This window comes from Anopheles moucheti, chromosome 2 (assembly GCF_943734755.1).
Source record: "Anopheles moucheti chromosome 2, idAnoMoucSN_F20_07, whole genome shotgun sequence".
NCBI lineage: Eukaryota > Metazoa > Arthropoda > Insecta > Diptera > Culicidae > Anopheles > Anopheles moucheti.
The window spans coordinates 17,259,680-17,403,858 of NC_069140.1; the positions used below are offsets into that span (position 1 = coordinate 17,259,680).

The 144,179-nt window shown below is 46.3% G+C and overlaps 5 protein-coding genes across 5 annotated transcripts; 2 read left to right on the forward strand and 3 right to left on the reverse strand.

Annotated features, from left to right (window-relative positions):
- Positions 1 to 13,198: 13,198 nt before the first annotated feature.
- LOC128310084 (WD and tetratricopeptide repeats protein 1) lies at positions 13,199 to 16,619 on the reverse strand. Its single transcript, XM_053046630.1, has 10 exons — positions 16,453 to 16,619; positions 15,989 to 16,352; positions 15,434 to 15,909; positions 14,970 to 15,359; positions 14,647 to 14,871; positions 14,290 to 14,567; positions 13,927 to 14,221; positions 13,753 to 13,865; positions 13,381 to 13,687; positions 13,199 to 13,301 (listed from the first exon to the last, which is right to left on the reverse strand). Exons 3-9 carry the CDS (start codon positions 15,746 to 15,748, stop codon positions 13,396 to 13,398), a joined length of 1,908 nt encoding a protein of 635 aa, XP_052902590.1. The 5' UTR covers positions 15,749 to 15,909; positions 15,989 to 16,352; positions 16,453 to 16,619; the 3' UTR covers positions 13,199 to 13,301; positions 13,381 to 13,395.
- Positions 16,620 to 17,387: 768 nt separating this feature from the next.
- On the forward strand, positions 17,388 to 19,934 carry LOC128309468 (conserved oligomeric Golgi complex subunit 2). The gene is made up of 3 exons (XM_053045869.1): positions 17,388 to 17,622; positions 17,687 to 19,416; positions 19,484 to 19,934. Exons 1-3 carry the CDS (start codon positions 17,521 to 17,523, stop codon positions 19,797 to 19,799), a joined length of 2,148 nt encoding a protein of 715 aa, XP_052901829.1. The 5' UTR covers positions 17,388 to 17,520; the 3' UTR covers positions 19,800 to 19,934.
- An 8-nt stretch (positions 19,935 to 19,942) lies between these two features.
- LOC128309469 (dnaJ homolog subfamily C member 17) lies at positions 19,943 to 21,064 on the reverse strand. Its single transcript, XM_053045870.1, has 2 exons — positions 20,884 to 21,064; positions 19,943 to 20,810 (listed from the first exon to the last, which is right to left on the reverse strand). The coding sequence occupies exons 1-2, from the start codon at positions 20,959 to 20,961 to the stop codon at positions 19,974 to 19,976; spliced, it is 915 nt and encodes a 304-aa protein (XP_052901830.1). The 5' UTR covers positions 20,962 to 21,064; the 3' UTR covers positions 19,943 to 19,973.
- A 257-nt stretch (positions 21,065 to 21,321) lies between these two features.
- Positions 21,322 to 22,177, forward strand: LOC128297816 (proteasome assembly chaperone 2). Its single transcript, XM_053033516.1, has one exon. The coding sequence runs from the start codon at positions 21,412 to 21,414 to the stop codon at positions 22,141 to 22,143; it is 732 nt and encodes a 243-aa protein (XP_052889476.1). The 5' UTR covers positions 21,322 to 21,411; the 3' UTR covers positions 22,144 to 22,177.
- A 1,728-nt stretch (positions 22,178 to 23,905) lies between these two features.
- LOC128310693 (protein winged eye) lies at positions 23,906 to 87,807 on the reverse strand. The gene is made up of 14 exons (XM_053047395.1): positions 87,477 to 87,807; positions 54,361 to 54,494; positions 53,147 to 53,272; positions 51,254 to 52,228; positions 47,643 to 48,258; positions 46,971 to 47,123; positions 33,408 to 33,527; positions 32,558 to 32,778; positions 29,042 to 32,479; positions 28,752 to 28,974; positions 27,160 to 27,851; positions 26,903 to 27,088; positions 26,646 to 26,807; positions 23,906 to 26,564 (listed from the first exon to the last, which is right to left on the reverse strand). The coding sequence occupies exons 1-14, from the start codon at positions 87,796 to 87,798 to the stop codon at positions 26,136 to 26,138; spliced, it is 7,797 nt and encodes a 2,598-aa protein (XP_052903355.1). The 5' UTR covers positions 87,799 to 87,807; the 3' UTR covers positions 23,906 to 26,135.
- Between the last annotated feature and the right edge of the window lie 56,372 nt (positions 87,808 to 144,179).

Genomic DNA, 144,179 nt, shown 5'->3' on the forward strand with positions numbered 1-144,179 from the left:
GATCGAGCGAAGCTAATGTGTTTGAACCCTTCGAAGGTTGCGCGATAAGTAGAAGGATAAATAAAGCGAACAAATAAAGTGTCATTTACATCCGTCCGTGCGGATACGGCTTGCAGGGCTTCCATCCAGCGGCCAAGTCCGTGGGACCACCGCCATTGGGACGCATTTGCTACCCTTCAGTGCAACCCGACCCGAAGAACATACGAAGGACGTCGGCCAGTGTTTAACCAATGCCGCTGATCGTAGTCTATTGAACTGGCAAGAAGAACGCCCCGTTGCAGCTAACGACGATCGCCTTCGCCTTCGCCATAAGACGAGGGCAAAGTTTGTCGACCAGCGCGGATGCAGCGCTCACCTACACGCCGTGAGGGTGCCTTTGTTTGTCTTTTACGCATGTTTTCGTAAGCTGTGAAAGACTCGTCTTCTCCGCGACATCATCACTCTATTGACGGAGCAATAATTTCTACATCAAGTTATACTTTTTACTGCTGTACTCTCCGTAAAGGAGTTCTTCCCGGAGGAACTTCCAATGTTCCTGGTCCAAACGGGTCTCGAATGTAGGACGGCGGTCCGACGTCTAGACGTAGTTTGCCCCGTCCAGGTACAGGGCAAAGAGGCACCATAAAACGCCCATGTTTATTTTCTGGTTAAACAACTTGGCCGGTTCGCACCAACACATAAAATCCCACGGAACCGGATAGTTTAGTCGAAGAACGCTGAGCTCGGGACGCGTTCGACCCTTTCCGCTCCGAAATGCACCGTTTTCGAGGAAAAGGCTCTCTATCGGGCAAGAACGACCAAGGTCAAACCCCTCGTGTGTGTGTGTGAGTACGTGCTAAATCCCTGCAGTTTTATAGCTCCCAGCTCCACACAAAAACCGCGGCAGGTAAAGAGTTTCAGCTCAACTGCAGTTAACCTTCTTCTGGCCAGTTCGAAAAAAAACCCCCTCAGTTCTGGAGGCATTTATCTCTAATATCCAGAGCAGACATCCCCGGGGCAGCATGTTTTGCCCCGGGGAGGAGGTTGCGTTGATGCTATTGCTCTTGCAGCTCTTGAAATCAACAACAACAGCAAAAAAACGAAACTACTAATGCATCTTGAACGATGCAAATGCATTTCGGGTTCTTTCACCGCAGCCGTTAGCAACGCGAAACCGGCCGACCCCGGTGTGAAGACGCGCGTGGTGGGCTTCGGCAAACCGGTTCAAATCGCATCGTTTTGCGAAACGATGGGGTCCCCGGGGGGGAACAGGCCCCCGTCATAAAGCGGGGCTGCCGATGGTGGTTAAGTGGGCATTTCGCTAATCGTCCTTTTGCCGTTCGGAGCATCACAGTTCATTGCATCTGCGAACCGGACACCGGCAGCTGCCGTTAATGACGTTTCCGTGCGCTCGAAACGGCCCGCTGTCAGTCTTCGTTATGGCAGCCAATCTAACCTTATGGATTGGCGGGCCTTTCGGGTGGGACCCGAATTGATTGAACGCCGTGTAAAGGAAGGAGCAGCTAGTCACGTCAATTTGCAGCTAGGAGGAGCAAAGAAAGGGCAAGGATTGTTTTGAAAAATTTTAAAGTTAAAAGTCTAATTTCTACTTAATCTCATGTGTAAAATTCTCATAAAAACCACGTCCAACAATCCAACGAAAACCGTGGATCGAACCGTTGCAACGGACGCTAACGGTTGGCCATTGCAGCTTGAACAGGCCAGACATGCCGCGAAACACGGCAGCGGCCAACAAACAAAGAGGAACGCGCCAAGAAAATGCGCGCCGACCCCGACGCCAACGGCACAAACGGACGCCCGACACGGACGCAAACCAACGCAACAAATCCCACACCACGGCGACCATAATTATAGGGAGTCAAGGTCACTTTATTGTCTCGACAACCGCCCAAGCTTGGCTCCGAAGCCCCCCCGATATTCGTCAATTCGCAGAATCGGCTGCATTCGTGCATCCGTTCCGACGATTCCGCCAGACGTCAGCGCAGAGCCATACCCGTCTCGCGTCTCGTGCTTTGTTTTTTCTTTTTTTCGTTGTCTCGTCCCGCTTTCCGCTTCTGTTCCGTTTCATTTCCCTTCGCGGATGAAGAAAGAAAATGGGGGGGAATGTTGCATGTGGAGGTAAGGAGAGAAAGGAGTTGGCAAAGATTCGCTTCTTGCAGTTTCGCCCTTTCGGTCGGTTCCGACTGTGGTTGGTTCTTTTTTTTTGTGTGTTGTCTGGTCGGCCCTTGAATGCCGTTTATCCTCTCCCACTGCACCACCTCCCCCCCCCCCTCCCCCCCCACACACACGTTTGATGATGCGTTTCGTTGGCAAGATTCGCACAGTTACTGCCTTTTATTTCCTTCGGATCACAGTCACGCCAATTGTTATGGCCGACGCACTTGACTGAGGGACTGGATCGGTGTCTGTGGGCAAATGGAACGCCTGGCGAACGCGAAGCTGCACCCCGTAGGCGGCCAGACTTATGCAATGCTGGAAGAAGCAGTGAAATTAAAAATGGCGTACGAGATGAAAGAAACGGAAGAGCGTTTCAAGCAACGGGGGAAGAAAATGCCCCGACAGACGGACAGGAGGAGTTGGGGGCACTGAAAGAGCGAAAGTGTTTGGAGAACTTATCGTAAGTTTGCAAAACTTCTTGCCAATTTATGCGATCTGTCACTTAAATAATCATAAAAGTCTATTTGTAAGTGAATATTATAAAAGAAAATTATTGCAAAAAGAAAAATCTCTTCAATATCTAACACTCTTCTTTTATTGTTTGCCCTTACTTTCGATTCCCCAAATACTCGATCATTCTTGAGCTCCTTATATCGCTCCCCAGTTGACGCTTTATAGCACTATTCAGCAGCAAGAGTTTTGTGCATCGAAGCGAACAACGAAAATTCCCTCCCGGGGGCTCCTTTCATTCCCGGCAACATCAGACCTACTTTTAGTTCTTGATCCCCTCCCGGACCCACCACCAACACACACACACACACAGACGGACCCACGTACACGCCCTCCATCCTTCAGTGGCCACGACGCCGTGGAACGACGATTTGCTCGAATCGTTTCGCCTGCGATCATTTCTCCACTCGGCAATCGCGCAGACCTTCGTGGCCGTGAGAGCACAAATTACAGCCTGCCGGCTTCGTGGGCCACGTTTGGCCGCCCAACACATACGTGCCCTTCTCCCCACGAGGGGCACACGTACCAATCTCGCCATCCTGACGATCGACGCAGGGCTGCATTAATATTACCAGTTTTTTATGTTGCTTCGCGTTTGCTCGCTTGCCCTTTCCACGAGACTGCTGGTTCTCGCTGGCGTTGTCCGGGGCTTGTTTGTCCTTCTTCGGCTCTATCACGATCACCTCACCTGATCGTAGAGTCCTGTTTCGTGTCCCTCCTTGCCCCGCTCTGTTGCTCAAAACCTACACACACGAAAGAGCCTACAAAAGGAGGCGATAAAACACAGGCTGCTTCGATCGGTTGCTATGCGACACTTCTGATCCAGCGTGTTTCTTTTGCTCCTTCTTTGTTTCTCATTTCCCTCAACATTTTTGCGTCCTTTAATGGCTGAAAAAGGTGCGGGTAAATATACTACAGTGCCAGAATTGTTGGAACAGTGTTTTAAAAATGTTCCCTCAACATGTTACGTTACCAACCGCAAGCGCATGCTGCTAATTAATGCCATTCTCCAGTGCGCTTTGGTTCAATGGAGACGCCTGGTTGTTGGTGTGGAAATGGGTTTCAATTTTCGGAATTTTCCACCACTTTTCTATGAAATTTTTGTATGAAAATATATAAACGAATACATTTTCCACCCATTTCATAAATCCTAAATCTTCATTTTTCTCCTTTTTCCAACGCATTACAACAACCACAAAACATATTCATTCGTATCGCCCCATGTCGCAGCTTCTTGCCAGCAAATCTGCACAATGCGATGCTTACAAAAACGGACAAGAATAAAGGCAAACGAAACGAAAACAAATGCCTTCGTACGGAACTGTACCCAAGCGCACGTTCAAAGCAAGGGGGAGGGGGGGAGCATTTGAAGCAAAATGAAACCCAACACGAAGCATTTGCTCTTTCGCTTCTCTCCCCCCGGGAACGCTCGTGCCATCCGGCCGTCCCACCGGTGCAGTTGACAAAATGGTTGACTGTGAACTTGAAAACTGCACTTCACTGCACCCTGCAGACGATATTGTGCCCGCTGAATGGTGGATGAAACGTTGCAGCACCAACCCCCCACCCACCTCCTCCCCCTTTCCCCCAGCCCCATTGGATTGCATTTTTTTTTTGCTTTATGTGTCGTACGCTCTTGTTTAACTTTGCTAATGGAAAATGAAAAGAAAATGAATCCGGAGAGACATGTGTGAGCACACACTTTGACAAAGGGCACTTCTGTAGCAAAAAAAAAACAAAAACAAGTTGGGGCACAGGAGGGGCGCGACAATAGGTACACCGGTACACAAATTATTGCCAAATGAAAGCGAAACTCGGTGCCAGCAAATTTATTGCGTTACACACGGGTAACCGTCTCACATGGTACCATCGGGGGAAACCTCTCTCTCTCTCTCTCTCGTCACAGCGTCTGTCACCTTCCGAATCCCTTTTGCGAATTGGTGCGATTATGCATACACGTCACGCAACGCAACGTTCCCGAAGACACATGTACCGGCTGCGTGCGACACGGGAACACTTTGAGGGGTTTCTTCTTTCTGTTCTGTAGCACGCATTCAATGAGGGCTTCTTAGGGCGACTGATGGTTCGTTTGTGATTGTTCTTTGACGTAGGGTTGCTGCCTCTCTGCTAACGGGGAGTCTTCCTCTTAAGCTAATGAATTGATCATCAGCGTGCTCTTCTCGGTGCGTGCGTGCAACTGCTTCTGGTACTCATTAACGTGGAACTGGAACGAGTATCGCGACGACGGAGCATAGTTACCCTCAGCTTGATGCAGTTTTTTTTCCGCAGTTGGTGTCTTTATAATTTCGAGTAATATATCTTTAAATAATGCTTAGAATATTTCAGAACATGAATCATGAAAGTTGTGAACAAGAGATCTCATTTCGACTTGTGTGAGTTACCTTCGTTAATTTTGTTTCCTTAAATTTCAAAACTCTAACTAATTCTTCTTCAAGTCCTTAATTAATTGCTTTCTAGTGCTGCTATCCCTATTCTCCCAACGTTGTTAAATTCGTCCAGCAGAATATCCAGATCGAATAATGAGTTTCTGCTTAAGTTAACTCCTACAGTTGTTACAGCTCCGTTTAAGTTTAGTAAAGCATTAAATCGTGTGTAAAACGATTAAGCATACCGTGCAATAAATAATCTTCCAGAACACCTCTTTCCACCACCAAATTTTGACGCAATGAAACACCTCAACCATTGAATATATTGCCTCCCAACTGCACACACACACATCGAGCGTAACGATCGCATCCACCCGACGGACCCATTAATCTCCTGCACCGTCGTGTCCATTGCAACAAAGTTGCAACTCGGTGCTGATAACAGCGCACCGCTGCATCGGTCGTAAGTGGCTCTCGATCGAAACACTTCTCCCATCGATCGATCATACGAGTGCACCATCGATGAGAGTGAAACGTTGCACCCCAACAATGAATCGGGCGCCTGAAATTATGGTGCAATAAATAAATGGAACCTTGATGTTTTCCTCTCACCGCTTGGAGTCTCTTTCCATCGGAGGACGGTACCTTGGAAGGTGCGTAATCATCACACAAGCAACGAACCGGCAAACGTGGCCAACGTGCGAGTACGTGCGAAATGTTTAACCACCAAACGATAATGATCCATCGAAAATGGTTTGCTAATTTACGCTATCCTTCACTGGAGGCCAGTGGAATGTGTCAGCCATTTTGTGACCTCGGGGGCACAAACAGGATTGGATGATTGGGGATGCGATGTGTTTCATTTTCTCAAAACGTTGAACGTTTTTCTTGCTCCTTCAGGGTGTGTTCCACCACAAGAAGTTTGAATCGATGCCCGAACACACATTACACTGCACAAATTCCCACCATTCCCCTGGCTGGCTTGATGTATTGCACGAAAACTGCGATTGAGAATACTGCCAATATTCGCTAAAACAAAATGCATCCACAGGAAGTGCAGCACAGTGATGCGGATACATGCGACACCGAATTGGTAACGCGATCACGTTCGTCTGTTGGAGACATGTCACCGGATAATGTGGCGAAGTGTTTGCTAGCCATGAATTCGTCAACTCTTCAGCAGCGGTCAGTGGCATTGGAGGATTCGAAGAGTCAGGTCAGTGAGAAATTCACTTAATTCTTTTTTCTCATCAACACACAGAGAACAGAAGAGATGCGAGATGAGTCTTAAGGTGGACGGAAGCGATGATGGTTTTATGGCCACAACTGCACTTTAAAAGGTAATACATTTTTGTAAGCAAAATAATACAATCGTAGTGGAGAAGTGAGCGATCACATCGAATCGTTCAGCAGAGGACGTTTCCGGAGCTTGGTAACTCCACCACCGTTGGCTTGAATTTGACTGCCAATGGGAGCTGGAGTTTCCGCGTGCCGAACGTTAATGCAACAAAAACCATTTTGTGTTGAGCAATTCATAACCAGCATTACATCATATTAAAATTCCCATCGCAATATTCTTTCAGCAATTGCAATGCTTTTCAGCACAGCAATCCAACTGCTCAAGAATAAGCTCGGCAGTAATAAAAAAAAAATACGAGTTGGAACGAAACCGAGAGCAACTACAACCGTCGCCAGAAAGAAGCAGCTTAAAACAAGGGCAAAAGGGCAGTTGGTTGGTACTTGGCCGTGTCCGAAAGCCAAGTGATTTCCCTGCGTTTCCTTTGCGCAGAGTCCTTCCGTCCGTGATCCGTTTCGCTTCGTACCAAGTGCAGGAATTTCAACAAGCCTTCTAAAAAACCACGCACACACAGAAATAACCGGTTTTCCTTAAAATGCCATGCCCGGCACCGATGGTTTTAGTTTCACTGCAGCGTAGCCCTGGGAACCAAACCTGGGCTCCAAGCCAGACAGGCAAGCAAGCAAGCAGGACATGGTCAGCAGCTTCCGATGGTTTCACCGTGAACCCCTTCGTCCGCGTGGCGACCCTTTAACAGTGGTTCCTGCGAGGGACGAACGGGCGCAAGCCCTTGTTTGCGCAAGGGCAGCCCCTTTGTGTGCCCTTTGAGGTTTTCGCATGTGTTATTCGGGATGCGGAGCGGTTGTCGTTTTCGCTTTTGCCTGTTCATTCTCCAGACTGCCAGAACGCGTCGCAAACAAGGACGTGGCGAAGAATTGGTCAGTCTCTTTTTTTTTAATGTTCTTCGATCGTTTTTTTTTTTGGTTTATCCTTCGCTAGCCGGCACAGCGCTGGAAGAATATGGAACGTACACGTCCACGGGAGAAGAATCCATTTAAGAAGCATTTTTCAACACTTGAAGCGGTGGAGCGGTTGCGTCCATACGTGTGATTATGCTGCTTATGCTGCTGCGCTTGTGCCCTTTTGAGCTGGACGCTGATTTAGGATGCTTTTGCTGAAACATAAGAGAACAAAAAAAAAACAATCTAAAACGCTCCAAACCAACCCAGGACCGTCCATAATCGGTTCGGTGTAATTTTTCATCCCCTTGCTACACATTCCCAAAACCAGGATGGTTCGATTATCTGTATTGGTGTGTGTTTTTTTGTTTTTTGTAAACCGAATTTAATAAGATCGCCCTTTTGTGGGAAGATCATTCGTTTTGTTTTTTTTTTTGTTTGGCCAGCGTCCAGCGATTCCATACCCCTTTTTGCTCGCCAAAGCCTCCCTCCTGTGCGCAAGGGAAAGAATGCACCCCAAATTAGCATAGTTATGCAAATTAAACGGTGCTGCGATGCTGGGCTTTAACGACGGATAGCGCAAACAACCTAGCTCGAGGGAATTCGGCTTGCGGGGCCCTTCCCAATATGGGAAGTTCCAACACCTGCACCATCATCATCATCATCATCAACTGCGCCCAACGTCTGAAGAGGGTTGGTTTCTGCATGTGCTCTGCATCTCTGCCACAAAGTTCCGAAAGCGGATTTCAGGTGGATGGTTTGATGAACGGTGGAAATATTGCTTAATAATATAGCGTACGCTACCAAATGTGTGCCCCGGCATATGTTATTTGCGTTTATCCTGTCCAATGTTGGGAACGGCGGCGAACGGCAAATGTTTCCTCGCTTTAAACGATTTTAGTCGTTTGTAATGCAGAAAAAGAACGCAAGAGTTCCGTCGGAGTGGAGGAGATAGTGGCTGCTGGCAAGCTTGAATGGCTCGAGGGCACCACAGTGTGATGACACGTTAGCTGATTGAGGCAGTTAGACGAGACACATTGGCCCTACAGAAAAAAATGTTTCATACTAATGTTATCCAATTTCAGCGCTTCTGTACCCAATTTGGCGAACTAGACTTAGGTAAGTAAATTAATAATTAAATCATATAACTTACTATTTTACTTATTATTATTATATTAAATTACTTACTTGCTTAGCATACGTCTTTTCCTGTTGCAATCCGGCATCTGTGGTGGGCGTACCAATGCAATCACTATAAATTATCACAACTGCTCCGTGCAATGGGGACTACTTAAATAGAATCTACAGTCTGTATGGTCCTCGTCCTTCAGAAAATCCTTCAGAACAACTCCATGTCTCAGAAGCGTATGTGAGCACTTAAAGGTTCCATATAGGCTCCAGATAGTCCCAGTCCAGTTGTTTTGAGATTCTCAGACTTTAGGATCGGACTTGTCAGTGGTTTCTTCTGATCCACGATGGTTGATAAATATTGGATTGCCTTAAATGGTATGATCACCCATGCTTAGTTCGGGGTTTAGTGACCAGAGCGTTTTCGCCCTGCGCCTGCTTGCGTATAATAAACTTAAGGGCTCATTATCGTATGCTACAATTTGGATTGACTTATAGAAGAATCAGGCATCCTGATGCCTGATGTAACATTTGCTAACTCATTTTCACTAGTTGTACGTTCAACGTGGCGTGCTGTTGAGTTGTTGTCATTGATTTAAAAACAATAACCTTCAGATAAATACAAAAAAACTACACACAATCGAGACTACAGGGCGATACATCTTCACCCTTCAGCAGTGGAGGATCAATCCCTTGGAGGCCCAGGGCGGAATTATAAATGGGGCCTCTAATTTTAAAAACGATGAATTGGGGGGCATTGAGGTCTTGAAATGAGGCAAAGTTAAAGGCGCAGTAAGAAGTGGCTTCTGAACTCACTTTGAATCATCATCTTTGGAGAGGGGGGGGGGTCTATGTATACAGCTTTTTCTACTACACACATTTTTTGGGGCCTCCAAAACGGACCAGTCTGTTAACCTCCAGTAACAGTAAGTGGATTGATTTTTGCTGTTTTGCGAAAGTAGTGTAGCGAATTCCCACATGGTTATTCTTCTTCTTGATGACAATATTTGTTAGGGGACAACAGAGAGCAAAATGGAAAGAATTAAGTGTATTTAAGTATTTAATAAAATACCTATTGTAATGTATTTAATAACGTAAGTATTTTATGTCCACCTCACAAAAGCTAGAGGAGCACACGATCATCTCAGTCGCCATTGCATATTATTTTGAAGCGCTTTTCCTTTCGTCTAAGTCTCTCCGCGCATGCGCGATCGGAGCCACCAAAAAGCGACCGGTTTTGTGATTTCTGACACCAAGAGAGCATCCACGAAAGGAGATAACATCAATCTGATCCGCACAAGGCTCCACCATGTTTGTACATAACATATTGACATCGCATACTCACGTTATCATTCGCTTTGATGGTATCAGAATGAGAGATCTTCTACGATTGGCTATTAGTTACACATACTATCAAACACGGGAGAGCGATCCATAGAGTAAATAGCTCAGGTACTGTGGGGAGAATCCTCCGTCTCGTTTCACCCATCCAGTTCTTACAGTGCGTCTCAAAACTATACAGCAGTTCAGTTTTTTAATTATTAGCAGTAGGAAACATGGAGTGCCACTATTTCCGAAGACATTATGTATTGTTTATTGTTCAATTATTTCGCAATAATTATATCTCTTGTCGTCGTGGAGTTTCCGGGAGTTTTAAAGGATTCCATATATAAATATATTATTTCAATACTCCTTATTGTTATTTCCATAAAAATAAACTTGGAGGGAGTCATTTGGAGGTGCTAGAACATTTGGACGAACGGAAAGAGATGGAAGATCAGTCGACGGATCAAGCGCTATGATCACTGGAGGGAAGGGTACAGCTATATGAAGTGCTGCCTGCTGGTACGGAAATTTGTGCTATCTCTTCGTTGATCATGCTCTCTTGGTGTCGGAAACCAAAAATTCCATCGTTTCTGAGCGTTTTTGACGGACGGATCGGCGCAAAATACGAAAGAGATGCAGGATCCGTTTTGCCTTTTCCCCCTTCACTCTAATGCGTTTGATAGGAATGTGAGAGGAATGTTCTTTTATAAACCTTAATTTTCACATTCCGGTCACCAAAAAATTGAATTTATGGGTATATATGGGTATGTGCCTTGCCTTGTTATCACTTACAACTATAAAAGTAAATAAATGTAAACATGGTTTGTTGCTACATGCTATTCAGTGCCAGTGCCAATCTTCCTATCCAATTTGCTGAGCAAAATCCAAATTTGGATTGGGTAACATTGCCAATCGATACGACGTGTTTACCGGATGCTGTGCGCAGCGTCACTACGCGAACTATTTCGTCCTTGCCAGGATGAACCAAAATAATACGCCCCATTGCCCACAAGGTAGGAAGCATGTTGTTTTTTTTATGATCACCAGTTGATTTTCTTTTAGGGATACTAATCGACCATTGCAGTGCTTGGCTCGCGCTTGCGATTGCTGTAAGCATTTTGCTTTAAGCAAGTGAACCGTAACTACTATTTTGTCCCAACTTCAAATATTGCCAGGGGCATCTTGTGGTACCCTTCGGGGCCCCCTCTAGCATAGGAGACTGGGCCTATGTATTTAACTACTACACACATGTTTTGGGACCTCAACACGGCGAGGCTCTAGGCGACCGCCTACTCCGCCTACCGTTGCCCTTCAGCATACGCTCAGTGTCGTGAAGCTCGAGAAGAAAAACCCCAACCTAACGATCGTGATCTTCAGCTACAAACCGAAATAACATCAATAATCGCAACACTGGCTGCCGTTTGCTTCACAACCATCCGCGTGACCTTCACTCTACGTACATCGACAAACGAAGCGCATCTTCATACCGCTGACTAGAACATCGCCAATCGAAAGGTTACCTATACGCGAAGATCCCGATGGTACGGAAGAGATACCGGATCGTTTTGCAGAACGAACGATTCTGCATGATGCAGCCACAGCCGAGCTGCACACGTTCAGATGCACCACCACGCAGAGAGGAAAGGCCACGGCAAGAAGAAACATTTTACATGGACCCTCTCACGACCGTAGCCGACCGAGACCGCTTGGTGTCGGGAAAGGATTTGCAAAGCGTGAAGAGAGCGCAAAAAAAAAAGCGATGCAGTTTATATTCCATTATTCGTCGTTAATCTTTCTGACGAATGATTAATTCGATAGTGATTAAAATCTATTACATTCGCCAGCGAAAGAGCGAACCAGGCGCGATGGGCGCAACGAGAAAGATGAGGAAAACGAACATAGTAAGAGATCCATTTCTTATGCAGCAAAGAACCCACTCGGTAAAAAGACTCTAACACAAGATATTGCGGCTAAGATCGTACGTAGCAACGTTCTAGGTCTACACGTCTTCGGAACGGTTTGCATGTTTCAAGGTGCCCGTCACAGCGAGTAAATGGCTTACATTTTCTTATTTTCCTTTGCCTTGTGGTGGGTTGTTTTGTGTAAATAAATGTAACGAGCAAAATGGCTATTATGGCCTCCCCGTAACCGCTTTAACGTCGTGGCACAATTCAGTTTTCACTCGCACTACGTTTGTCCGACGAACACGGCGAAGACCAACGGGGTTCGGGTTTGATCGATTGAACAGGCCGAGCAAACGGGCCAGAAATGTTTACGACTTCCTTTCAATCTTGCCACTGCCCAAGCGAAGGCAAACGTGCATCACCCAACTCGTACCTGTCCAAACGATGGTTTATGATCTGGTACTGCGGCTTATGCGGTTAAGGGCAAGTAACAGGAAGTCGAGTAACCTATCGCTATAACGCACCGATTCGCCATGCCGGATGTTGCGGTTTGTTCCTGACTTTGAAAGTAGTCTCCTGTTGCCACAGGCGGACGAAATGAGGTCCATTCGAGGTAGCAACATTGTCGATGTGGTTGCTTCATTTTCTTCTACAGCTACATATCGCTATTGGTTTAAGGCACCTGTCACACGCACTAGTGACACTCACATATTAAAAAAAGCCAACAAACGAACGTTCTTCTCTTTTGGTAACATATTGCACCAACGATTCCGGTTCGTTCGGATGTGGAACTTGCGTTTATTCGTTATAATTACGTCCGCCAGTATGGTATTATGTTTAAATATGTTCTTTTTTCCAGCTTCAACGTAACGTTGATGCTTATTGAATCGATCGAACGCGATCATTTGATAAAGGATACAACATATAAACTTCCGAAAGGAGCTTTTGTGGCGAAACAGAACAATATTCATTTCCTGGAAGTAAAAGATCACTAATAAAAGCCCTATCAAAAGGATGACGAACGGTTAAATCTGAGAGTTCAACTATACACTTTAAATTCGACTTTAAATATTCATATTAACGTTGCTTCACAGAACATATTCACGATTATTTTTGATCCGCAACACTTTAAACTATACGATTAAGCAAGGGGATATAACAAAACAAAAATATTACTCGATTCCATATTGGATGGAAGATGCTGGAGAAAGGGCGAGTGAATGATGAGTACACGTGTACGTGCATCGGCTGGATTGCAGTAACAGGTCCGGGCGGTTCTTGTCGTTCCAGGCGAGGTTCAACGTGTCGCAAAGGTGTTTCTACCGTACATTACCGTCACAAACTTTTCGGCCGGGATGATTAAATAGTTCCACGCGGAAGAGATCGGTCATTGAAGTCATGCAATGGCAGATAATCTCCGAATCCAGTCACCACTCAACACCATCAAGATTGCTGTTAATTGTTGAGTATCGCGTAGTACACCGGTAGCGGAAGGTGCCCGTTCAACTGGCAAGTATGTGTTTTTTATAACCTGCGGTTCGAGACAGCCACGGCACCGTTTCAGTTACAGAAACGGTACTCTTGCGAATAATTTATTAATGCTAGCTTTAATCACATGTATGATACTGTCGATCTGCAAGCAAATAAAGTAATACGAATTAGCTACTGCTGGTGCATGGTTGATAGTCTTCGATCGAGCATTGTTACAGTACCAGTTGCGCTAGAAGCTAACTAGCCCGACAGATCGCCTGGTCCGGTGCAATCGAATCGAACGGATCGATCTGCATATGAGTCTGATTTTCGTCAACGACATTATCGACATTAAGCACACGTCGCAGGGTTGGTTTCTCTGGCGACTGGGGTGACCAGAGGCGCACTTCGTGGTCAATGCCGCTCGTCGCCAGCATACAGGTGAACGGATGCGGCTGAACGCAGTTGACAATCAGCTCGTCCGCTTGAAAGATCGAATGGATGATACCGCTGTGCCGATCCCAGATGAAGAAATTCCCATCATCGGATCTACAAATTTCGGAAAAGTGTCATTACAATCTAGCAACACATCTCGAATCTACTATAAACCATACCCAGCTACGATGTAGTTAGAATCTCCAAAATAATTCGCCTCTTTGATGTCGGTTTTCGTGTTGCAATGACCGATGTAACGCTGCTCGTAGTCCATCGACATCGATCGCCAGTACTATAAAGATAAACGTGTGAGCCACAAAACTTCGACGTGACTGAACCAATAAAACACTCACCTTTTCCTTTTCCGTGTTCGTGCTTTCGCTTTCAAGGTCCGGATTTCGACCCAACGTGGCCCGGTGTCGTGCCTTTTCGATATCAATGCCTATATCCTTCTCCAGCATGAGGATGCCAGGGTTCTTCGCATACGATGGAAACCTTCGCACCAGTTCCTCTAGACAGATCTGTGCTTCTTTCGATTTTTCCAACTTGAGCAAAGCTTTGGCCAACCGGAAATGAGCTTTCACGTAGTGTGGATCCAGGCGCAACGCAGTATGACAGTCACGAACCGCAGCATACACATCTCCGTACCTATCAACAATTTCGCGATTATTATTACACACTTACATTATTCTACCCGGTACTTTTCGTGTACTTACCAACCGCGTTTCATCAGGGCCGTTGCACGATTTAGGTAAAATATAGCACAGTCCTTGCCATTTACTTTCTGTATCGCTTGTGTGTACTTGTTGATTGCCTGCAGGAACTGATCCTTCTCCAGGCTAGCGTTGCCTTCCTTTTTCAGCTGCTCCACATCCGGTGGGAACTTGTGTTTCGTCTTCTCTGCCCCAACAGATAGTTTATCGCCACCATTGCACTCCCCATCATTCGCATTACCACCTTCGGGCGTACTGGGGAACTTTGGCAATTCTAGAAACTGTGTTGTAGAAATAAAGCGAAACAAAAACGTCCGAGGTTGATATTGGTGTGACAACGCTATTATCAGCGCTACTTACCAGCGGATGTCGTGGATTGTTGACGTCATACAGATAGATATGATCCGTACCCATGTTGGCCAACAGCTCGGTGCCATCCGGGCTGAATGTGAGGTAAGTGACCGCTTTGTACTGATAAATGTCGCCCAGCTGATGTGCCGCCTGATACTTGCTCCCCAAATGGCCCGGACAAAAATATTTCACGCAGCCATCCTTCGGGATACTGGCCTCCACACTTCGATCAAGCTACAAAATGGACAAAACGTGAAGGCATTAGTCTAGGAATGACTCTTCTCAAAATGTACATTCAGGGCAACTCTGCTATAAAGCGAACCCGCTCTCACCTTGCCAGGAGAAATCATCCGCCGATCGTACAGCCGGGCGTAGATATCATTTGATCCAATTGCCAGCTGCTCCGGCCGTTGTGGATTGATAGCGATACACTTCACTTCCGGCGCTAGTACCATGTCGATCCGCAGATCGATCAGGACGTTCGCGTCATGTCCATAGCATTCGTGCGGTTGCCGAAGATCGTGCTGCAGTACCAATCCGTCTTCACCGGCCGACCAAAACATGTGCACGTTGCTAGGTGATGTGGCCAAACGTTTAACGCGCTGCGCGTGGCAACTGCACTGACGAATCGGATAATCGTTCTGTCGGTTGATATCGAACACGAAGGTTTTGCAGTCGCCAGCACCAGTTACCAAGAGGGAATTGCTTCGTTTCGGCAGGAACTACATAAGAAAACGTGAAAGATTATTGTTAATACATCTCGATAAACATTTCCCAAGCGTCATGGTCGCCTTACCTTTACGGAAAATATGTTACCCTCGTGTGGTGTCACCAGATCATGTAACTGCTTGTGACGAAACGGGTCCCACAGCATGACATGGAAGTCGTCCGACGCGGACGCAAGGATGTGCCCATTGTCGCTCCACTGCAAACAGTTCACACAACCATTGTGGCCGCGCAGTTCCGCCTCGAGCTCGATGTTGTCCACGAACTGGGGCGCTGTTCGGAGGCGCTTCCGAAGCACATGCTCCATATCCCAGTATGCACGGTCAGTTAATATTTTCGTCACATTACGTGTGTTTCCGTACGGTTGTTTCGGTTTCATGTTCATTGTTGCTCACTGTTTTCTTTCCCACTGCAGCTCGCTGGAGGAAGGCCAGCGCCAATGGCTAAGCACTGTTTGAAACTATGCCTAATTTTCGGCTGAGATTGATCGTCGTCGACACTTTTCGGCAATCCACAGCTCACTTTGGGAGGAAGGCTGATCAGCTCCTGCAAACAAAAACAGGATTTTAACGACGTCAATACGTCATTGTGACAGCAGACTGTTTTTCTTGCAAAACCTCTGTACCTGCCGGGGACACACCGAGCCGACCGCTGCCTTTCCAATCGAGATGCACCCACTCGCTCGTTATCTCTTTCGCACTCACTGCTGCTGGTGCCTATCGCTCGACACAAACAGCAAAATCGCACTTGTTCCGACTTGTGTCGTTCGTCTTTACGATAGGCACTGGAATGTTTACCCTTATTATGTACAACTTTCCAGAACCTTCATGCTGGCTGAATGATTATTTCGTGATCAACGGGGGAACCGTGATTCAACGAATTTAGGCAACCACTCCTGTCGTACTCAGCTTCTAGGGGTAGAACATTCACACTCGCTATGCACAGCTGGAGGGTACCGTCGCGAAATATGTTCCTTCCTGATTAGAGATCTTCGCCCAACAGGGAAACGATAAGATTCCTCGGAAAATGTGTCAACCCTCACTAGGGTAGGCTAGAACGACGTTGCTTTACTTAGAAAATTTAACCTACCTGCTCTTCGTATTCGTCCGATGCCGAAGAACTGTGTCCTTTAGCACTCTGGACAATTTTACAGATTACAAATCCCGGAAAGAACCCCCGAGGAGGACTTTGCACCGCATAATGTTCTACTCAAAGTTGTGTTGATTTCTTTTATTTTAATCACATCCCATCCTACCGTATCAATCCCATTCCTCGAAGACGTCTCAGTGCACCGATGACAACAAATGATTTAATTGCATTGACAAATCAAAACATCTCGCCCAGTGCAGACGATTAAGCAGCGCTTACACAACCGTTGACAAAAACTTGTGAAGAATTCAGCAATACTGCTTTCCTCTATGCACAAACTTACGCACTTAAATTTATTACTAGTTTTTCTGACTTTGCGAAGTATCATTTATGAATGATGTAGTTCTTTTTATACGTTTTTTATTTTATAAATTACTAAGGCGCGATTATTTCACAACCGTTACCGAACGTTTAAACAGGATTAATACAATATTACAAGCAGTCCCCGAGATACGCGGTTCTTCCTTCGGTTCCTTGGAAATTTGACAGCTGAGCTAGTTTTTAGCACATAATTTAAGCAAAATGATGAAAAATTGGTCGAAAATACCTATTAATTAATTATAATTAATGTAATGTTTCAGTTATCAAATTTCCAAGGAACCGAAGGAGGAACCGCGTATCTCGGGGACTGCCTGAAGTTTGATCTGTCCGTAAAAATCATAAAAACCATTCCTAAATATGATTTCTATGTTGCATTTTTGTGATTGAAAATCTAATTCAAAATGCTTAATTTCTTTTTGTTTGCTTAATCCAATCGAAATCGATCGAAATCGAACTTGGTTGCATATATTTAATACGAAAATCAAAATTCACTGGACCAACAGAGGGAACCATTGTGAGGGGTTTGTTGATGATGTGTCAAAGGTAGTAAAAAATTAACAAAATCATGTCGTAAATTGGCGAGTGTTGTTGTTCCGTGGTGTTACGTTCGCATCGTCCTTTGTGGTTTGTGTGATCGTCCTAGATGTTTCACGTCCTAGCGTACAAGACCGCAAACAATTGCTAGCGATGGAGGAAAAGCTAACGCCACCAGTCAGCAGCGGTGGCGAGCTGTTCAGCTTACCGGCTGGTCCGGCAACGTTGTGCTTCGACAAGAACGAATTCATGAAGGTATGTACGCTCCTAATACTTAATTCAGGCTCTATCTTTGATTGTCTGCTTCCCATATTTTTAGAAAACTTTTTCCGTCGATGAGTTTCTGCACGAGAACCGAAATGCTGGCAGTTTGGAAATTATCCGCGACGATCTGGGTCTCTATCTGAAAGTGCTCCGTTCGGCGATGATCGAACTGATCAACCAGGATTATGCCGATTTTGTCGATCTTTCTGCGAACCTCATTGGGTTGGATCAGCAGATCGATGCCATCGAGGGACCGCTGAAGAAGTTGCGCGACGAAGTAGACCAGGTGAAGGGCGCACTCGAAGGAAGCATGAGCGAAATTGCCAGCTGCCTGGAACAAAAAAAGCTACTTCGCTCTTACAAGAAATCGCTGCAGAGTTTGGGCAGAGCGCAAGCTTCGCTGAAAAAGCTGGAAGACATGCTACTGAGCGACAGAAAGGATTCTTTCGATGCAACGTTGCTCGAGCGTGCTGCACTTGAATCTATACAACTGCAGTTTAACAGTAAATTCTGCCATAGCTTTCTGGACGATGCCAAGCGCCAACTTGCGCAAGATCTCTGGGGTGAACTGTTGGGTCGGTTGAAAAGCTACTTGCTGCGTGCCCTGGACGAGCCGGAACCGAAGGAGCTTGAACGCTGTCTGCGCATCTATTGCACGCTGGACGAATGTCGCACGGCAGAGGAAGTGTTTCGAGGTGAAATTGTGGCCCCCTTCATGAACCGTGTCATCTCGGAAACCAGTCTGCAGAATTCACCCCAAGGTCTGACGGGCATTTATAATCAGATTTTAGACTTTGTCTCGATGCACATGAAGCAGCTCTGTCTGCTGACGAAGCGCAACGGAAAGGTGAAGGGATACAACTTTATTGTGAACAGCTTTTGGGCCGAAGTTGAGCGACGGATGGAGACGAACATGTCGTCAATCTTTGCGCCCGGCAATCCGGATGCCTTCTATCAGAAGTACAAATGTACGCTCGAGTTTCTGGAGCGCATCGAGCTGATCATCGACGATGCGGACGATGTGTCCCAGTTCAAGGCACACGCGCAGTATCGTAGCTTTCAGCTGCGTTGGAATTTGCCCGTTTACTTCCAGATACGGTTTCAGGAGATCGGCGCGGGGCTCGAGGCGAGTTGCAGTGAGTCAGCATCATCGCGTCAGCTGGCATCCAGTATTTCCGCATCACAGTTTAATGTAGCGCAGTTCTCTGCTGCTCTGACGGCCATATCGAAATGCTGGCAGGATGGTGTATATTTGCCCCAGTTGTTCCACCGGTTCCTTAAACTCACGCTCCAGATTCTGGCTCGGTTGAGCGTGTGGTGTGGAGAAGTATTTCGCCCTGCTCCAAAGCAAGAGGACACTGTTTCTGAAGAGGACACAGAACGCATTCGCTTTCTGATAGCGCTGTATTCGGACCTACGAAACATCGAATTAAAAATTCCTTCAATCGTCAACCTCGTCGTGGAGAAGAGTCCACCCGGAGCATCACGAAATGAGCTTGAAACCATAATCGGCGAAAGTGGAAAAAACTTTGGCGAAAGACGCTTGCAACTGCAGCAATTGATAGTGAAGGAACTGATCACCGCCAGCATACCGCAACTTCGTCAAGTGAGTGACATACCGAGATTGTATCGGAAAACGAATCGTGACGTGCCTAGCCGTTGCTGTGCATACCTTGAACAAGTTCTCGCACCGATCGATGCGTTTCGGAAGAATTATGACTCCATGATCGGTGGTGATGCGATGCGCGACTTTCTGACCGGTGTCTACAACCACGTGACAGTGCAGTAAGTAATTTTTGCAACATTTTCTATCGCTGAACGTTGTTTACCCATCTTTTCCCCCTAATCACAGATACTACCAAATGATCGACGAAGTGTTGACATCGGTGCAAAAGACGGAGGAATCGTTGAGACGGTTGAAGAATCTTCGCGATCGTTCCGGAACGGTTGCGTCGTCTACGGCCACCACCAACAATGCCGATCGCATTCAGGCCCCGTCGGATGATGATAAAATTCGGCTTCAATTACAGGCGGACGTCATGCATTACGTGCGATTTGTTGAGCAGCACGCACACATCGGTCGGCAAGACGTGTCCCAACTGCCACAACTGATCCAGCTTGTGGAGGACGCTAGCAAAGGACGAAACGGGTGTGAACAGACGCAGTAACGACATCGGGTGCGTATCCTCGAATGCCTTGTTAAATATTATTCCCTAATTCCCTATTCACACACACACAAACACACTGTTACCCAAAGATTCTGTTTTGGGTCGGCATACTTCTTTCGGCTCATAGTCAAATAATAATTTAAAAAATACAGACAAAACAACAACGTGTGCAACTTATTGGGCCGATGATTCGGCTTCGGTCTCTTCCTTCATCATCTGTTCAATTAGTCGTTTCCGTTCTTCGGCCTGTCGTAGTTGCCGCAACACAAGACTTTCATAATCCCGATCCGTGATGGTACTGCCTGCCGTAGCTTTGGATTTTCCTTGTGCCGGTGCTGCTCCAATCCATTCTAACGTGCAAGGGTTGTCTAAACGACCTTTCTCGTACGATATAGCCATTTCGGCGGCATCCTTTGTGCGGAACTCCACCAGTGCGCTTCCGTGCTTCTTCGGACTCATTACGAGCGCATTCAGATCACCGTATTTGCTGAGAAATTTGCGCAAGATTTCTTCCGTGTAGCCGCCGTTGGTAGTATCATTCTTCTCCGCTTTCCAGCGTATTTTTATTCGATGCTGCGAAGAATCCCAGCTAGAAGCGTTTGGTGTTTGCATCATGCGTAGCTCTTCCTTTAGCTGGCGGCGCATTAGTTCCTGCTCTTCTTCTATCAACTTCGAGCCCTCTTTGCGCAACCGTTCAAATTCTTCCTGAAACAGTTCCTCGGGTGTTTTGCTGCTAGCCTTTTTGTACCCACCGGTGGCCGATTCTTTCGCCTGCCTTTCCCGTTCCTCAAGATCAGCCTTTAGCTTTTGTCGTTTACTATCCAGCTGTTTCGTTCTCAATGCGGCAGCTTTCTTTGCATTCAGCAACCGATCGTAGGCAGTGCGCGCCGAAACATCCATCAATATTTCCAGCGCCTTCGATAGCTCCTGGAAGAGCTGGGCCGCCTTCGGATTGTCGGGGTTCTTGTCCGGATGGCATTGTAAGGCTTTCTTACGGTACGCTTTACGGATCTGCACAAAAAAGAAGATATTTTAGTTAGTAAAGACTCTGTCGTATGCACTCTGATCGTTCACATTCCGGTACCTCTTGTTCGGTGGCCGCTATATCCACCTCCAGCAGACCGTAAATGTCAATATCGCTGAACTTTTTAACGTCCACCATCCTTATTATCTGAGCACTATTTACGGATTATTTCGCTAGTTTCTAGACGAAACTTTGCCCTTAAATCCTCTCTAATCGGAAGAAGGAAATGTTTCTTTCTGGAGCACTGTATGCGGACACGAAAACGTAAACAAACGCTTGAGAGTAACGTTTACACCATACAGTCGAAAGGTTCGACACTGAGTTCATGTAGCATCTTCATTCCCCTCTGCCATACAAATGTATGAAATTGTTTTGGCACCCACTTAACTCAAGCTAGCTTGACTTGCGATTTGGCTTGAAATGAAACGCTTCGTTGCTTTTCGTTTGAACCGTGAAGCGTGGCTGTCATTTCACCGCATCGGCCGGGAAGCACATAAACAAAACAGTCGACTCATTCTTGCCTTTAAATTTGCTCACTGCAAGTGATACAATCCTGCCGCATTTCGCGATTATCCCTACAAATCGGACATGTTTTCCTTCAAAGAAGAGGTCGATTTCACCGGCTACAGTTTTATTGTGCCTTCGGTTAGCGTGGGAAACGTTCCACAGCTTGCAGTAGATGCCGTCATCGAAACGCTGCAACTGGAACCGATTGGATTGCTGTGGTCTCCCGCCCTGATTCCCATCGTCGGTGCACCAGCATTCGAACATACAAGCAACGACCACACCGTTACCACCACGGCCGAGCTGTACATTTCGAAGGCAGAGAAGCTGCTGGTGCTACAAATCCGTGCGCCGTTGGTCGGTCCACTCCGGCAATCCTTCCTGGACGAGTTGAGCGACTTTGTGCGTGACCGCAAATTTTCACGCGTGTTCCTGCTGGCCAGCTGTTTCTCGCACGAAAAGTGCGACATACGCACCGGACCATTCCGGTACGTCGCCAACGAGCTGTACGAACAAACGGGCGATGCTGCTGGTCGTCTGCAGGACGAACGGTGGACAAAACATGCCGGAGGCGTTATACACGGTGGCGGATATGCAACGAAACTGTTGGAAGCACTCACGGCACGCAGTGTGCCGGCCGTAATTTTCTTCATGTACGTATCGGAGGGTGATAATACGGCGGAAGGATTGTTGCTAGCGCGCATGCTGAATGCGGTCGCGGGCGATCGTTTGTTGCCGGCCGGTAAGTCAGACTTCCGGTGGCCCAACTCATGGAAACATCTGTTCGGCACATCACATCCGAAATCGTTGTATTGAGAATGCTAGCCACACCACAATGAAACCCTTGCTTTTAAATAACGTTATTATTGCGGGTAAAGAGGGAATATTAAAAGTAAAATAAAAATGTACGTTCGTGTATCGAACTCACAATAATAATAGCCAACGTATTAGAAACTCTTCTCTCACGCGCAATGATAACACGTGAGAGCGGATCAGCAATGTGCATACTGGAGGGGAATTGATGTCAGCTCCTGTTTTGGATGCTCTCTTGGTGTCGAAAATCTGAAAACAGCCCGTTTTGTATGGAATTTCGTATCAGCCGACGGGTACGCAGCTGATTCTCTCAGTTGTGCATACACACGCTACACATAGCCACACAAGGCGATCATACCGAAGAGCAAACAGTTCCCCTCGCCTGAGTAGAATGTGGGTGTTGCCCACACACACGCAACACTAAACCACACAAGGCGATCATACCGAGGACCACACAGTTCCACTCGCCTGAGTAAAATGTAGATACAGATCTCATACACGCTACCCAAAGCCAAACATGGCGATCGAATCGCTCGAATGGTGTGAGCGAGATCAGCTGTCGATGCTAAATCCGAGCTCACTACCGCGCGAATGAGAGAGGGGATTTTCCCCTTAAAGCGATGCAGGGTTGGCGTCGCCGTATTGACAAGTCGTACTCGGCGTTGTTTTATTCGGGAAAAGCAAAGCTATGCTATGATATGCGTTGACAAGTTCAGTAGAGCTATCGAGTCACCTTCGAATGTTGTTGCTGCTAAAAATAACTTGCTGAACGAGTCAATCATATGAGATACCAAACGAACCAAAAAACATCACGCTGAACATTTCAAAAAAGTCCCCAAAAGCCCTGCAATACAATCCAACATGGTGGATACTCTTCTCTCACGCCCAATGATAACACGCGAGAGCGGCTCAGCTATAGGCACGCTGCAGGGACATACATGTTACCTCCTGTTTTGGATGCTCTCTTGGTGTCGCAAATCTGAAAACGGCCCGTTTTGTATGGAATTTCGTAGCAGCCGATGGAAAGTTTGGGCGAGGATGCCGTTTCATCCACCTTCCTTACCGTAGCGATCGCTCTCGCGGGTTTGATGGTATGCAATGCAATACGGATGGGGAAATTTATGCCACGCCTAGTTTACCCTAGCGATCGCTCTCACGGGTTTGATAGTATGCAATACGGATTTGCAAATTTATTCCACACTGCAGGTGTCACCGCTTGAAAAACATGTTCTCTTGGTATCGGAAATCTGAAAACAGCTGATTTGTATGGGATTTCGGATATGCACTGTTTTCATGCACTGTGGAGATTTAAACGCATGCGCAAGACACGAAAATAATGTGCGAGGAACGATCGACATGGTGCGGATAGAGTTCTTAAAACAAAATGTTCAAAATTAACCACGTTTATTAAATAATACACCCAAATAATTATACTTACATATTGTTTTATCAATAAAAATACTTTCGGATGCTGCTTGTTGCGAATTTAAGAGTCGAGGAGATAATAATTAATTTGCACTGCTGTTAGTATTTTCAGTTGTGTTTCATTTGTTTGTTTGTTCGTTATTTTATTACACTCTTGCCTTTACAACAAAGTATGCCTTTACAACAAGTGGTTTGTATGGAATTTGAAAAACGATTTCAACGAGCGGAAAACGAGAAAGATTTCCTTCGCCTTATGTGATATAAAACAAGCTCCTTATGTGATATACAACAAGTTCGGATCAAAAGGACAACCAAAAACCACCATTATCATAAATTTTCAATGTATGTATAGAATAAAAAATCTTATTGCGTGTTTTATTTATATAATTTCTTGCGAAAGACATATTACATCTAATCGAACCGTACCTTAATGTACCTTACGAAACGCCCTCCGTTCAAATGTTGACCAGAGATCGATCGATCGACACGATCTTCTTTAAACCGTGCGTATGTGTGTGCTAGGCGCAGTTATCATCCCCTCTGCAGACTTACGTTTCTCACAGCGAATACACAAAACACTGGCGCCATAATGTGATCGAAAATGGAGAGTTGTTTAATTCTTACTCGAAATGAAAAGCTCGTCATCGGTGTTTTAAACGATATTACTAAACGGTTGTGTGGTTCGGCCAACAGACCAGGCACCACCACAATGCACTGAGCTATTTACAGCAGACGTAGTAGAGTGCAAAAGGGGAGAATAATGGTTGAGGAATCAGCAAAACAGGTGACCCTAATGTACAGAAACTTATTTACATGCCTTTTTTTTCGATGACACCCTCCTTAGGCTGATATTAAAATTACGCATTGATAAAACCGTCCCTACTACTCTCCTCTGCTTGAGTGCGTTTGTTTTAGGAACCCATTAGTTTCGAATAAGGTGTGTTTGCCGTTGCTGGATTTTACATTCAAGTATTCATCTGTTGCTATGTTGCTATGGAGTAAGCGAATGGTTTGATTTAACATACACTAGGAGCATGATAATATGTACTTGTGTCCGAATATGACCATGTCGTCTTCACAACTAAGTGCTTCTGGAATGAACTTCAAAAGTAAGAGTGTTGTAGCGCGTAATCGGTAGAATGGAAATCGAAATCAATGACGCACATTTCTAACTACACTCCATAATAATTGTTTTCTCCCATGTCGTGTGTGTGTATCTCTCTCTCCTTTTTCTTACTTCCAAATATTGCACTTCACATATAGCAAAAAACAGCCATGATTTGACGCGTAGTATTTACTCTTCGAATTTGTTTTGTTGCCTCAGGCTCCAAAAACTTTGGTGGTATCAATTTTGTGTTTGTATCTTGTAATCTTCTTTAAACTTTCAAATGTTTACCTTACGTTCATATGCTCAATTTTTTTTCTGTTTGCTTCATAATTTTGTTTTCTCTTTTGTTTTTTTCTTTTTGTTATAAACTTTGTGTATATATCAGAGGTAATGTCGATTTCTCCAAAAAAGCTCTTCCGAAACGTTGTTTTTTTTTTGTTGTTTTGATAATTATTATGATTCTCCCTTTAGGCTTTAATCCAAAATAGTACTTTTTTGTTGTTGTGGTTGCATCCGAAAAGGTACGCTTGCCAAACACCACGCGCGACTCATCACGCGAGAACAAACGTAAAATCACATCCATGGTTTTCTGCTAATAACCCACGCGGCCCTCTTCTATCGTGCCACAACCTCTTGCGACAAGAAAAACAAGTATCACGCCACGTCCTTTCTGCTCGTGTACCGGTGTAGAAAAATATAGTCCCAATCCCGAGGACAACGCCACGTTGCTTGTGTTTTTGTTTTATGTTGCATGCTTGCTATGAATTTTGTATCGCACAAGTTTGGGTTTTTTTTTGTTTGTTTGATCCTCGTTTTGGCAATGGGTTATCTCTATTATTACGGAACAATTATTAAATAGACATTCAACTCTACTGATTGATTGATAAGGTTTTACCCCCGTCTTCCGTGATTCGTGTGTGTCTGCTTGCTGTTCTTCCACATTCGTCCTCCTGTTAACTATTTACACACAATCCCCTCTCGTCGTGCTGATTGTGAAATTTGTTAATGAATAAATTAATTGCCACAAAAATGCGCCCTTTTCCTTCCCTACACACACACACACACACACACACGCTGAATATCAAATGGCGAATATGTTGTGTTCCGTGCATGAGTTCCATTCTTACGACTAAGGAAGTATTTCACATATATCTACAGAGACAGAGGGTGACAACATGGCTGGTCAAATCGAATTTGAACGCAATTCCCCCGTCCCCGGCGTATGCCGCCTTAGCACTTAATAACCTACGCGACGTCTTATCGACACTTTTGCAAAGTGACTGTACTAAATGGGTTGATTTGTATATGGTTTAGAGCTTTTGTTGTGATCTCTGTTTGCATTCGTCTGTTGCTGCTGTTGCTCTTGTAGAGCGTTTTAATATGTACAGGGGTCGCCCATTTCCTCAGCAAACGTTACCGCTAACGGATTTGTTGTCAGAAATGGGCTTGGCTTGAAATCTGTTCAAGCAGAAACGACACTGGGCCCAGGAACGGTGTTATTGCTTGCTTTGGTGTTACCGTTGCTGCTGATGCTGATGCTAGCGTTGGACTTCACTGGTAATCCTGCCGTGGCGGTAGGCGCTGTGGCCGCTTTCGTAGATGCTGCGGCCGTTGTCGTAGCTGTCGCCATGGCCGTCGTTCCCGTCGCTGTAGTTACCCACCGTTCGTTCGGCGGCAATATTTCGATCTCCGGCTGCATTTTGATTGTCATCACCGTCGGATCATAGTACCCGGCTAGATAGTAGGTGTCGTTGTTGTCGTATATCGAGGTGTACTGCTTCGGTTCGGCACCGAACTTGGCGGTGTATTCACGCAGCCCCAATACCTCACACTTGTGCGATATCGTTTGCACATCGTTTTCGTCCTCATGTGGTGATTGAAACAGCGCACCCTGAAAACAAGAAACCAGATTACAGATATTAGTGACAATCGTGACCAAGGGGTGTTGCGTATGAAACGGTGCTCCACTTACGGGATATTTGAGATTGGGACAGTCGCGTGTTTCTTCCGGATGGTAGAACCACTTAACCCGTACCACCATGTTGTTGGTGGACGTTTCCCACATCGATTCGATGTGTCCGATGTATGGCCGATCTGGTCGTCCCGTCGAGAGAAATACGGCCGAATCACCAACCTGCGAAATGGACCCAAAACCGGACGCAAATTAACTTAAAAATCCGAAAAATATGTTGGGATCTCTGGAATGGCATTCCTCGACCCGATACTGACCGAAATGGTTTCTTTGCCGCGCTGGATGGATTTGTAGAACTGTTTCTTCACGCGACCCGCCGAACGACGATAGCCTTTGCCGCACCAGGCCCACAACTGTCGCGCTGGCAGGAAGGCCGCAATTTTGCTCCCATTCTGCTCCGTCGATGGTTTCCGTTCCGTTGCTGCGGTTTTCTTTTGGGGTTGCTAACGATGGAAGAATGTAAAGATTAGTATAAACGATCGTAGAGCATCGTGCATCCCCCTACGTTACTCACATAGTACGAGCCGGAGCTTTCCGTTACGGAGGAACTGACCTCCTCCTCCGTTAGTGTGTCCTCCTTCTCGGCGGCTGGAGCGTTGCCCTCGCGCTGCACTGATCCGGCCGTCTGCGATGCACTGTCGCCCTGGGAGATATCATCGTCCATCGATCCGGTTGCATCGGCAGCCGTCCCTTCCGGCGACGATGGAACCGCTTCCCGGTGATGCTTCTTATGCTTTCGTCGCTTCTTATGCTTGCGATGTTTGCAAAACTCGTCGTAACATTTCGATTTGGACTTTTTGTGCTTGTGGACGGGTCCACCACCACCACCACCACCACCACCGGCAGCCTGCAGTTCCGCATTGTTGGCCGCCAACCGGCGCAGTTTGTCCTTGCGGATTTTCTTCAACCGTCGACGCTCCTCGCGGTACGCTTCGTCGTGCAGCCGCTTCTCGGCCCGTTCCGTCGTTAGCGCGAAGCTGTTGATCGTCGACGCGCCCGCCAGTGGTGAGGACGACGAGATCATCGGTGTGACGGTGGCCGTTAGCGGGGTGGCGGATGGTTGGGCGTGCGAAACCGGTTGACTGGTGGTCCCGTGCGACACCAGCGAAGAAGCCGGACCGAGCGTTCCGATCTGGGGACACGGTTCGGAATGGCTTGGCTGGCGCTTACGCTTGCCTAGCGATAAAAGAGGATTGGGATCGTATTCTGGAGTGTTGTTCGATTGACGTATTGTTTTTTTTTTGGTTTTTGGTGTGTGTGTGTAGGCGGTTTTGTGAAATAAAGAGGAATACGGTTGTGTTGTTGACGGCGCCGTTGGGTCGTTATTGTTGGGTTGGCACACATACACAAACACACACGCACGCAACACAAACGTTACAACAGGACACAAACGAATATTGGCAGGCGGTGGTAGTAGTTGGCGAGGAGTTTGACACGCAGAGGTGGCAGGTTGGTTGGTTGTTTGGTTGGTTGTTTGGTTGGTTGGTTGGTGAGAACGCAAAACCCGAGAAAAAAGAAAAAAAGGAAAAAATGTAAACAATAAAACATAAGAAAAAACACAAAACCCAAACACTTTCTCCCATCCGAGGCTAAGCTCAACACTCCGCACCGTAGTAACGGTCTTTTGAGAAGGAAATTGGGAAAACACAAGGCAACAGGAAGGATACAGGAAGAGAAAGAGAGAGAGAGAGAAAGAGAAATAGAGAGAGAGATCGAGTGAGATGACGAGAGGAACTGGCAAGTAGAGAACATGCGGCAAAACAGAAGAAGTCATTGGCAAACCGAAAAAAAGACTCAAAATACCGATCTCTCACACATCATGTATCTCAGGAGGAGGTTGTAGCAGTCGCCGGTGTCACAAAACAGTATCCCGGACATCGGGAGAATCGGTGAGTTCGGCGCAAAACTTAGGTCTAACTGAACACACACAAGTCTAACCCACTCGCAAGGAACTCAGAGGAAGGATCTACCGGTAATGAGCGAAGGTGGGTTCTAAACAAATACTTTGGGCGGTTGAGGGAAAGGTTTGAGACGGTTACGATCATGTCCAGCGTGGGAAAAACGGGCTATGCCGAGGGGAAAACTCCACCACACACTACTACTTACCGACTATTGGGTAGTCGCTCATCAGGAAGCGAATGTCCTCGAGGGCGATCTTCCCATTATCGCCATCGTCAAACTCGACGTTCACGAAGCGTTTCTCCGGATCGGGTGAGGCGGGTTCAGCGGCAACACCCGGATACAGACAGCGGTACTGTTGGCTCCAGTACGCACACAGCCGTGTCCCGGGTATGATGTCATCCACGGATTTTGGCGCTACTTCCAATATCTGAAATGGCAACGGGAGAATAATGTTGAGATTCGCGCCACCGATCGTACTCGATCGCACCACTTACCGCATCGCGCAACACTTCCTCGCGGGACATAATGTGGGGCCGATTGCCACGCTCACCATCGAGCGTTACTGCGTAAATGTCCGGCGGTTGGACCGCGCTCAAACATCCAGCATAAAACAATCCACCCATGGCGGTGAGCACGCGCGTCTTGTCCTTCCCGAGATGCTCGCTGGTCAACAGACACCGCTGATCGATGCGTTTCTTTTCCGAGCTGCGGCGCTTGCGGTCCTTGCTGCGTGATTTCTTGCGCTTCATCGTCGGACCACCGACCAAGCTACCGTTGGTGGCCGCTCCTCCCGTTCCGACCAAATGATGCTGGGGCTTCATCAGCGGTGTCACGACGGCCGCTTTCACCGGGGAAACTTTCAGACCGACGAGCGAACCCACCTGATGGTGGTGATGGTGGTGGTGGTGGTGACCGACGGTAGCGTTCGTCTTCACCTTGTCGAAGATCGACGGTTTACCGCCGAAGATCGAGAAGGACGCATCCGACGGTTTGCTGTTTTCGTCCTCGAACGCAAACACTCCGCCGGCGGGCGACCGTATCTTGACCTGGGGCTTCAGCGAGCTGTCCGAAAGGTTGCTAGTGTCGTCGCTGGTCGTGCTCTCGAACTTGGACGAATGGATGGGCGATTTCTTGAACTTCGATTCACTGATGTGATGCTGCTGCTGCTGGTGCTGGTGCTGTTTGGGCAAACCCAACCCGACGGCCGCTCCGTTCGTACCGCTCTGATGCAGCACATGGCTCCAATGGTTGTGGTGTTGCTTCTCCACCTTCTGATGCTGTGCCGCATCCTTCACGCTGCTGTCCGTGACGCGTGTGTTCTTCGACGCGAGTATATACCCGACAAGACTCTTGGGCTTCTTCGCGACGATCGTCTCGGTCAGCGTCAGCTCGTCGTGCTTCTTGGGGATGCCTCCCTTGCGCTTCGAGTAAGACAACCGTTCCATGGAGCATGCATCGTCATCTTCCCGCTTACCGCTCGAATCCGTATCCGAGCTCAGCTTGGGCAGCTCCACGAACGTGGTAGAGTTGGACGAGGATGAAAAATTGGGTGATAGCGCAGGGATCGTACTAAACTTTGGCCCTCCCAATCCATGCCCGAGCACGGACCCCGGTACACCGCTGCCGGAACCGAACGTATTCAACATACCGCCAGCAGTCGTCACCGAACCGAATCCGCCGAAAAACGTCTTTCCCATCTCCGGGATGCGCACCATGCTGTTGTTGGCCAGCGGTTTCACCTTCGCCACCGTAGCCGTACTCATCTGTTCCAGCTCACGCTTTTTCTCCTCACACTGTCGCGTTATCCGCTCCAGGCGCTCCTTCATGTCCGACTCGATCACACTGAACAGTTCGTCCGCCGATGGCCACTGCGTGCGGCAGCATCGATGGTCCTTCTCATCACCATCCTTACAGCTGCACCGGTTCAGCTTCGCCTTGACCCGCGTTAGGCTCTCCTTAAGCTCCGCATCCAGATCGCCCTCCCCATCGGGGGACGTACCGCCCGCCGAGTTTTGCTTACGGCGCTTCTCCGCCCGCCGCTGCTCCTTATCGTGTTTCGATTTTTTGCTCGACTTTTTACCGTTCGAGTCTTTGGAATGTTTGTGGTGCTTTCGCTTGCGAGAATTGGCCTCCATGCCGCCGTGCGCACCGGCAGCGTTCAGAGTTGCCAGAGTGGCGGCGTGGCTGGAAATGCCGGCGCTCAGCAACTCCTGCTGGGTGATGGGTTTCCCGCAGGTGTTCGGTGGCGATGCGGGAGGCGATGCCGTACTGCTGGAGCTGCTGGTCGATGTGTAGCTGCTGCCGCTACTATTGCTGCTACCGGAGCTGCTTGATGTGGCCGTAGAATCTTTATTGAACATACCCTCCTCTTGGAAGCGTTGTTCTGCGAGGGCACACAGCAGATTCAGTCCACCCATCGGTTCGTCCGCGCGGAGGAACGCCTCCGGGACGGTCGGTGGAACCATGGCTGGTGCTAACTGGCACGACCCAGCGGATTGCTGCGGTAGCTGCTCCGGACAAAGAGGACCTGCTGGAGTAGCAGCTACGGATGGCACTAAACTGAGCGGAGGATCTGCTGGAAGCTGAGGTGAGATCGGTTCCTTCTTGATCAGCGATGATTTCTTTTGGAAAACTTCAATACTGTGGGACAGTAGCTCTAATCCGCTCAGATCCACCGGATGGTCCTGCTGTCGGGCTGGTCCCGTTGGGTCCTTTTCACTTCTGGACGTCGAAAAAGTGCCTCCCACAACAGTTGGAGCTTGTCCGGTAGGCGAATGGACTTCCAGTTTTGGCACCCGTCGCTGCTGTCCTCCACTGGGAGTCGCACCGACCGTTAGATTCTCCGGCTCATTTTGCACCGGACCCGGTGGCGTTGGTGGTGCACTTTTGTTGTTGGTCGGCTCCAGTTCCATGTCGACCTGATCACAGTTGGAAGTGTTCGTGGCGTTCAGCAAACCGGAGGTGGACATATCCGGCTCGATGGCGGAATCGCCACTACTGTTAATAAGCGTACTATGGCACAGAGGTTGTTCGCTTGCTAGCGCTTGGTAAGCCGACGCCAAGGTCGCTTCCGTGGACAAGATGGCTGCCGCCTCGGTGATGGTCGTTTCCGTATCCGTACCACCGGGTGGCTGCGTACTCTCGTCCTCACTCATGATGGGTGTATCCGTCTGTATGTTGGCGTCCTGTACCTCCGGTGGTTCGATTACATCCGGCACCGACACGGCCGCACCGTCGGTGGCGTCGGTCTGTGCGTGCATGGTGGATGTAGTGTCCGGTGGAGGCGTCAGACAGGTCGTAGCAGATACCGACGTAGCTACCAACGGTGGCGGAGCGCTGCTTACGTTTGCCGTTTGGCTCAATCCGCTCAGCAGGGCCGGAGTTACGGTCGTAGGCAGTGCCGACGGAGGTGGCGTTGGGTTTGCCACGGAAGTAGTGAGCGTTCCACCGGCAGACGATGACGCTTCCAGCAGCGTGTGCCCGGTGGAATGGGCCTTGGCAGGATGGTGTGGTGCGATGTGTATTAGGTTGGCCGGCTGGAATAGCAGATGCGGCGTAAGATCGCTGGTTGCCGGTAGTGCAAGATGAGAATGAGGTCCCGCTCCGCTCGCCAGTGAGTTCCCGGCCGATACAGTCGATGGGTTTGACTTATCCACATCATTCAACGCCCCGAACAGAGACGTCGCGAGATGGGCCGACCCGGCTGCATGGAGTCCCGCGCTGGTGGAGCAATCTTCGATCTTGATGAAGGTATGCGAAGCGGGAATCGGAAGCGGGATCGTGGGCTGACCGCAGGTACTGGCCGGTCCGGAGCTACTCGATCCCGTCCCGGTGGTTTGCGATTGCTTTCCGCTCGCGATGGACGACCGTTTGCCATTCGATTCGGACGTCAGCGCTAGGTAACGTGTACTGTGATGCGTTTGCGTGTGTTGCTGTAAGCGTAAGAGAGAGACACAGAGACGTTAGAGAAATGTGCCGAGAAATGAAACTGTGCCCGAGTGATCTCAAACCTGATGGAGCGTCGTGCTGGCCGTGCTCAGATAGTCCGAGCTTAGCATCTGCAACGGGGCCAACGGTGGCGGCTGGAGCTGCTGTGGCGGCAGTTGCGGCAGCAGCAGATGCGGGGACTGCAGTGATGCGGTCGATTGCGGATACGAGGGCCACACGACCGCTTGTTGGAATGGTTCTATACAAGAAATATAGATTTTATCTAGCAGGTTTGACGGATTGGCTGTGTTTTTGAGGGGAGGTGGGCAGAGGGTGGGATGTAGTATTTTGGTGTTGGTCGATTTCGTTTGATCAGATCATTTCGTGTAGTTTTATGGGTTTTTTTTGTTTTTGTTTCAATTTGTTATAACAGGCCCCCGCGCAGCAGATTACGGTTCAGAGAACGAACGTACGAACGATAATCGAAGAAACGAAGGTAGAAAAGAAAGAAAGAAAAAAAGAAAGAAAAATACATACTGGTAAGTAGAAGCGATACAAAGCGGGAATTAAATGATATTGATTCAAAATAAACGAGTCCAAAACAAACAAAAAATACAACACTGATTTGAGAGTCCTGCAAACCAAAGAGGTGTCCTGTGCTGCCCCCCAAAACTGCAATGCTACATTAAGTGCTACCTTGTACCATTTTAGTCCAATTACAAGCATGAACTCTTTCGAGCGTATTTAGTCAAATTTAAGACCCCACCAGAACAACTTTATCGCTAACCCCTCAACAACAAATAACGTAAGCAAAATGATGAAGCAGTTTAAAACAACTCTAAATTAATCAAATTCCCAGCAATTTTGTGTCTTACTGTAGTACCACTGTAGCGCCCAAAAAACGGTCTCGTGAAGCGATGGGAACACACTTACCGATTGTCGCCGCCGCTGGAAGGAACAGTATCTGGCCGGTGGTGGGATCACGCACCAGCTGGAACCCAACGGGCGGTGGTATCGGGGGCATTGGTAGCATCGATTCCATGGGGACGGGAGCTGAAACGATTGAGAAATGAACCGAAATTATTGACCAATAGTTGTCATAAATTATCTTTTCACGACCATCCCGGAATGCAACCCCACCTAGGGAACGGTCCACCGTAAAAATGGATTCCAAGGTTAGGTTGAGGTTTTTCGTTTGTTTGAATTTTTAAATAATTCCTCGCAATGCTGATCCGCGCGCGCTTAGGGATCGACCGATCGGATCGAACGTGTAAGGGAACGGAGGACAGACGGCTGTCCTCTCTGTTGCTGTAAGTTGTAATAAAAATGAGTGCCATAAATTCACCGCAGCAGCGGGTGTTCCTCCACTGCTGGCAATATAATTTCCCGTCCATCGTGCGCCCTTGTGTCACGATAAAGGACATTCGGACGGTTTATGGTATGATGGCGATGATGATGGGCACTTGTCTGACATACTTGGTACTAGCATCACTATGAGAAATGCTAGTCGAATGTGTCGTCCACGGATCACCGAAATGGGAAGTTTTTTTTTTGTTGATGATGACTTGTTTTATGAGTAGTATAAATTATAAATCATAAAATGGACAGGTTTAAATCGTTGAATACGAGTTGAAATGTTTTAGGTAAAGCGAGTTTTACCTTAACATCTTACTCAAGCAACATCAGAAGCGCATCGCACTGCAGGAAAACACTTTGTTCACAATTGTGAAACGAAACGATCCCAAATTTGGGATCGGATCGTATAAATCTCCACGATACCGAGCGATCGGAGCGGATCAAAAGATCCCTGATGGGGAATAGAGAGGGAGGATGGAATATTCAAAATAAAAATCGAAATAAAAGATAAAACCTACTATCAAGTAAATGTTTTTTAGCAAAAGGAACATTAATTTTCCACGTATGCAATGTTTGAGTTGCTGCGATAAATAAGAAGTTACAAAATAATAAAAACGTCGTGGTTATCTGGACACCTGGATGATCCTGAACAGTTAAACGTAACGGTGATCCCGGTTCATTTCAGCCCTCATGATTGGATTGGATCAGATTTTTCAGGCTTGGCTCGAATCAACCGATCTAGCAAGCAAAGACTACAGTAAAGAGTGTACGTGTGTATGCGGTAATTAATTTTAATTGTGTTGTGCTTATGATAAATAAAACAATAATTACAGTTTCTGTACTGGAAAATGTGCATCAAATAGAATAAAAAATGTTTCATGGTGTGTTTCTATTCACATCCGAAAACCAGCTGCTGTGATGGAAGGGCAGCCGTTGTGCGAGAGAGCGAACATTGCGAGAGAGAGAGCGAAGCACCCGCTCGGCCCTTTTCTCGTTTACTCCCTTCACACCCCGCTCGAAGGGCTCAACAATCATGCTATTCGGCCCGCTGTTCGGCCAATCCATTTCGTGTCAGCTTCGGCCTGGGCCGGGATTGGCCGAGCGTTCGCTCCGCCTATTTTGTGGCGTGTCTCGCATTTCTCTCCGTGACTGTTGTAGTGTTCCGTTGCACAGGGTTTCAAGTAAAATAAACACAATTTTCCCAATTTTTTAACTGCAATCTATACTTTTTCCGCTTGCTTTTGGAACTTCACGAATATCCTTAAGGATATCGTAAACAATCATTCAACACCGAGGATAATACAACGGATTAGATAGAAGCTTTGGGAAAAAAAACACATAACTGATACACACCAAGTGTGGAACAACATTGGGGCCGCCAAATAATTCATAACAGGTAAGCACACGGACAAAACAGGCATGCACCCGCGTTTTAGCTCAAGTGTTCGTCGCGTGTTGCAAATTTTTCGTGCCCACCACCCTGCACAACGCGTCTTTCGCTAATCATTGCACTAGAACGCGATGCGTGCACTATGGACCAAGCGACCGAAAGAGCGAGCGTGCTCTGCGCGCGTAATGAGCATGTGTTGTTTTTTGCCTCAATAAAATAAAATTAATAAAATCAGGTGCCGCCTGTGCTTAGAAAAACTGGAGCACAAAAGCGCACTACAAGCAACGGGTTTATTATCATGAAACGAGCCGCAGCCTATGCAAATAACAAGCATGCAAAACAAAACCAGGCGCAAAAAAAAAAAACGGCTAACCTTGCGTTTTGACGCTTTGCGTGAATATTGGCGTTTTATGCAAAATTAACTTCTGCCCACAACACACACACACACACACACACACGACTGTTGTGTTGTGCATCTGAATGTCGCCGAAACGGAACATGATTAGGGAGGAGTGCCTTCATAATTACATACTCACTCACTCAGTACGGAGTGCATCCACAAGCAGAGGGCGGCTGCTGATGCACGTGATGCACTTTCACGTTTGTTGGCGAGCGTTTTGGAGCAAGGGATCTTTCGGGGAAGTCTCGGAAATTGGTTCTGGTTGGAGCGTCTAACCGCAGCAACCGATTTTTAATTAGCGCGCCATCGACCACAACCCACTGCTGCACCTTTGCGTCACTGGGTGGGGGGGACATTTTTGCTGAGGTTTTTTGCCCTAAGTTCTCTCTCGGCTGCACTGGTGGAGCTGGAGAGCTGGGTGACTTTTGGACGTGTTAATGAGTCGCCTGTCTTTGGGTGCCTTGTGTGTATGCACCTTCGCAACAGTATGTGGCCATATGTCGTGTCTCCAAACCGATACAACACGGCAGAGCAAGTGGACCAACAAGACACACACACACACTCCCGATAGCACGCTGGAGTTGGGGGCCGCATCGAGTGCAGTACGCCCCTATCAACAGCATTTGGGCCCAAAGATTAGGGCCCCCAGAAAGGGTGCGCCGGATAGGAAGCGAGGGGAGAATGGCTGTGCAAATTCGATCTCGCCGCCGCTGAAGGTACTACTTTTCAGCGCGAAAATTAGCATATTCATTAGCTATCGCGTTCGGCGTTGCACATCATCCCCGCGACGTGGCGGGCAGATGAAGAAAAACTAGCCGCCCGTAGGGAGGCGCCATCAACGCTGACCAATGTGGCGCTGTGTGTACACGTGTGTTGCCCCGCTACTGATGATGATGCATTTCGGTGCATGTGTGCGTGCATAATGGATTTCGCTGTTGTTGCGCCCATGAGAGATCAAACTGACAGCAGAGTAGAACAAGAAAAAAACTTTGGTTTTTCTCCTCTTTAATTATTGTATCTTTCTTGCTAGTTCTTCTACATTGTTTTAAGCTGATTTGAAAAATTGAGTCTATTACCACATTTTATAGGAAGAGAAAAAAGAACAGCGCCATTCGTCCGCTTTGCTTGAAGGTGTTTTTTTTTTTGGCTGTATTTCTCTGCAGCAATGTGCATTTTCCCTTCAGTGAAATGATTCTGAAGAGCAAAACAAAAAAAAAATCGTTGCCGGTGCACCTTTTCCGCTACTCACTGTTTTAATGCCCATAATTACTATCGCATTGCTTCGGGTGGTAATAGTAAATGCCCTTTTTTTTTTGTTTGAGATTCTCTTCTCTTTGTGTTGAACCATAATTTAAAATTGTGAGACTGTTTTTTTTTAGACGTTTGAAAACAAAACAGCATCAATCCATGTCCATCATTACGCCGTGCACGTCATAACAGGGGCGGGGTGGGAGTGATATCTAGGCACAGTTTAGTTGGCATTTTACACATAAAACGTATACGAAGCAAAAAAAAAAGCCCACTACACACACCCGTTAGGTCATAAATCTACAGAGTCGCTTTTGCCTTTAGCAAAAGAAGACAAAAAAAAGGGAACTCGCTGTTACGCATGGTGCAAATAAGCTAAATAAAAAGAAACACACACTCACACAGCTGCAACACATCAACAACATTCTCACACACATTGTGCGAGACCCCTGGAGGAAGGTTGCTTTCTTGTTGTTTTTTTCTATCCTCAATAAAAATGTTATTTCCTTCGCTTGTTTTTTTTTTGTTTTGCTTTTCAATTTTCTGAATGCATTTTTTTAAGAGGCAATGCAATCGTACACACGCTGTTACACGCACACGTATGCGTCATCCCTTATCCTCTCTCTCTCTCTTTCTTGTACAGGGGGTGTATGAAGGGGGACAAGGAAGGTGCTTGGAATAAATTATTTATAGTAAAATAAAAATATTTCCAAAAAAATCATGTTCATATTTCATCGTGATGCACAACTCGATGCAGATGCAGTTTTGGCGGTGCAGGGGAGGGGTAGACGAGAAATGGGCCCCCTGAATGGCTGTCATTCATTTTTCCTTTATGTTTTACGTTTTATAACAGTAAGGCAATACAAGGAACGGATTTTGTGCGGCATGTTACATCATCGCTTTAGTAATGTCGAATAACCCAAGAGGGTAGTTTTGGGGTATTTTTGAACACCTTCAACATTATCATCCAAATGTATATCCATAGCGAATGGGTGGAAGATTTTCGGCACGGTTGCTTCGATTCGTGCAAACCAAAAAAAAAAACGTTTATGACTAAAAACGGAAATAATCTGGCGGCATTTTTTAAATGGAAAAAGTTTACGAAAAAAATTAAAAAAAAAAGACAAAATGGTTCTCCAAATTAATCTTTTGAATGCAGTATAATTGTAGTGTGAATGAACCGGAGCATAAAATGGCACCCCCGATATTCCTCGCCAATTGAATGCAAATAAAGCTCAGCATACCTTCGACATGAAAATAAGCCTGAAAGCCCTCCCAACCCCGCCATACAACCGCCGTGTGTGTGTGCGTACATGATAGTGCACTATGCATGGATAATTGAATTTTGTCTGTTGAATGCATTTGATTGATTCACATTCACATTTCGAGTTTCGATTCGCATAAAAAGGCAGCAGCAAAAAAATGGACTGTGTATTTTCTACTGCTTTCTGATGGAATCGATAAGACAGACCTCGCGTGGTGCCGCTGCTATGGCAGTATTCATCAGATCCATTTCGGATTTTTACGCACGACTAGTAGAATGCGGTGCGTTGTTTTTTCTTTATTTTGTTTTGCGTGATCGTGCACCCGAATGGTGATGGCCTCGAATTGGAATCGAACACGCACATCTCCTTGCAACACATATTGGAAACATCGCTCCATTCAACCCGGTTAATAAGAAGCTATTGAAGCCAAAGTGCATCTGTGGAGGTGCAGCAGAGCCCTGCGAGTTGTTGCCCCCCACCCCCTCTGGGTGCAATAAAATTAGTATGCGCGGGATTTTACTCCACGGGGCTTTGTTGAATTATTATTATTGTCTGTCTTTCCCTTCTCCCCCTTTCATCTCTATGCGCGCTGTGGCCCTCTGAAGCCGCACTGAAAAATACGATGGCGTGCCAATTTATGACAATATCATAGTTTCCTGCCATAAAACACCTGTGCACGCGCGCGCACCCGTGTGAGCTTTTTCGTCTTTTTTTTTTGTTTTTGTTGCGCAACGCGAAACGTATTGGATTCATTAGAATTCAATTCATAAATTTAAACCCTTATCGCTGGGTGGTGGACCCTTCCTACTGCACGACACCAACAAGACGACGACGACGACGGGTGTTACGCACGATCCGACGTTAAGTGAAGGTTTATCCCGACGACCCGGTCCTTGGTGGGGATTTTATTTTATCTTTGCAGTCAGTAGCGAACGTTCCACAAGCCACACACTCTTCGTGAGTTGTAGAAGACCGAAAGGGAAGGAAGTCAGGTCTCGGTACCGGGTGACACACGCGTGTGGGAAGGCAGGGGTAGCACGAGCAAGAAAACCGGATCTAATGGGATTTTTAATCGGAGCTTAGGAGCGAATACGCTTAGAACGGTTCTGAGTTTTTCCGTGCCGAAAAACTAAATTAGAAAAAAAGGCACTCCAAAAAAATAGGCACGCCACACACCAGGAGGAAGGGGACAAATTATCTCTCCCACACCGGGTAAGGTTGGCTTCTAGCGAAATACCATCAGATAGCAAGCACGGGATACACGGGAATTAGATACCAGCTTCTCTCCCGTTGGCTTAGGACAAAGTTTTGCATTTAGTGCACAATATCCATCGCGCACAACCATTTGGTGGCAGTGGTGGTGGTGGTGGTGGTGGGAAACATTCCACACACACACAACGTCTACTATGAATATTTCATTGGATAAATCACTAATTTATGCTGACTGCTTGCTGTTCCACGCTTCATGTGTGTGTATGTTGGTTTGTTTGCAGCGTGCGTTGGGCTTACAGCCGTAACGCGGGCAGGTTGGTGCATTAAGCAGGCAAACTCTACCCGCTGAGAGTAATGAAATGGGAACTCATTACCACCGGATTGTGCACCGGGTTTGATAGTGGAGTATTTATTGCCATGCATTAGGCACAAACAAATATATTGCTGTTGACAGTGTGGGACGAACGGAGCACGATTTCCACCATTCTGCTTACGGAATTTAAAAATTCAATTCTGCAAACAAATTATACAAACAAACAAGAGCTTTAAAAGTTCAAGTTGGAGTAATATATGAATTATTTTTAAATTGAACTGGAGTTTATAGGATTTTTTGAACTTTTATATAAAATTAATTGTGTAGAAACTTTAATATTCGTCATACGGACACACTGATTCACGAGGGAAAGCTTTGATCAGAATCACTAAAATCTGGATAAAGCTCGACAATGTGCATCCTCTTCAACATCAACGAATCTAAGCAAGCCTCCAACTATATTACTGGAAACCCCAAAAGCCCGAAAAAAAAGTGTGTGGGCTCTCTCTCTCTCTGGTCACAAATGATTGCTTCAGCTCTTGACAAACAACGCGAATAAAATCATAAAACCTCACAATATGAAGCAATGCCAATCAGACATAAAAATCTTCCAACAACCAATTTACCATCTTTCACCTCAAACAACATGGGGCGATTTCGTAACAGCAAAAAAAAAAAACAGCTCTCCACTACACCGCGCGCGTGTGACCCTCGCGGTTCCCCATTGTCGAATGAAATCGAAACGGACGAAAGATAGCATCATAAAAATTAGTGGCACTCGTCTTCGAAAATCGGACCTCCACTGTCCTCCCCCTGAAACAGTTTGGCAAAGTGTTCTCCCATTTAAAAACTAACTCGTTTAACGGCCGAACGCGCGACCACTTCGAAGGAATGGGAGGAAGAAAAAAAAATGTTAAAGAAAGGCGAGCTTTTACAGAACGCCCCACGGAGGCTCAACCGGTGGGGTGAGGTGGAACTATAACTTTTCCAGACAATTGTGCACCCGAATCAGATAAAGTTAGTGCTCTGAAAAAAACACCGCTCCAGCGGTATTGAGTTCCAGCGCTCTTTGAAGGCCGCCTTTTTGAAGGGCCCGCTGGGTTTTTTTTCTCTCTCTCTATCTCTTCTCCGTACAACAATCATTAGCCCATTCGATGGGAAACTATGGGTTGAGAATCGATCGACGTTTATGATCGTGTGCTTGGAGTGGTTCCAATTTTTACCCTTCCCCACTGGGCGGCAAGTAACGGATGGAGAATTGGAGTACGAGCAAAAAAAGCGAACCAGAAGAAGTACTCGGTGCTCGAAAATAGGCTTCTCTACTACAGCAGCCGGGGCCATTTCCGTGTCCGTTTCTGGCACATGGCCCCTTTTGTCCTTTTTATCGCGTAGTACCTACAATCCAATAAATGTCATCCCGGGCTATCCCTTTGTTGCATCGAGTGATGTAACTATTTTCGGTCCCTGCCTGGTGCCTGGTGCCTGGTGCCTGCTCTTTTTGGTTGGTCCGGTGACGTTTTCTATTTTATCTTTTAATCGAAAAACTGGTACTTTCATCAAATTTTATGCACCCGTCGGAATGGATGACTGTAGAACAGAGTTGTGCGGTCCATTAGTTGAGTTCCAACGTTTTGAGGAACGACCAGACGGAGACTGGGCGAGCACACATGTGCTTTTATTCAAACCCGTTTAATTGCATCGCTAAGCTGCAACAGGGAGGATCGAATTTCTCGAAGAAGCACTTTGCTTTCAGCACTGTCAAATAATTTGCAATCCTTCGGGTGCCTCCACATCGTGTCCTCTCCAATGGTCTAAAAGCACTGGGAGAGGACGACACACACATACGACGCACCACGATGCAATTAAATGCTAGGCTGTGTAAAGGCGATGGTAAGCATCCACAGCTTGCCGGTACTGCTGGTACTGCATGATCTGCCTCACAGAGCATCACGGCCCTGGCTCAGTGTAACTGCCTCCAATTACACTTAATTGGTTATTCTACGCCGGCCGATTCCTCCGCCCGGTCTATCGTCGGCCCACTTTGCGTGCGTGTTTTTGCTGGCCGCTCGGAAATCCCAGGCCCCCGCCGGATTAAAGACGTGGCGGGAAGACTGTTTGATGTTCTTGCCCGATGGATTGGATGTGGGGTATTATCGCGAACGTATCACACGGTATGGCACGTGCAGCAAAAGCCGATGATGGGAGCAAGCTTTATTGCCCGGGCCCGGTTCGTTGCTTAACGCGCGTCAATTTACTGATCCGTGTTGGGTGGTGCACCTGCACTGGTGATGAACGGGTTTTGTGTGTTTTTGCTTTTCGGTTTGGTCCTTTTCGGGAAGGATCACTTTATTGCTACTGGATGGGCGATTTTCGGGACGTTAACTGGTAGCAAACTGGTTGCTGGAAGTTGGTGCCTTTTAAAATGCAATGTAATGATGCCCTAAGTACCTGAAATGATCTAAAAAATCACTCATGAGGTCTGCTTTTAATTAAATTTTCATTGTCTTTATGTAATTCAACACACAAATATGTTTTTTAAATCTGTCTATAATAAAAATTTAGTAAACAATTTAAAATTCCCAATTATTGCTCTGAATGCCAACCAACAGCTGGCACACAAACTTCAAACGAAACTTCTTGACCACTTTGAGCAAAAAACGTGCCAAAGCAGCAGCAGCAGGGACACGACGCCATTTTAATTGGTGAAACCATTGACAACAATATTTCGAGAGTCCGAGGTCTTTTTGACCACCTCCCCAACTTCCACCAATACAACAGCCTCAGAACTTCAAGTGGACAAACTTTCACTAAAAGACGTGACTGGCTGGCAAATGTAAAGCCGTGCCCGCGTTAGGATGTGCTCTTTTTGCTTTACATCCTCACTACTTCTTCCTCCTCGGTTCCAAAAAATCCTCGGTTCCAATGTTAGAGACAATATTTTCCCGAATTCCCGGTTGTGGAATTAAACGCAGAAAAACGGACAGCCGTCTTGCCGCTTTTGGGGAACGGATTGCTGCAAAGCGGAGTACCATTTTTATTCGTACCAGAGGTCGAGCTTAGGAGTTGGGGATTCATCCCACTGTCCACCGGTGCTCCTATTGTCCACACGGTGGAATGTCTCCCGGACAACGGGAACAATCCAATAAAGGATTAATTTGCCCATCGTACGGGAACTTGTCGACGCGACGTCTCTCTTTTCACGATCACAACAGAACTCACCTCACCAAAACTCGGATGTCCAGCGCGAGAGAGTGTTGTAGTGGTGAAGTTGTGACAGTCCTTGTTTTTTTAGGGGTTTTCTCATCCCTGACGACCACCGTCGTGTTTTGTAAGTACCTTTTCATTTCCAGGGGCATTCAAATATTGCATTAAACGTTGGTGGCCTCCGGTGCTGTTTTTCGTCCATTTAGCGGAAAAATCTAATTTAAAACAAAACTCTCATCCCCCACCCCCCCAACGGTGGACAAATTCGCTAATCAATGTTTTATGGCATATTGATGAAACTTTATCCCAACCGGGCCCCGTTGGTGTAGTATGTGTTGCTATGGGACAGACCGGGGTACCGATATTATGATAGATAGGGACTAGTGGTCGATGGTAATTTGGCAAGTCGTGGTCGTTTGGCAGAGCAGCGAGTAACTCTGCCGATGGTATTCACATTATTTTTTTGCTCCTTTGTTTCACAGGACCGTAGTTTAAATAGGATGCTAAAGGAAGACCCCCAAAAGCCATTAACAATAACGCTCGGACTTTGGAGGAAAACGAGCTCTTTCCCTTGCTCGCTTTTTTGCCAATTACTGTCGGGATTACGGGAGAAGATGCCAAAATTTATTACCCAGTCAGCACACAATTAAGTTGACTTCATTTCGCCCCGAGTTATGATCATATCGGTGCCCACTTTTACCATATCTTAGAACCATAATTGAATGTTTTTTTTTTTCAAAAGGAAATTTGAAGCTGCCCGTACCGCTTTCGATTTGCTCTCAATCATCCATCCGTGCGACGACATAAACTATCGTTTTAATGTGTCGTTAAACACGTTTCGTGACATTACCAGGTGATAGCAGTCGATTAGAGGATTAATGAAGTAACGTCAACTGTGCAACAGCGCACCAGTTGTGCTCATTCGACAATCGCTCCTCTCGTGTGCTGCGCCCCGGAATACACTGCCCGGGACCGATAGAGCATCGAAACAAATCAATGTGACATTTATGATGTGGATAATTGTCTTCGATACGCAGGCCCGGTCCCGGGCTTTCCGTTTCGGTTGTCCATCGTCCATTCACACCGCCGCCGCCAGTTAAAAACCGGCTGTGTAATATGGCCACGGGTCCGACAGGGTGGGTTATGACAGGAGACGACGCTCATTCATTGCATCCGAACATGCATTCGGCATGCTTGCGAAACGGAACAGCAACAACAACCCGAGTGGGCAAACCGAGAGTGTTTGGGGATTGGCAAGTGTTATTTACCCTTTCTGCAGCGGGATAAGGAATCGAACAACCCCTCGCGATTTGCTCGTTAGCGAAGAAAATTGAAACACACAGCCGGATCGGTTCCTCGTGGACGATAATTTGATGGAACGGAGCACACTGTCGGTGCACCGCCGTTCGGGCTTCCCTCTTCAAGTGATTCTGGCTTAAATGGGTGAAAATTAATGAAATCTCGGTTGAGTGACAGCTTTGCATCGTTTCGATGGGTGCATATTGTTTTTCTCCCCCTTTTTTTTGCGTTCCCACCCCGGTGTCCCGGGTGCGGCGGATTCTTTTCATTCTCAATGTTCCGGACAGTGGGTGTAGATAACGGAGGTCGTCGTCGGGGACGACACGGTCGCACAACACAACAAGGGGACGCAACATTTGATGGCAAGTGAAATCTTATCAGCGTCAATCGATGCGACCCTATGGTGAACAAAAAAAAAGGAGGGATAATCATTTTGTGGTTTTGAGAAACGTATCCGTAACGCTGGGCGCCAGCAGAGTTTGTGTGTGAATGCAGCCAGTTGGTTAGTTGTTGTGCTGTGCTGTAAGCCGTTTCAATCATAGGAGTTCATACAGAAGATACCACAATGGAACACATTTATTTGTCACTCTTCTTGAAGTGAGGCTTCGTATTCACTCGTAAATGAAGAAATGGCGTGCACGATGTTGCCATGCACACGACCACATGCGATTGAATTCAACATATTTGTTATTGAAGTCCATGCAATGGCTTCTTTCCATACAACAACAGTCTAGCCGCATTTCATAAGAGCTGTTTATCAAACTTTCATGAAACCCTGTGCGTGGTTTATTGAGTTGTCCTTACCCCAAACTATATCTTTACATCTATCAAAAACTCGATCTCGATATTTGAATAATTTATTGCCACAAATGTTTAACCGGGTTGTTGGGTGCAAAACATTGTCTTACGAAGATTAAATTAATTATCGCTCTTTCGTTATTGTTAATACACGATGCAAAAGCCGGCTGTGTTCCGTTGTTGTGAAAGCATCATTTTCATTAACTTTAGATTACGTTTGCTCCCCCCACTCGTAATGCGCGTCGCATAATATTAAAATACAACGAAAAAAACCGTTGCGTGAGTCGAAAATTATGCGGGTTCTCACACATTCCGGGCAGCGGGGCGAAAAACCGGCCCCAGCAAACCGGCCAAACAAACCACGAATGATGTGAAATGATGACCATTTTTCTTAATGAAATAATGATACCGGCAGGTTTCGGTGACGTTAACGCCTCTTCCTCCGTTTCGTTCTCTATTGCTTCTCTGCTTCACATTCCACCACGATCAACATTCGAGTTGACGAATGGATCGTGCTATTGGAGTTTGGCAAGCAATAGAGAAAAACCCTTCACGAATTGCTAGCACGTAGTTTGCAATCATCACTAGCACGGACCATCCTCCACCGGCAGATTCTCATCTCAACGGCAACAAGTCAAGTAGTGCCGACTCTGATGATGTAATTAATTGCCGCCTTGAGATTAAATGTTGTGTTAAATATATGTTAATGTCATGTAGATTGGCAAGCGCCCGAAACTGGAAGCTTGCTGCCGAAATATTCTTACGTTGCCGATGGGGTGATGATGATCACCCCGAACCCCCCCGGCTGGCGGACAGGACGGGAAGAATGTTTCGTGCAATAAACTTCCAACCCGAAAGAAATCGAAACGAATCGAAAGGTTTCGCTGTCGTTCGGGCAACTATTTTTCAATCATCCTACACTGTTAACGTCATTTATTGCTGCCTGCGCGCCTGAGCATGGCATGGCCCAGCAAACATGCTAATGGACTAAACGAGTAATATTACCGCAAACTAGCACACACAGACGCACACTGGCGGTGCATTTAGCAAGGTAATGAAATCTTTGGATAATGTAAGAAGATTTAATGCAATGAGATCTCTAACCTACATCCAGTACTCCCACTGTCCATCAAACGGTGGTCATACATATTCATGGTACGCCTTTTCCGCCCGAGTGTGTGCGGCTGCTGCCGGGGCAATGCCATTTGCATTGCGGTGGAATTGAGAATTTAATTACAATTTTATTGTCCGCACGCTGTGCTGCATTTTTATTGCTCTTGGGTGCTTTTTTGCGTGACCAATTGCACACATACATAAAGACACGCGAACACACAAAAGGCACAGACACACGCTCAGACGGGCGCTAATATGTAAATCGCTAAAAGGTGTGAATAAGTCGTTTCCACACAGTGTGACGCGCAAATAAGACGATGTTATGCGAATAAGTTAAATATAATGTAAATAAAAATATAAATTAAAGTAAGTACAAGTAAGTAGTAGATTAAGTATAAATTAAAATACTTTAAAATAGCCTAACTGTAAGGAATGGCATAAAAAATGGCTTGAATTTAAAAGAGTTTTAAATTTTCCGGTTAAACCTCAATCCACTTTATGCAATTAATGATATTATTTGTTAAAAAATATTGGTTTACTTTCTAGTTTGCCGTCTTTCTATTAGTTAAGCCGTATGATCAAACGTATGATCATCCCCAAAAGGTGGAGACGCTTGGTCGTTCACGCGATCGGTCGTGTTTGCCGATTGGGGCATTCGTCGATGGGAGGAGCAATGGCGCTCCAACCCCATTGCAAGGAAAGCGTCGATCCTCGGTCAACCCCAATGCGCCGATCAAAACATCGAATAACAAAAAAAGAAAACACAACCTCCCCACAACAACTGAGGATCGCCTGTCACCGGAGCGGATCCCACCCCGAATGCGTGGATGGAGAGCGCTCCCCCCCCTTTAAGGGCTCGTGAGGGTGATTGTTGTGAAAGTGTGGCCGCCCTACTTACCAGGATACTGCCAGAGGGCGGGTGGCGTGCGGACGGCGTTTTGAACCGCCGCATTGGTCACGCCCATCGTAACCGCGTCCGGTGCGAGGGGTATCATGGTGGAGTTGGTGCCGGTGAAAAACATGTTCTGGCTTAGGCCGGGCGTTGCGCAGCCTGCGGAGCGCGAAACCGATCGCGTGTCACAGGTTGTGCGATGTGTTGGTGCGTGTGCCGGTTTGTTGCAGCGTTGCAGCAGTGGAAGGGTGTGGAGGAATTGCCGCGATGAATTGCGTTCGGAGTTGATGTATCGTTGCGCCGGTGCGCGGTGCGCATATATGAATGGGTCCCGCACGAAATGCATCATCGTCGTCATGATCGTTATGACCCGCGGCATAACGGACGCAGCGGCGGCGGTGGCGTGGAGAAGAAACAAAAGCAAAACAATTCAATGAATGATTGATCGATAATGAGGATTATGTGTGCGCTGGTGGTTAAGGGTGCGTGTTTAGAGCTCTTGGAGGAAGGGGCCTTTTTACATGCACATTTGGAACGATGAATGGCGAGGAATAATGGATGAAAAGTTTGAAAGCAGCAGCAAGAGGATGATTTGCTTCTCAAAACGATATTTATAACTACCACTACAGCTCTTGAAGAATTTATTCCAGCAGTTTCGTTAAGGAATTTGACACGTACCCAAATCAGCCGTCGTACCGACGGTACCATTCAGGGAGCCACCATTGGCGGCCGCGGCTGCTGCAGCCGCCAGCCCTAAGCCGTACCGATTCAGCTCCTTGCCTTGGTGCAGCTGGGGCGCGGGTGTGGCCGAACTTTCTTGCAGCCGCTGGCGGGCGACCGCGATGCCCACGGGAATGGAGGCTGAGGCCGATGAGGCTGCGGTCGTCACCGTGCCGGACTGGTGATGCGCTGCCGAATGTTGACTGTTGTTGGTGGCCGACGCTAGCCCGAGTTGTTCCATCGTGGTGGCGGCGACGGTGCTCGAGCCGGCGCTGGCGGCACCTCCGCCGCTGGTGCCGATGTTCGAACTGACGGCAGTACCACCGCTGCCACCCACGGTAACGTTGCTGATGATGGCGCTCGCGCTCGTCAGCAGGTTGCTTCTAGCGACGGCCGAGTTGTTGCTGGGGAAGTTTGGGGCACTGCCGGTGCCGTTGGTGCTACCGGCAGCCGTCAAGGCCTTCGGTGACGATGCTTCGATCTTTATGATGGCATTCAGGGCCGTCGTGTTGGTGGTCGCTTCGAAGCTGTTCGATGTCGTCACTTCCGACACCTGGCACGGTTCACGCTTGATCTGTAACGGAAGAGAGACAAACTTTTAATAATGCGCTCAGTACAAATTGGATTTTTTCAAAATACAAAATATTAATCTTCAAAGGTTGATCCATGAAAGCGACCTAATTTGTTAGTTGGTTTAAGTACTTTGCTGACTCTTCATTTCACGAGTACCATTCGAAACACATTCACCTCCCAAAATCCAATACCTTAGTGCTCCTCTCCCTTGTTTGGATACCATACACCGCAATGTTTGGATGGCCAAATAAATACAATCATTCGGTGAATCTTACATATTTAATGCGAAACAAACGGTACCGCGTGTGGGGTTAGTAGCAGAGGATAGCCGTTGGTGTGTCCACCACGAACAATGGCCGGGGTGGTGGATAACTTTCTTTCCGCGATCGTCACTACACCATTCGGGGTGTAGGGTGCTTTTTTTGTGATATGCATTCGTACCCAAGGGCTTATAAATAATTAATCAAAATCACCGTAGCCGGAAGACACGAATGCTGAACCGTTGTTCACTTTCAACAACTCCCAACCCAAACGGGTACAACAAACGTAAAGAAGCGTGATAAAAAACAAGGCACAACTTTAATCTTACAGTATCTAAAAGGTGGGTTTTTGTGTTGTGTCCAGGACAATCAAAATCAGCAACTCACCAGATACGAACTATCCTACTCTTACATGCTTCATGCCTAAAAGGTTTTTTTCGTTTGTTTCCTTTAGTAAAAGTGATAATATTATTGTGATTTCTTGCAGTTTGTGGAAAACAACAGCAAAAAAAACAGCATCATCCTTTTATACAATAACGGCACAAGCCACCGGAGGCACAAGTGCGATGTGCAATTTAAGAGCAAACAAAAAAGCACGAGAGCATTACACGAAAGATTGAATTAATCCGTCATGCTTTTAAAGTGCATTATCACCATTGGCTTTACGGTTGCCGGTTTAATGATCGTGAGATTCAGCTTACATTACAACATCACAGCCGTGCTGGCAACCAAAAGGGGGAAAGAAAAAAGCACAGCTGCTTCAAGATTTGAGATTACAGGTAAAATCATTTTTACCAGCTTTCAATGACTTTTTTTTTTGCAAACACAAAACACAAAAAAAAAACGTGAAATTAAAAATGAATTTCTGACGTTATACTACACCGCGGCACAAACATCACAGGTCACATTCGCCGAGGTTGCAATTGCACCGAAACGAAACGTTACAGCAGCAGCTGGCGTATGGGGATGTGATCACGATCCAATGTCAACGGCGCGGGGTTCATAATTTAGCACGCGGACCCCCTGCCACAAAGAGGACGGGCTGGAATAGTCAATGAGGCTTGAACATTCAGGGGGGAACCATAAAACCCGCTGGTGCGCAATTCTTCGCTTTGTTCCCTCGCTGCTCCTTCCACGGACGATGCGATGGAGCTATTCGAAGAACGCAATTAAAAAATTAACAACCAACCCATTCTCGGCGGTCAACCTTCTAGTCCGAAGGGGATGCACAAGACCGCACTGCGTCGGTCTCTCGGTGTGACCAAGGAGAAGCTATAGCATATATATGCAGCAAAGAGTGCATCATAAAAGTCCACGAATGGATGGAATACGGAATTGTACCAAAGCTCCGTGTGCCGAGGAAGTGCCGAGATTTTCCCCTTTTTCGTCGCTGTTACTAAGTGCTACACAGTGCTACAATCGAAATCGAAATGCCCTGGAATCGAAATGCTGAAGAGGGGTTTGGTTGAGGAGACGAAAAGACACCGACGAAGTGTCTTCAAGGCTGCTGGAGGAGTGGTGTCATCACAAACTCATGGGATGTAATGAATCGATGGTGGAATTAATTCGCGATTCTCAGGAACCGTTTGTCCAGTGTCCTATTCCCTCTCTCTCTCTTCGGTGCACCTTAACTTAATGCACTTTTTTTTTGGTGCTGTGGTTGCACTAGCTCACTGCAACTCTGGAATAGCGCGCAATGAATGACATGCATGTTTGCCCGGTTTGTAACGCATTTGGAACGGGAACTTCCACAAGAACAAACCTAAGATTTCAACTCCGTTGTGAATTTATAATTGCAATTGTTTCTACTTGGCCACCTTTTGTACACACGGTTGGTATGCCGAAGATCCCCAATCGGAGCGACAAAACGATGCACTAATAAATAAAACAACACACAAAAACACACGAGCACACATATATAGACAGTTTTGGGACAATTTCCTTAACGAGAGGCTCTGAGAATGGAAATAGCAAGCAGGAGCAGAAATATTTTCCTGCAGAACGATCCCACCATCTCGTCGCGCTTCTCGCACGGGACATTCATGTGTTTTTCTTAATGTGGCTTAAGGAAAACTGTAACTCTCGCTCTTTCGAACCCGAAAATGACATACGCGTGTGTACGAACGGAAGGGATGCAGACGTGGTGGTACACGGATGGTGCAGGGAAACAAATAAAACATACAAACATACATACAGAACAGAACGAGCAAGAACCCGAGCGAACATTAATTACATCTGTGGAGGCAGAATTCCAAGACCGTTTGTGATTTGCATTAAGTTTTGTAGTGAGATTTAAGAAAAACAACCTCTTGTCTTGTTTTGTTCACCTTTTCCTGCCGTCAATGTTGTATAATGTAGCTTCCAGCTAACGAAGAGAGAAATAATTTTAAGACACGGGAAACAGTATGAGGTGCGTTGCAACAGACACTTCTGTTGCAGAAGAACTCCACCACTGGAACTTAACATCCTGTAACTTATACGCTATTTGCCTAAATTGCATAAGACGTTAAGATGATAAGGTGCAATGTAGAAAAATGTTTGTAAAATTTATGAGACATTTTCGTCCACAAAAAATTTCGCTTGAAACTCGTCTGTCTACTGAGATGACAGACTCCCGGCACACACACACGGGAGACACTCCAAGGGTTTGCCAATTATGCTGAAGAATGATCGACAAAAGCAACACAAAAAAAAAAAAGAAAACAAATTGCGCCCCTTAAATGTGTTTACACTTACGTGAACAACGGTTTTGCTGTCCGTGTCACGGTGGACCGTGGCAGAGTCCTCAATCCGATCGACTCTTATCGAGCGTCGTTTCTTCGGAAGACGTTGCACCGCCCGCAGTGCGGCGGACTGCTGCTGTCCCGGTGGCTCGTGGGAAGCAGCTTCTACAACGGCCGCGCCCGAACGGGGTGGCGGTGGCGTCGGTGCTCGGTTCTCGTTGCCGTGACCGTTCGCTTTGGCGTGTGCCGAATGCAATGCTGCCCAACGGCGCCGTGGCCTATGATTGACGGCTTCGCTCGATGGCGCGGTGGTGGGTTCACTGTGGGTCGGTGTGGTGATGGCGTCGTTGTATGCGGCCGTTTCACACTGCTGCCGCTCACCGGTGGCCGGTTGCTGGGCGCCCGTGAGTTCCGGCGCTGGTGTCGCTTCAAGGTGGCGCTGGTCCGGGCCGGAAGCCGGTTGCCGGGGAGTGTGTGACGTCTGCAGAAGCCCGGCAGGCGATCGATCATCGATAACGGTCGACGCCGTGACCGGGACCGGGTGGCCCGTTTCGAGCAGCAGCGAGTGTAGCTTGCGCTTCAGCTTGCCGTACTCGTAGTACGGTGGCGTTGTGGTGGGCGAGGTCGGACTCAGGAGAGCCGTCGAATCGAAACGCGTCTCGAAGGTGGACGACCGTTCCGAATGCTCCCGCCGGTGGAGCTTCGCATCGTCGATGGGTGGAAGGTGAAGTTTAGGCTTGCAACCGTCCGGGCCAAGCGACGCCCGCCACTGTTCGTGGCGATGAAACTCACGCTCGATGCAGTAGCTGCGAAGGAACGCGTCGTAATGGTTGCCGTTCTCGTCTGCCTTCAATGGGCGGTACGACTGGTGAAGCAGGTCACCAACTGGCAATCGTTCGCCGGAACAAGCGCTCTCTGGAGAATTGAGTGCGAAGCTGCCGGTGGTGGTGTTGGTACCGCCGGTTGGCAGAAATGAGTTCGATGGTACCTGCATTGAGAACAAGTGCGAACACATATGACAGCGGCGAATGTCATTTGTTTGTTTGTTTTTGGTTTTTGTTGGAAAATTCGAATTTGCGCCACAGAAAAAAAAACAGTAAATTCGAAAGCAAATTAAGGACAAAACTGAGAACGATGCACACACGCACGCACACACACACGTGCACACAGAAACGAACACATAAATGAAAAGTAAAAAACACCCTTTAGCAACGGATGAATGAAGATGAAGCGAATTGAGGAATGCAACGGAAAAGCCAATGAGAGTTCATGATCCTCATGAACATCCCGAGTTCATGATCCTCATGAACATCCTTTTTAAACAGATAAATTCATTTAGCGATAGCGATATGTACAATGCTCCTCCCGATGGGTAACACATGCTGGTAAACACAACATGGCCGAATTATGCTTGTGGGCAGCAATGTTTTGATTTACACAAACTGTCCCCTATGTCGAAATGGTAATAATAATCCATCTTTTATCTATTTACCAGCATATTTTCCCCGACAATCTATGGCTTGGAGAGTAATTGGAAATATATGAAACGACACATCAAAATTTTCAGAACCACCCCCCCCCAGACGATGCATTTATCTTTTTTTGTTTGAAGAATGGATGAATGTAGTGTGTATTATTGGTACAATAAAAAAAAGCAGACATACACAGAACCAGTATACAAACATGTAGTAAAATTGGAATCGGAACCTCTAGCCATGGCCACATTAAACATCCGATTGGAATTATTTTTGTGTGCGATAAGTTTAGCATATGTAGCTGTACTGAACTATTGTACGACGTTTGAAACCATTTTAAACACGTGGAAATCTAACAGAAACACGCTGTGTGCAAACGAAAGCTTTGAGGAGAACTCCTGTAGAATGTGATGCAAAACGGTCCATCCTACCTGTATCTGCAATGGTTCTATGTGGCCGTGCTCCCACCGTCCGATGCAGGTTTCGGTTTTCTTCGCGACCGCTGTTGTGCCATTGATGAAATCGGTTTGCGACTGCACGAAGATGCTGCTGTTAGCCTAAAGAGTGGGTGAAGAGCAAGCACAGCAAGAGGTTAGAGAATGTTAGTACGGCGGACGGTTTCTCATGTGCGACAGGACAGGACAGGTTCACGTTGAGCGCGGTGTTAAGCATCGGGAACGGGTTCTTATGTTTTAACACCCTATGTCACCCCCCACAATCAACCACAAACCCGCCTTCAGCCCTGAACAGCACGCTGTAAATATTTTGTCAGCAGACATTCTGCAGATAGATGTAGTCGAGTGGATCTCGCTTGCTGTGGGGAAGCTTTCGGCAGAAGGTACCCCAAAACAAGAAGTCAAATAGGCCGTGGCAAACATGGGGCGCACTTTCTTTGCGCGCGCGAAGGAAGAAGTCGTTTCCACAGCTCATCAATAACGTGGCCCCGTGTCGGGTGGTGGTGGTTGTGCGTATATAACGCAAGAGAGAAGGAGTGCGGAAGCACCGAACAATGTGTGCGTTCCGCTTCGACACCACGTCGAGAGTCTCTGTCCAAACGTGATCGAAACCGTGGCAAGAGCCGGGCTTTGATTAATGACACTTTTCCTTTTCTTACCTAACGGGGTGGGAATTCGGGCAGGGGGGTTGAAGAAGAAGAAGAAGAAGAAGAAGGTCGGGTGGTTCAGTGATAGTGACAAGCGCATGAACCAGGAACGAGAAGAGAAAAAAAAATGTTAAAGGAAGGAAAACAAAACAAAATAAAAACCCAACAACACAATCGTCACGCCAGCAGGGTTTTCTCTCTCTTAACCAAACCGAACATCACCACCCATATTCTCATCGATCTTGCGGGCGCGATGATGCTTTTTCGTGTGGCCCAAGTATGGAAACATGGGACGCGCGTGCAAAGCCATGATTGACGTGCGAAACTCCACGGGATGTCCGTTAATTTTTCCCCCCACCCTGCGGGGCGGGCGAATTTCCTCCAAAAAGTTCTGGCCAGTTAAACTCCAAACAAGACTCCCTCACAGATGCCTTTTCTCTATCTCTCTCTCTTTCGTTGCGTATGAATGTGCGTTGGAGCAGAATAATGTGTTCCTAATTAAATTTGTTTATGCGACCACTGTCACCAGGCCACTAAACTTACCTGGCTGAAGGATAGGGCTGCTCCGGTGGTGCTGTGAAAATTTTTGGCCACAAGCTCCAATGGAGAGCAGGGCAGAAATGGTGAGCTGGCGGGCGGTGTATTATATCCTCCGGCGGCAAAAAGTGATTCGGTCACTGGAAATAAAAAGATATAAAAATGGTTTCATTAGACCCGCGTGAGGTTGTGTATTGGATAGGGGGGTTTGGGATGCCTAGGGGCAATATATTTCAATAAACATTTGAATTAACTGTCTCGGGTTTCCGCAAAATCGTTGTCTCGCAAGCAACAAACACTCAGCGCAAACAAAAGCCCAATAAAGCATCCATAGGTTCGGCAAGACAGAAAGCGGGACGAAGATGCATAAGCTTAAGGAATTGAAAAGCAGCCCCACAATGAGAGGCCCAATTTTGCAGGAAGCGAAGTGAAAAAGAAAATTCCAATGCCAAAGCCACACACATCAGCAGAATCTGCGCGGTCGTTCTTTCACAAGCCTGACACACGGGGGTTGGCTAGTCATGTGGTCGACCCGGTTTGCGAAAGGGATTTGCTGGAAATCCGATGGGCACACGGGCATCAGCAGCATCAGCAGCAGCAACCCAACCCGAGAACCTGGGCAATGAATGCATGTCACGGACTACAACATGCCGCGATATGTGCCCGTGTGTGCCGTACGGACCCGAAACCTAAACCCGTCTACCGAACAACGATGGATGGCGTTAGAAAGGCTAGAGCGCACCGCAGTTCCACCGTGGTAGACGATAAAATAAATGAACGAACGGTGGTCCTCCCCTGTAAAGAAGCGGAATGGCAAAAAAGGGCAGCTCGAAAACGAACGGAACGAGATGGAGATAAGACGAACCTTCCTTTTTTTTTGCGAACCGTTGCGCTGTGGCGTGCCGGGGCTTATATGGGAAGGGATCTTTTTTTTTCTGGTGGATATGTGGCTTTTGGGTAGCTCCGGACCACGGTTGTGAGAGCTTTTGCAAAGGACACTTACATAAGCGAGCGAATGTTCATCCGTTCATTCATGGAGTTTGAGAGTTCGTGCCTGTTTCAAGGGTAACAAGAAGTTGGGCCCTATTTTATTCGTTTGATGATGATGATGATGATGATGATGATGGGGGAAAAGCACACCACCATTCGTACTCGAGAGCCTTTTTATGAGGTTTTCAAAAGATACAGAGAATCATCCCAAATTCCAGCATTCGGGGTCAGTATTACTGCTTTCCAGTCATTAGATTTGTTTCATCCTGACTTCCACGCAAAATAACGATGTCCTCAGCATCGAGAAGAGAGTACAAATTAAATGTTTGGATTTATTTGAAAAATTACATGCAATATCTCAATTATGGCACGTTATAGCAACACAAAACTTAATCACAAATAAGGAATTGGCCATTGCCAATGCTTTTTAAAACTTCCAGTCGCTACGGAGGCTGGCACACACTGTTCCAAACACATCGTAAATAAGCAGCTAAACGTTCGCTATTCCGCGGCGAAGGCTTTTCGGCGAAGAAGAGGGCCCGGGGACATCGGAATCCTACACGGGATTTACGGTGTAGCGAGCTTGTTTGAGATTGCTGCCGATGTCGACTGTGTAGTGATAATTTATAACGAACTGCAAATAGTTGCTGCTCCGGCTCCGCGGCAGCTGCAGAAGCTTGGTCAAGCTGGTCGGCGAAGGGAACCAGCACCCGTGTAGGGGAGGGGTGCATAGATTAAGCGCCACCACTCGAGAGTTCTGGTGGTGCTCTGGAGCGGTGCTAACTCCGCAACCACTCCTTCAATTCCCCCATCCATTGGCCAAGGAGTTTGCTCGAAGTTTGCTCCAGTGTATTGGGCTGGAGGTGATTTACAGCCCCGAGTTCCCCGACACACATGTATTGCATTTTGGAGGGGTGAAGTAAGGGCAAAGTCGCAGTACTTAGCTGTATGTGTACGTATTGCTCCCACATTACACACGGAAACATTGGAACACGGTTACACCGGTAAAGAAACAAGACGAAATGGGACATAGTCGCTAGAGGGATGTTGTTGTCAAAATTTTCGATTAGCATTCTGTTGCCGTTGGTGCTCTGTTGGTACTTCCACCAGCCTGTTTTTTTTTTGTTGCTGTTACTCCTACCACCGTGGAGTTATACAAAGTTACCTCTCCCCCAAGGGTGGCTTAGGCATTCCGGGCGCGCACAATTTCACCTTCACTGGTCGGAAACTTGAAATCGCCCATCGAGTACACCCGGGGTTGTTAAATGGGAAAGTTTTACCGCTTGACCGGTTGTTTCTGGCTTTCATTAATCTTTCCAGCGTGGAGGCTGGAAACTTGCGTGCGGGAAACGACGCTTGGCGCTGTGCATCTGCAACGCGCAGAGCGTAGAGGGAGGTGGTTTTACGCCGGGGTTGACCAAAGTAAACCAATAAATTCCCGGTTGCGTTTGACAGGAGTGCTGCTGGGGATTGGTGGGCATTTTTCGGTTGTTGTGAGAACCGGAACTAAGAAAATCTCATTTATGATCGCAGCAGTTTAGAACGGGGGGTGCGTTTCGTCATTCGCAAGAAATGGGCAGGAATGCAGTGGGTGTAGAATGTAATGGGAATTGTAAGGTGATCTCACTCACCGTTTCGCCAATAGAACAGGTTTGACGGGGGGCATAGAGCTCCGACCACGTTACACAACAGAGCTAGTGGATACCATTCTTATATCCCGGGGTTGAGTCGTTTAAATCGGATGCAAATGCCAGAGCCTTGCTTTAAAGTAGTCGAACATATTTTAAAAATTCCTCCAAAATCTTCCACCAACGTGCTTCCAAGCACAATATCTTTAGCTAGCTATCCGATGTCAACAGAATCAAGATTATGGCAAGAAAGTGTACAGAAATATGCAAACGAGATACTGCATTTGCGACTTGCGTCTTGCAAGGAATCGAACGAAATTCTTTCCGAGCTGAGTTACGCCATCGACACACGACAGCAGAACATCCAAAGAAGACGTATACTCTTATACCTTTTGACGTTGTCAAGCAGGAGCAGAAGCTAACGTGACAGGACCGAAAGCCTTTCAAAACAGGAAAAAAAGATGTGTCGAGTTTTCTTTTGCCTAACTTTATATCGGGTTTCGACTACAGCCGACAGACAGCTCCTCAGACGTTACAAAATTCTGCGTCGAAACTTATAATAATAGCACCGGCTAGGGCTAGTGGGAGCTGGTGGACATGAAAAGGATTTTGACGTGACACATAGCTCTGGATGGACAAATTCCAGTTGCTAACATCATGTCGTAGGCTTGACCAGCATACCATCCAGCGATTCGGCTCCATCCCTGAGCATTTCGAGCAGTGTGAAGCGAAATTGAAAATGAGATACTGTTAAGACACTGTTCGGCCAGCAGACAACACGGGGCGAAGATGAAGACAAGCTAGCTTGCCGGTAGATTGGACTACTCACACACTCGCATGGTGGTTCGAATTTTACGACACCTTCTCGAGACGATCGCCTCCTTCTTAGAATTTCTTGTAGAACCCATAGATCTCTCCCGCTTCTTCGGTTCCCTCCAAACCTCCCTTTCTTCGCTTTATCGTAGCTCCCGGAAATTTTGTTTATCTTGAGATACTGCCGGACCTGCCGGACGCACTCGACACAACTCGACTCGGAACAGCAGCCTCCGGTGCGGGAAGTGAAACCGATGGACCTATCAGTTACCGACTACACACATATAAGCGCTGAACAATACCGGTTAGCCGGTTACGAGTAAGAACAATAAAAATTTTAGTTTCCAGATAAAGAAACAAGCTTCTGCTTGTTTGGTCGAGAGCTATGGGTCTGAAGAAGCCATGTGACAACACAACACGTCCACCACCAAACGGTTTCGGTGCCGTGCCTGCATGATGAGACAGTCCGGGACACAAGGTGAGCTGATTGTTCCGGGACACCACCCTTATCAACGGAGCATGCTTTCTGACCGATAGCTCAATGCAAATTCAACACACCGGGCCGTCGTCCCAGGTCGGCCTATCTTCCGCCGTGTTTAATATGTGTTGTTACTCCGGGATTGAACCGGGTTTGGGCGAAGGAGACTGTCGCCGAAGACGACGGTGTGTCTTGTGGGAAGTTTGTTTATTTTCGTAAATGTCTAACGTCGGTCGCCCCGTCGGCCGACTTATAATAAATCTTTACTCCCTTTTGCGGACAAAATGGGCGTTATAGAGAAAACTATTTCTTCGTGTGGAATGATAAGGGGGGATGGTGGTTGTCCGGGGGTCTTCCACTATGGGAGTGCGGTCAAAGGTTTGTTTTTGTCAGCTCGGTCCTGTAGATAATAATTTTAAGCTCCATCCAAAACCGCAAGATTATGTCGCATGTACATTGAGTCGTTTTCGGACGATCAGCAGTAGGGGAGCAGAACTCAGCGGACCGAACTTCTTGTGCTAACGACCGATCCTTTTCACGTTCTGAAAATATAAGGTTGTGATTGAAGACTAACAAACCAAGATAGCGCAGCAAGAAGCAAGTTCTTTTAAAGGAAAATTATAATCAAAACACTAAACTCAATGGGAAAGGAACATGTTCAGTGGAATGTCGAGAAGAAAATATTGATATTTCATTACAAGAATCAATTCCTTCGTGAACGTTTCCTATACATCCCTGTTACTGATTTTAGGTTCTCTAATTTCTAACACTGAAAACGTTCTTGTTATTTAAAGAAAACGTTTGTTATCTAAAGAAAGAACAGGAAGAATTTTATTTAACTATCTTATAAAATTGGTGCTGCTAAATTGTTTTTTTTTTTTTTAATAAAGAGAAAACCGGACCAAAACGTTCGAAGCCACGCGTGTTAGAAAGTTAAACATCAAAGAAAATGGAATTAAAAAAGTAGAAAATTGAAAATGAAAAAAAAAAACATCAAACCAGCTGAATAAGATAAAAAAAGGGTACCGAAATAACGCCCTCCGAACAAAAAAAAAAAAGAAAAAGGTAGCGAAAGGACTTGGTTCAAGATTGACGGCATGCGATAAGAGGATAAAAGATTGCCCCCTGCTGGAAGATAGATGCCAGGTTGATAGATTCCACTGGTTCTACCTCATGCCTTCGTCTTGTTTCGTCTCTCTCTCTCTCTATCCACTTTTATCAATGTCGTTACATCGTCGTTCCTATCAGGTTCCTTCAATTCCGCCAAACGAAAGGGGAGCACCAAAATAGACATTAAAACTTTGCACGTACCGCGCCATTTATCGATGAAAGAACCTTTCATCCATCAAGCAGCGGGACTGTGTGTTTCGTGAAATTAAGGACGAGTTACCATGGATATTTTGGGCGTTTGGACAAAGTTTGTTGCTTTACCCCGAAAGGTCATAAATTACCATCGATTGCACCGACTCGTCGCAGGTCCGGATTGCGATGGATCCCGGGCACAAGTTTGTTGCACCAGCAAAAAGGTGGTAGTAACTCCCAAAACTGGCTTTGGCTTTCCAGCTGGGCGTGGAGAGGCCTAGAGAATCAAGCCTACTAGCGTGTAACTACGTACGACGACGAATAGTCTCGAACTCGAAGGAAAGCCTCGTAAGGGTTCGTTCCGCTAATGGCTTTCGTAATTACCGTACAACTCAATTTGAGTCCGGAAAATTTATTGGAAACTCTCCTGAATTTGTGATCCTGCTGCTTGGTGGTGTACCGCTGCACCGCTGGGATGCAGGCCCGCGTGGTACGCCCGCCCTTTTCGTTCGGCTTGTAGTTCCGGTTGTTGATTCTGTTGACTCTGCCGTTCCGTTATAATTAAGGCAGTCCGCCGTTCGAAATCCTACCTGCATTTCGGTTCAGCGGTGCGTAGCGGGAATCGCTCGCCGATAATCAAGAAAGTTCTACATACGAGGCCAGCCATATCTCCCCACCCTGGGGGGTTGGATTCTTGCACCGAAAGCGCGAGAGCTTATTTATGACCGGACGAAAAGGATGCCAACACCACACGAGAGGATGTTTTTTTTTTACTTCCCGCGTCGATGATGTCGTCGAACACATCATGCCAAAAACATGTCGGGACGGGGGCATGTTTATGGGCGCACTAATTCAATAAATTATGCAGGGTTTGCAAACAGAATACGTTAACATTTAGAGCGGGGCCTGTTTTTTTTTTGGTTCGCTCCATTCAAACTTGTTGTTCTTCTGCATTCTAAGTGTGATACTATATCTATTTGGTAAATATCAAGCCATGTTGTTGCCAACTTGCTTCATCACCCGATAAGTGGCGAAGACGCGGTCCGTCGAACGATGATGAGTTAATTGCTGGGGTGTCCTGAAAGCGACGATGCCAAACATTATGAGCCCGTCGTAAAGAGTAAGCTGGAAGATGGTCGATAAAAGATGTTTGGTGTAGAAAACCTCACCATTTTTTCGATGACGATTAATGATTCCGACGCTTTCATAATCAAATGCTTGCTTCCATCAACGGTTCGATCGATCGAACTTTCGTCGAAACTGCATATGACACATGCCAGGCAGTGTGTCACTCACAACTGGGTTGGTCATTTTTAGCATGCGGCAAGCGCATCGCACATCGTACGGCGGCCTTTAACTGTAGTTAAGCGTCTTGTCGACCGTCATTCCGTTTACCGCACGGCGCTGTTTTGTGGCCATGAATAATCCAACAGGAAATTCCATTCGTCTACGCTCGTTGGCGGCTTATCGGCTGATTTATTAATCGTAAAATGGGAACTTCACTCGTAAACTTGGACTAGGACTAACACACACACACTGTGCCAGCGCATGTCAATTAGAGGCAGCAGCGGCTAGTATACGAACTTTGGGATTTTTTTTTCGTGTGTGGTTTTCTTCCTTTTTTTCCCCTTCCCGGTTGTTCACTCGCCCCCGTCTTCCAATCGGTCAGTCGTAAACACCTTCACCGCGGTAAAGGCCTACGCGCAGCGCGCATTGCGCGCCCGAGAGTTGCATTTTGGGCGGTTGTGCGCGCTGTTTAATGTCTTAACGTTGCGTTTGTCCAGCCCGGGGGGGGGGGTTTGTGTGTTATTTGTGGTAAAGGTTTTAACTAACGCGCGCGCGAAGGTACGCATGCGAAGGGTAAAAACTCACTATAACGACTAAACATTACATTTTCTCTCCCCGGTCCGAGGAGGGTGTTCTTTTTTTTTACGAGCGCGGCGGTGATGTCTGCGACTTGCGTCAATAAAGTGCGGCCATACGGGAGCGGATAACACGCGTAAACATAACTCGGGTCTCGCTCGGTTGGAGCACACACACACACGCCATTTGGTGGTGCGCGGTGGTCTGAGAATCTTACCCAGTACATTAGCTAACTGCCCTGCTGATGGGGGATGATGTGAGGCGATAGAGACATTAGGCTGGATTTCGAAGCAAGAAGAACACATTTGAATGTGCCGGATATAATTGAATGGCCACGGGGGGAAGAGAAAAAAAAACAGACAAAATCTACCAGGGCCAGGCGTATTACGACGGATCGTTATTGTTCTACGAAATGATTCACGATTAATCTTATCATCGGCTTAGAAACCCCCCTCCCAGCAGCAAAACAACAAGTACAAATGAAGCACGCAACACGCAAATCAATACCCACCACCACCACCCAAACGTGATGGAGACGTGAAAAATACTAAGGAATTGTAACGAAACAAGCTGATTCTGAGCTATTCGTTCGCACTCGCTCCTTCTTTCTGTAATTCGATTGCAGTTTGTTGTCCCAATTGATGGGTATCCACCCTCGGGCCGAGAAAATTGATCCATTCTTTTAGGTGGAGGATACTAATAGCATCATAATGCCTAAACGTTGCAGCTTAAATGCTTCAGATTAGTGTCAGACCCCGAGGGGAAGTCCGCACCGATATCCCATCCGACACTCACATCACAAGTGAATCCAAGATGATGGAAAACAATCAATATCACTTTCGACTGACGATTCGATTTGCTGTACCATCGTACAGGCTACGTTATTTTTCCCAGCAGATAGGGACAGCAATATGTACGAATTAATACGACACACCGTTGCATCGCGGGCGGGGTGGGCGCAACAAAAATGTTCCATAAATCACAAACAAACGAAACAAACGAAGCAACGCAACACTGCCGAAATGCGATGATCTCGCGGACTGTGTCTCGCGACGATCATCAATGCCCCGACATTCAATGTGATTAATGAGAAGTCATCGCTTAATCCCTCATTAATTTTATTTTCAGCCACCAAATATGCGCCCGGGTGAAAACGGTGGTGAGCCGATCTCGTTCCCAACTCGCACGCACGAACGCGAATGCAGAAATAAATGCGCATAAAGCGATGATAAAAAGGCAGCAACGAAGGAGAAAGTACCAGTGGGAAGTAAAGATAGTCAAGAACGTTTTTGTGAATGGAGAAAAAGCTTATCTGCTCACATTTCTAGCCAGCACAAACGGCTCGCACAACAATTGATATTCGCGGGATCAACTTTGACTTCCAATATTCGATTTGTTCTTCTTGCCGCGCCGTTGGTGTTCTTTCCTCCTTTGGCACGAGAGCGTTGGGGGCACAATTCGTTGCAGTAGTAGTGGCCGCCCTACGCCCGGTTATAGAGAGCCCAGGGAAGCCGATTTGCGAACGATAAAAGTGCTTCCACTACCACGGACCGCGGGGGCGCCATCATCATTATTCATAATTATTTCCTCCGAGGCAGTCGTCTTCTGGTGCACCCCCTCAGTATTTCAGTATCGGTGTGTATATGGATATGGTTTTTTTTTCGGTTGGAGTTACCTTACCATACTTAGTCCTAGCGTGTAGCTTCCGCCCAGCAGCAGCAGTTGAATAAGTTTAGCTTTATCCCACTTGGAAAGCAATGGAGGGCTCTAAATGGATCTAACGTACACCCTCGCGCCCAGCAAACTGACAATGAGTCGATTGAATCCGACTCTTGCCATTGGAGGCCATGGACTCGTTATGTGCCGAAGAGTGGCGTTGGGCGATAGGGAACAAAAAATCCACCCGGTGCCTTCTAATGTGCCTCCTCTCCACCCCTCCCAAACAGGGTCGGAAATGGTTGAAGGCGCGGAAACGATTCATTAGGCACACACACACGCGAAGGGTAAATATACAGGGTGTGTAAGTAGCGGCGACTGCACAAACTATTTGCAAAATCGATTGAATCGTTTCTGGCTGATTGGAAGCTGTTTAATGGCGTCCCGGGAGCCGCACAACGGTAGCTCGGTGGTGGCTTATCCTGGTCGAAACGAAAGATTCTGGCGTGCTGTAATCAACACAGAGCTTGGGCACTGGACGCGGAGATTAGCCATTAGACAGATGCGAGATGATGATGCTGCAGGGGTTGGTACGATGAGAGTACGTGAGCGCAAAGCGACTGAACCGATCAGCGCCATCGTCCCCAACGTAACGCAATGCGGAACGGAACGTTGGAACCCAGTCCCGCATAACAATAGCATTAATAATTAGAGACTATATAAATAATTAGCCCAGTCCCCCCTCCCCGTTCGGGCCGGGCAAACGCGAACCCTGTCATGTCGAGTCTTCCGTCCGTTCAGTCAGCGAACCAACCTGGTGGGGCGGCCCTGGCAGGGCCCACAGATTGCTGCTTTCGATTCCTCGTTGCCACAGAGTGCGGACGGACGGACGGCAAGAGTAATAATTATGATTATTTTGCTACATTATCTAAGGTACCGCCGCGCATCGGCCCAACATCTTCCTCTAATGGGAGTTGGGAAAAGGGCCAGAGCCTTTGGGCCGGGAGAACTCTGGGCAAACCACAGAAACAACACCCCCCCGTGTACTCATGTTTTTTGGAATGATCTGCAATCGTGGGGCTGCTGAGAACGGTCCCGCGAGTTCGCGAGGTTTGCAGTTTATGAATAAATGAAACACTTTGAAACGACTCCCGTCCGTCCCCGTTTCTCACGGACTCAAACTGGGGATGCATTTTCTGTTGTTCCCGATACGGTGGCCGGTGTGGATCCGTCCAACAAAGACGAGGTGGTGGTGTATCGAACCGATGGCGCGGGGAGATGCATCGGAAATTAGCCGGTGCCGTTTCCGCCCCGAGAGAGTGAGTGGCCCCGTGAAGATATCGGTCCGCTCTCAGTGAAAGCATAATTCAAGCTCAATTTGCATACAATTAAATAGCTTAACATGTAAACAATGTGTCTTGTGCGGACACACAACACGGGGGGAGGGTCGATGGTATCTGTTTCTCGCTTCGAAGCATTTGCACTGGCCGTGCAGTGTAGATAATTGGAAGAATGTTTGAGGGGATTGCGCCTTCGGGCAACACATCCACATCCACACACACATGTGAGTTGTTGCATATGAACACACACGTGTCCCGGTGATGCCAGTGATTGATTTCGGTCCTGATTATAAGGGTTCCCCCTTTTTTCTGCGGAGTAACAAACTAACTTCCCCAAAACGCCGCTTACACCCTCAAAGAAGCGCGTGCAGTTAATTAGTGCTCGTAAACTTAAGACCTGTTTTTTTTTGGATGCCGGAATTGGGCCCCGGGAGTAGCATCAACAACAAAACAGTCTACTAGTCCCTTCGATCTACCTGCACAGACGCTCTATTACGGAACGGCGTCGTTGTTCTTCACTTGCTTCGATTTCTTTTGTCGACAAATTGTTGCCCTTTTTAGGGGGATGATCAGCAACCATAAACATGGCAGTGAGCAAGACGCAAGTAATATAACCCTTCCCAGCGGGCGTTGTAATTAAATCTTGACTTCTTCTGCCGGCTTGAATGCAGCGCCAAATGAAAGCGAAACCGTAGCTCACCGTGAGAGAGTGGCGCGCGCGTCGGTGTCTGACGGTCGGCCATTAGGTGTTGCGTGAGGAGGAGCGTGACAGCGGGAAGTTCATTGCCGAAAATTAAGAATTCCCCAGCCAGCGGACCGATTCGGGCTGAGCAAGAAGATGAGCTTCTCATCGCAGAAATGGCGAGAACAAGGAACCGGGCGAGCCAACAGGCAACAGACCGAAACGGGAGCACGTGTGCGGGAAGAAACAAGAGTTCCGCGTTTGTGTGTTTTCTTTTGGACTCGCTGATGCTCGCCTTCAGATGAGTCACTTTTAAAGATATTCCGCCTTTAAGACTTTAAGAAATCCGTGGACCGTGGGTGTGTGTGTGCGGCGGGTGATTTTCTCACCAGGTCAACATTGTTCTTCACACCTTTATTATGGATTGTCTCATATAAAACATAGATTATTATGATAGACACATGTGCATTGTTGAGCGAAGGCTTTTCCTGAAGTCCATTAATATAACATCACACAGAAGAAGATTGTGGATTGTTATACATATTTTCTAGAATTTAATTAAAACCTATCTGCCGAAACCGAAACCAGACAAATATTTTCAAACTGAGCACACCGTGTTGTTGTCCAGCTCACCTTTAACATTGGTCGACTAAAATGTACACAACATCCCCCCTCGATTGTTGGAGGACGATTGGTTCAAGAGTCTCCCCCAGAGGCTTAAGATCCCAAGTTTACAGACAAACATATATTATTTATTGTTAATTTGCATATTCATATTTTCACATTTGCTTAGCCCGTTTTAGCTTGGAACGGCTTGATAAAGGCAGTGCAGGGATTGTACCAGAGTGTGGCATCGAGTCCACTTTCGCAAGCATATTATGATGCGATATGTGATAAATTAAACCCACCGGATATGGGCCGAGAAGCGACGGTGCATCAAGAATTTACCGGATGGGCCGAAGATTCCCCGTATTCCCCGGGAATGCCTTCAGGGAACGTTAAAGCCTCTGAATGTCTGTAAAGTTGGTCGGACGAGAGAGAGAGAGATCGAGTAAATACGAATACGAACGGATGTGTGGTCGTCGTTCGATGAATAACTGCAATTTGAGGAACAAATTTACGTTTCGCCGAGGGAGTTTTCCTAGCATGGAGCCAGAATGCAATAGAGTGCATTCAATTCCGACGGATGATGTGCGGATCCTTCTTCGGGTGCCGCCAAAACCCTCCACAACAAGTAAGTGATTTCTAATATGCAAACAGAGCCCAAGCCCTTCCATCGTCCGGGTTTGGGGGGCCCCAGATGAGATGCATCCATCGAGTGGCGCATACATCGTTTGTCTACGGGGATTAAATATTCCATTTTAAATGCTGTTGAATCCGTAATAAAAAGGCTCTGCTGCCTGGCACTGTCTGCAGCACACATTTGCAAGGAAGCAACATTTTTCATCGCTCGCAAACAAATGCAGCGCGTGTTTTGTGGGGTCGTGTTTATTAGACCCGAGACCTTCGACGTGTTACGAGGCGAAGCGATCGTTATGTCGCCGGAAAATAGAAGCTTTCGGTGTCAGCCGGGTGCATCGAGCGAAATGTGGTGTTACTACTGTGTGTGTCCATACAGTCTCTCTCTGCACGGCTCACCAAACACTATTCCCTTTCCCCCCAAAGGGCCCCCCGTGTGCGCAAAGCTGTGTATGTGTAATTTGAAGCAGACACCCTCGCGAAGTATCGTGGGAAGCGGCGGGCCCTGGAGCCTTCCAAGTCCTAGATGCATATCGTCCACACAAAAAAGCGCACCACCTTCAATTGGTGGATGAACAAAATCAAATGAGGAGGATGATGCTTGTTGATTTTTCATTTGTTTTTCATTATTGCGATGCATTTTGCATCACACGCGCGCGTGATGCAAAAGCGTGTTCAATCTCTCCCAACGGGCAGGCCAGCCAGGCATGGCGCAACCAGCTTCAATATGGGGACATTGCATTTGAAGTTGGCACCGCGTGTTTGCATCGCCTAGAATGCATCGGAAATAAAAAAAAATAGCACGAAAAAGTGTCACACGAAATGTGTCCTGTCATGACACCAGGGAAACAGAGTACACGGTATCAACGCATCTTTCTACCAGTGTTAGAACAAGTGAGCAGTGGCCATTTTATTTTTTATTTTTTGCTTCTGTTTTTGCACTGTCACATAACGTCCTGTTGAAGGCACCAAATGAGCCTCAACCTCAACCAGAGAGCATCAAAAACTGCAGCGAACGTTGTGCTGCAACACTCATAAACGCAAACACACACACGCGCGAGGAATATGTGTTCCGTTTTGCTTCCTTCTGCTTAAACTCACAATCCGAACGCAATCCTGCAACGGGCAACGGATCCGTCCGTTATCGGACCCGATGCAGCCCACGGTTAGACAAGGGATCGGTTAGACCCAAACGCGCTAATGTTTGTCACCGTCACGAGCTTTACCCTGGACCGGTGCGCCACCGGGAACAGCGTGATTCGATGATTGTTCAACGCCATCATGGAGTAGTATTGGGAGTAACGCACGGTATGAACGAATCCCTCTATTGCATTAGACACATTAAGAGGCAAATACCGTACTGGCACCTTCAGAACTGGAGCCAATGTGTGCAAATTAAATGGCAAAACTCGTGCCAAAGTTCCCAAAGACCCCCACAATGGCCCCGGGTGTTGATGATGTCGCGCACGGGCACGAACCATCCGCTAATGTGCCACACCGTTGGCCACACACCGTGCCAGGTGCATTCATCCCGCCGATGAATGCAATTGTGGCGTGAACTTGCATCTCGCAATGTGGAACCGAAATACTGGCCACATGCAAGTATTGACTGAGGATGGGTGAGGTGTTTTCGGTAAATTAAATATATTTTGCACGAAATTACTGATGCCTCTTGGAGTTCTCGCTCGCTTTTCCTGGGACGGGCCGAAAGAAAGACAGAGCAAAGGTTAACTCCCCCAAGCCGTGTCCAGGCAAAAGGTTAAATATTAAATGGCAGCGAAACGGAACGGAAGGAAAAGACCGCCACCGTGGGATGTCTGCACAGCTCGGCATGTTCCGCAGATGGCTCGATATGTTGGCTGAAAACCCTTCGATTGCAAGTACGCACCATATCGTCATCAACTGCATCCACACAACGCCAGATGTGCGGGAAGTGCGCCCAGTGCAATGCGAGTCGGTCATTGCATTCTGGAGCCGTCGGTTTTGCTCCAGAAATGTGTAGAAAACAAGCGAAACTCAAGTTTGCACTGTACGTCACTGTACGTCGACTCTGTGCGTCATCGCCATGGGAAAACGAACGGGCCCGCGATCCGGAGGGTGGGTGGAGAAGGCCGTGGTAGCAAACGTGTCACAGAGATGCATTCTTCTTCTAATTTACATTTATAATCTACTCTCGATGTTTGCATAGGCCCTTTACCTCCAACCAATAGCCCCATCAGGGAGTTATCCCCGTCGAAACGCAGCCTCTGCAGACAACCTTTGCAACGCGGTGTAGTACACACGCCGGGGTTTTCTGCAACGCTCGGGTGTGTACGATGCCCAATGCAACCGCTGCACCCGGTGCACCAACACATTTCGGCGTAACGTCCAAACAGGAAGGAGTACGAGTGTAGGGGCAGAAAATTTACAACTCGGTCAGTTTTGCTTTTTGTTAAATACAGTTTGTCGTTGCGTTGTGCGGCATAATGACGATAGCATCCCCTGCAACGAAATGATGATGATGATGGTGCCTCTGTTGATACGAAATGAATTCTACTCCCTCCCTGCCAACGCTGGAGGACGAGACTTGGGATGTGTTTTGGGAAAGTTTCATATTTCATTTTGGTAAATGGGCCACCACGGCCGGGGGGGTTTGAAGAGGAACTCCGGGGGGAGAAAGGGGGGGGGGGGATTAATCAAGGGAAGTAAAGGGGATGAAAGTGCGTTTGCCCTAGGCGTGCATGACGGTATAGAAGAAAGAGGTATCATCACCGTCATCGGTCGTACGGGATAGAGGAACTCGTCGACTCCACTCGCCAGTTTCCCGACCTCGGGAAAGCCTGGTGGAGGAGCCTTATTTATGGCAAAACCACAGCATAACATAGCAGAATGCAGACACACGCAGACAGGACGGAGAATTTCCCCGTTTTCCCATTCGGTTTGCAACTCAAACCTCTTGCAACTTCCAACAGAAACATACAAACACTCGTTCGGACGTGTGTGTGCTAGAATGCCTCACGCGCTTTAGGGGATATATTGAAGCCACCGAAAGGAAATACCTGTAGGCCAGTGGGCGACCCTCACCCCCCAAGAAGCAACATCGAGTGAAAATTTACGTTCAAACAAACCGAGAGTGATTCCGCACTAATGGCTGTGCGACTGGGAGCGCGGACTGTTTGGGGAAACGTTTGATTGTTGTTTAATTTATTCCAACGATGCACTCCCAGGATGCACGGGAGGGGATGTGGCTCGAACGGCGGAATGCATTGGTAATCGGAGCGCATAACAGCAGCTAATCAGGTTTGGCTTTTCATAACCCCACCCTCATCTCACGTAGAGGACCCATCATCATCGGGTCCATCACGCTCCTTGTGGCACTCGGTGTCTCTTTGATGCTCTCGTTATCCGGAGGTCCTTCGGCTCCGTGTGAACTCCGCTGTTTCGTAATCGGTCGTAACACCGGATGGAGACGCCAGGTGACTAACGATGCACACATTACACCCTGCATGGATCGAGGGCATGCATATTGTTGCCGAAAACAAATGGGCCGGCAAATGGGCCGTACTGCTGGCTGCAAAAAGGACCCCACGGCGGCGCCTGTGGGTGGGTGATGAATGGTTGTAACTATTTGTAGAAATTGTACACCTTTCGGGGGGGAGCGCCTGGCTGAAACCAAGTCCATGACACTCCTGTCGAGTCTCCAATTAGAGACTCCCGGGCCTGTTTGGCAATGACCATGTGACTGATGTGGTGATTTACGAGGGAGAAGCATAGCTTTCTGTCCGCCACGAGGAGTGATGATGATCTCCTTACGGAAGGTTGTCCATGTAAAACAAATATCATCTACCTATCGTCACTCGCACTCGAGTTCGCGCCTGGGTGACATTTGATATTGGCCTAACTTTAGACAAATATTCACATAATTACTATGAACAGCACAAGTTTGTACAATACACATAAACAGGAACAGGAGCAGCGCAAATACCGAACCCGTATTATTCGGAGGGACGAAAACGCTTTTCCACGGGGCCGCCGCTCTATTCCGGGTATTGTTTACAGTGCGTTTGCGGTCGTCGTCGCCGTCGTCGAGCAGATTATGATGGAGATGTAGTGGAAATAATTATCACACCCGGCTACGCTACGATGCCGTGTGTGTACATTAAGTTGTGCATTATTGTTACATTTTGAAACATCGGTATGTTTAAGATCGTTTGCAGTATGTGTTGAAACGATTAGCACTTTGTAACTTTGGAACGGAGCGACTTGTCGAAGCGAGAAGCGTTTAGATGTTGCCTACGCCGTACTTTAGCGTGTATAACGACCTCCTTTTAGGTCAAAAATGACCAAAGTCCAACTAAGGGGGTCGTTATAAACGGATGATATTTTTTCCTTTCTAGCTTTAAAGGACTAAAGGTCGATTTGTTGAAGAAAAAGGATGGATTGATAAGACAGGGGCATGAATCTGTTATGTAAAAATGCTTGGAACCCTCCAAAGATCTGGAGTTCTTATGAAAAACCAGCAATGCTAGTACTGGATGCAACTAGAGGTCATCTACCAGCAGAAGTTAATCAAATTGTTGTTCAAGCAAAACGTTTTTGGAAGTCATACCTTATGATCCCCGAAGTAAAGCTCAAAGCCTTACTAGTGAATAGACAACTAAAAGAAATGGAAAACACTCCATACAGCAGCAAATTATTAAATCACATTCAAAATTCACCATACATAGCAGATATTCCACAACAGAATCCGTGTATCAAAATTATTAAATTTGAGATGGCTTATCTATCTGATGAATTAATTAAAAACTCAAGCACAAAAGCAGTCCAAAAATCTATCAGTAGCACAATTACAATACCACAAATAATACAAAAACATCCCACATTGCAATGGCACAAGATATGGAAAAAAACATCAATGCAAATAAGCTTAGTTCTAGCGAAAGAAGTGTTCTGTTGGTGAATGAAAGAATGTACACTCAAGAATTAAAATTTAAATATAAAATGGCGAAAATTGCAAATTTGTGGAAAGTATTGAACACAAATTGAAGGACTGTAAAATTAGAAACAAAACTTGGAATTATTTCTGCCAAATCATTAAAGATAACGAAATTAAAATGCCAACATTTAGCCAGCTAATGAAACCGGAACTAAAACTGATGAGTAAAAAAACGAATTACTATACTGTCAATTTTTAGCAAATACGTCCAGTGTGTTTTCAATGATGAAATAAATGAGGACGTTTCAAAGGATGAACTAAAACAGCTGATAGGGTAGCAACGGCATGGTGTATTAGTAGGAAATCCATAATGTAAGCTTATGTATACGAATAAGGTAATAAACTTTGAAGTATTGTTTTATATAAAAAAAAATTCCTGGAGGAATCTCGAATCTCGAGGTCGAATCTGACTCCTTCGGGAAGAATAAAATATCCGCCATTCCAGATACAAGTCAATGGGTCCTTACTGCATGGAGTGCACGTGTCAGTGAAGCGATTGTCATTAAATCCTTTAAAAATGCGGAATCAGTAGCAATCATGATGGCACCGAGGTTGATGCAATTTATGAAGATAGTGATGACAATGGAAATGTGTATGAAAGTGACGAAGATAAGAAACAGTATTATGAGTTTAAAGTTAATTGTAACAATAAAATATAATAAATATAATAATAACAATAAAAAAGAAAAAAATATTTTTTTTCCAAAAATCTTGGATAACTCATCTGGGTGGTCGTTATACACGCTAAAATAAGGGTAGTTAAGGGTAGTTAATTTTATACTTAAAGGATCTTTACAAAATACAGCAACTATCGTATGAGAATTACTTCAATCAAACAAGCAGGAAAAAAAGATTGATTGAACCTATGCAACCCTGAAGGGATTCCATGGCTTACAGAAGAATATTAATTGAGTTTTCACGTGCGGGAAAATATTCCGATTTTCCCAACTTTAACAGCTGACGGCTGAACTGTTTCTCGAGCAAAAGAGCGGCACCAGAGAAAACAGGGCCTTACCAAACACGACCACTGACAGTTGACTGATGGTGGAACCGAACGACAAAATGGATTCAAGATGGGAAAAAAAAGGATTTATTTCCCATCGATGGGCGAGATGGCCTATCGTTGCGTGCCGAACGTCTGTATTTCGTGGCGTTTCACTCGACCTGAGGGGCGCCCGGTTCCCTCGTCGCCCGACGGTACCGCGACGTGGAAATGTTTCCGGCCGGCAATGCACAGTAATGGTATGGAAAATCATTTTTCATACAGCAAACAATGCCCATCGTACCCAAACAGGCCGAGGAGGGGAGTGGTTTTAGGCATAGGTTGACGGTGTCCGTTGATCGTTATCTTGCTTTTTCCCCCTTCGGATGGACCTAAACGATTTCATTCTAGTTCCTTAAAAGCTTCCGCTAGGGTCCTCCTGAGGTGGGGTGGTGCTAAGTAAGTGTAAAGGAAATTTTCGAAATAAATTGTTGATTATGACACTTTTACAAGTGCAGCGATAAATATTAATATGCACCATCAGGAACCAAACAAACGCACCGGGGATGAAAAATGGAGAGCGAACAGGAAATAACGTCCCACACACACATCCACACACCATACTGCACCTTTTGGCCATTTGCAACTTGCAACAATATCCTTAATGATGGCACCGATGATGAGCGGTGATGATACTGATGATGAGTTGTTGATTGCATGGACGCACGGACGACGGGTGTGCTACTGATGAGTAATGACAGCGTACGTGGTGTGCAGAAAAGGAGAACAAACATTGTACAAGGCCAGCTCCCTGCTCGGGATGTGGGTTTGGGGGTGAGTTCGTACTGATTGCAAGGAATTCCCTATTCCATCCATCTGACGTGGCTGACGCGGCCGACGAAGGCGTTTATTTTTGCCATGACGAACCGATTGGGGGACACATTGTGTTATGGATCATCCTTGCACCCGGAATCAATAATCAAGAACGCAGGACCTGCAACACCTTCCCCTCCAGGCTCCAGGCTCTCCGTTGTGGATATCCTTTTTCTCTTGGGCAATAGTTGGACGAAGGGAGGGCTCCCGGAATGCAGTGGATGTGGGGGGAATTGAAGGCATTATTAATGTCCTTTTGAAGCTCGACGACGATGCATCAGCTTCCTGCTCCGCATTTGCGAGAGTGACTGGCAGAAGAAAGGCCTAGTGATGGCGTGGATTGAAGAAGAACAAGGATTACCTCCTAGTGCGAGTTCCATACATTACGCATCATCCAACGCTATCCATTACGAAATGGGCTGGTACAACATGCACTATTTCTAACGAACACTTTGGCCGAGGTCCCTTCCCCCTTCCCTCCCCTCGTGTCACGGAGGTTAATTTTATGTTTTTGTGTCCCTCCATCGGCCACCGGAGTTTACAACCATCCGATCTCCCCGGGCTCGGCGGCGGATGTCTCGTCGTTCAATTGCAAGGCAATACACCAAAACATCGTGAAGTGTACGTCTACGACGGGCGACACATCCGACGATGGGCCGTACATCTATCGCACCACCGGCAACAATGGTCGTCGGCATGGTCGTGAATAATGTATTATGCTGGATTATGCTCAAGCGAGGAGCCTATTGGAATGACGAAAACCGATTGTTTGGGTGATTATTCAACATGGTTTCGGTCGGTCGGTCGGTCGGTGCAGTGTTGTGTGCGGCGAGCGTATGCTACCGGGGGGGGTTGTGCCCGCACACGCTATCCGGGCCGTTGGCCATTCTACCAACCACGGCGGGGGTTCGTGGAGACATTTTGTGAATGTTTCGAAGGTGGAACAGGAGGTGGAACATTCCACCCAGAACAGTGAGCTTTTTTTTTGTTGGCTGCAGTGCGAGTGCAGGGAGAACTGCAGGGCGAAATCTAAGGGGGTTGCGATGTTTTGCTTTTGCCCGGGGACCAAATTCCCGGACAACACGCGGCTTTGTGCGGGAGCCCAAAGAAAGATGGAAAATTAGTTTATTTCTTGCCTGCCGTGCGCGTCTCCACAACAAAATCATGCATTATTCATAGCATGCAATCGATGAAGATGATGATGATGATGGTGATGAGAATGATCATGACGACGATGGGGATGGCCTTTTGTTTCGATGGGCCTTCACCCCTCCCCGCCGCCCCTTCCAGTTCTTCTTCGAGAAAGTGAGGCATAGACATGGTACAAGACTTTTGAATTAACCAATTCATCAATCGATTTTAATCAATATCGAAGTGCATGAAGCACTCTTCTGGACAGGAGATTAGTGTGTCGGGGAATAATCAAATGCGAAAGCTTCATTCATTGTGAGGAACGCTTTCGTTTTCAAAGCAGGATTAGCTCCTCAAATACAATAAACTAAACAAAGGCACATCATTAAGCGCGAATCGTGCCTTAGGCAATCAAACCCCTGCGTTGGGGTGTCAAAAAACAACACAAATGTGAGGTTTTTTGTGTTGGCTCTGTGTTTTTTTTTGCTTTAACACGATGTAATTAAACGCTGCAGCACAATAAGGCATTAAAACTGTGGTTAATCAGTGCGAAGTAAAGCTTTTCACCGACCCCCCCTTTTTGGCCACCAGGATCGGTAACGGAGGCATTCGTTAATAAATTATTATCACACTTCTGGCGAATGGCGAAGGCCATTTTCTGGCGCATATCGGATTGTTGCGATTTATGTTTATGATTACTGTGGCTGTTGCTGCTGCTGGTGAGTGGTGGGATAGTAAGCTTTACCTGTTACCCCATTCGCAAAAAAGGTGGTTGCAAATAATAAAGCATTTAAAACGCAATGAAATTTAAATGATTCAACACGCCCCCAGCGAACGAATCACAGACGGGGACGCCACGAAAAAAATGCAAAACTGTGACAACCAAAATAATTAAAAAAAAAAACACGTAATGATTCCGATAAATCTACCAGTCAATGCTTCCACGACAACATGTCCCCGGGACAGGGTGACAAGAAGAGATTATTCGGTTTCACGAATCTCTACCATTGATGCACCATCCGGCAAATGTGTGTGCGTACATGTTGGCCAGTAAAGAGGGATTTTGTAATTAATTGAAATTGAGGCACCATAAAACGGAGCCACCCACCCACACCCAAAATTCGGTGAGTGAAAGCGGAATAAAATTATCATAACTCAAAAAATTCAAACAAAACAACAACAAAGAAAAAGGGGGTGGTGGGGGGGAGGGGGAGGGGCGCGATCCCCAATTTGCATTCATTCCACGGTGAAAAATCCACACAAAAATCATTATCCTTAACCGCATTTCAATATACGTCCGGGGCACGTTTGGAATGTCCCCAACATTGTCCACAACACATTGGGGATTTTCCTGGGGAGAATGATGGGGAAAATGATATTTTTTCCACCCACTACCCACGCATTCCCCCCCAAACTCGATCAGCACATTTTCCACTGCCAACAGGAATCAGTTTGCTTCCTTTTGGGGGAACTTTTTATAAAAAAATTTAATGCAATTGGCCAATTTTTGGCTGTTGCGGAATGGCGCGGGAAAAGGTGAAGATTTATATTAATTTTTATTGTACTTTTTATTATCTTTTCACGCCCGACTGTTCCTGGTTTTGGTCGAAGGTGATCTGATTTACGCCAGGATTTTCTTTGCATCGGGTGATTGTGTTTGAGCTAGGACTATTTAATTCTTGACATCTTCGACAGCACCTCTTGACGCGTTTTTTTGTATTGTATCTTTACATAATATAATAAAATATTACGAATAAATCCAAAATACAAAGTATCCAGTTTCAATCGGCAACAAGCTTTCCCGTAATTAAAATATATAATTTAATGCAAATACCCGCGGACCCAGTTCATATTTCATGATGTTCTTTTTTCAACCCTTATCTTCCACTTTTTCCCCATTGGACATTAACAAAAATGGGAACTGCGTGCGATTATACCTTTCGGCTGTTTGCAGTTCATTACCGAAACCTCAAAGCCGGCGACACACTGATTGTGGCCTTATCATTTATTATTATGATTCGCCACCTCTGCTGTCGCCATCGCGCACACCACGGTCCTATGCATTTTTATCGAACGGAGTCAGTCGTTAAGCCCCGGTGGACGGTGGATAGATAGCAAAATTTGCAACATTGTTTCCCATGAATATCGTATTAATGAAGGCTTATTAACTTTTTAACAGTCGAACAATCGTCCTTTAGTTGGGATGAAATCGACAAAGCGTTCCTTTTCGTGGCATATTTGACATTTAATTTGAACCAAAAAGTATAAAGTTTTATATTTGAGTGGGATATTGGCGCTGTTCAAAATACGACTGGAAACCATACTGCACCAACTTCCAGCTAACTACACTTGAAGTACTTCCCAAACGGAGTTCTAAAGAAACTGATTTAAATGCAAAATTTTTCAATTTCTTGGCAGAAGCGAGAAAACAACACAAAACTCGGGTGGAAAACGTTTTATTTACACCCTACACAACACGCTCGGCGCAGGAAAACGACCATCGGACCATCATCCCGGACAGGGAAAACTTTCAGTCGTATCGAAAATTGTTTATTCAAACTGCTGGTGAACTAAGTTTTCTGTGGGTGGTCTTGCTTGCCTTGCGCCAATACAATCGAATGGTGAGCAAAGAAGTCTTATCGAGCTGAAAATGAGCTCCGCTTATTTCGCCAATAGTTTTGTTTGTGGAGTTCGATCGTAGGCTTCCCCGCCCTGTTTTGCCCCTTGGATGAAACCCGGCACCGGGGGACAGTAAAGTAATCAAATAGCACGATCCCAAACAAATGGCGAAGACGATGACTATCGAATGCCGGATGAGATGATGACTGGCAGGCAGCGGTGGCGTGCGCGCTTCTTGGCCGGTAGTTTTTCTCTATTTTTTGCTGCTATTTTTGCTGGTCAAAAGGCCGGAAGTGGCCGGAAAATTCACACCATGATTAAAAAGCATTTTCCCCCTTCGGAAATGGCATACGGGAATCGGGGAGTGGTGGTTATTTGCGCGCACCATCGCCACGGGGAAAGGCGTCGAGGAAAGGAAAATCGAGGAAAAAATATCCACAAACACATCTGTTTGTTTTCCACCGGGCGCGTCCGGGGGTGGCCGGAGAGAGACAAGAAGAAAAAAACGCCTTCATTCCGGCGTGGCTGTCCGGTGGAATTAATGGTACCGCTTGCGGCCACTTGGCACTGCACTTGGGACCGGGTGGAAAAAGTTGATCGTTAGAAATGGATGAATTATGGTACGATGATAGACGAATTTGCTCACATCCCTCCGCTCATCAAATCGCCCGAGGAACAACAGAGAGACGGGACGCTGACCACACTCACACACATAGCGAGGTGCGATTGATTTTCCAGCCAAACCAACCCATAACGAAATAAAAACCCATCGAAGAGTGATCCGAAGCAGCAGTATCGCACAAGAACCAACAACCGGTCCAAGGGTAGGGTCTGTTCCACTCCCCTCAAAGATGTGGTTTTGGTGGAGCTGTGCAAGCTAGCGCACGATAACAAATGGAGTTTATTGACCATTTTTATCGAACACCGGTAGGAATGTTTCTTTCCATCCGACTGCCCCCAAATGAAGGAAAAAACAATCTCCTCTGCTTTTTTTTCTGCGTTGCACCATCACCACCACCATTCGATGAAAATAAATAAAAATTATCCCTGCTGGTGTCACGGAAGTGGTCATTTCCTCGTGTTGGGCTTAAAAGCATCAATCCATAAGAAATGGCACGATCACGACCGACCACGTTTTGCTCAGAAAGGAGCCGTCCACGGGACGCTAGCAAATCTCTACATTTATGGAACTCGCTCGTCTTTTTTTTTTCTCATGCTTTCATGCTTTTTTTTGCGCATTTTTTTCGTCTGCCATCATAACGAAGAATCATCATTATGCTGATACGTGACCAACGCGCTGCTGGTGGCGATTATCGGGAACCGGGCTGCGCGTTCACATCTGTGGTCGCGTCGAAGAAGGTGGAGGATTAGACGATTTTCCGAATCACTCAATCGCCATCAAGGCTGTTTGCCCAACTTCTGTTATGCTCAATTAATGTTATTATAATGCAGAAAATCATCCCAGGTGCGATGATTTAGAGTTTTCCAACCCCATCATCTGTGTGTGTATAATCTTTATCGAAAAATACAGCAGTCAATCGTAATGTCTGTTTGGCGTGCTGGAATAGCTCAATAATAATCACCTGATCCGAATTGTTTAGATGCGATTAAGAATTGGGTAAACATTTGAAACATTTCAAACCACAATGCAACCCCACTCCCCGATGCTCCCATTATCGGGCAGCATGCTCTCATTACGCGTTCGACAAGTGACCGAAACTCGATTGGGGTTTGTTATTTTAGAACCACTTCGGTGGGCTCAAAACGCTTAGCGGAAAAGCTTGGCACCGCGAAAAACCGCTTCTGTCACGATGGCACAAAAGGGGGGGGGGCGATTACGCGGGAGTACACAAAATCCTCGTACTCCCAGGTAGCTTTCTCCGGAAGTGCGCTTAGATAAGCTAACTCACCACCTCCCCCCCCCCCCCACGACCAAATGCTTCGGATCGCGGGCGAGCGATAATAGTTGAAACCGATATATGCAAATTGGGTTCCCGGCGTATCAAACGATTCTCGCGGACCTTCCTCCCTCGTGTGTGTGCGGTGGCTAACGAGCCTCGTGTGTTCGTGCGGTGTGTTATCGTTATCGCCAATTGACTACGAGGTGCCACCTACCAACAAGTCCCACAACTTGTATGGGGGACAAAGCAGGGGACCCCAATGGGGAGGTAGCCAGAAATCATCTCATTAAATCAAATGAAATGCACCAACGGTTAAACTGCAGTAGCACACACCACACCACCAGGGCAATTGGGCGCGTTAGCGCACCGTTTGGAAATTTATTTCCCTTCACCTCATTTTCGCCCCATTTACTCGTCCATTCGTCCATTCGTCCGATGGACAGCACGTGGAAATGGACAGCGGGGGCGCAATAGAGCATTTTTCGGGGGGGACCCGCGTCAACATCAAACGCCCTCGCGCCGGTGCAGGGAAAGAACAAAGCGCAAAGAGCGTGAGCAACAAGAACAAAAAAACGGCCCCCGAAAAGCCCAAAGCACCTCATCTAAAATACTGAAAATTTGTTTTGCGGGTCAATTTTCGAGGGAATGCTTGCATTTGAATAGTGTGGCTGTAATTCTATTCTTCCGCGCGTTGATTGCGCTAAATGAGTGTTTTAAATGACTCTCGAAAATGTGAAACTCTTCCATTAAAGTGCCGCCGAATGTGCGCCTTAATGGACAGCATAAATCGGCAGTTTATTTGAAAACTTAATAGAATTACGCGAGACTTAAATATGTTAAAATGGGCTGGCAGTAGGGGTTTGAATGCAGGTCCGGTCGTTACGAGTTGTCGACAATGGGTGATGAGTTCTTCTACGGCGATGGTCTCAAGCACCGAATTCCAAGCTGTTCCGAAATGATTGAAGTGTCATCAATATTCATTACATTCGATTAAGGTTGTACGATTTTTCCTGTACAATGCAACAGCACACGGCCCCAAGCGCTTCAACTTGGCAGCGGCGTTAACCCTGCCGATACTTTGAACTTCCGTAACCCAAAACTATCCACGAACGTGTTCGTAAGAGTTACGGCTTTTGGAAATTTACAATTTTGGTAGTGTACTTCCGACTTGCAACTTGCCGTGTCCGTCGTTGAATTGCCTTCCTTCGTTGTGCAGTTGAGAAAATTGCTTTGAAGAATTTCGGAACAGTACAGCACCAGCAGCAGCCAAATGTGACCGTGGATTTGGAGGATACTTCTTCTGGAGCCTAAGACGAAGTGAGGTTTCCAATTTACTAACTGTCAGCCCGTGTACTCGACGTGAGCCGCCAAACTTTGTGTGTCGAACTTTTGCCTTTTTACGTCCTTCAAGTGCCCGCCGCCGATAAATTTACGTTCCCGAATTCTTTTCCACCAATAAATCCTGCACGATTTGGTTTGGCCAAGGGTTTCGGTTGATCAGCACCGCCGCCGAACGCTCATAACATGACAGGTAAGACACGAAAAATTAAAGCCATTATTATGGCGGAGAGGTGTGTGTATTTGCGACAAGAACGAAAACTTTGCATTCGCTTCCGCTCTGGAGCTGGCCCCGAAAGGTGGCACCAGCTTGCCAGCCAATGTTACTAGCTGTATCGGAAGTCCCCCTAACACCGGCTCTAGTGGATCCTTTACATAAATCAATCGCTTCCCTTCCACTGGGGGGTTCATTCCTCCTTACCAGTGACGCACAGGGTGAGTTGATTTAAAATCTAACCCGCACTTCCACCGGGCGTCCCCGACAAAGTAAGTGAAGCAGTAATTTTTATGGCCCTTTTTCGCCTTCGAACTCAAGAAAGCAAGGACGTCACCAGCAGCGCCCGTTCTAACGCTTCTGCCGTTAGGCTTGAAAATGATTTCCCTACAAGTGACTTTCATCGACGCCGAAAAATCTTTCATCAAACACCAAGCGCACACGCGGACCGACGCGAAACAGGGGAAAAACTTTTCCGTCGCTTGAGACGAGCTGGTGAATAAATTTCGAATTTTGTTCCGTTTTTTTTCCCGGCTGTGCGTCTCGGGAAGTCTCGGGAGGCATTCCCCGGATGGGATCGTACACAGAGAGAAAGCCTACTACACTTTGCGCCGCGAAAGGAGCTTTTTGGCAGCAATATTTGTCAGAAGAAGCGTGTTTTGAACAAAAAGAAACCAATCGGTCTCTGCTGAAGTAAAGAGGAAAAATGAAGACTGATTTGGTCTTCCACCAGAGAGTCTTCCAACACCCTTTAAAGAATAAAAATGAGCCGAATGTTGAAATGAGAAATGACTGTAGTGTGTGTGTGTGTGGCTCTTGCCTTTGTAACACCCTCTACGATTTTTCGCTGTCATCAAGTGGCGGAAGTGGATTTTGTTTAATATATGCCGTATCGTGAAATGGCAATGGACGAACTTTTCCGTGACTATTGAATTCCGCACGAACGAATGGCGAAGACAACGCCAGCTGGGAAACGCTGTGTAAGTGTAATAAATAAGCATTCGATATTGCCTTCTTCGCAATAATAAAAATGTAGATTTCGATCGATCCTGTAGAGATGTCTAAGCACCAAAAATACCATTAAAAGACTTACCAATATCTCCCAATACAATAAACAATCTCAGACGGTAGAGGGAATTTTCCCAAATATCAATAACATAATTTCCATTCAACACTCGACCAACTCCAGCCGTCCAAGTCCGGTCGATCGATTGATTGTTTTAAACTGTCTCGATAAAATTAGAATAACCATTATTTTGTGCATTCACAGTGTGTGTGTGTGTATGCTGAATGCATTTCCGCATCGGATTGCAGACTGCAGTTTGCCGAAAATGACCACATGGCTGTTGACTGGCGAATTGAAACCTGACCAACACACACTGCAAACATCCACAATCTGCGACCGGGGCGCGGGACCGGCGGCTTCTGTCTTCGTGTTTCGCTGCACTTTTGCAACCGGGGCCACAAACGATAAAAGTGGACAAGTGTTTATTATTTAGTTTACGATAATCGTTTGTATTTTGCCAGCATTGAGCAATCCCTGGTCCACACAGACACACACACATACGGTGGTGTTGCGCGAAAACTTACTTCGGGACGACTATTGGGACGCGCGTTTCGGATGCATTTTGCGGTAGATGCATCGCGCCAGTTGAGCCGTGATGGTTGCAATAAATCGACAGCAGCAGGGGGGTTGCGTATGGACGAATTCAGGCATCTACAAGCCCTGGAATGCACTTCAACGAATTTGTCCCCCACCATCCCCCACTTGGTACGATGAGTGTTCTAAAAATGGCCAGGAAATTCCTCTGTTGCTTCCAAACGGTTATTGTTATTTGTTTGCAGATTTAGTCGGTTACAGAAATGCATCCGAAAATGCAGGCCGATGCATTCGGAATGGTGCCGTTTATGCTGCAGCAGTTTACCGTCGTGCTGGATGATTCAATTTTTTCAAGGGCTATAAATTCGGCAACCAGCGCAATGTTTCGTGAAGAGATAAAAATTTCAATTTCAACTACTGTTGGATGTGCAAAAAGGAAAGAATTAAAACTTAAATTGATTATAAAATGGTACGTATTATATAACAATGAAATTCCGTATTAATTATGGAAAATACTAAACAAATACGATGTTGTATAAGAAATGTGAAATGTGTATAAGAATATTCATTTCCAAAGTTGCAAAAATTAAGATAAAAATTGGACCATATCGTACGCATCTTTTTAGACTAATATGATCAATAGAATATTGGGAATCCCTGTATCTCTAAATGCCGGATGTACAGGATTAGTGTTGAAATGAATTACATAAGACGAGAATTTCGTGGACACGAGATAGAAAATATCATCAAACGAGTTAGCCTCCCGGATCTCCCCCTCATCACTCTACCCAAATTAATGTTAAATCATCACGAAAACTGTCATCAAATGGCTTCCATCGGCAGCTACACAACAACAACCGCCCTTTCGAAGCCAATCAATTCTCCAGCCCGGTAATCCTACCGTACGCCAGAGTGACGTTCGTTAGATGACAGGGTTGGACAATGGGGTTAGACAAAAATCTCCAGATAATCCACTCAAACCCGAAACATATCAGCCAGTGTTCAGCGCTCTTCGTTTCCCATTTAGCGTGTATGTATATTAAACACACCGTACCCGTTGCCATGGAACGATGGATAAAACTCATGCTCCCCCTGCCGAAAAATTGATCCCCAGAAATCGTATTTTAATTAATGCACTGCACTGTTGCCCGTTCGGACCGTAACTTCATGTTGGCTGTGCCCCAAGTTAGCTTAAGACTATGTGTTGTAACATACAATATTACATTGCATCAGCGCTAGAAGAAGTATTTACTGCAAGGATTATTGAGCAATAGGAATATTAAAGATTAAAGTACGAAGTGTACACATCGTGTGTCGGTTTCGTCGCGGTGTCAGTTATCGTAAACAAGCGAAACCAATCCCGTACCGACAGCGAATGGCTCACACACTTCAGCGTTTGTTTATCGTGATAATAATAAAAGTAAAATGTATCACAAAGCACCTTAGGTAGGTAATAATATTGAGCTTAATATAAAAGCTCTCGTTGCCTGAGCAGAAATGCTCAGTTTATAGGCGAAATGTTTTAATTCTTACCAAAGAATGCATCGCAAAGCCACAAGTCATCGAATCGTGATAGAATCTAGACCCCCTCCTCCCATTCGTCACGACACCGGGCCAGACTGGGTGCGGACACACTATTAATCGGAGTGTAAATGGCCATGAAGCAGAACCGGGATGTTTTAGTCATAGAAGATTCGGGTTGGTTGCCACATTCTGCCGTCCCATCTTGGCAGCTTTTGCTCGATCGATTGGCAACGCTCTTCTGTGGCTCGAACGGATTGACGGACGGGTGTATTTTCAGGATTATGGTACCCACTTCCGGTGATGGGTTAATTAAGATCCGACTTCGAATGGTTCGAATAGCCAATTGGAAAGAAAACTAAGCATCGAAAACCACAAAAATAAGAGAATCATGTCTGAAACTACTTTAGAATTGATTTCTAGCAGTAAGTGTTTCTAAACTTATCGACATTGCCTACGGACATCTACTTGATATAAACCTCTCACGTAACCGAGACCAAGAGCGCAAAAACTAAACCACAAAATTACATCCTTCTGGTTGGCCCAAATGACCATTTCACACTATGCTCTGCTCCGCGGCGCACCTGGCACACCACAGCGCAACAGTGATACATCAGCAAGCCGTGTACTCGGAAAACCACCGGAATCGTATTAAAATCAATGAACAAAAATGATTTACTAACAAAACTTCGACTTCAATATCGTCTCGGTGGTGTATTTTTTTTGTTCAAAAGTACTACAGATATCTGCCCACCTGGCTGTCTGGATATGGTGTGCTATGTTTGGTTGTTGATTATTGCTACCCAAGAGAGAGAGAGAGCAGAAGTAGCAGCAAAAAAGAACACCAGCCACGCATCTGGATGTTTTAGCCACAGAGGAGCGGTGGTGCCACCATTGGACTACAACAGGACACGATTCGATTGGATTCGGTCGACCGCCGTTCGGTATGCTAGAACCCAATTCCCACTGTGTCGATCCATACCGCAGCTGAAAACAGCACAGTTTGTTCAAAGACCGTATAACCGTACGCAAACCGTCGCACATAGGCTGTGGTTTTCCATCGAGCTTGTGGTTAAATCTTCATCATCATCATCATCATCATCATTGAATGTGTCCTGTGGTGGTGATGGTGGTCCGCAAGGGCCAGCAAATGGGTTCTTTTTCTGGACTCACGGCTGCTTACCAATACGTTATTTATCTCCAATCTCGCCACTTGCTTTTCCTGTTCCACTGGTACGATATAAAATAAACCAGTAAATCCTCCCGTATCGTAAAAATGGGAAACGAATGCGCATTAAAATTCGTACAAAGTGGACGATGGTTTCGGAGCCAATCACCAGGGCACGGTGTGAAACGGTTCATCAGTTTACCCGAGGGATAATTTGGTTTTTCTTTATTAAAATGTGCGGTTATGTTTTTTTTTGCGAAACAATCCAAAAAAAGGACAAAAAAGAACCAAACGGACATACACGGTCTGCGTCTCTCTAAAGTGCTACAGATCATTCAATTTAATCTTTAGAGTAATCGATGACTCTTGAGGGACTTGGGACATGCGATGCTCTATGGTTGTAAAGTTCGCTTGCAACTGCGAATGACCATGATCTAATGTTGGGCATACTTCCAGTACTCGTAACGCAAATACGGAGATCAGTGACAACAGAAAGGACTGTGACCAAAAAACACGCAGTATCCCCAGTATCTGTGGTGTCTCCGGACTGAGGCCTGAGTGCTTCTGGGTCTAGAGATCATCAATATTCATTTTAGCAAAGCCTGGGACGGTGCTAAAACAGAATTTCTCTTCATCATACTGTTAGCATTCGTTAGAGGAAAACTGACACAGGCTAGAGTGGATTCTCAACCAGGGGGACATACTGTACATCCCTCACCACTCCCGCGTTCCCCGGGATGGCCCCGGAATCTACGCCCGATGGAGTTTGATTTATGAACTCACACGAACGATGCGCGTCGACATTTACGCCGATTGAATATAAGAATATCTACGCTGTGTCTAACGCACGAAATAAGGGGAAACAGGCGGGAAAAAAGTCCCTCTGGCAAGACATTCGGTCGATTTGGTGATGTACACCGGAAGGACTTCCCACTGTTACGGCAAAGTTTCCAAGAAAGTGCAGTCATCTGCCCCCGGTCGGGCATCACACTCGACGACAGCAGGATTAATGGAAGTGGCATGCAAAAACGAAACGGAAAAAAAACATCACAGTCATTCTAATCACTTTAATCGTAGGCTTTCCCCGTTACACTCCGAAAATGGTTCCTTTGGACAAATTTCGTTCAATCGCCGTGACGCATTACACTCTACCCCGCTCTGTACATTGAAGAAGAGCTCGAAAAAAAAGGTCATTTCCGATGCATCGTTAGTTGTTCAAGTTCAAAAGGACGATAATCGGGAACAGTGTCATCCATCAATCGCTCTTTGAGCGCAAGTTTTATTACTTTTAATTCAAAACTGCCCAAACATTGGGAAGCAATTTTCTCAATGGATGGTTTTACAGCTTCTAATACACAACTAATCATTGATAATATTAATGAGTGTAATAGAAAATACATGCAACAGAATACTTGTCACGAAGGTAGAAAAAATCAATGGGAAAAGAGACACACAAAATGTCATTGAAAAAGAGGAGAAATAATCGACAGTTTGTTCGCAGGCACATTATTCAACTGTAAAGAACGGAATTTGAAGACAAATAGTCCTCCCACGTTAGAAATGTGCATTTTTTAAAGCAATCATTAGTAAACAGACAAAATGCTGTAACTGAGCGACTGAGCTTCCAGGGGTGAAACGGCATTCGAAAGGTACGGAAAAAAGATCAAATGTACGCGGGCGGCGCATCCGTGAACAACACACGACCAGCGCAAGTGAAGCATTTCGAACGTAGCGGCGAACCCATCAAACAGACCATGATAAATGTTCCAATCTGTCTACACCCCCTCTCGCCCAGGCCAAAGTGATTCGCCCTGGCTCTTTCGCCCATCACTGAACATGCAGCGGACCGTTGAATGTCCTGCTGCTGCATCATCGCCCGTCGAACTTGCCCCCGGTTAGGGGGAGAAAAATGTACGTGGAAATAAAAACCCAACTACTGCCAAAACCGGGGGAGTTCTAGGGAATCGATAGCAGTGCTCCACAAAGGCAAAACAACCTCCAAAAAACAAAAAAAAAAGGAAACACAGAACCTATTACACGAAAGAAAAGTGATGGGGAAAATAAGCGTCCTATTCGTTATGGTCGGTGTACGGGGCACGAATGCAATTCTCGACGGAAATGATGCCGAATGATGCAAACGGATCGAACCCCGCCGGACGGAAAAAGGGAACCGGCAGCTGAACCTTCGTGTGCTCCTGCTGATCCATTACCACACACGGGGACATCGCGGGACCGCTGGGGGGGGAAAAAAGGAAATAGCCGCCACTCAGGGGTGGCGGACACACGTCGAGGTCGAAATCTAGCGGAATGGCGTGAAAGTTAGCACCTGGCGCGGCCATAAGCGGTACAATTATTCAAATTTCTATCCACACCACCACGCTCTCCGAATGCATCGTGACTGGCCCCACCACGGTACCGAGTGTTACACACCTCTCTACAAAGGTTTTGATATGTTTTGTCATTGTGAGGCATAAAACAAAAGCGACCTCCGAAGCGGGTAGAAGTCATTTCGAGAAAATCGAAACCTTTACCGTGCCAACGTAGAGCCAATTAATGTTTCACGCTAACGTCTATGGGGACCATCGATAGCGCTACTTGAATGCATCAATAAAATGGGTATCTCTGAAGGTGTCGTTGCGTTGCAGGAATACAGCCACATTCATTCACGAAACTTTAATGCATTTAATATTTTTCCATAGCGATATATTAAGCTTACAGAAAAAAAACGAAATCTTGCACCGACTTTGGGCGGTGGTAAAGAGCAGAGGTTAAATTTGCATTAAGAAAAGAAAAACACCGTGCAACATACCTTCGCCATTGGTTGCGGTTTGTAGCTCGAATGCAGATCTGCCGGTGGCTGCACCTAACGATGGCCATATGCTCCGATGGTGATGGTGGGCAGCAAGTGCAGGATGCTGTGGATGCAGCGGATGGTGGTGATGGTGGTGGGACGGCAGGGCCGAATACGGATGGTGGGCAAGCGGGTGTTGCTGTTGCTGTGGCGTGTGTTGCGACTGCTGTTGCAGTGCGACAGCGGCAGATAGTGACGACGACGACGACGATGATGACGACGACGTTGATGAACCAACACCAGGGCCCATTAAACGACCATTAGCAGTAGAGCCCAACATGCCTCTGCAAGGCACACTGAAATGAAGAATCGAGAATAAAAACTTCGTGAACATACATGCTGGTAATAAAACACATTACAGAAAAAAAAGAAGCTCTAAATACACCGCACAATATCTACAAGATGCCCATCTACAATTCCACTCAAAATGTTAGTACGAATTTACAGCTCCAACACCATTCCAGGGGGAAACTCCATTTTTGCATGCCGCTTATAATTACGGTGGGTTTTATATCGCCAAAGTCACATCGTCTCGGTGAGGTTTGGAATATACACCACTCACAAACATTCTACCTTCTATCGCTGAATAGCTTAAGTGTATCGTGCAATTCGGGGGATGGTGAGGACACATTTTTGGCCAACATTTTGTCGACTGTCGACTAACGCTGGAAGCAAATATTTGCACTTGTACTTAAGCTGCTGTACGTCTGCAGCACGGCGTAGTCTAAGATAGGAGCAGCACAAAAAACCATCACCGTTGGATTCTTTTCTTGACAATGAATTTATGTCTTCGAAAGCACCAACAACAGCAGCCCTATATATCTGTGTCCCATTCTTCACGGGAAGGTGGTGTGTTGTGGGAAGCAAAGTTTTTCTTTCACGCGTGAACGTGAGTTTTGTTCAAATTTTTCCATTTGCCCACCCGCGCGACTTGTTCCCGAACCGAACGGGGTTTTAAGAAGGTGTCCTCTCTATTCGCAAGGCTCTTGGCCGTTTTCTTTTTAAAGGGTGTAGGATTTTTCGACACGAGATATACTTAAGACACAAAACGGTGAAAAAAGATAAGGGAGACGAGACGAGACGGTTCATTATATTTTAGTATGATGAATATTGCACATGATAATGATCATTTTGAGGAAAATGTATTCAAACACTTTCACCCGTCCAGGACATTCGGGGCCCGGGGCCTCGGGTCGTAAAAGTGTCCAGGGGTTTTCTGTGAGCCACTCCAATTCATTCTATCCATTCGCTCCAGCAAGGGGGAACTCGTGGCACTGTTTGCATTCGGCTCCGAGTTTACCTTTAAGTGAAAGAAAGAAAAAAAGATGTTGCTTTCGGTTGCTTTCTTGGTGCAAAAGCAGCAGTCAGACGCTCCGAAGCCGCGCGCTGACGTCCTGAGGGCAGTTTTAACGTTTAATTAAAGTAATGGATCGCTTAACGAGCGGAACGGGGAAGCAAGCAAACGGAACAAAGACGGAATATTCCCGAGGACAGTTTTGCGATGACCAATGGGGGATGGTTGTTGTTGCTACCGAAAGCTATTTTACTTAGCAACGACACAACCACTTAAGCGTAATGTGGGAAGCAATCGAACGAAGAAGCTGATAAATATCAAGCGAACGGTGCATTGAAAGAGGGAACACTTTCGTAACAAAGTTTGAAGGAAGAAAAACAACATTTACTAAATGAAATGCAATACACAACACATCATAAAAGGGCACGCGGCATACGTTTTTTATAGAGAGAGATAGAGAGAGAAAGAGAGAGAACACAAACCAAATTCATTATTTTGATTATTTAGTTAACCAACGCACATGGTTCTGATAGTTGGCCCCGGTACGTGATCAATATTGAATCAGTCTCGCGTGTACTGGATTTATTTATCTTTTCAATCAAACCGAAGAGAATCGTTAAGATGGAGAAGAGGGAGGTTAAAAAAAAAGGTTCCTCATTGTCTGCCAGTGACGTCTGTATTGGGAAGCGGGTTTTTTTTTGTTTTGTTTTGGTGATTCAAAGCACAGCTCCTTTTGACGGATATTTCTTGCATGGTGCACCCCCACGGTGAAGCTGCGTCTGACGCATTTGCAGCCGTGTAAAGTCTTCGAGAATACGAAACAAAAAAAAAACGGAAACCAACATCCATAATCAATCGGCAGAAAGGGAAAGAAAAGCGTTCACCAGCAAACAATGATTGATAAACCCCAACAAGCAAATCGAGAAAAAAAAGGTTCTGCCAACCGCAAAAGATAGCAGCTCTCTATAAAACAATTCAAAAGGGGAAAACGGTTCAACAATGAAGGATACAAAAAAAAAAGCAACACACCACAACCACAGTGAACCAACGCCATCATTATCTTGAAACCTTCGTACAGTTCCGCACACTGTACTGCTGCTCATGCTTGAACGCGTTGGTTTTGTTGGTTAACCTCACGACGCTCGTTATCCGCAGCAGCTTCTCACGCTGGCTAACGCGGGCAGAGCCGATTTGTACTCCTTCATTGAACTCCTTCTTCAAACCGAAACCTCGAAAATCTGTGATTGAAACCGTCGGGAAGAAAATTGATTGCAAAACAGCTGGATATGCAATGACAATTACGCTACCGAAAAGCCGATGGAAATGACATAATTCGATCATTAACGTTAAGTCGAATCCAACGGAGTCGGATGTGGGTTAGAGCCTTGGGGCGCAACCGGAGTCATAATTCAAAAACAGACGCTTTCCTCTCTGATGGCTGCCAAGGTAAGACAAGTGTCCCCGGGAAACCCCGATCGATATGGTTTCAAATTAATAACGCCACTATCTGCTCTCTTCTGTGATCTGCTATTTTCAAGGGCAATGAAGTTGGGAAATGGACATATTTATAAACGCAGGTGTTGCGGTAATTCCCACGATCAATCACTATTTGTTTTTAGTAATCAACAAATCCTGTCCTCAACATTTTCACCTCGTCTACTAAAAAGGGGTTTTGCAATCGAAGACATGGTAGTGTTTCTTTCTTTGTTTGACACACCACAAAGAACCCGGCAGAAAGTCAAACAAACTGTTGCAGCCAATTTCCTGGACAGGCGAGAGTCCTCTGCGATGGAAGGATGAGGTTCGTTAGTTAGGGTTCGCCAATCCACCGCTCCGCCATCTGTTCGCCATCGGGAACTTCAAGAAACAGGTCACCCTCCATCCAGACACAACACACCCCAACCCAAACGCATACGGAAAAAACACCCAGTGCAGCAAAACAGAACAGAGCAGGGCCCTAGACATGGGCGGAGCACTAGGGTGATTAGGGATTATAATGAAAATTCAAAGAAAAGTTCCACCCACTCACGCATTCATGCTGACACACGGGGAAAAACCCCATCCCTCTAGGTGCTTCTACCGTGTCCACACCTTTGCTTTGTGGCCCGGCAGCCACGGCAGGGACAGGTTTAATTGGAGCTCAAGGGAGGGGGGAGGGGGAAGAAAACCAATCCGGTTCTTTACCCCGTCGGGTTCAAACCCCGTGGAAATGTTTGTAGCCCTCAGCGGAACATGCTTTTTCCAATGCCATCCACTTTCGGTTCCATTCCGAGCCGGCGGTCAACTATAGTAAACGGGCAGAGAGAGATAAGCTCATCAACGTCGTGGGTGTGCGCGGGCGGACCCCGCGTCGCGTTGCGATGTTTGCGAATTATCTGCCATCATCATCATCATCATCATCATCTGCAGCACGGCAGAGAGAGAGGAGGAGGAAAAAAAACGCTTCAAATAAAACAAAACATCGCCTCAGGATGCACACCAACGGTGCGGCGATGCAATCTGGTTGTTGTTTCGGCTTCGCCTTTTCCAAGCCCGCAACACGCTCTAGGATTATGCGATGGCTCCAGTGTCCATCGGAAACCGTCGCGCACAAAAGGTCGAAAAACAATGGATGCATTTTTTATTGTTTCGCTAGCGCGCAACCGATTACGGTGGAAGATTAAATGTATTAAGAGATGGGAGCATCCCGCATACCAGCTTGCTTGAAATTAAACAAGACACTTTGGGGTCGGTTTTTTGATAATCTCTCTGTTGAATAAAAAAGGGGCAAGACAGTTAATTGTTCCGCGTACGGATGACACATGGTAGAAATACTGCTCATTGTGATGTTGCTCGTGCAAGTTTAACATTAATTCATAGCGCAATGCAATAGGTTGAGGTTGAGGAATAGAAATTAAAGCACAAAACGATGCGATAGCTAATTTAATTAGCGAATTACACAACCCAGAGCAACTAGCCCGCAATTCGCTATCTACGAGCCAGCGTCTAATCTCAAGACCGATGATAATATTTGCGGTTTGAGACCAATATGCACCACCGGTACACTACGGTAGCTAATGCTTTCACATAGCGCAAACAACAAACAAACAACAAAAAAACGTTCGCCCATCCCATAGGCCCCAAAAAGCGGACCGCCATTGACTGCAGAAAATCGTGACTAAACCTCATTTTCCCTGTGTTTTTCCACTCCCTAGAACGCATTCACCCTTTTACGGGAGGGGTGGTGGGTGGGCTGTTGGGTGGAGGGGACAAAAAAAGGCAAGGATAGGACCATTAAAATCGCTTTCCTTCCCGGGGGCCGTTATCTTTTTGTTTTTTTTTTTGCATAATGGTTAGCACTGAAATTTATGTTTGCTTTCTTTTCCAGTGGGTGCACAATTTTCGTTCCCGGCGGCAGAGGTGGCGATGGTGGTGGCTCGTGGTTCCAATGGTAGTGGAATGCGAAAAAGCAAGACAAAACAAAAGCCCACTGTTTTCTACATGCAGCAGCAGCAGCAAACCGGCCTCAACCGGGCTTACTGTGCCCTTTCCCTTCTGTTATTGTTGTTATATGTTTGAACCGCACCTACCCACTCCACACGCACACCCGGGACGACCGTGACCGCAGCGGATAAAATGCAAATTCTGAAAATCCCACCACCACCACCCACACGGTACGAGACATCTTCAGAGGACCCGCCGAACCAAAGGGCAGTAGTGCGAAAGCGTGGAAGGCTTAAGCGGAGAGGATGGTTGGAACTTCAAAAAAGTACTGCTTCAACTCTCACCACAAAAACCTTTGAACGAAGGGCAGAATAAGGAACAAAAAACCAAGGAAAGAACTTTACGAATAGTTTGTTACGGTGCAATACCGATGGGCTTTCTGCCAATATGGCCGAGAGCACTGGTGGTGGAAACATGTTGAGCGCTAAAGTCTGTTGAGTTTGTTTTTTCCCATTGCTCGCGATCATAATCACTTGGCCTATTAGTGTGCAGTTCATGTAATTGATCCTTGACATTTTAATATTTCAAATGAGTTCTCTACCGTATAGCTAGATATTGATAGAAAATGTAACAAACATCAGGTAATTCGAGCAGTGTTTAGGAGCTTCAATAATCAATAAATGCATTTGCGCTGCAATTGCATTCACAAACATGCAACATTCGTTGCGCTTCTGCTAAATACATTCTATGATATCTTATTAGCCATAACAACACTATCCTCATCATCATCATCATCACCGTCATCACCATCATCAGCTTATGGCTCAAACAATAGTGGAGCTCATTCATTGCTTAATTGCAACAGTGTATGTTTTCCAATAATCACGCAATGTGCAAAACAGCTCTAATGCGCTTGAAGTACTTCTTCATTATATTTATTCATTAGTTTGCTCCACCGGACGCATAAAACTGTGCGCTCGTGTGGGTGGCTGTGCGGTAGCATTAATTAGCATCAATAGCATTACTGCTCACAACGCAACGGCTGTCGGCGGCCATTTGAAAGTGGGTGGTATGGGGTTTTTAGCTGTTTCTGATTCTAGGAAAGTAACGCAGGGAGCGATGATGTAAAAACGATCAATAATAATGAAATCAAAGCGACAGTAAACAACCAATTTCAGCAGAATTCAATAAACTGCTCTAATGGTATTAATGATACAATACAAAAAAATTGCAGCAAAACAAATTGTTTATTTTGTTAGGAGTAATGTACAGGGAGGATTCGGAGATACGCGGTTTTTGGAAATTTGACAGCTGAGCTAGTTTATAGCACAAAATTTAAGCAAAATGGTGACAAATTGGTCGAAAATACCTTTTATGTCGCATAAAACATTTGTTTTTAACTTATTTCAATGTAATCTTTCTAAAAATCGCCTGCCTTTGCATAAATTAAATACAGAGAAGGAAGTCGACTCTGTGACTTTGAGGTATAAACGAAATTGCACCAGGATTCGACTTACGCGGATTTTTCCCGGGTTATAGCGTTCCGCTATAATAGTGTATCTCGGGGACTGCCTGTATGTGTCAAAGTTTTTGACACAACCTGCCGATCTAGAGGATCGCTTAGCTTAGAATGAATGACGGGAGAGGGCGCCACCGTAAATGCAAATAAAAAGGGCATTGCATTTCGAAGATCGAGCCCTATTCCTATTGCAAAACGAGTAAAAGATCAGTAATAAATTTTGAACGTCACTCATATAAACGAGCCTGTTAAAGATTTACTGACGGAATCCGCAAACGATTCCGCAAACGATTCTGTACATAGATTTCTCAACGCACTCATACAAAGCTTTCCTAAGAGCGAAAGTTCCAGAATTCCAAATACCTCCCACAAACGCAGTTGTCTTTGGAGCTCGAAAACCTTTCCGGAGCAGCTCTAAAATCCACGTGCTCAATATATCGTAGCGTAAACAACAAGCATCAGCACATGCGGTAAGGTTCGTCCCTTTACATGTAACACCAAGAACCACAAGCAAGTAAGCACGTACAAGGAACGCACACCAAAAACTCATCGAAAACCTGTGCAAAGCAACTTCATTTCCGTGCGCATCAAAAAGCAATAACTCCGGGGACGGTAAAACTACCCGCCCAAAACGGCAAACGTCTCTTCTTTCGTCGCTCGGTGCACATGCATATATCGTCGATAGAAAATATCGACACTTCAAATGCGGAGAATGACTTCTTTTCGGTGGGTGCTGATGGCTGGGCCACTTTACCTACCAATAACCGAACGACCACTCAACCGAACACGATCAATGCAGTGGCAATTGTGCGTCAGCAGAAAATTCAGCGCAACCACAGAACATGGCGAACAGGACGAACATGTCCGACCAACACGGCGCGCGGCGTCATGCCGGTAGTGCCCCATTCAGCAAACTACTTCCGCCTCATACCCGGTCGCCCCTGCGGGAGGGGAGGCGCATGTACATGTCACATTTCCTATCTTCAAGGGGGTACAACACGTCGCCCCGAGGTGAATCCTTGGCGAATGTCCTTATTTTCGCAACGACCGATCTGGGCCGCTCCTTGCAGGGTCCTTCTTTGTCGCACACCAATATGCCCTTCTCCCTTTCGTCGCCCGGCGCGCACAACATAATGTGCCACCATAATGGCATGCTGATGATGACGGGCTATCTCTCTTGACGCTTCCTGTGTGTAGTCGTTTTCGTTCTTTGCTTTACAAGTACCCGTCCCCACAGTAATCAGTCCCGCGCGGGATACTTGCTGCTGCCGCACTTGGTTGCTGCTGCGCGCTGTGGTTTTTGACGACGATTCTACAAAAATGTACACGCGTTGTCGCCATCCTGCCATCGTTTAGCATGCTGTGTCGAAGTGTCGAGCAACGATGATGATGATGCCTTCGCTGTTTCGCTCACCATATCTTGGTTTTTTTGTTTTTTGGGGGCTACATTTGAGCAGCTTAAAGTATCACCTTTTTGGGGATTTTCGCAACGAAAAAAAAAGCAACACACAGTCATGTTTATGGACAAAAAGAGAAAAAAAGGTTATCAGATGGTTATGTTGACCATTTCTGGATATTTCTGCATATTTCGTGCAACATGCATCTGCTGTGTTGCAACGCGCGAACGATGCACGAACGAGACGTTCGTTTCGACCTGAGCGTTATGCGCACACCGTAGCAAGCTTCCGTGTGCGGGACATAATCGGATTCTTGGCCAGGAAAAACATTCTCCAAACGACGCTACATACTTGTTAAACGACAAGCTAAAGGAAAACTTTAAAGAATTTGATGGCTGCAGACGCGAACGGGGAGGAGAGCCTTCCGTTGATGCCATGAATTGAGACACCAAACAGGCAAGATTCGGGTGTGGAGGGAAGAACATCTCAACTTTAATATGTTTTGTTCAGTCTCAGACCTCTGCTTTCCCGCTAGCATAACAGCAAAACGCTATATATCCATTTGCTACTAATAGGACGGAAGGCTTAAGGCAAAAATCAAACAAATAAAAATAGACCAACCGGTTTTGGGCAGTCAAACCCCATTTCTCTTGGGGTGTGTTTTGTTTTTACGATTTTTAGTAATTTGTTTCACCTCCCATCGGTTGTCACTGTCGTTCATGTTTGTGTGCCCAGTTTTCATCATTCGAAGTGCACACGTGGCCGCCTCCCGTACGACGTTCGCCGGGACGGAATCGAAATATGAATTATTTATTTACGCCTGGCAAAAAGCCAGCCATATCACACAACTGGCGGCTCCACAGCTGCAAGCGAATTGGCTGCTGCACATAAATTGCAAGCGCGCATATAAAGCGCGTGCCGGTGGTGTGCCAGGGCGCAATCTTCCGCGAGCAAACATATGCGCCAAATGGAAGCTTTTTGGAAGCATGAAATGAAAACTTGCATGTATTAGATGAAACAAAAACAAGGGGCCACAGAAGGGAGGAAAAAAAACACGCAAAAGTGCATCTCGGTCCTGCCGTTTTAAAGCTTGCCGCTGCCCGACAATCAACAACCATTTCTATTCGGCAACTGTAGAGTGAGCGTTTTATTTATGCATTTGTTTGTCGGAATGCCCCGAATGTTCCGATTTATAGGACAGCGTTGCGCATTTGCCACATGACGCGCAATTGTCAATTGTTGTTGCCGGTGCATTGATGCTTCAATTGTTACGCCAAAATGCACGGTGTCCCTAGTGACCAAATAATCCAATGTTTGATTTGAAAATTCCAAAAAAAAAGACCGGTACGCATTGCCATGTGAGTGTTCATTTTATCGATTGAAAACATACAACATTTTTTTCCATTTTTTGACGAAACAAACTAAACTATTGCCAGTACACAAACAGAATCAACCACTGTTCGTTGTGTTAAATTGATTTACTTTTTAAATAACATTTCTTTTTTTCCACTAATATTCGGTGCTTTTCAACGTCAATTAAACAATTAAGAGAAAAACTTGATTAGTTATTTAATCGTCATCAATACAACAACACTATGCTGAAAACAGTTTGGTTCTATATAATTAAAATTCATATTAAAAAAAAAGTAAATTATAATTTTATTATATTATTGTAAACTTAAACTTGAAAATACGGCATTGCCGTCATAATATAAATTAAATAAATAAACTTAAACTAAAAGAACTACGTATTAATATACCAAAAAAGGAAGAAGAAAATTAGTTCACAATCTTTCAACAGTTTCCACCACACACACCACACCACAGCAAACCAAACAAGCTACAAAAGTATCTCTTTTTAAAACAGTGCCCAAGAGGAAGAGAAAAAAACAGGAGCGAAACATATAAAAGAAAAAAAAAACAGAAATGCTTACCAGCATTTACATAGCTAGAACACAAGGATTTATCCGCGAACGCGTGAAATATCTGTGGAAATATGTGGAAAGAAAGTTGTGGGCTGATAAAAAAAAACAAACAAACATAACAAACATAAAGCGATATAACGAGAAGACAACAACACAAAGAAACGAAACGTGAACATTAAAGAAATTGAAAAACACAAAAGTGTGAAAAGTGTCCAATCATTCAGCATGTGTGTAACACACTTTCTACTGAATATGTTCATCTTTACGCCGCAGGTAGAAGGTATATCCGGTCGGTTCCGACTCCTTTTACATACCCGTTCTTTATCAGCCAAATTTACACACACCGGGGCAACCCTGCAATTTGTATCCACTTGTCATCGTCAAAAGCGAATTTGTCCCCAAATTATATCCCTTATTTATATTGCCGTTTTGTTTCACACCCGAACACCATCCAAAAGGCCGAGTTCCTAAGGGGGAAAACCATTCTGTCATCTACATAGCAGACGCACATACACGTACACACCGAAAACTGTCCATTCATTGATGGTACAAAACGATTCGAGACCAAATTTGATGTCTCATCAGACGCCAAACGCAACCGAACGTCACGAACTTTCGTCACTGTCGAAAGAAATGTGTGGATTATTTTGTTGTTGTCGTTTTTTTTTGCTTACTCCCCATTTGGCCCCCCTTTTTCATAAGCCTTTTCATACAATTGACTGCGAAAAACAACGCGCCGAGTCCGGGGTAACTGCAGTAATGGTGGAAGTTTTAATAGACCGAGCAGCAAGAATAGGCGGAACGCTAAACTTAGTTGATGGTTCATCATTAGACGATTTATCATCGGCATATCATGCCGAACGAACGGGTGAAACACCCATATTTAAGATGCAGACATTTTGATAAAAGAAGCAAAAAAAACGAGCGGAACCGCACGCAAAAGGCTAAAGCGAAAATAAAGGATACACACACACACTCTCCATTACCTCCTGAACGATCACATCATTTAATCCATATTTACCGTGCTGCCTGCCAATTGCAAGGCAAACACACGAGGCCCTGGGTCGAGAGGCCCTGGTGTGTGTGTGGCAAACAACGATGTGTAAATGGGAATGGAAATTATTTTCCTCGCGCGTGTGCTCTTCCAAACGCTTCGTTCGGTTCGTTTTGCATCCGATATTTCCTCCGGATGCCCGAGTGCTCCATTTGCAGCGAGGCATGGCGGCGAGTGATAACACTTTACAACCCGACCATCGGCAGCAGCAGCAGCATCAACACAATTCGCTCGCAATCAACACAATCGACATCAAAAACAAATAAAATTGAGATCGAAAAAGTTTCCGGTCCACAAAACGGTGGTGACAAACACAGGCGGCGGGCGTGGTGTGGCGAAGCCTCCACACAACTCGTGCTCGCGTCCGTTTGAACGATGGCCTCCTTCATCGATGGCAAACAACGGCCGTAGGAGAGAGGGAGAAAAAAGCACCATGTTGTCTGTTTCTTGCTGTATTTTCTCTGTTGCTGTGCTGTTTTTCCGTTATCATCGAACCCGGATATCCTGACGAGTGTCCTGCGGGAGGTACGGTTTCGATTGCCGTCACACAAATCGGACGTTCCTGCCACTCTCCTGGCGCACACGGATTCGATGGTGTGATCAAACAACAGGTGTCAACCGTGGGAAGGGTTCATTCCAGAGAGCAAATACTATCAATGTAGCAAGAGCTGATGAAAAATTCAACCGATCAACCATTCACCCGGATATGAAAACCGGAAAGCATCGTCAGAACGGGTTTCACAACTTCAAACGAGTTTTTGTGTTTTTGTGATAATTTTCCAACGGCATCCCTACGCATCTGCCGTGCTGTGTTGGTGGTAGGTGCTCTTCCTCTTATGGTTCATCAATCAATTTTTGGTCCGAAAAATTTGAATGTAAATTTGCCTTACAATACGAGGAGCGATAGGCTAGATGAAGCATTTTGGCAGTTCGGAGCACTGAAAAAAGTCGAAAGACGCCCTCCGGAGACTTCCGGGGAGGCAATAAGAGAGATAGAACCTCCTCACACTCACACAGAGGACATGACATAAATGAGGACAGAATCAGTGTACTGCGCCTCTGTGTGTGGGAAAAGGGAGATTTGTTCTTGCTGTTTTATTGCTATCGACAGAAGTTGAATCCACACAGCATGATAAGATCGACCCTTCATTTTCCATATGTGGCACTAGCGCATCTAGCGAAAAACAGGACGAATAAACTAACAGAGACAGGCCAGAACCGCACGAACTGCCCAAGAAAACAAACAACGAAACGGTGATGAGGGGAGGGTTGAGAACCAACCACACACACACACATCCGTCGGTTCATATTTGCGAAAATATTTGTACGAAGCTCGTGCAATATAATGATCTCCAAAGTATCACAAATTAATGGCCCGTCAGTGCCAGGCGGTGGCCAGCATCAAGCACACAGGAGAAGGATAACGGCGTCCTTCTCGGCCGGTGGAGAAACGGACCCCGCTTGATGTACAAACATTTGCTCATATTTATAGTCCCATGGTCGGGATATGGTCGACTTACTCGCCTAATAAGGGCACTTCCACCGTAATATGCTGGAAGAAGACGAGAAAAAAGCAAAAAGCAGGATATGGTAAACAAACACGGGGAAAAAACATTCTCTCCTTGAGAAGAGACGTGATTCGGGACGTTGCGAACCGTGTGCCGGATTATGGTTCGTGTAGCCAGTATATGGTTATCCTGTTATCTGCTTCTCCTGTGATACTCTGCTTTGCCTAGTAGCCTGATTTGCCGTTCCATCTTCGCCCTTGATGGCAGCATCATAAAGAACGAGATTATGTTGGACATGATCGTGCCTCAACTCAAAGCAAATGCGATTCCCGGGGCCCGATACTACGGTAATAATAGCACGACACAACCACGGGTAACTGTTACAAATGGCCTATTACTGGGCCATGTGACTTTATCTCGGGGCTCCTGTAGCGAACCGGCCAAGCGAATTGTTCTAGATGCATCCACGGCAAGTGAACCGACGAGGCATTAGCTCCACACGCAGGGAAACAAAAGCGTGGCGGAAACGTATGACGGGGCAGGCAGTGCGACAAATTGATTCCGTAACAGTTTGACTACGGTTTTTTTTCCTGTGCCCCTGTATCCCCCCATGAAGCCAACGAAGAGAAGCGCGCGCAAGCGAAAGTCAAAGATGATCTTTCTGGCAAAAGGGCAATTGCGGAGCAAAAAAAAATCCCTTAGCTTTGGTCAAAATTAGAACGATTGGTTCACTGGATCGTTGAAATCGCAAGGAAGTCTAGCGGAGGAAATTGGCCTCCGGAATCCCTCTCGCCTGAGATAACCTTCGTGCAAACGCTGCGGGATTACCGGTGGGTGCTAGCCAGAGGTTCGAAAGTCCACGTTCACCGCATACACTTTTGGAACTCGCTGTTGGATTGCTTTTTGCACACGCTTGTACTATGCTTTTTTTTTTCGCCCTCCGCGATGCAGTATTTTCCTTAAAGCTTCCCTCCGGACGATAGAGCTGTCGAGGGGAATGAGATAATTCATCCATGTCACGGCCAGCTACTACACCAACAACAACTCCGGTAGAGCAAATGTGTGCGATGCTATGGGGTTTTTTCCACCAATTTTTCAACCATATCCGGGCGTTTCCTTCCGGATGTTAGAGGGGGTGTCTAGCAAATGCCTCACAGACGAACCGGGGGCCAACGAAAGTTGTGCTTGTTTGTCGCGTCCACATATAGTTCCAGCCGCCAGCCTTCAAACAAACGCATCCCGGACCCCGTTTAGAGCCGGTCCCCGATGCGGATGAAATCAATTTTCCACAACATTCGACGTCTGTGCTGTGCTGCGGATGGGAAAGAGCGTTGGGCTAAAGGGTCGTGGGAGTGGGTCGACGATACTTTTTCACGATGGTTTGACTTTTATGACAAATTCATCAAGCTTGACTGAAAGTCTGTACCGTATGCTGTTGGCGAATAATTGGGACCGGTGGTCGAACATACTGTTTTGCGAAACGATTATGTACTGAAATTCGTTAACATTTATGTTTAACTTAATAAAAAATATATAAATATTGAAGTTTGATTAGAACAGCATTGCTAAGTGTTCACTATTTCACTTAGTCGCGAATGAACGCAAATATTCATTCATGAATCAAAATGAACACGTAAAGAAGAAATGGAAACAACTTTTGTGCATGCTTTCGATAACCACACATAATAACGTACAGCGCTAAAATAAATCAAGCGAAAAGCATTCTTAAAAGTATTAAAATTGAACTACACCCCTGCCCAGGTCTCGCACTTCAAACAAATCCCACTGTCGTCATTGATCGCGAAAAAAAAGGGTCACCAAAAAAAAAAAAACACTGGATGATGCCCAACTATGATCGCAATGATAATACGAAAGAACATACGAAAGAAGTGACTGATGAAAATGTGCAGTGAAAGAATGAGTACAAAAATATAAAGTACACATATACAGCAAAAAAAACCCAACCCCAACTACTTCAATGGGAATATGCTGCTGATGCTGCTGGTCCAAGACTCGAGAATCAAAAAAAAAAATCGTGAATTGTAACACACGGCAAACGGCAAACGGGGTGAGACGAAATAAAAAAAAGGTACTACAACGATGGTCATCAGTGAATGGCTTCTGTCGCAGCAGTAACCAGCTTTTTTCCAATTATCAAAATTGTACCAACAGCCCTCGCGCACTACCTTTCGCTCCATCAGCATTACCAGGTCCAGGTTTGTTTCGTTTTTTTCGTGTTACATTACCCATGGGGCACACACTGAGTGTGTGTGTGTGGGCACGTGCGAGTTCCGGCGTGGAATGGGCACAGGATCACGATTTCAATCTACATCCAACCCAGTGCCCGGTATTGGTATTGGCAACGCCCGGATTCGACCCCCATCGCCATAATGAAAGAAAGGATGGCACAAAACAAGCAACGCAAATCCAATAATGTTTCTTTTGCTGGTTTTTTTTTGGTGTGTTTGTTGAGATTCATTCAATGCGTGAAATTGAATGGAAACGAATATTTAAATAAAAGTCAGTTGAAATATTCATAAACACCAACGGTATACCAATAAGGAAGTGAAATAAAGTTATTTCAGTAAAATAAGTTTAATTCGTAAAACTCGGGACGAACAAGTTCCTTCAACAGTTGCGAACCTCTGGCAACAAAAAAACGCAACAAACCAGCCCCAAAGGATAGCCAAAGCTCGAGCTGGAACGGGCTCGAGCAAAAAAAAAAAAGGACAACGGATATTATTTTCCAATTACTGGGCCTGTCGCGGGCGCTTATTTTGTCGCAACCACTGTCATACTGCGTCACAGCAATTAAAGCTCAACCCTCCCCCCTTTTAGGCGAAAGTACGCACCGCCAGGGGGTTAGGCGCCACGAAAAACGGCAAAACTGCCGAGATTAAAGGATTCGACGGGCCAAAAAGCGTAGACGGAGAGGCTGTAGTTTCGCCGACATGGACGAACGTGCAAATGTGTTGAGCGAAAGAGGTCCCAAGTCCCCCAAGCCTCCATCAATGGGGGCACCCTCGCGTTCGAAATTAATGGTCCGGAAAAGAAATTTAATCGCACAACTTTCTGATTTAATTATACATACTGACACACACCAACGCCATCGCGCACGAAGTGCTGGAAAATCTATAGGCCATATGTCCTTTTGTGCGCTCTCTCTCTCTCTCGTGCGGAGAATGTCGGGAAATGTCCGTCCGGTGGGGTGGGAGGTGGGCAACATAAATCCACACTCGTCACACAGTCATCATTCCCGTCACAGTCGACAAGCCGTCCGCTTCCGGTGACGTCGTTATGCAATGTTCCTTCTTCCGACTCACTGTCGGACGTCGTCGACGAGCATCCTCCTCCTCTCGCACCCAAAAACGCACCGAACACGCATCATCAAATCCGGAACATAGAAGCTACATAGAAAACCATTTGTCGAGCAAGAAGGCTGTCTGGTGCCTTTAAAATGGGCTTTCAATCTTTCTCACCTTCGACGCTGTTGCTGTCGTCAAACTTTAAAGATTTCCCGTCCATGGCGCATGTGCGCAAGCAGTGCGCAATTGGAAAGGGGGATTGGAAGGAATCACCAGGCAGTGTACCCTGCCCAAGTACTGATAAAAAAAACGCATCGCACGATCGACATCATGAAACGGCGTAAAAGTTTGCGAAACTCAAATTAACTGTAAATCATCGGACAAACCCCGTGGAAGCGTCCACACAATCATCCTCCTTAACTTCATGATTGGGTGAATAATTTTTCATTCGTCTGTCTCTACGTACGATGATGATAAGAGGCTTTTTTTTGGTGCCCCTCGATGCCAAACATGCCAGAGAACATGAAGACTAAAAACCAATGTGCGCCAAGCATGGCTGAACATTAGAACAAAAGCGAAACCCAAACTGCCTCCTTCTCCTGCCTTTCGGCGTGAGGAGGTCCGGAGCAAAAAAAAAACAGGCCCCAATGTAACGATAAAATACGGTGCAAAACTTTTTCAAGTGCGTAATTTGAGCAAAGTTACGTAGGTATGACGAAATTGCATTGGCCACATGAAATATGCTTCGGTGAAGAAAAACTGTTAAGATCCGTACCGGGGGGGTGGTTTTTTTTTCGTTGTGTTGTTGGTGGCTTCGTTCAATCGGACATTCCGGAGCGTGTATGGCCGGCAGGTCTACCCCATGTTAGAACAGTTTCATTTTCGCATCCACTCCGTTCGCTTGGACGTCTTGGTAACACTTTTCACTAATTACATCTTCAGAGTGAGCAAGCGCATGGTACCATATGTACTCCGGATGCGTTACGCTCGCACAAAAAACACACGCCAAAAGGGCTGAGACGTGGTGGTGTTGGTGGAGAATAATCTTTCACCAGTTCTTTTTGCACCATATGGAACGCATTAGAGGGTGCAGCTTCACAAGGGAAGCAGATGATAATAGGCAGACATGGACAGTCGGGAGAGAGAGTTCCAAAAAAACACACTCTTTCAACGATCTGTCACAAAGAAATTTTGTTATTTTTTGCAAATTTTTTTTGTTTAAAAATTTTAATTTTTAAAAATAATGTTTAAATTATTTATTGTAAAATAATGTTTTATTTATTTTATATTTTTTAAATAATGTTTAATGTTTAAACATAATTAGAGGAAAGAGTTGTTGATATAATATTTTTCTTGTTTATTTGTTATAGTGTAATGATTACCAAAAATTATCTCATTAATATTTCCCATCCAGCTGGTCAAACCATTTATTTTATAGAACGTTTGTCCCATATGTCCCGTAAGTAAAATCGGGAACCAACGAACATAAAACAGTGCAGCAGTACACACAAATAAACTAACCCTAATATGCAAACAGTACCACAGCTCGTCCTCTCATTCTCACCCTTACCCAGATAACATTGTGCTTGGCAAATAAACAACAGTACAGAATTTCAGAAAAAGCAACAAGTTCCCGTTTGGTTGCTGCTACTGCTGATGCTACAACTGTCCAACAGTCCACAACAGTTGATCGCAGCATAATAAAAAAAACTCGATGAAAAACGTCATCAGTAGGAGAAAACGGCACGTCGTGCTGTGAAAGTAAAAGACTCACACAAAACAGATAAAAGTAAAAAAAGATAAAACACCCCAAAACAACAGCAGTGTCGGAAAACAATCGACCAAACAGCATCAGAGAGCACACCGGATGGGTGTTGGCGCAACGAAGAAAGTGATTGTGTGGACGGAGGGGGTAAGAGATATGTTGAAACTAACACCTGTCAAAACGGATCTGTTTTTCTCGGAAAACACATTTGAAAAACGACCTAAACAAGCAAAATGACACGTTGCTTTTGGGTGGGGGGGTTTGATATATGTACAACTGTACAAATTCGTCCACACAATGTAAGGACTCTCGCTTAACGACAGACCCACAAAAAGATGGGAACCCATTTCGACAGTTCGCTTCTCCGCTCGGTTCTCCAAACTAATTGAAGCATAATGTCGATCCGGGGTGGTTGCCTTTTGCATGCTGGAGACTTTTATATGATGTGTCCGAGGCGCCCTCGCTGGAACTGGAACGCTCTCCAGTTGTCAAAGTTTCAAAGCTGAGCGACAATGATTGGCAGCGGTGGTTCTCGTGCTGTCCGAGGCTTTTTACGCCATCGATGTCTATCAAAAAAGTTCTTTCGCAAATGACTGGGGGGGTGGTTTGGTCAGCGCATGATGATGGCGCAGATCAGATTTCAAATTTAGTGCACGACTTCCCGTAATGCGTAATGGCGTGGCGCTTTCTCGCTAGCGGAAGTGTGTTTCTGGAAGTATGAAGCGAAGAAATTCGTTCTTGCCTGGTTGAGTGACGGAAAAGGGGGAGTGAGGGGGGAGGGGGGGGGGATCTTTTTTGAAGCCATAAAATCTAAACCATCCTCACGTCTCCCCCCCCCCCCCCACCCCATTGCCTGCAGGTCTGCAATCGGCTTGATATCTAATCAACATGATTAATGCCCGTCACTCGATGCCGGCGGCGGCGGCGGTCCGGCCAGACAAGAGGTTACGCCTGGGGGTCAAGCCGTTAGCACAGATAGTGGCGCTGTAAATATTGTTGCTGGCTGACGCCATAAATATGCTACAATGGTTGCTTGAGAGACGGGCATAGAGACGGGGCCACCCTCTCTTTTCCGATGGGCGTCAATAAATACATCAGTCTTAAAAGTGCTTAAGTGTAACTGTTGCCACCACCCAATCCTGCCTGCTTGCTTCCACCTGACGCGGACAGTGCTGTAACAAATGTTTGTTGGAATAGTTACAAGACACACCATCATTTCGATGGATAGTGGTAACCTTAAGCCCGGCGAGACGGCGATACGTCTCGAATCCGCAGTTCCGCGCAGTGAGTGCGAAAATAGCCCCAAAAGGTCTCCCCTTTCTCTGCTCCTGATGCGAACAAAACGAAACAGCTCGCGTACGATCTTAGGCCATTCCATTTGGCACATACGGTTGAGTGAATTATGATGATGGCCATGGCGGCATTTTAGACGGCGGAGGAAAGCATCGCCGGTGTACGCGAGTGCTAGCAGCAAGGCCTTCCCGATGTAAAGTTTGTCCTTTTTTTTGGGGGGGAGGACGAATTTATATTCCTCACATTGAGATGTTTACCATTGCATTGCGGAAGTTGTTAGGAGTTTGCTCAGTAAACGCAATAAGTGCAACACACACACATCCAGCGCGGTGTCGATGATAATGATGATGAGAAAGGGCGACAAAATGATGGCGTCAATTCATCGCACTGCATTATTGGCCGGCTATCGACCGCTTGTGCTGGGCGGCAATACGGCAATGTCACAAGCGGGCGGGCGAGAAAATGGCGCACAGAGAGAACAGTGGACACAGTAAATTTAGTTTTAATGTTTTGCCTATTTCGATCGTAAATTTTGAACGCTTCCGTCTCGGGAGCATTCAACAGCATCCTCCCATCCGCCGGAGTGGAGCTACTAGAAAAGCTAGAATGTAAGCGGGGAGGATGGAAGAAGAACCAGAAACACCAAAGAGTAAATTTATGGGCATCAAGAGTGGTCATAAATTGTTCAAACCCATTATAATTCAATGCAAGTGCCATCTGCATCACCGCACTACTGCAAATACTGCAAAAACACGGCCGCTCCAACTACACTCCTGTCAATACGCGATGCAGTGATGCTGCTGCTAATTGGTGGAGATATTTTATCATTTTGTCAGCTTTTTAATATATACTCGCTGAAAACGTTTTGAAAATGACTCTTGATAATTCTAATTAATATATTCTCACAGAAAAAAAAATTCCCATAAAGGTCACTCGTGGGTCGAATAGAACTCTTACGCGACTTCCGACCACGTATCTTCCCGATAGGAAACGGTCTTTATTCTCGTGGAAGAAAATCTTCACCTCTGACACACACCCTTTAACCGGCGGCGGTTTGACAGAATCGAAACTGTCAAATTTCGGTGATTTATTGCAAATCGCTGCCTGTTGAATTCGATGGCCCCGTTGCTGACCATTGCTGACCCGAGATCCGATTCTCACCATTAGCCCTCACTCACTCACTCTTCACTCGACCCCTTAGGTGATAAAAAAAATATACGACATTCATTAAATTGATGGCCCCAACGAAACATGCAAGCGACACAGCAGTGAAGTGACCGATACGCCTGGAAAATACTGAACCACAATAATGTTTCGCTAGTATCGACAGTAGACACTGGTCGCCAACACAGACGGAGCAACAATTGGGGCCCATCTCACAGAGAGACAAACGACCTCGGCCAAATGACAAAACACCAAAACCGGATTTCCAATCGACTATTGATGGGAGGGATGGGGGTTCATGTGTGTGTGTGTCTATGTTTTATGCTGGCTCATTCCGAAAGAAAAACCATACTAAAACCATAGCTTCCGAAGGTAACGACGCATTGGTTCGTGTTAGTCCGGAGCGTTTCACCAAAAAGGGAGAAATACTTGGAACCAATCGGACGGAATGTTTTCGTGTGGTTCGTGTCTTTCATACTCTTCCAGGTAAAAGATCCCAATGCCTAGATATGTCGGATTATTTATTCACAACAGTAGTAGTTTGACCATTTTCCTGTGGCTTGGACCCGTGTGTCCCCCCAAATGTCCAATCGAAACTCTATCAAGCTTCAAGACTGAGTTTCGTATTTCTTAAATGATATTTACTTTCTAATTGTTTATTTGTGTTATAGGAAAAACACCACGTAATATTAGACGAACTTCAAGGCTCAAAACTCCAAGACTTTGATACTCAATTATTGGGGAGACGTTGAATGAACTCATTCCCCCCCAACGAATGCTTTGCTTGCCTAAATCCGACCTCTTAAAGCTATCTCCAAAAACCTTTAAACCACTCAAACGTTTAAGGCATGTTTAATCTGTTTTTGTGGTTTGGGAGCAAAGAAAAAAAGGTTCATTGCTATTTTTTTTTGTTCCTGAAACCCCAGGCCTTACCGCAAGCCGCGTATCACGGCTAATCGCTCACAGAAATCCCACCGGATACGAGAGGTTCCAAGGCTCATTTCCGTTCCGACCACCTGAACCCACCTTCCACGCCCTTCCACGTCTAATGATGGCACTTGCACACACACATACACGAACCTTCCCTTCCACCCTTGAAACCTCCAACTCGGGAAATGGCGATAACGAGCGGTCGGAGGGTTTATTTTTTAAGCGACCAACGCACATTTTCCAAAGTGATTGATTAGCCCCGATAGTGTCGACCCGGCTGATGGCGGGTACGCGGCATGCGAACGGTGCTGCAGGAACTTGGCGGTTAGAGCTTAAAAGGCTCGTTGACTAAATAATTTCATTACACACCCGCGTACAGACTCTTTCCACCCCACCTTAAGGCACAAACATAATATACACATTTTCGGTTTGCCTCCAAACATGCAAATATACACACACTGTGGGGCGCTGGTTTCACATCCCGAAAAATCAATCACCATCATTCGATGGCAAACTGTCACTACGGGGATGTGCTGTCAGTTTGCTTAACTGACAGAAAGGCCACCCCTTATCCACCTACCCCCACACCCGGCTGGCGCCATTCTCCGCCGAATCCATGCATTTCCGCTGCGGTATGCGGTACGCGTCATTATCGTCCAGTTTGGAACATTATGGGGATCAGCTTCCGGCTGGAAGGTGAGGTGAACGTTTACGAACGGGGAGCAAAACAGCCCCCGGGGGAGAGAGGGTGGCCGGTAGGCATCCTACCGGGGGCTCGGCACATCGTAATGAATAACATTTTGAGCCAACCATCGGCGAGAAGATGGGAAGTTCCCTGGTGGGTAGCATCAAATCGTGAGCACCATAAAATGATAATGATAAATCAATTAATATAAATTGTTCGCACCAATTCCCCCCTAGTAGCCATTAAGCGCACCGAGGGCATGCTGGCTGCATTGGGATGGAAAAGAACAGGCCAACACAACACACGCGATCAGCACTGCTTTCGCTTGATGTCACATCAAACCCACTCCCACATATCGCCGATGGAACGCCGATATTCCACCCAGAAACATATTTGCGCTTTGCACTCCATAAACATCAGCCTTGTTGTTGCCACTCGCGTGGCTGGCCCCCAACGTGAGTGTGATAACCCCTCGATGTCGCTCGAGTGATTGTATTTTTCACGCGCCTAATAACATTTGCGAATAATAGCACGTGTTATAAACATGGTTAAGCTTTCAACAGGACTTGGCCACGAACGATTCAACGGGAGATGAACGGGTTTTCGATTGATCTCACCAAAAACGGAAGCCTGCCGAAGGAGGACGGGGAGTGATGCTTTGGTAAGGAAATATAGATTTATTTCCAACCATTCTTCAAGGATTGAATCCTAAATATCCATCCATTCAATATCCCACAGCCAAACGCAGACGCAACCCCCGTATCCTTTTCTTCCCACTTCCACCGATCATCGATCCCTTTTGCCACTTGGCATGCGTTGCCCATCGTTCAAAGACATCCTCCTATAACGACGTTTAATGGAAGACAAAAAAAAACCCGGCGGCAAGCGCCTGCCGATAATACAGCGTCATCAATTTTCTTTTGTTTTATTCTCCACCACCCACCCAACCGATCTCACCTAACCCTCCCGCCGGGTTGCGCCATGCCCGGTAGTGCGCATGGGGGGGTTGGAGAATTATCGTCATTATGAGGGAGGGGGGGACCAAGATTCATTCCGCTATCTCATGAGCAGTTTTGGGGGCGATGATAAAAGCCGGAAATTTATGCACTGCCCGTAATCGTCGTCGATGCAACATAAACGCGCCACAACTCCTATTCCTCCCAGCATACATTTTTTTTGTGTTCTTCTCCTCCTTATTGCTCATCCGAAACCACACACCGTAGACTGGAATGGGGAAACACAACGAGAGCGTAAAACAACAAAGCAACGACGTCAACTTTAAAGAAATGATCGTAGAAACATTCATAGCCCAAGACGTGCGCTTCTGAACCGGGGCTGTGCCAGCTTCTAGCAGAAGACGTGCGTGCTCCGCGCTCTGTGTCGTTTCGTCTAGTGGACTGGTGGAACTGAATATTCATCTCACGACTTTTCCCTCAACCGAAGTCCTCCGGAGAAGGTGGTGGTTACAGTAAGGCGATATTTTGATAACAAAAAGAAAAACAACCGGGCGACAGTTTACTTTCTTTTTCGAATTAAAGAACAATTCAAGCACCTACGAAGGGCGGGCAGGATCAGATAACAAGAGAGGGGGGAAAAGGAGCGTGGGAAGCATGCGTTGAGAGAAAAACACACGATTAATGTAGTGAGAAAGCAACGATACGGCCTACCGAAGGGTAAGGAACACGACGCACACGCTGTATTCTGACTGATAGATGAAGCTAACAAAGGCCCCCCCGTTCTTAATAGCTAATCAATATGTAAAACAATATTTATAGGCCCTCATGTGCACCACCGGGCGATTGTTGGGACCTTTTGGTATTATTACAAAAAAAAACGACTTTAAACAGAATGATTTTATTATAGCAAAATTAGCTTGAAAATGATAATTAAAATATGTCCTCTATAGATGGCACTTTTGATGCACCTTTCCTTGACAACTTTATTGCACATCGGACGTAGCTTTGTTACTAGCATTTTGCTTCAATTTAGATGCAATTCGATCGCGACCTTCTCACGCACCACCATCCGGGATAAACTCAAAAATAAAACACACACTTCCATTACCTCCCTCATAAACGAAAACTTTGCTCTTGCAACTTGGCTCACACGAACGAGGGCCCCGGCATCCCGGCCACCACCATCATCTCATTTTACCACCCTACCCAGCCGGCGCAAATACTGCACACGCGCATGCACATGGTGGTGGTGGTGGTGGATGAATGATTTATAGCATGCAATTAATCATATTTATTTTATCTTTATCTTCTTAAATAGATCGATTCTTGCGATCGACGGCGGTTGTTGCGTCGTGGCGCTGGTGGTGGTGGTGTGCGTACAGATCCAGATCGGTCGCACAAAAATGGTTTGATAAATTGATGAATTGAAGCATCACTATCACCGCTGCTGCGTGTGCATAACAACGCTGGTAGGAATTAAATTCCTATCACATTATTTCGTGGTGCGGATTAAAGTTTCCGGATGTAATCATGAAAAAAGGCCTTACGTAAAGTAAAAAAAAACGTACTCAAATTGTGAAGTGAAGCTTCAATCAATAACTAGGCTGAGTTCCAAACGGCGAGGTTCAAGGACAATCGATGCGAGATGGCGATGGCGATATTAGATAGGATGATGCCTTTACGTTCTCAATACATCACGGAACATGATTGATGTATGGTGTGGGGGGTGCTTATATCTCGCGTGATGGAGTGATGAAGTGGCAAGAATCGGGGCGGGACGATGGCGCAGCTGTGCTCTTGCCCAAACGAGCAGCAATAGCGAATTCGCGAATCATTAAGAGCCGATTCCGAAAGCTGATGAAGGTCTATCATAAATCTTCCGTACCCGCACAACGCATGTGGGCAGAATCAATTTGAATATGAATAACGCTTATTGGCAAAACAGCGGTGTAGCATGCTCATATTTAAATATAACTTATAATATTTGCCGTATTTTACAACAACATTTGAGTAAATGATACATAACAAACGAATAAAATGAATAGGCATGAAAGAATTACATTGCAGGGCACATAAACAGGCAGTTCGTTTTAAAAGCCTCACTAAACACCATCCGACCTTCTACCTTATGCACCAGGGGATGGACTTGGAGGGTGGTTTTTTTCTGATTCTAATTTTGTTCGTTTTCCATTTTTGTTGTTGTTTAACTCGGTGCAGTAAAATTCCGGACCAGCAATGAAATTTATCTTCCAAAAACAAAACAAAAATCCTTCCGAGTCTATTGACTCGCCACGACTCGCAGGCACACACACACAAAGCTAAGGGGTGCTTTCGATATATCTTTTCCATTTTATTTGCCTCCACCCGTTTCTTTAGCGTTTTTCCTTCGCTGGTTCTCTCTCTCTCTGTGGGTCCTAAAATTTTTGCTTTTATGGTCCTTAATCAGCACCTAGGCCTGAAATGCGAGAGTACGAAAGACCTAATGACTTGTGTACCTCGGCCGTCCTATCTTGGGGCTGTGGTGTTCGAGTTTTACGACGCTTTAAATCGTTCCGACGAACTGCGCCACGGACGGCACGGAGTATGGAAGCTTTACGTACAACAACAGGGAACTGGAATCTCTCGCCAGTGAGATCTATCGCGCGAAGAAGAAAGTTATGCCACTCGCTTCCAGAAGGGCACAAATGGTGAAGGTCCCGGGCCGGGGACCGGTACCTTCGCAACCGGTTCGATCGAACTCAATGCTAGCTTCCCAGTTACTGGTTTTAGCAGCACCAGCCACAGTCGGCTTAATTAATTCGTCAAAACAACTAACTTGATGTTTATGCAACGACGAAACCTTCGCAACGCTAACGAAAACGACAAATCCGACCTTGTCCGGTTGTGGTTTCATGTCACTCCCTTCGCGAGCGCGGGGGGAGTTTTGCGATGTCCAACCGCGGTCAGAGCGTGAAGATGAAGGACTAAACTTCCAAAAGTTTTGAGTAAAAAATTATTGAAAACTTTCAAACATCTACCACACCGTTTCCGTCCCCCACACCGCACGACCATTGAGCGGATGAAACTTGAACACGAGTACCATTCACGGGGAGCTGTCACGAGCTGTCTCCAGTGCTTCAGAAGATGAGTGACCATAATGCAAGGGATAGTAGAGTGCCATTCTCTTGTTACCGCTTTAGCCACCGAAAGCCACCGGGGGGATAAGTAATACGGGTATTAGAGCTGAGGTCTCCGGCCAATCCTTCGTTACTGCTGGCAGTGACAGCAACCGTGACATGTCGTCCAGTAGCGCAGGATGAAAACATTATTATTAACGTTGGCATCGGCCCGGTGGTATCCTTTTTCTGCCACCTTTCCCTCCCCCAACCACCACCCGGAGCATGTCGACACGTCAACAAACCGACTTCGGTAACTCTTTCCCTACTAAGCCGATTAACGTTGGGAAATAAATTCGTCAAGAATAGCATTTAGTTCTGGGCCCGGTTTCGACCAAAATGGTCGAAAACTTCACCGAGAGCTTGGGAGCTAATGCTGGCAGCTAAAATTGCTTTCTGCTACGCTGACGCACTGACCATAAATCCCGTTCTTACAATGTGCTTTTAATGTAACTGGGCACCGCCGTTTGCTAGCGATCGGGAACAAACGGAAGCAATGTTCCACATTTAAGATGCGCTTTATTCGTCCGGTGATCTGTCATTTTGATGCGCAACCGAGAGAGAGAGAGCTAAACGCTGTTTAATTTCTTTTCACATTTGTTCAATGAATTTATTTGGATATTTATTCTATTAATTTATCTCTTAATTGAGTTTCATTTGAGGTTGATTTTGCTCTTTCAGAATTACTTTTCAAAAGCAGGAAATTAATTGCGTCTTGCAATATTATTTAAATATTGCTTAACGTCGAAAAGAGTTTTGTTCTGTGCCTTTGTGGGACTAAACAAAATTGTTTTCAAATTTATCTTACTCAACCGCGCGCTGGGGATTTCTATCATCCACACGCCCAGCTAGCGCTCGTAGGGGTTCGCCTGCTCTACTAAGCATCGTAGCCTCCCCAAGAGATCGCGGACCGATCCTCCGATGGAGAAAAACCCCAAAACGAGTCTCGCCAATGCTCGATGCTCCGCGGTCGACTCTGGTCTGAAGGAAAAACACGCGCCGCGGGAAAGAGTTTTGAGCGCTACAGCAGAAAGACGGCAAGAAGGTCTACGGCGTGGCAAAGAGCACGGGGCGAAGAACAAGCGGAGGGAAGGAATTCAACATTACGACGGTGGATGGATGCAGCATAAGCAGCAACACGAACAACACCACCAGTGTAGAAGCATAAAACAGGTTCCAGAAAGGGGTTACACTGTCTTGTCGAACGACATGGGGACGGACGGACGGACCGACGCGCGCGCGGGCCGGTGTTAGTACTACCCCCGCCCCAACCAATGCGGGAGGCAATAAAAAGTTAACCTCTCGAAATTCGAGCCACACGGTTGCCTAGCAATTTTATTTTGTTATGTTTTTTTTTGTTGCTGTATGTATGTATATATTGCTTCTTTCGGGTCTTTCCTCGCGTGTGCTGCGAGTCCCGAGGACGGGAGGTTTTCCGCGTGCTGTAGAGTTGCGATGAGCCATGAGAGGCACCAGCACGCTGCAGAGTACGGTGTGAATTCCGTAGGAACGAATGACTCGACATAGTTCTTTTTGTGCTGTGGCTGTTCCTGCTTCTCCTTTCGGCCCCGTTCCCTGGTTTTTGCCACATGTTTCTACCACCTTCATCGGCCTCCTCCTCCTCGGGTTGGGCCCCGTGGGGAAGGAGCCTACCAGGCAGCGCCCGGATGGCTGTCGGACGGGCAGATAAGTTGATTTTGTAATACTGATTATGGTTTTATGGCTGGAGAGTGATGCTTAAATCGCTATTAGATTGCATGAAAGTGATCGAACCGGGTTTTCGAGAGGGTTTTTTTTGTCCGGCGTTGGAGGCGTAGGAAGCGCGCAAAGTGATTGAAGCGAATAGAAGGCACATCAATTACGGTCGTAGAATATTCAATGGCGTCCAAGCGAAATAAACATAAATTCTTCCACCCATTATCAGCCCGGGGGCATTCGCTCAAACATGTGTACACACTGCTGCTGGAGGTTTGAGGGAAAACTTTAGGAGTTGCATTATTCATTCGAGCCGCAGCTTAAGGTTTATACATTCTAGCTATTCTTAAGGGAATGACACTAAAGTGCGCGCTTACTATTACGCTAAATAAAACAATTTCTTCGCTTTGCAACGGTCATCAGTACTCGCTTGTCGTAAAGAAAGAACCACTTAGCTGTAAGAAGAAAAAAATCACAATCTTGATGTGCGGAAATTCAGTAGACTAAACAGACAAGCGTTCGTTGAAATTTGGTGGCCTTTTATTGTTTCTTACCCCAATTGGGCAAGAGAGTTCCACCAGTATCTTAAAATCAAATGTCAAAAGCGAAAAACAAGTTTCTGAAACATCCATAAAAATTCGAAACAAAACAAAAAAAAACCTTCCCCGAGAGAGCTTGTGCGCGAGAACGAAACCCAATACGCGCACGAACCGTTTTTTCCACCCTGGCATTTATGGGGGGGGGGGGGGGGGGGGGGGGTTTGTGGTGCGGGAAGGAAATTTGAGAAGCAAAAACACGCCGTCAGCGAGAAAAGCGGAAATTTGCCTACATTATACCAGCAGCTCCGCAATGATTAGAACGTTCCGCAATCCATCGGGTGCGCGACAAACGCGGTTTGAAAGTTTTGCGAATTTTACGTCTTCCGAGAGCGCCCTGCACTTCTAACCGGCCATCATAACAATGTGATGAAAATGATGTTATACCCCCATCTCAAACTCCGTGCCAAACGGAACATCTGTCCAGTTTTGTGCAACTGGCTACGAAAGATAATGAAACGGAACGAGTTCAAATTAACGGGCACCCAAGTCCAAAATTGACTCTACGCCAAAGCGTCTGCCTGTCTGTGCGTGTCCGTAATCTTCCCGAATGTGTAGTACTATCATCTATCAGCAGATGGAGACTCCTTCAACCGGCGGAAGAAGATGGCTAATGGGGTGGTTTTGCCGTGAAGGGAATCCAGGGAACAGTGAGAGTTCGTGGAGTTTTTGAAGTGATGTTCGGTGTTTAATTTTCGACCAGGGTTGCTAAAAATGACACATCCATCTGGCCGGGGGTGGAAAAGGGACATAATTTGTGGTCTATCAGCAGAAGCTGGTAATCACCAGGCAGAACAATAAAATTGATCAATTATAGACCTGCCTAAAATCCTATTTAGCAGCAAACAAGCATTGAGAGGGAGAGCGCATTGAAAAACACGCTGCAAAAGCCCCTGGAAAACCTATTGGCACAGGGGGAATTGGGACATGGGTCACAAAATTCAATAGTCCACATCAACGGCAACGGATTAAATGGGGACGGATTGACCCGGTAGGATTCGTTCAGGTAATCGGTGTTGTTATATATTTGCGGTTTGTTTTGCTCTTTCGCAATACAGCGATCCCAAGCGCCCGGTGAGACAATCACCAGGATAGTAGCATCGGAAATACACGACTAATGCCAGACTAAACATCTAAGCAACGGTTGGCACAACACACGGTCCCGGGACAGGAAGAAGCTTTCTTCGTGTTTGGTGGAGAATAATATCGTTTTTTTGTTTGTTGTCCCCCTTTGGCTCGCTCTCGGAAAGTCTTCCAAACCGGGAAGGAAGGAAGAGGATTCTTGGAAAAAGATTGCTCAATTGTCACGTCGTTCAAAGACCCTTTCCCCGTTCGGTGTCCGGGCCCCGAAGACGACCCCAGCTGGACAACAAAAGCATAACGACTCCCTTTTTCTTTATTGCGCCATTGGGGTGAAGGAGAAGGTGTTTTATTTGCCTCCGGGAAATACGACGAAGGTTGCATGAAGATGAAGATGATCGAAGAATTGAAGCCTTTTGTGTTTTGAAGGGATTGTTTGGGGTGGGGGGTTTTGGAGGGCATCCCCTTTTTTCCACCCTGTTCTGGCGAGCAAGCGTACGAATGCAAATAGCCGGAACACGGTCAACACACAGAGAAGGGCGAGAGCACACTCAGGAAAAGGATTATGTCGTCCCGTCAATTGATTGCAAATGATGCCCTCGCCTGTGCGCCACACCAAGTAGTTGTGGGGGGCAAAGGTGGAGGATGGCATTCCGGTAGCACAAGGTGAAATAAAAGCCAACAACAAACGGAACCGATTCGAAGCTTCAGAATACACGGTAATAAAATGGAACTCTCTCTGCTGTGTGCTTCACATGAGGGAAAATCGTATTCTAAGCCGTAGCAAAACAACCAATACCCATCGGGTAACGTAGGGAAAATCTCACCGGCAAATGTCAAGAGTGCCGGGAATGAGATGAGATTGGATTGAACCGGGCATGGAGCATTTGCACAGAAATCGACAGTACCGCCGGCTCAAAGAGCAGATTTCGATTCTTATTTGGGAAAAACGCTTCTAAACTGTGTACCATCATTCCACACTGCTGCTGTCAACAATCTGCACCGTGCATTGCCTTCCATAGCGTGCATTGATATCCCGGTCAGCAATCTCCCACAAGCACAAACAAAAACCAATTCTCCAAAAGTCACAAGAAACTAGTGCGCGGCCCGGATCCGGATAGATCGATAAAGAGCGGATTCGAGAAGTCGATTGGAAAGTTCAAGCAAAAGATCATAGCGAAACCGGGGAGGACGACGACGCTTTGCGAAATCCAATAAAATATCGAAAACTTCCAGCATCCTTCAGCAGAGCAAAAGGCGGAAAAACAAAAGAAGAAAACCCAAAAAGAAGAAAAAAAACTGAAGGGAAAAATGGAAAAGCATTGCTGCAATTCTTACCGGTAGCAAAAGAAAGACGCTTAAAGGACGCTTTGCCACGAATGTATCCGTTCATGCTGAGCGAAACTTGTCTTGTCTTGGTTCCGGGGTTGGACGAATATATATATATCTCGTGTTCCGTTGGCGAAACGCGTCGGAGTTATTTTTTTGTTTTGTGTTTTGTAAAAAAGGTAGGCAAAAAAATCCCGCGCCGTTCACAAGGTGGTGGACGTTGAATTTACGACGCGAAAGTCGCGCTGGGAAGCCCGCGCCGGAAGTGACTGCAGCAAATCACTCACTCCCCCCTGCCGGGCGGTTTTGGCTTCACTGTGACCGTTTTGGGGTATTTTTTTTTTTGTTAGAGACGAGGATCAATTTTTTAAATTTGATTTTTTCCGCTTTTCCACCGACGACGACGACGACGACGATGTCGACGTTACGAAGAACGGACAAATCACTGTCCGGATGTTTTTTTTTACTTCGTACTCTTTTTCCGTTGACTCACTTATGGATTTTGCTCTGACCGTTTGCACTATGGGAACACGTCCGCAAAACAACCTCCTTTTAGCGCACACACCTTGCGATGTGCTTTATTTTCACTTTTTGCCACACACACACACTCTCTCTCTCTCACTCACCCATTTATCAACGGGGGCACACACACACACACACACACGTTTTGCACTTTAATCACCGCGCACTTAGCAAGATTCTAATCACAATTAAATCACTTAACAGATGCAATCAATGCAATTTCCTTTTTGTCGAACTGGGCTCCTGGCAATAAATATCCGAGACCGGGAATCTTCTCGTACGCCTGTGGCACACACACCCTGTGGCGGGGGATTGCTAGTTCACCGGGTTCCAGTATTGCTGCATCCCGCGATCGGTATCGGTTGTGTTTTGTGTGTGTGTGTTGATTTATGCTTTGACGATGGGACTCCTGCACTGCATCGAATCTTTTGCAACTTGTAAACACCCAGAGTGGGGAGCTATCTGTGGGTCACCTGGGAAGAAAATTGGGTTGCATCATAACCCGTCGGGGAGATAGGAAAATAGGGCAGTATAAATAAGAGATATTGCGATGGTCAATATTTAACACTTCCAGAGGCAGCTTTAGCAGTAGCAGCAGCGATGTAATAGTTGATGGAGAAAGGTTTCTGTTTATTATAAATGGCCATGACCTTCTGTATAGCACGACCCGGCAATTAAGTTTGAATTTCCCTTTACTGGAAAGCCAGATCCGGTAAAGGTATAGAAATAATTCTGATATCTCTTTGAAAGAAGCTTTTATTACAACGACGGTTCGTAATACTTATTTGCCTATTCGTTTGGCTTGGCAGCTTTATTTGAGTTCCATAAGTGTGAGGTATTGTTTCAGAACCACAACCAGAACAAGGCCCTTTTAAACAGTGAATAATTATCACCTTACGACAATATATACAAAACATGGTCATATCTCATAAACCCCGCAGCCTTTTCCATTGAATGGCTCTCAGATTAATTTAAGCACCAAGCATTCCAACTTTCAATGCAAATTCTTCGCCAAAGTTGAAGTAGCGCTGAGGCAAGCAATACACCTCCGGACGGGCGCGAAAAAGGAAAAGAGGTGATCTAATACGCAGAGGCATTTATGTCCGCTCAGTTCAGTTGCTGGCGTGGTATGCCCTTCATACAAATGCAACTAAACGGTAATGAGGCAAAAAAGGAACAATAAAACAGCGCTTTAACTTCATTGAACAAATAAATTCTGCAAGTGTCCCCCGCGTACGGTCATGCTGCTGGTGATTGTCAGCTTCTGGGCATGTAACATAAATCAAATCCCTGGTGACGACAAGTTACCCCAATGAAAGTGTGTGTGTGTGTGTGTGGTGCAGGGATAAGCCGATGTCATTTTTGACACATGCCATACACACAAAACGGTCACCGAGGTCGGGCCCGGCCTTGATGCCGATGACTCTCGGCCATTCTCGGCGACGAATGCACACAACTTCTCCCCTTCGCCGTTGCAGATTGATGTGCCCGGTGGTAGTAGTGTCCCTGCAACGCTGCAAGAAAATCGTTCCCGTGACGGTTACTGCGCGAGCACGAGGTCTCTCTGTCAGCGCGCAGGCCGTGCTCGTGAATTAACGATGCAAATTGTTTCTATTATTCATTGCTCAGTGCACATGCGCGAGCGCGACGCGACTCGGCGTTGCGACCCACGCATCTCAACGGACTCTGGACCATAGAGAGTAAAATGCAGCGCGTCAATCCTGCCAACCGGAGCGCACAGATGCATTTTTGTTCGTTCCGAAAAAAGGCCGTCGTTGCTGGGCGAATGACGCACCACGATATAGGGGGACACATTCGCACGGAAGATAAATGATTGCAATTCACGCCTCACAACGCGCTTCTTCTTCAACGAGCGCGGATCGACCTTCGACCCCCATTCCACTGGGGGGAGGTTAACATTTCCAATCGGAAAAACCTCTCTCCAACGACCTGTCTCTCTCTACTGCTGCTGCACTTTCATTCGGCGTGGAATATTTTTGCTTATTTATTTTCTTCTTCTCGGCTGTTTAAAAACAAGTTCTTTAAGCCCCAAAAAGGGCCTGCTGCGAGGGGTTGGCAAAAGCTTGCAAAACAGCAACGAACCCGAGGGACCCCGCCGAGGTAACAAGCGAGGCGAGTGGTTCGGTTAATGGGATTAGACCGTAATATCGCACCGAGTCGTCGCGTCACTGCACCAACGATGCCGTTGATCGTTTGTCCGGGAAAACTACCCCTCTCCAACCCTCCCTCCCAACCCCCGCCCTTCCGCAAAAGGTCCCGGGGAAAAACATCGTCCATCCCCTTGCGCTAGAATGCAGGCGCCCACGAGCAAACACACATACACACAGAGAGAAAGAAAGAGAGAGAGAGAGCGAGCTCGGCAATTCGCCTTTGCTCGACACGTTGGCCTCGGGCGCGCTGCCCCATTAAAGCTGGTTTCGTAATTCCTTGTTGTGCTTTAATGTGTACCACCAGCAGCAGCATCGTCAAAAGGCGTTGCATGTCCAATGGCTGTGTGTATGTGTGTGTGTGTGTGTGTTGGTGCGGCACGAAAAATCCTCCCCGAGGGAGGAGATAATAGAAAATTCGATCGAAAGGAAAATTTTCCTCTTTCGCCGCACGGAAAAAGGCACGAGAGTGTGCTCTAATGACTGCTATATATTTCGTTCCCGCTTTATGCTGCGTGGAATGTGGCTGATTCCGGGGGGGGTGGCTGGGGTGTTTGGGGGCGGGGGTGCATGCGACCAAGCCAAACCTTTTCAAGAGCCTCCTCTCTCTGTGTGTGCGCGGATGGGGATACTTTGCTCGGGAAACTCGATGAAGAATCGAAGTGCCCCCTCTCGTTGCTGTCACGTCCGGTGGCTAAGAATCCAAGGCTTGGAGAGAAAGATTTTTATTTTCTGCTCCTGCTTTTGCTAAGGTGTTTAGCTTGCACTTTAGCGATATTCAAGCACACAATGAAAATGGTGTGTTTTAGAAAGGATCAATGACACATTTTTCCTTCTCCCTGTTTGCCATTTTCCCAACCGACATGTATCGCGAGCGGGGTTTGCTGGGCTTTCGCCCCCTAGTCGCCCCCTGCTGCTGAGTGACGGGAAGCGAAAGCAAGCTCCAGCGTCAAAATGGAAGGCTCGAAAATCAAACAAAAACTGTTCCCTGTTTTTGGACGCACTTTTCCACGCATAGAATAGACTGATATGGTTCGCCACGAGCGGTCGGATTTGAATTTGAAACTGTTGGTTTATATCACTTGGCGGCAGCATTACTCTCGATGCCGATCCAACCAAACCCGTCCGAACCTGTGATTGCATTTATTTACGACATTCGACCGGATCATCTAACCCCCCACCCAGCGTGGGTGTTTTTTTTTTGTGTCGTGCGGGGGGTGTAAAAGAAAAATTAGAAACATGCCAGACACGGGGGGGGGCATCGGATGTTTAGATCGAGTTAATGCGTGCTCGGCGCAGCACGCAGCAACGTCTTCTTTCGCCTCGTTCATTTGCTGCAGCGCGGCGCATAGATGGGAGTGTACATAACATATTGTTGTTCCCAGTGCAAAAACAGAGAGTGTGCTGCTGCTGCTGATTGGCGATTTTAGAACGTCTCTAAACGGATATTGATCGTTTCGCTTATTTTGGGCGTTATAATACTAATTTTCCATTCCATTTATATGCCTCACACTCATTATTTGCCTTTATTTTAGGAGGTTTTTTCTGCTGCGTTTCTCACGCTCAGCATGTGCATCCGAATAAATGGAACCCACCGCGCGATTGGCGCAATATTTTATTGACCTTCCCTTCGCGGTTTGCTCTCTATGCGCTGGGGGGTGGTTGGGGTTTAAAAATAAATATGCACTTACGCGCGTCGCGCACGGGAGAGATCCGACAGTCAAAGCGAGATCTTTCTTGCGATCTTTTGCAGCGGGGGCCGACGAGAGAAATAGTTAGATAGAACCCTTCCTTTTTATTACAATCGCATCGATCGCATTGAAGATCACGAGCTGATCGCGCAAAAAAAAAAAATACAAGGGGATGGGGAATAAAGGGCCAAACGCCTTGTCGAACCGATGCAGGCATTCGATAAGCAACGTGGGCCCCCCCGTCGAACAGCGGCAACGTGATCCGCGGAACACGAAAGAATAAAAATATAGTTTAACCCGCTTCATGCCGTGCCTCAGCCACGGTGGGCTGCATCCTAAGAGCGATGCGCCAAGGGCTGCATATTTTCCCATCGGGGAGGCACACACAGCAAACGATCCTCAAAACCAGAAAGCATGTTTACGACGCGACATTGCCATTCGGCGTGGTGTGTGTGTGTGTGTGCGCCTTCTTGCCGACTCGGAAAGAGCCACATATGGAGGGACTCGTATACCGCCGTCGTCGTCGTCGTGTTTCTCGCCAACCCATACCAACAGAACGCGCTGGCCCTGTGGTTCGTTTCTCATCTTACTAAGCACCCCTTTTTTGTGTGTTAAATGCGGGCCCTCGCTCTTCCCGACGGCCTATTATTATCATTATTAACGTGACTCTTATTATTGTTATTAACATTATTTGCATTAAATGTAGCGTTCCAATAATAATACGGAACGAAGCGGGTCCACACACAGAGAAATGAGTGCATCTCTCTTCTTGGTTAGGACGGACGACAGGTTTCACATTAGGGGGTGTGGAAAACAGTGGAAAGAAACTAATCTTGGGCAGGATGGATTTTCCGAAAGGCTGCAGCAGGTTAGGAACGCAATCCCCTTTTTCGATTCACTTTCTTCTCGTTTGGTGCAAAAAAAAAGCGCGGCGTTTCATCCCGCGAAGCGCGTTCTACCTGTAAGTGTACATTAGATGCGCATACACGAAAATACACGCATCGTCTAGCAGGGTTGTCACTGGGGTTGGGAATTTTCCCATATGCAACACACAAAAGGCATTCGCCGATGCAGCAAACGGCAAGCGCAAACGGGAAATGCAAAAACATGCGCCTCTCTGCTCAAACTGCAACTGGCTCAGGGCAAATGAGTCACAGAGGCAGGAAGGAAAAGGGCACTACTGAAGGGATATGGTTTCGTCAGGAAATGGCAAGCAAAACTCTCCCAAACAGAACCGCAGCAAAACCGTTCGAAGTGCCTTTTCCTACCTTCATCAAGGCGGCAATAGACAAAGGTTTAGGGTGGTTGTCCGAGAGAGCGTGTGTAAGAATTCTGGCCCTGTGCACCCTTTCTTCCAAAAAACCCACATTTGCAACAAGCAAAGGGCAGTAAATTAATATCCCTGTGCGCGGAACATTATTATGCTGCTGTTGCTGTTGCGGGTTGTGGCTGCATGTGGCTTACGCTCTCGTCCTCCTCCGGGGGTTGTTGCCGGTTGTTGTTTGAAGGGATGCACATCGATTCTCCAGGGCGCGGCGAAGGTCATTTTTCAGCTAGCAGCTCATTAATTGCTTTTACCATCCACCCGCGCAACAATGCCTCCGCCGACCCAGACGCAAAGAAAAGCGGAAAGCGCCGAAGAAGAAGGGCTCGGGGTGGTGAATGGTCAGAAGACAGATCGCCCTTCTGCTAGGCGAAGAACGTTGGTGGTGTCAAAGTTCGCCACCGGGGGTTCGGTGGTTTTGTTTTCTTGGTGGTTTTGTGCTTCGCCCCACGATCGGGTGTGAGATCCTCCCCCAGCCGGCCCGAGAACTTGACGATGTGAGATGGTCTCCGGCTAAAGCTAATGGTTTAATGAATGGCTTTTAAAGTGCTACGGGTGCGAATTGCACTCTGGCGGTGAGAAACACACACATAAAGACGTCTCACCCCGAACCGCGCTCTAATAACTGTCATGGACAGTTTGGACATGGGGCTCCAATGTCAAATAAATGTTTTCACAGTTTTTTCACGCTTCCCTTCCACCTTTTGCGTGATAACACGCGTGCTGTCTGTCTGTCCGTTGTTCGATGCATAAGGCAGAAGAAGAAGCATCTATTCGCTACGTAATTAATTTACAGAGCGGGCTGGCTGAAGGTGCAAAATGGCTGGTTCGAAACACGTTGTCTAAACTCACATGTATACACTGCACTTCCATGTGCAAGGAAGGTTTCAAATGTTCCCATCTTCGTGGAGTTCTGAGTCCGCCTAATCTTATCAGCTTTTGCAGCTTGACGCACCAAGCAGCAGATGTACGGCGGCGAGACGCAGATGGTTATCAAAATGTGTGTGTTTTTTTCAGAAAAAAATAAGATAAGTATTTACTTTACACTTTCTCAGCGTCCGATAAAGAAACCAGATTGGGACAGAAAGGAACGGGACGAAGGAATGGTACGTGTAGTCTTATGATTCGCACCCAGTCATACAAAGGCGGAGTCTCTTGGTCGAGTTTCTTTTGTTCTCATAGTCAAATTTTGAGTCGAGTTTCTTTCGAGTAGACAACCGACAGGAAGACGAACTTCAACCTTCACGCACACACTCTCACCGCATGGTATATAAAGCGGCGCGTAACCACGCCCGCTTCAGTCGCCCGGCGGCTTTTGCAGCGTGTGGACCTACGCCGGATCGTAGCAAAAATATGATTCTATGCAAAAAAAAGGGGGGTGGGGGAACTAGCACCACTCTCTGGCTCTCTCGTGAGAGCCGTTATCAGAGAATGATACTCTTTTTCCCCATATATTTGCGTGGCGATAGTGCTGTAATGAAAGAGAATATTGGATTAAGTCGGTCGAGCAGCAGCAATAGGTACATCCTTCAGGGTCGCGCGAGTAGCTTGGCTCACGTGCGTTGCTAACGGTTTATAAACAAAGCCTAACGGGAAGGATTTTTGTCATTGAAAATTTTGAAAAACATTCAAATGGCTTGGCGATTGGCTGTTTTTAAATAAAACATAAAATTTAAGGCATTTTGAAATCATTTTTGCATTGAAAAATAATGAAAAAAAATTTTTGTTATAAGTTTTAGAACTTTTCAAACACCATAAAAAGATGTATTATTTTATTCTTTACATTTTTGTAGAACATCATTTTTATCTATCTCTGCTACTTTTCTAGTTATTCTTAAAAATATGTAAAAATTATGGAAAAATCACCACTAATATGTATAGAAAAACTACATTTCTTATTCTTAACCACTTTGTAGAACAATGTATGTATCTAACACTTAAACTTTTCCTGCTATTGTTAAATACTCCCGTGTGTTACCGATCGCCACAAAGCAATGTCTTCGAATGTATCAAATTATACCTAGTTTTGATCATTGAATTTGTGCGCTTGTCCTTCAAATATCCTAGGAAAAAGTGTTCCAATTGTTTAGTTAAAGTGTTGCCAATACGTTACAACCGATGGTTTATAAATAAATAATAATTTAAGTACGATTAAATGCAGAAATCCACACACGCCAGTCAGTTGGACGCTTTAAATGAGAGGTTGAATATGTGGGCTTCGAGCCGCATATGCTGAGCTGCAAGGCGCGTAAGCTGCATGGACAAAATTTTACTCTAGGTCGGCAGACGCGAGCACAGTACACAGGTACCTGTCGACACACGCGTTATCGGTCTGTCGCTTTGAATGTGTTCGCCTATGCGTACATAGGCGCGAAAGCTGCAAGGACAAAATTTTACTCTAGGTCGGCAGACGCGAGCACAGTACACAGGTACCTGTCGACACACGCGTTATCGGTCTGTCGCTTTGAATGTGTTCGCCTATTCGTACATAGGCGCGTAAGCTGCAAGGACAAAATTTAACTCTAAGTCGGCAGACGCGAGCACAGTACACAGGTACCTGTCGACACACGCGTTGTCGGTCGGTTGCTTTGAATGTGTTGGTGCGTTGCGATATCCGTATACGCGCGATGGAGGGCGTGGATCGCGTACCGTGATTTTGCGTGTGTATCACGTGTGTGTTCGATTTTTTATCTCGCGTCGCATGTAGGCCAGAACGAGAGATCCGAATAAAAAATGGGTAGGCGGAGTCCATTTGCTGTTTGGGCACGCATAAGTCACCATTTTTTTCTACGCCATTTAGAATGTTACACACCTTCACCGTGCGCCACATCCGATACGCATATTGTTTTACTTCCTTTCTCGGTTGTAACGCTTATCCGACAAAATGCCTCCGACAAAGATGGCAATCAATAAGGATTGTCACTCTAGTGCCGTCAACAAACAAACAAAAATACTGTTGCGCTGCTGATGCTACTTGCAAGACAAATTCTTATCCTGCGGGGGTTGTCGTATAATCGCCAATGCCTACACAAGCGTGGTGTCTCATAATTCCTTCCCGTGAAATCTTCAGCCTGCTGTTACGAAGCGGGATTACGGGTGTCGTTATTGTGCCAGGTGATGGATTGGAGATTCTTTCCTTTTTTGTACTACCGAGCACACACATCCCCTCTACCGATTTCGATGTCGATGTCGGAGATACAACAATGGGAACGTTGAATAAAATCAATTGAAAACGGCTTTAGGCAGCGTCAACATAAAGGGAAACAAGGAGCACCCGTTATCAGTCGCAGAATTCACGCAAGGAAAACAGTGTAATAAAGTTTCATATAAACATAACATCTCCCGAACGACACGTGCTTTTTTTGCCGATGCGCAACCGACTCATCGCCGATGCGCAACTAAACACGCGGGACTCCTGGGTAAAATGCCGTCGGTAAAACTTCCATCGACGGAATCAGCAGAAGCCGTCTAAAATCAGCTGACTTTTCGGGGAACTCCACTGTCCCTCCCTCACCCATGTTGGGGGGTCCACACCCCCCAAATATGCCCCCAAATTTATGTTTTGGAACGTAAATGAGTTGGGAACATTTTACTCGAAGGAATCCTCGTGAAAGTGACCTCGAATAGCCCGGAAAAGCACGGGACAACGACTTACGATCCTAGGTCTTCTGCGTCTATTCGATCCATTCTGGTCCTTAGCGGGTCCTTTTAGGTCCTTTTAGGTCCTTTGGTGGTGTGCGAAAAACTCAAGTGAACTTCAGCCACAACCGGTCCCCCCGGCGTTTTGGGGGGATTTTTAAGGGCGTCGGAAATTTCGGTCAAGGGACACAGCTCCCACAACAGCGTAGACTGGCCCACAGGCCCCACAGGCTTTCGCGCCGGCTATATGGCCAATGGTCTTTCCAAACGCACTGAGAAACGACTCGGCCTCTCTTTCCTGCCGGTTCTAACAAAACATTCGCAGAGGACAGTTGGCAAAGGAACAGGTTTGCGTCCAACAACGATGACGACGACGACAACGACTATGATGACGGGCTAACACCCCATACCCTCGGTGGGCGGCAATGGGTTTCGGGTGGTGTTGTTGGGTGGGGGTTTGTGTCAAGTTTTTGAAAGTCAAATAAGGCCCCCCGACGGCACTGCGTGCGTGTGTGCATCTATTTGGCTTACTGATTACACACACACGCACACCCTCTCGCTGTACCGCGGCATTCCACGGCAATCAGCTTTGCCCGCGTTTTCGCGTCCCATCCATCCATCGGTGGTCCCCTGCTTCGCCCCCCCTGCTGCTGCTGCTGCTGCTGACTGACAGCACACTTCGGGAGACTCGTTCCATGAAAAAGTACTCCTCCCGTTGTTCGACCCTCATTATTTCTCTCTTTCATTCTACGCAACAACACACCCAACCCAACCGCCCCCCAAACCCAGTGGGCTGCTTTAGGGGATGATGATGCTTCGGGGGTCAGAGATTGGGGGGCGGGATGGATGGTACGTTATCGATCAACGGGACGGAGACCCGAGTTTGCTAGAGGGGGAGGTTGGGAACGCAAACAACAAATAGGCGCGCCTTACGTACAGCTACATGTACAGCAGGGCGTACCGTCGCTATAGGTTTGAGTGTACATAACGACCCGACGGCGAAAAGTGTCATTCGGAGGGAACACTCCGGAAACACACTTGGCCACGCGGAGACGACCAATTAAAGCATCTGTTTTTATGATGGACAAAGCATTCGTCAGTTCGTCAAAAAAAAAAGAGCAAAAGACGCAACCCCAAAGCTAACTAATGACGGTTATTCTCATCATTTTGTTGAGCCCCGTGTAAGTGATTAATGGAATGTGTTTCTTTCGAGCACATTCTTTAATGGGTATGTTTAAGGGTAAAACGGATTATCAAACACACACAAGGGGGGCACACGGCCAGCAAGCAAAGCGCTAATCATTTATTGATAGAACACTATTTATGGGTTTCCATTTATCCGAATTACGCAATCAGAGGCTAAAAGAGTTCTTATGCCTCAAATAATGCTCATACAAAACGCGAGGTTTATTTGCCCGAAAAGCAACTGCTGAGCAATGTATTCTTACCAAACCCAAACCTTCAACCCATTTCAAGCGAATCAATGGGTTTTGCTTTGGTAAATTGCTTCCCTTTTATCACCAATCTGTGTTTGGGGACGCACAAAGAAAATGTGGCCCCAGGAAAAAAAAAACCCCAAAAGGGCACCCCCCCGTTAAGAAACTTTATTTTGCCTTGTGTACGAAAAAAAAAAAACAAAAGAAGGTTTCCTTATGGAAATCAATTCTTAAATGTAAATTGCTTCACCCATCCTCGGGGACCAGTGGGGACAGTGACAAAAAGGGAAAGGTGATACGCGCCTTTGACCAGAGCGAGTGGGGGGCTGGGAAATCGTAGTATTAAGGCTTATCTTAAGCTGACCCTCAGTTTTTACCTCACTGTGCTTTTGCTTATGCGCGATCGTAGTTGTGGCAATGGGCCGGAATGCCACGTTGTCACTGGTGATAAGACAACTAGACGCGACACACGGAGACGGTGTCTGGCGGTGAAATTTGGAAAACAAAAAGATGGATATTTCATTAAAACTTCCCCCGTTGGGCTAAGTTGACCGAACCGAACCAAATTCAATTTTATTTTCTGAGAGTTCACATTAGAAATATGATGTAAAGGACTAATTAGCATTTTTTTCAAACATGGTAATACAAAATTTTCAAGACACAAAATCTTACAAGAAAATGAAGGTTTCGTGTAAAACAGCACTAATAACATCAACCGTTTAGAGTGTTCGACGAACTTTACTCAAATGCAGATTTATGAATGAAATTTCGATAGCTCGCTGTGTTCGCGAACTGGTTGTGTGTGAACGCTGCACGAACTCTACTTTAAACCGAATCCAATACTTGATTTCTACATGGTCCAATAAATTCAAAAATTGACGGTTGCACGTGCAAAATTAAACAAAGAATATGATGTTTCGTTAAGTCTTTATGCTAAATCTTTGTAAAATAAAAAAAAAAAATATTTTTTTGCATAATTCTGCAAGAACAGCATTAAAAGTTGTTATTTTTATTTATTATGATACATTTTCATTGGTTGATGGTGCACGGGCCCTCTTTTGTGTTGTTTTTGTTGTTTTTCACTTGTGCTTGAGTTGTATCTATGAACAATCATTTCCTCATTCTAATTCGGAAAATTTTGTGTGGTTTGTAGCAGATTCACATTTTTTACAAGCGCAATATTCTATTGGAACTTACTTTTGTTTGTTCGATAGCTCCAATGGCTACTGTTTGAATTTTGAAAAAACTGTCAAGTTTGCGATCTTTCCATGGAGAGTTCGAGTCTATTTCACGAAAATGAGTTCGACGAACTGGCGAACTGTCAAGTTTGTTCCGTCTGAAAGCACAGTTATAGCATTGGGAATCGGAATTCTTACATCAAAATCAATTAGGAGACATGTTTTAACATAAGATTAGCGATTGATACTTATATTATGGGTCAAATATAGTTAAAATTAATGAGATATAAAGAGTTTCTAAGCAAAACACTGGTTGGAATTTTTATCATGAACGAATAATAATTTGTTTACTTCTTGTAACATTTTGAGAACATAACTCCCCAAGATGACAGATTCTAAACAAAGGGAAAACCCTCGTTTTGGACCTAAAGTTGTCATTAAACGTTAGCTTTCAGTAAAAAAAAACCCTCCTTGCTTCCAGCACGATGACGACACGCTAAATAGATTATTGTCTACACGTAAAACTATACACGCGCGGCGACACTCTCTAATCCCCTGTTGGCCGCGTAAAAACTCAAAGGTTAGTAGTTAATTTTCTCCTAACTAGTGCCATAAAGCACCGAAACTTTTTGCATCATACGGCCCTCTGTGTCCGAGTGCGATAACTTCTTTCACCGTATTTTTTTTTTGTGCTTTTTGGAAGACTTGCCACCATCCTTCCCACACACCCGGTGACACACTCGTAAAGTTATCCAATTAGTTAACCGCAAACTACTCCCCTGAAGCCAGCAGCATTTCCAACGCTGCCGCACGGTGACGGTGCAACAATTCGCGTTTGTAATTTCACTGGCACAAAATCATCTTACAAAAGACCCAAAGACCTCTCCATTTCCAGCTGCTTTCTCAGGTGTTTCCTCTCTCCAGCGGGCCAGCATCCAAGCATTTTCCACCGTACATTTTGGGCCGGGTGAAAGATGAGCGTTCGAAGGAATGTAATGCAAGGGGAGAAGAAAAAGGCAAAAACCTCCCTAAGAAACCGTGTCTCAGCTCAATCCACAAATCCGACACGGGGAAGCGTTCCCGGGGTTAAGAGAAAAGAGCTTATAATGAAATGAAATAAAAAGGAGCACGGCACATAGCACACGAAGCAAAAAAAAAAAACGGAACACAGAGTTTTGGTGCAAAACCATTCGCAGTACGATGATCAAGGCGCTTCACAGTAAGGCGCGCGCGGGGAGTTGAATTATTGCAAGTCATCGAAAGTAAATAAGCCAAACTGCAAGGGTCAAAACAGGGAGGGGGTGGGGGAGGGGACAGAGGGAGCTAAAAAAAATATATGAAACGAAAAGAAAATCGCCATCAACTTCAAAACACAGCACGGGCCCCCGAGAGAGAGAGCGAGGCTGGATAAATCATGCAGCGGGCAGAACCAAGAAACCAACTCGTCGTCCCGCGCGCGCTTGGGATAATGTATAGATGTGAGTTTTTCTAACAATTTTTTATCCTGCTTCCCGTTCCCTCCCTGTCCACGCACGACGCACAGCCCTTCTTCCCTGCGTGTCTCTAGTGCATACTTTGCCATCCTCCGGTCGTTTGTTTAGTTCCCGTTCCTTTCTTGGGTTTCTCCGCTTTTTCCTCTGCCCCCGTTTAGTCTGTCGAGGAGCGGGCCTCTCACACGGGGCCCATCTCGTAAAGGTGCACGGCAACAAATCCGTCGCAGGGTCGGCGGCACACGAAGCACCGATTGGGCAAATTGGTGGGGGGGGGGGGGGGGGGGGGGGGGGGGTGGCGGATGATGCTTGCTTGCTAGGCAACATAAGCAAAACATAAGAAGAGATTTTAATCACATTTCTTCTTGCCGTATCCACAACAGCGCGCCTACCAAAACCCGAACGGTCTTCTGAGAAAAGTTGCTGATTCCTTGAAACCGGTTCTCCTTTACGAACGTAATATAGTTTTTTTTTCCTTGTTTGGTGTGTGTGTGTGTGTGTGTGCTGCTTCTTTTAAATATAGTTCCTATCCGAACCTTTCGCTTCACTTTGCTTGCCCTTTGCGAGAGGCCCCCGGCCCGGCCGGACACTTGATGATTTTGTTTTGCTTTGCTTTGCACATTTCAAAACCAAAGCACTCGGGGAGAGCTGGCAAGTATTGCCTACCTGCTGCTCCTAGAGGAAATTGGAAGGAATTACCAAGTGCGAAGCGAAAACCTAGAACTGACCCGAAAGGACACGCGAAGGACAGAGGAATGCCGCACTCGGGGAAAGGATGTGGCCGAAACGAAAATTGTAGACCATTTGCTCATGGGAGGAACCCAAAACACAAACACATAGATTAATCGATTAACGGTCATCTGTTCGACGACAGCGTTTTTCGTCCCAATGCTTCCCTTCTCCTTGGATTGCGCGCTTGTGCTTTCGACGCACAAATTATCTCGCCATAATTATACATATACATTTACTTCACTTTAATTCACAATCATTTCCCGGGCACGCACCGTCGCCGCCGCCACGTATCTTTCAAACCAGTTCCTCCGTCCAACCCAGGCATGACTTATTCTAGACAACAAATGGAACCGAAGAACACACGGACGACTTTTTCGCAGCCAGGACAAATTCGGAAACTTGAGCCATTGCTTCTTCGGTCGCGAACAAAAACTTCGCAAACACGAATAAAGTGACAAAATGAAGCAAAACGCATTAAACCTGAACCTGAAGGAATGTGGCATGCCCGGTCATTAGGGTGGTGCCCCCCCCCCCCCCCCCCTCAAAAAACCACATTAACCTATCGGAGAAATCTTGGAACTAAAGCTGGACACAAGTGTGTTGGCGCAGAGCGCCTTTTGGCTCGAGCCACTTTCCAAACCGGAACACTCCGGGGAGAGCCGGGGGAAATTTGGGAAAGCCATTACACTCCCACAGTAGTCCTTCTCCTGGTGGGCAGGATTGGGGACCTTCCCCAGCTCCAAAATCTAATAAAGATACATCACTCAACCGTGCGCCATGGTGTATCTATTTTTTGTGTCCTTTCTTTTTTTCTGTTCCTCGCTCCCGAACCATTCTTGTGTCTCTCAAGAAGAGAAATTTAATTTATGTCCACTTTTGTCATAAATCTTGCACCGAAACAAAAGCAAGCGGGGGACACAGTAGTCTTGAGCTGTAATCAAACTTATTTTCGGATATAAAACCGAACCCAGTCCCTTTTTGCCCCAAGCCCTGCACAGTGGACAGGCGAAGGGACGGTTTAAAACTAATGAAAAACTCGATTTAGGTTTAGATGTGCATTATAAATAATCATTTGCACACAGCATGCGCTCTGAACGTTACGGCGTTTGGGGGCATTGTTTAAATTTCCACGCACCAGTATTGATGCGCACCGGGAGAGTGTCCTGTTTTTATATTTTTTAAATACAATCTTAAGTTCATTAATTTGAAGGGTTTGTCTTAAAAATTTCTTATATTCATATTCCACGCAAAAAGTGATCTGTTGTTACTTGTTGGGATCATCATGTTGGGACAAGATTTTGGGCTATTTTTAAAAGATCGTTAAAAAAAGCAAAACATAAAAACCAAGCGAACTAGAGCACACAAGCGCCATCACCATCCGATTTCCAAGCAGCAAAGTCCACACATCGCCTTCGAACAACCTTTATCTTCATTTTGGTAGCGAATGCCGTGGCTTTAATATGCATATTTACGACCTTCGGGCTAGCCAGAACACGAAATGGGGAATGGAAGTCACGTCGTCCGTAACAAACAAACAAAAAAACACACAGAAACTTCTCAGACACAATGCACATTTCCATACAAATTTCCCCATCAATCACCGGTGCGCTTAGGAAAAGCTTAGGATTCCGAAGAGCAGAAGACCACAGCGCATCGATAAAATCTTTAAAGCTGACACTGAATTGGCTTTTTTTCGAATCTGCCTTTCTCTATACACCATTTAACGTTTCCGAAATGTGTAACGCTGAAAACAACGAAAAAAAAACGAACCTATAAAGAGGCATCTCATTCGCTTGGAATTGCAATTTCTCCAAAACGGACACTCTTTCGCCCCAAAACGCTTCTTTTGCAAAACATACTCCACACGCTACTGAATACGCTTCACGGACGCAGCTCGGTTCCTTGACCTGCTTCCAGTTCGGTGTTCGGGGCACACAGGCAAAGAGTTGTGGATTTTTTTTTCGACGATGTTTTTTTGGCCAACCCCATGCGAGGGATTTACGAACGAAAATCAGCTGAAACTGATCCTGCACCATCATTCCGGTCATGGTTTCGCGGGTGTACGTACACAAACCTGCCCCGATTGCTCGAATATTCATGAGCTCCGGGGAGGCCGCAACACTATTGGCCGACATTGGCAGCTCCGTGGCCAGCTTCTCCACATCTTTGCAGCCTGGGATGTAGTGTAGCTAGGATAGCTTTCGACACCCATCCTCCCCCTCGGCCGGATCTTACTGGTTTCCTCACCCCTTTTCTTCGCCCTCACTAAGCTTAACGGAGGAGCGTAATTTTGGAACGGAGCTCGGACGGGAATCGATGAGATCAGCTAGCGAAAAGCAGTTCTACAACAACACCACCACCGCACACGGCATCATGTTGGCCGAAAATATCGACCAAAGGCATAAATTCTGTATCCCCACACACACCGAAAGGCCGGCCGCCCGCTGCCCGGAGGCAGCTGCGTCGTCGTCGTCGTCATCGGGCCGACACCTACATTGAGGAGCGCAAATGGATTCCGGTATTTGGATTCGATTTGGCGATAAATTTTCCAAAATGAAGTAAACACTGCCTCTTTCGCTGCCTGCAAAAGTTCAACCGGGCCGGTCGCAGCATCCGTGTGAGAGAGAAATAGTTGCCCCGTGAAGTGCCCAGTGTAGGGGAGGAAGGAATCTTTCTTGTTTTTATTAGTTTTACCGGCCTGCCACAAGGAACCGGGCATGAAATAGGATCAATTTTGAATGAAGTTTTTGCTGCTGCTGCTTCTCATGGATTGGAACCAACCGGAGCGAACCATTTTCCCGCCGTGCAGCAGCATGTGATGGACCTTCTTTTTCTGTCTTTTTCAGTGGTGAACATTCTCCGGAAAGAAAAATACTATTCCTCTTCTCATCACGGCATATTAAAGTGACAAGCGCCGGTTGATTTTACCTCCCACCCCCGAAAGGGATCACACTCTCTTCCACTGTCGTAGTAGACAAACTGTCTAGCGCAAAGGGGCGCAAAGGGGCGCAGAGGAGAGTCCCGGGGTGGAGAGAAAGGAAAAGTCTGAGACGAAAGGAGAACATCATTGATTTGGGTTCACGCAAAGGCGAAAAGAAAATTCGACCGGACAGGAAAAAAATCCACTCCGATTCGGACCCAAAAGCGTAATGAACATTGATTGAAGGAAGGAAGCGAGCAGGTACGAACGAGATAGATTTTCGACAACCGTTCGATCCTAGGGCATCGGCAACCTCATCGCGTTCGGGACTCGACTTTTCAAGCGCGAAGTTATGTTAAGCTGTCAATTAGAGATTTTGGCTCCCTTTAGCTCTCTCCAACAGTTGAAGGGGTTGGCTGTAATCCAACTGAAAATAACATCCGAGCATGAGGAGAGATGCTTTGGTAGAAGAATTTTTTGCAGTTTTTGAGTTATTTCTTTACATTAAATAACAAAATTTTTTATTGAAAGGAATAATCCACTAAAAATTGCAATATGATGGAAACGAATTAAGTTTGATTTGTTCCGACAACTTCAATACTATCCAATTATTTTAATTAAACACACCCAACAAGCGTGTGTACGTCACACCCCTATAAAAAAAACTCTCCCTTATCTCGCTACATCCGACGGGACATTAGATCCCGTTCCCCCATTTCGTATGTATTTCACGCCATGCAGGACACTCTGCAATTCAAATTCTCAAAGCATAACCATCTGATCTCGGGCATTCGAACATGCAAAGCGCATATGTGCAGTGTGCGCATACGATGATGCCATCATCGTCATCGATAAAGTTTCCCAGCCCAGTGCCGGGGAGATACACATCTTGCATTTGCCATTCGGGAACAGGGAAGAACAACAGTCGGAAAGTTAAAATTATTTCTTTCCCTTCGGTTGCAAGCGGTAACAGTGTTTGGAATTGGTAGAAAAGTAGCAAGTGTTGTCACGGCCACGCGGCAAGATAACACGCCGATTGGAATGTGATTGCTGCGGTGTGCAATTACGACTGCTTGATCGACCAAAGCAGCCAAAGGGTCGTCGAAATCGAACAGAACACACGGCACGAAACAATGGAAAGCTTTGTTTGAACCAATCAAAGCGTATCCTAAGAGCCGGGAAATCTAATTTCGAATGCGATAAACTAACGTACAGCCACAGCACAGGCCTGAGATGAAGCTGAGATGCTGGCGATGCAATTATGACCATCCGTCATCATTTGACTTTCTTTTCGTGTTTCAACTCAACAACAACAAAAAAAGGGTTTAGTAGGAAAAATTGAACATGAAATTTAAAATAACCGGTCGTTACCGACCGTACTGGATGAAGTCACCCGTGACAGGAAAACAAACGCTCCCTTTGGCGCTCCCGGAGAGGCACCCCGACGAATTGCTCACCTAGGCGGTGCCGAACCGGGGGGAGATATACAGAACAAAACCAAACAGGTGGTTTTTAATTCCCGGCCCTAGCTGCCGGCTGCCAACGCAGAAAAACCCGGGATGTACCGAAGCGGCGTATCATTGTTATTATTTGCAACCGCCCAATGGGGAGCACCATCATCATCGTCATCGTCATCATCAAGATGAGGCAGGGCCTTTTTGTGGTGGCGAGGAGGTTTGTTTTGATTTCAGGTGCCGAATATCTCGACCGCAAAATCTCTCGAACGAGAGTGCACTGCTGTGACGTCACCGGTAACCGCACACGCACCATCCGATGATTCCCACCCTCAACACGCATCCAACCAGGTGCGATTATTGCTCTCATTCGCTGGCAAATCTCAGGTGAGCGCGAGAGAGATCCGGAACACGGGGCATGATATTGTTCGGTGCGTGCCGAAGATACAGATACGTGCACGCGAAAACCACACACAGTGAGGTGTCAAAGGTGAGAACCGCCGAGTGAGATCATCGTCTCATCGATCTTCACCAACCAAAATAAAAGGGCCCAGTTTTGGACGTTTCACCACAACAATGCGAAACCCTGCAGCTGCCGTATAAGCCACGGTTGCAACGAAAAAAAGGGGGGAAAACTTGCAAGAATTGAAATTCGAACTGATTCAACCGAAAGTGCACCAAATGTTGATGATGACCTCGGTGGATGGTTCGCCTAGTGGCGACCGATGGCGTATTTTTACACACTGTGGCTCTTTGCGAACACTCCCCCTCAAAAAACTATGGCCTCCAAATGTCCATCTGTCAAAAAACAACAACAGACGAATAAAAAAAACTCCCTCCCCAAACTCCCATACACCACCCAGTTTCACTTCCGTCGTGCGGTGGTGGACTTGATGTTCGTTTCGGTACACATTGTTTTGTTTTCGGCTCGATGGTTTCTGTTTCTTCTGGCTACGCATTCTGCAACACACAACAGAGCATGCCGCACACACCACATCGACCACAACAACAACATCAACACAGCGGAGTATTAAAGAAAAACGACCTTACGATGAGATAACGGCAGCAGCGCCGTGTGTAGCTGTACTACACAGCCAACACGATGACGGGCGCGATATAAGCGCGCGGTGCGGAATCTTTGATCAAGGGCCCTCCACCAAAACCCCCCGGCCCAACCACCCCCACAACACACACACATACACACTACAGCGGCCAAATTCTGATTGCGGTGTGCCCGCGCCTAAACGGGAGGCGGCGGCGTCAATGCAGCAGCATTACACGGCCAAGCCTATCGAAACCACACACTTTGAAGTTTGGGATATCGGGAACAAGGGCCACAACACACAAAAAAACGAACGAACATACGCCAGAAGACATCACCATTTCACCGAACGCCTGTTACGTCACATAACTTTCATTGCCCGAGCCTGTATCATCCCACGTGTACATGTTGGAACCGTTCACGGAAAATCGATTTATCAATCATTTCTATCGCCCGCAACATGAGAAAGTCGTGTAAGGAATCAGATTGAAGCTGCTGCTGCTACTACTACTCTGCTAGTGGCCGGACCACCTCCGGAAAGGTGTTTAAAAGTGTGATGAAAAATGTATTACCTTTTTTTCTACGAATGTTTTTCACCCATGGTGTGAAAATGCTACAGATACTTAATTATGTTACCCCGCGCCCGAGTTACAGCACACCGGAAACGATGAGGCTTTCAAGGACGAGCGTTACGTTTAATGCGTCACACACATTCCTTTTTGGGCGTACAAAAATCACCAACTACACAAGAATGTGATCCTGCTGTCGGGTGGCGATCGCGTTAGCACTGAAAATTTCCCGTACGGCCTTCACGAACTCGAAGGATTTATTATGTGTCGGTTTTGGGTAGGATTTTCACCAGGCACGAAGCACACGCAACAACGTCCACTTGGCAAAACTGCGGATGATGGGGATTTTTCACTTGCACAACACTTAAACCCCGAACAGCAGCCAGAGGTGGACGAATTTTTTCACACAACACAATTTCTGTGAAGGTTCTTTCCCTTCCAGAATTTCCGGCACTGCAGCAGATTATTCCCCTTGCAGAATTCACCAGCGCTACTGGTGTGTGCTGCTGCTGTGGGCTTTAATCTTATCCGAAATTTCTTTCAACACGGTGCCTTGCTCTTGCCTGGTTTTGTAACCACACTACACGCGATTTAATTTTTCCAACGCTTCCTACGATGGGCACGGACTTCAACGGACTGACAGCACTTCAGCTTCAACTACTTTGCTTCTGTGAATTATGCTTGCACACCGGGGAATCGAACGATTTGTTTCTTTCCGCAAACGTTGTTGTCTCACAATTATTACGCATCATTCATAAAGAACTGATCGAACGAAGCTGCTACTCTTGTTATGTTGCTCATCCGACACTGCGGTTCTTCTATTAAACGTGTGGTTGTTTTTTTGTTGATTTAATAAAGCATTTCAGCTGTATCAATCTCTTGAACTGGTTTGCTTCAGTTTCTTACACCTTCACACACTGGATTTTATTGGACCGATTCCCGACCGAGGAGCGTTCGCGTAACTCCTCGCAGTTTCACGCACAATCGCGATACACGCACGTCTACACGGTTTCAGAGATCAGTGAGAACTGGGTGTCTAAATAAAACGCATTGCTGAACCGTACCGAGCATGGAATAAAAAGCGAACACAGTGAGTATGAGTGAGGGGTAGTGAGAGAGCGAGAGAAAAGGCAAGAGAGATAAAAAAAAGAGACTGAGAGTGAACGACGTATTGCTACGCGGGGTTCAGAAAAATGCGCTTTATATGCACGTATTATAAAATCAAATAATTTATTGCAAATAAATTTCTGGTAATATATAGCTCATGTTCTCCGTTTTAAAATACATATTTTAACAGTTTTACAACTTCATCCACAAAAAAAAGTTAACCGTGTCCGTGCACCTTAACCGACGGTGAGAGAGCATTCAAACACACCAGAAAGAGTGCGTACGATGCACGCGAAACGGAGCTACTTTTGCGAGAGAGGCCCTTTCCGTTTGCGGTCACCGTCGGTGCGAAAGAGCAAGCACACCGGGTAAAACAGAGATGGTGCGAGAGAGTGTACGCAACAACAAAAAACAAACCCGAGCGGGAGAGCCATGCCACTCATGCGCTGCTTTTTTGCTTTAAACAGCTGATGATGGATCTGCGTGCATGGATATTCCTGTGTGTGTGAGTGCGTGTGCGTGAGTGTGCTTAAACATTATGCTGCTCTCTCAAATTGCCGTACCATCGTATTGCCTCTCATTCACTCCCATCTCACAGCATAAACCAGCGGGAGGAAAATGTGAAAATTTGTACAGCGCTAGAGCGAGAAAGGAAACAAAAAAGGAAAGCACTTCTAGAAAATGTGAAACGAACTAGGCAACAACAACATAACAAAAAAAAAAACAACCAACACGCACTCATCCGGTTGTGCGTGGAAGAAGTAGCAGTAGTAGTAGTAGGCGGGAGGAAATTACCATTTTTTTTGCACTCTTTGTTGCTGCTCTGCTTCTTTTCGGATTATTTGAGCAGGGATGGGAAAGGCAGGAATATGGTGATGATGATAACAACGGTTTCTCGCAAAAGCGGGACGAACGCTTGAAGGACGATGCGAAAATCGCGGAAAATGCCTTGCCCAGCTTGTTGTGTTGTATTACCCTTGGCGCTTTAGCTTTAACACTCCCACCCGGACGACCCTCCACCATCCTTTAGCTTACCCGCGCAACGGGGACGGAAGAACCGGATATCGTCTTGCCACGCATACGGCCCTTTTCCGCTCGCACGCCCCATCATATCAAGGGGCGCTCGCACTCAGAAGCACTTCACACATTCGCACACAGATTCGCGCATTATGCTGCAGGAGTGGGGGTGATGTGGGATGTGTTTCGTTTTTTTTCTTGGCTTTAATGGTGTGCGTGCTTTTTTTTATCGTCCAAGGAAACATTTTTTTTGCGGAAAGGGGTGTTTACTTAAAAGAACCGACGGTATCTGTGCAATGCTTCTTGCACTTTATGTTTGGTCGAGATGGAAAGCAATAGAATTAATTCCCCTCTCGTTTGGGGAAGAACGTTCGAGGCCGTTTGGCCTAGAGTAAGTTTCGCTACTGTAGTTCCAAATTAATTGCTACGATGTAATGAACCACGCCCGGTGGTGGAAGATAATTTTGGTTTACAATTAGAAATTAACATTAAATTACTTTCATCCGAGATTCACAGTCTTAAATCTGCCCTTCCATAAAACTGCAACATCTATACGACCCCCGAAGAAATGCTCGAGACGCAATGAGGTGGAGAAGCTCGAGTAACTGCATGTAGAGTAACCCTCCTTCCATAATAGCAATCCTTCTGCCGATCAGCTCAGCATCATTTACACAAGCTATCACACTCCCGCGGGGCGGCATGATACAACAACCCTTTTCTCAGTCACAGCCCGCACAGAGTGCCAGATAACGCCCTGCCCTTTCCTCAACACAAAAACATGAAGTGTTCCGAACCGAAACGACACCCATTTGTGCTTGCAGATTAAAAACATTAAAAATCCTTCAACGATCCTGTAAACTTGTACAGGAACCGGGGAACGAGTTGCAAGGGTTCGGGCCACAACCCCCCACCAAAACAAAAAAAAAAAACAGTGCCAAGAAGCGCGGTTAAACTTCCCATTTGTATGGTATGTGTGAGAGGTAAAGAAAATATATTAAGTATCCTCCGCTGGTTTCGTGGACACAGTCAACTTTGAAGGTCTCCTCCTCGGGATGTCGTGGATGTCGTGGATGCCGTAAAATTTAGCGCACCGTCTCCTGACGGTACGAGACCAACCAGGGAGCCTCCACAACGCGCCATGCATATAGACAAAATTCATTGTTTCATAAAACGCAATCGTGTGTATCGGCAAGAGGCAAGCGAATGAGATTACGACCCATGGTTGGCAACACTGCCACACAGCGTGATTGAAAAATCCTCCCCACGAGTAAGTGCATGCGAATAGTAGTTGGGTTGGGTTGGGTGTAGTACTGTAATAAAGTTGCGACTCCGAATCAACCGCCGGGGCCCGGATGGTTGTGTATGTTTGTGTAGAAAGTTTGCGTTCTCTTCATCTCTTCATCAAAACCCCTGCCAACCGGGGTTCACACACAGCTAAACTAGCATGAAAAGAATCATAACGAAAACTTTTACCATACCGTCCGGGTGCTCATGCTATTCTGCTGCTTTTCTGCTACTTTGAGTGTCATTTCTTTCAGCATCGGGACAGACAGCGCGCGCCTAGTTGCAAAAACTAGTTCCGTTTTTTTTTCTTTGCACGACCGGCATAAAGTTGCACACGGAGGATAAAACCTTGTCCATCTTCATCGCCATGTTTTTGTTCACCGTGAGCGATCTCTCTCACAGCGTTTTCCACTTGGGGGAGGGTTTTCCTCAGCAGATAGGAAAGGAGTTCCATTTTTACTTGTAATCTTGGTTGCTCGGTTGCCTCGTATAAAATTCTCCAACATCTTGTCTTGTCAGCTGACTTTCTGATAACTATCGTTGAGAATCTTTACCCTGTATCCCATCCCCAGGAAGCTTCGCTATCCGAAGAACTTTCACTCTCGGTCGTGCAGAAGGATAAACTTTTCCGTGACGGTTCTTCCTTCGCCCCACGACACGATGAATGCCGTAAATGAGAGATAATGTTTGAAAGGATGCAGCATGCAGAGTGAGAGCGAGTGGATTTCTGTGGAGCTCCCAGTGAGGGGGGTTTGTTTGGTCTAAGTTTGGCATACCCGCGAAGGCCCGCGGACTCCAGAGGACGGGAGAGAAAGCTACAACTGGGTAGAATATTATACATTTTATTCCCGGATGCATTCACTTTCCCCGCAGTTGACGACGAGAGCGTAAATAGTTCTTTGCATTGTTACTATTACATGTCAGCGGCTTGGCAGCTCGCGGAGTTGCCTTCTGGGCAGTAGGGGGTTTAGTAGTGACCCTCAAAAGGCGTGAAAGAGCGTATGTGTACGCTCATCTTGTGAGGAGTGTGCGCCATCCCCAGCCCCTAAGTAGACTACTCAAGACATGGGAAGGCCTGGAAGATATCCGTCGCCTCATCAGCCTACTGGCCATTGAAATTCCGTTCGAGAGTGCATAAGCCGTTTCGCTTTGATGTTGGAATTATTTTAATGAAATTCTATCCATCATGCACTATATAAAACCGTAAACTAACCATCCACACCCAGCTGCAGCGGGATGTTTTCGGAACGAACGAACGAAACCGAGCCGTTGTCTCGTATTTCTGTCCACAAATGGCAACCGACAACAAAACGTGGAAAGCTTGCGTGAAGGAGTGAAATCAATCATGAGCACACACACTCGAACCGCACCGGGTCGGGATACAGTTTCGGGCCACGAAAGTGTAGCCCCTCGGTAGTAGTAGTAGTAGTTGATTGATCCGCGGGGGAAACGCCACGCTACCTAGACGTAGGAGACACGACCGGCTTGAATCTCATTACCCCAAGAGACGACCAAAAAAAAATCGTGTTTTCGATGGCGCGGACGGAGGAACACAGAAACGCCTAACGAGCGTTTCGCCTGTCGTCGATCCCATCTCCGGAGAGGTCCAGAGGGTTGAGAACAAGCGTAAGAAATCATCATTAATAGGCGGAGAGGCCAAAACACAATGGACCGTCTGATGGATGGTGGTGTGCTTTGCCTGTCCGGGTCCCCATCTGCTCTGGGGTTTCATTTTCCGGCTGCTGGAGATGCCGAGAGCGATAGAATTAGTTTTCGTCTTGCATCTGCTAAAATGAATGATAATTTCCTACGTGATAGAATAATAAAAAAGGGGCCCTGTTAATGTGCCTTTCGGTGGAAACATGAAATGCGCCTTTGCTTCGAATGAATAGAGTAATTTTCATAAATTTCTTTTTTCCCCCGTTCAAAGATTCACACTTTCTTAACGATTAACGATAATATTCTGATTTTTTTCTTCTCGCAAGGGTTTAATTGTGGTGTGGAACATTTGTATTGTGCTTATTGTTGTGTAACTTGTCACTCAAAAGATAAATTAAAGTCACGAGTATGATTATTATTTTGATCCCAATATTAAACCTAAACCTCGTCCCGTATCGCGTGTGTCCATCTTGTCCTTATCCTTGTAGTCGGGCCGTACAACAGACGCATGTTAAATCATGATCCATGAAATCAATGTTGTTAAAAGGACTCAGGGAGGTACAAATTGATAAACCTCCGGCGAAACCGGTCCGGTGCTGTAGCGCATGTGGTTCTTTTTTGGAAGTTTATATGATTTCGGTTCTCGGTTCCTTTCCTTCCTTCCTTCCCTGCACCGACACACAGACCACTCTCTTGGATACTTCGGCCGATTGTGTAGCATACGGGTGCGCGAAGAGGGTCCCAACAAGTGGTCGAGGATGTGTCAAGAGCATCGATCATCGTCATCATAACCGTTCCACAACCGGGTCGCCGCACACATACGATGGAAGGATGGATGGGTTTGGTCCATACACGGAGCCATCATCCCAAAAAACAAAAACCCAAACAAAAAAAAACCACTCACACACACACAGAAGTGTGGTCAGTTCGTTCGACCAGATTTCTGATGTATCTGATTTTATTTTCCCCCCCATTACCTCGTGCCTCGTCCCAGCGACCCCAGCCCGGGGGACACGAGAACTACAATCTTTTCTCACTCTTTCAATCGAGGCGAGCTGCAGCAGCATCACTTGGATCGCCACTTGAAGTCGCTCAAAAATCCATCAATCAACGTTATGAGCCTTCGAGAGTGGTTTTCTGGGCGTACTTCCCGCTGCCTCGCTAAGCGGTCACCCGCGTCAGTTCGGTCAGCGCCAGCGGCGCCATCTGATGTAAGCCTCGGCTTGCCCCGCATAGCGTTTCTGCCCTGCCTTTAAAGCTAATGTTTTTTGTTTCTCGGCTTCCGAGAACTTTAATCCGTGAGCGGACCGTGAGCAAAGTTTCTACTACCGGTGTCGAAGACTTCATAAAATCTAA

What these genes read in the sequence shown, in the direction of transcription:
- LOC128297816 (XM_053033516.1), top strand. Translation starts at nt 21,412, where the DNA reads ATGTTTTCCTTCAAAGAAGAGGTCGATTTCACCGGCTACAGTTTTATT.
- LOC128309469 (XM_053045870.1), bottom strand. Translation starts at nt 20,961, where the DNA reads ATGGTGGACGTTAAAAAGTTCAGCGATATTGACATTTACGGTCTGCTG. An exon ending in TAGCGGCCACCGAACAAGAG is followed by an intron (nt 20,811 to 20,883) that starts GTACCGGAATGT and finishes TTTTTTGTGCAG; the next exon opens with ATCCGTAAAGCGTACCGTAA.
- LOC128310084 (XM_053046630.1), bottom strand. Translation starts at nt 15,748, where the DNA reads ATGAACATGAAACCGAAACAACCGTACGGAAACACACGTAATGTGACG. An exon ending in GGATGATTTCTCCTGGCAAG is followed by an intron (nt 14,872 to 14,969) that starts GTGAGAGCGGGT and finishes TCCATTTTGTAG; the next exon opens with CTTGATCGAAGTGTGGAGGC. An exon ending in CGAACACGGAAAAGGAAAAG is followed by an intron (nt 13,866 to 13,926) that starts GTGAGTGTTTTA and finishes TTATCTTTATAG; the next exon opens with TACTGGCGATCGATGTCGAT.
- LOC128310693 (XM_053047395.1), bottom strand. Translation starts at nt 87,798, where the DNA reads ATGTTGGGCTCTACTGCTAATGGTCGTTTAATGGGCCCTGGTGTTGGT. An exon ending in CCAGCACGACGCTCCATCAG is followed by an intron (nt 32,480 to 32,557) that starts GTTTGAGATCAC and finishes TTACGCTTACAG; the next exon opens with CAACACACGCAAACGCATCA. An exon ending in GCGGCAAAGAAACCATTTCG is followed by an intron (nt 26,808 to 26,902) that starts GTCAGTATCGGG and finishes TCCATTTCGCAG; the next exon opens with GTTGGTGATTCGGCCGTATT.
- LOC128309468 (XM_053045869.1), top strand. Translation starts at nt 17,521, where the DNA reads ATGGAGGAAAAGCTAACGCCACCAGTCAGCAGCGGTGGCGAGCTGTTC. An exon ending in ACAAGAACGAATTCATGAAG is followed by an intron (nt 17,623 to 17,686) that starts GTATGTACGCTC and finishes CCATATTTTTAG; the next exon opens with AAAACTTTTTCCGTCGATGA. An exon ending in TACAACCACGTGACAGTGCA is followed by an intron (nt 19,417 to 19,483) that starts GTAAGTAATTTT and finishes CCCTAATCACAG; the next exon opens with ATACTACCAAATGATCGACG.